At 46.4% G+C, this 144179-nt stretch overlaps 1 protein-coding gene across 7 annotated transcripts; it reads left to right on the top strand.

The window, feature by feature from the left end:
- The first annotated feature begins 66694 nt into the window (after positions 1 to 66694).
- Positions 66695 to 131786, top strand: ADGRL1 (adhesion G protein-coupled receptor L1). Of its 7 annotated transcripts, none has more exons than XM_078153945.1 (23): positions 66695 to 67715; positions 96280 to 96421; positions 98921 to 99134; positions 108167 to 108276; positions 116657 to 117457; positions 118205 to 118519; positions 118968 to 119071; positions 119339 to 119524; positions 119976 to 120014; positions 120195 to 120378; positions 120693 to 120815; positions 121945 to 122159; positions 122915 to 123085; positions 123546 to 123755; positions 123966 to 124186; positions 124532 to 124598; positions 125346 to 125437; positions 125805 to 125973; positions 126136 to 126264; positions 126443 to 126539; positions 126652 to 126780; positions 127216 to 127324; positions 127690 to 127778. In XM_078153945.1, the coding sequence occupies exons 1-22, from the start codon at positions 67335 to 67337 to the stop codon at positions 127290 to 127292; spliced, it is 4176 nt and encodes a 1391-aa protein (XP_078010071.1). In that variant the 5' UTR covers positions 66695 to 67334; the 3' UTR covers positions 127293 to 127324; positions 127690 to 127778. The 7 variants fall into 7 exon arrangements, with proteins under 7 accessions (XP_078010071.1, XP_078010073.1, XP_078010070.1 ...); XM_078153947.1 differs by having other exon boundaries at positions 66696 to 67715; positions 127216 to 127268; positions 127690 to 127799; XM_020994843.2 differs by having other exon boundaries at positions 66698 to 67715; positions 127216 to 127233; positions 127690 to 131786.
- Positions 131787 to 144179: the final 12393 nt, after the last annotated feature.

Genomic DNA, 144179 nt, shown 5'->3' with positions numbered 1-144179 from the left:
ATGAGAAAACTGAGTCTAGGCAACATAAAAGAATATAGCCACTTGGGGAGAGGATACAGACATCTGTACAGGGAAAATTCATGCCTTGTCCCAATAGTTTCCTGCCACAAGAAGCCCCAGCTCTTCTTGGGACTGAATATTGGGGTGGGGGGATGATAGAGAGTTAGCCTAAAAAAGGGTCAGATCTTCTCTTAAGACTCTGAGACTAAGGAGCACAAGGCCTCACAATACTATGCTAAGGTCCTAGATTTTGAGCTGGCATGGATATTAGAGATCATTGAGTCCAATCTACATTCTGCAGATTACAGAGTACATTCTACAGATGAGGAAACAGGCTCACAGCCGACTTGACAGAAGTCAATACAGGGAGTAAGAGGCAATCAGCCCAGCCCAGGAAGGTAAGGAACAAAGATTCCAAATGACCAGCTGGAGCCTCTGTGCCACTGTCAGAAACAGAATTCAGTAGGGCTAGGCCCCAGCTGCCTGAGCTCACCAAGGTACTCTAGCCTTTGGGCATCCCAGTGTTTTATTAACCTCCCGGAAGCCCCCGAGCCAATCCCTACCCATTCAAAGGTGAGTATCCCATGAGCTCTTCCTAATTGACAGTGAGGTCCTTGACAGGACTGGGGCAGCACCGCCCTCTACTGGCCCCTCTTGTCCAGTACTCGGGGGTCAAGGGTTTGAAAAGAGGTGCCCAGTCTGATCATGGGATTAAGAGTCAGAAAGGACTTTAGAGATCTTCTAACTTTGGTCCAACCACTTTATCACTACGAATAAGGAAATTAGGGCCTAGAGAGGTCAAGGGACTTATCTATCCGTGGTCACACAGTTGGTAACCAGCAGAATGAGGATTAGAACCTCCGTCTCCTGACTCCAAATCAGATGATCTTTAGGACGAGGGATGATGATTAGAACCGTGGCTTTCAGTTTTTCATTGGCGTTATCTTCACCATGTTACCTACTACCAGGGTAACCTTGGGTAAAGCACCTCTCTGGGCCTCAGTTTCCTCACCTTCCTCATCCTCTATAAAAAAGGGGTTTGCGATTGGTTATCTCTAAGGTCCCTTCCAGCTCTCAATACCATGATCCTACACTAGGGACACAGTCCGGGAATCCTGGACTCTGGGTGTCCTGTGTAAACTACTCAATGACCTTCCTAAGGATGCACCATTTATGTTCGCTATGGGAGTCAAGAGTGAGCCGCCTCCGACTACTGGACTCTATTCAGCTTCCGGACAGAGATGCCTCTGGATGAAGGGAAGAGGGGGGGCCGGGTATGTGCGTGGCGTAGGGTGTATGGAGGGGGCGCGAGGCCGGGGCCGTAGCAAACCCAACAGCCTGCTGCCCTTCCGTGCTCTACCCCCGGATCCCGGATCGTGCGCACCGCACCGTCTCCACCCCGTATGGCTATAACGAGGCGGCGCAGCCACTGCTGGTCCCCCGACGCGGGGAAGTCGGCGCAGGCGGTGTGATTGATGGTTTAATATCGCGAGCTGTGACCCAGCGCCCCCCTCCCCACCCACGCCGCGGCAGGCGGCCCCCAAGCGCTGGCGAAAGCGCCGTGATTGAATAATTCAGTTACCAAAAAGGGAAAGAGGAAACCGGGAAGAGAGACGCGCATGCCTCCAAGTGAACTGGGGGAGGGCTGTGCTGGGGAGACTGAGGTCGACTCTCAGCTGTAGTCATGAGTTCCTGGGGTTTTAACATTGGAGGCAGCATGAGAGGCCAATACCTTCATTTTGCAGATTGGGTAACTGAGGCTCAGAAAAACTCCACTAGTAAGTGGCTGAGTCTGGATCTGAACCCAGGTCTTGTGACTACAGATCCAAGGCCCTTTCCACCACAACACATTCTTAGGAAGGCCCATACATTTTGCTGGGGGCTGGGGGTGGCAGGGAGGGGAAGGAAAACCCGGAAGCTCAGTTTTCCAGCTCCTCTCCCCTCATCCCACTCCTTTCAAAAGCAGACATTCCTGAAGCTGGGACCTGGATCCAATCATTCTGCTTCCCAGTGGTTGCAAATAGAGGAGACCAGATGCCTGAGCTTACTAACAGCACTGGCAAGACCCGTGATTTAAAGGAGGGGAAGAGAATGGGCTTTGGCTGCCTGCATACAAGCCCAGCTTCGCCCTGGTTTCGTGGCGCCTGGCAAAGGGTTGGGGGTAAACGGGCAGATAAAGGGAAGGACTAGCAGAGCTAGAGCTGAGGGGACTGACTCTGGCCTAACTGGAATGACAAGGAAAGTGAGCACAGAGGCAGGTGTTGAAGGCTAGGAGCTTGGTAGCCCCCGAAGAAGACATAGTGATGGAGAATCTGGAAGAGGGAGAGTGAAGAGAGAAGGCTAAATGGAGAGGAGAGCATGAGAAAGGACATCATTACCTAGCCTAAAAGGAAAAAAACCCAGTAGATGAAGATTCAGCCTTTTCACTTTTTCCATGACTAATTAGGATCATAAGATTAAGAAAGGAAAGGGGTCTTAGAAAGACCTCATCTAGTTCAATCTCCTTATTTTATAGGCAGTTAGATGGCACAGTGGATCGAATGTCCAGGCCTGGAGTCAGGAAGACCATTGTTCAAATGTAGCCTCAGATACTTACTAGCTGTGTGACCCTGGGCAAATCACTTAACCCTGTTTGCCTCAGTTTCCTCATCTGTAAAATGAGCTGGAGAAGGAGAAGGAACTCCACCCCAGGATCTTTGCCAAGAAAACCCCAAATGGGGTTATGAAGAGTCAAACACGACTGAAAACGACTCAACAACCTTATTTTATAGAAGAGGCAACAGTCTAGGAGAGGACATGTGGCTTACCTGAGGTCACAAAGAAGGCAAGTAGCAGAATCAGAATCTGAACCCAGGTCCTCTGACTCCAATTCCAGTCTAGCAATGTCCCATGCTGCCACCTATTGTGTATCATAGTTACTTCTGGGTGCTTTCCCCCTACTAGATGGTAAGCTCCCTGAGGGTAGGACCCAAAACTTCCCTAAACCCTGAAAAAGAAAGTCCAGCACAGTAACAGTAACAACTCCCATGTATAGGCATGTATATGGACTTTGTGAGAATAGAGAAAGAGTGGAGCAGCCAGGAAGACCTGGATTCAGGTCCTGCCTCTGACACATACCGACTGTGTGACTTTGATAGTTACTTAACCTTTCAATGCCCGAGGTGATTCTCTAAGAGTATAAGTTTCCAAGAAAGGTGCCCATATGCCTTGATGGAGGGAGGTCCTTATGCTGATGAAATTATAGGTCCAGACCCTATCCTTATATTCTCTTTACATAGTTCCTCTCATTTGAGCTTACCTTATGAGAAAGATATTAGCTCCATTTCACAGATGAGGAAACTGCAGCTCAGAGGTATAAAGACCTGTCTGGTCTGAAGTTACTCAGAGGGATGGATTTTGAATCTAAGGATTTAGGTTACACTCTTACTGTGTGACCTTGAGTGAGTCACTGAATTTCCCCAGGTCTGATTCCTCATTTATATAATGAAGGGGCTGGATCAGATAGCTTCTAACTAAAAATCTGTGGTTTTAGGATTAAAAGCCATCTAAGGTCCCCTCTAAATCTAAATCTGGGAACTTCTGATTCTAGGACCATGATGCCAATTGCAGAGGTAGGCTTAGAGCCATGCCCTCTGTACAAAGCAGATGCTCATCAATATTTCTTGTAGCTTGTTGGATGAGGTCTGGTGCTGCAGAGAAAATCATTTCTTTTACAAAAACACCGGCTCCTTTGGAAAGTCTGCAGAGCATCAGAAGGGGTGGAAAAGGAGGACAAGGGCAAGTTATGAAAGTTTTCCTGTCCTAAAAGAGGCTCTGGCTCTGGAGCTCAGGGAAAATCTAGCTTTGGCTGAAGTACTTGGGGAACAGAGATTATCTCTGATTTCTGGTACCTCAGCAAGGAACAATGTGGCCTCTTCCCTAGACCCAGAAAGAACATCACACTGGAACAAGCAGTAAACTTGGATGTACACAGGATGTGCTGCTGATAGTACCAAAAAAAAAAAGTAAGGGTGCCCCATGGTCCCCAGGCTGGGATCTGCCCACGATCTGTGAGCTGGGACGTTGGGATGGAGGAAGGAATAGGGCAAGTGGAAAATGAGGGAGTGAGCCAAGACCCGGTAAGCTCAGGAGGTAGAGAGCTAGAGCAAACAGGTGAGAAGGGTCTCCGTGTTCCTGGGGAAGAGGAGAGGGAACAGGGATGTTTGGGGCTAGGGCTAGTGACAGCTTCCTTGGTGAGAACTTTGTATAAAACTATCTCGACAGCTAAGTGGTTAAAAATATACACTCCAGCTATGCAATTTTGCAAAGCTTGCATCAGGGGGAGAAATGGAGGTGCTGAAGAGCTCACAAATGAAGCAAATTGCTGAAAATCGGATTTTTTCTGTCTTATCTTGGAGCCACATGAGAAGAAAAGAGATTGCAATTTCTGCCTTTAGTTCCTGCGCATTTCTATGGTTAGGGCAGGAGGGATATAGAACAGGAGAGAGGAATGGGTGAAATAGAAAGGAAAAAAGGGGAGCCAGAAGAAAGAGAAAGGACCAAAAAGACAAAGACAGAGAGGGAGGGAAATGAAGACAAATCTGGGAAATGAGGGTCTAGAATTACAGAACTTTCAAGTTGAAAGGGGCCACTCAGGGCCCTTGGTTCATCCAACTCCCCCTACCTCAATGGGAAGCCCCTTGGAACCATCTCCAGCAAGTGGTCAGCCAACCTCTGCTTAAAGACTCGAATTGATGGGGAACTCATTACCTCAGCCCATTCTACTTCTGGATGACTCTAAATGCTAAGAGGTTTTTCTTTATTGAGTCAAAATCTAGATCCAGCCATCCTCCTGAATTCCAGTTCCATTTCTCCCTGCTGTACAGTTCCGCCTGGACGGCTCATTGACATCTCAACCTCTTCATGTCACATCATCTTTCCCCATGTACTCACACACCACCCAATGCAAACGTCTTTATTTCTGTTGAGGACACCACCATCCCTCCAGTCACTTCGATTTGTCATCTCCTCCAGCACGTCTTGTTCCTTCTACCTCTACCATATCTCCTCCATCTGTTCCTTCTTCTCCACTCAGACAGCCACCACCTAGTTCAACTCCTCATCACCTCTTGCTTGGAGTATTTTAGGAACTTCTTCACTGGTCTCTCTGCCTCAAGTTTCTCTCCTTTCTGATCCATCCTCTACACAGCTGCCAAAGTGATACGCATAGGTTTGACCATACAACTGTCACACTTGATAGCCTCTGGTGATTCCCTGTTGTTACTGTTTGTTGTTATTCAGTTGTGTCCCACTCTGTGACCCCATTTGGGGTTTTCTTGGCAAAGACACTGGAGTGGTTTGCCATTTCCTTCTCCAGCTCATTTTACAGAGGAGGAAACTGAGGTAAACAGTTTAAGTGACTTGCCCAGGGTCACACAGCCAGTAAGTGTCTGAGGCCAGATTTGAACTCAGGTCTTCCTGACTGCAGGCCCAGGGTTCTATAGCTGCCCTGGCTCTCTATTACCTCTAGACTACTAACCAAACTCCTTTTGGTTCGGTATTCAAAGTCCTTTACAACCTGGCTACAGCATGCCTTCACACACACACACACACACACACACACACACACACACACACACACACACACAGAGTCTGGCCATATATGTGGTCCAGCCAAACTGCCTTCTTGTAGTTCTTGATACCCAACACTTCATCTCCAGTCTCCCTGGCTCTCAGTGTACTTCCTCCCTCCCCCACTCCTTCTTCGAATGTCTACCTTCCTTCAAAGCTTAGTGGAAGCACCATCTACTACTTAAGACCTTTTTTGATTCTTCCCAGCTGCTAGTTCCCTTTGAAATTACCTTATATTTTATTTTTGTCATATCTTTTCATGTCTCCTAGATAAAATGTAAACTACTTAAAAGCAAGGATTGTTTCATTTTGTCTTGGTATCCCTAGTGCCTAGCATAGTGCCTGGTACATACTTGTACTTGAGAAATACCTACTGACTGATTAATTGATCTTTGATTGCTCTCCAGGCCCCCATAGACAATCAATTTCCCAGTCCAGTTGACTCTGTATCCTCAGCATCTCTTGAGATCATCCCCTTTTCTCCACTCAGAGAGCCACCATCTTAGTTCAGGACCTCCCCAGCCTGTGCTGTTTCCTCCCAACAGCTCGTGGCCTCCTTCCCAAACTACCTTGTATTTATTCTCATAATGCTTCTTCTGCACCTACTTCAACCTCACTTCTTGTTTCTCCCATTAAAATGTGCTTCTTCTTGAGAGTAGAGATTGGTTCGTTCTTTGCCCTTGTATCCCCAGCACAGTCCGTGACACATAGTAGGTGTTTAATAAATGCTTACTGATGGGTTGATTTCCTCAGGTGTTAGTACTTCCCCCATATTTTGCATATGATTAGCTTACTCATCTGTGAGCAGGCTTTTCTGTTACTTATTTATGTGTGTGTTGTTTCTCCCCAGTACAATTTAAGTTCCCTGAGAGATCATTGTTGTGCAGTCTTTAAGTCATGTCCAATTCTTCATGACTCAGTGGACCATACTGTCCATGGGGTTTTCTTGGCAAAGATACTGGAGTGGATTTGCCATTTCCTTCTCCAGAGGTGAAATGACCTGTCCAGGGTCATAGAGTTAGTAAGTTTCTGAGGCTGGATTTGAACTTAGGTCTTCCTGACTCCAGGGCCAGTGCTGTATCCATTGAGCCACCTAGCTGCCCCTCCCAGAGAGCAGGGACTGTGTTGTTTTTTTTAAACCAGCACCTAGTGCAGTGCCTGACACATAGTAAGAGCATCATTAATGTTTGTTGATTTGAACTAAAATGTTCTAGCCTGTTAAGGTCTTTTGGGGATCCTCCAACTGGCACTGTTGGTGCTGGCCATCTCTCCCAGCTCTAGGTCATCTGCAATTTTGGTAAAGGTGCCATTTATGTTATATGAGGCCAAGCAGAGATCGATCCCTGGGGCCCTCCCTTTGAGACCTTCTTCCAAGGTGACATAGAGTCACTAACAGCTACTCCAAGGTTCCAGGCTTTTAACTAGGTTTGCTTCACTCTTGTAGGTAGAACCTGCATCTCTCAATCTGAACCACAAGAACAATGGGAGAGACTTTATCAGATCTTCGGCTAAAATCTGGGTAAATCTACCACATTCCCCTCGATCCACCAGTCTAATAATCTTAGGGTGCCTATATTTTATCCTATAGTATGTCTGTGTGTATAGATAGATAGACAGACAGACAGACAGACAGACAGATAGATAGATACATAAGTAGATAGATAGATAGATAGATAGATAGATAGATAGATAGATAGATAGATAGATAGATAGATAGGCAGATGGGTAGATAGATAGATAGATAGATAGATAGATAGATAGATAGATAGATAGATAGATAGATAGATAGATAGGCAGATGGGTAGATAGATAGATAGATAGATAGATAGATAGATAGATAGATAGATAGATAGATAGATAGATAGACAGACAGATAGATAATATCCTGTAGTATAGGATAAAATACAAACTCCTCAGGCTGACATTTAATGCCCTTCACACTCTGGCTCCAACCTACCTTTCCAGTCTCATTTCATGTTATTCCCCTTTACTTTCAAGCTACACTGGATGATAAGTTATCCCAGGAATTCAGCATTCTATCTCCCACCTCAGTGCCTTTGTTCAAGCAGTATCCCATGCCTAGAATGAACTCCTTTCTCTTTTCTGATTTAAGAATATTTATCCCTTAAGTTCTGACTGAAGTGCCAGTTACTCTGTGAAGCCTTCTCCATCCATCCTCCATCCATTTGACAGTATCCTTTCCCTCCTCAAATCTCCTTAGATCATAATTCACATTTATTTAGTACTTTAAGTTTAGGGGGAAAAAAGCTTTGCATATATTTGATTATCATACCAACCTTTCAAGGAAGGTGCTAGTACTATTATTTCCATTTTATAGTGAAGAAACTGAGGTTCCAAGAGGTTAAGAGATTTGCCCAGGATCACAGGATCTTAGACAGGATGAGCCCAGGTCATCCTGACTACAAGCCCAACACTATGTCCAGTTTAGTAAGCTTAGTTCTCTCTTTGGTCCTATTCATTCCATCCCTTGAATTATACAGGGTCTTCCTAAACCTTTTTTTTAAGTTGTAGGCTATTAAAGCTTTTGGGGATCCTCTGTACTTAATGTTTAATATTGCATCCCCTGAGTAGAATATAAGCTCATGAAGGATATAGGGATGGTTTCATTTTTGTCTCTGTCCCCAACACCCAGCACAGTGCCTTGACACATAGTATGTACCTAATGAATATCTGCTGAATTTAATTGAAATATGTATCTACAAAACTCCCCCTCTCCAATGCCCCTCCCCACATGCTCCTAGTTCTTGCCCTCTAGGGACAAGCAGTATAAGTCTGACTTCTCTTTGATGCTATGGCCTTGTCGACATTTCTCCTGAACCCCCACCTCAAATCTTTTCTTTTCCATATTTCCAGGTTTTTCATCCAACTTTTATTTGTCCTGCACATAGTCCCCTCGCCATCCTGGCTGCCCTCCTCTGAACATGCTTCAGTTTGTCATTGCCTATCTTAAAATGCAGTTCCGAGGATCAGACCCAGTGCTTCAGATGTGGTCCGACCAGGAGAGAGGAGAGTGGGACAGTTCACTTCCTCCCTAACCCTAGATACTGTGTTTTCATTCCTGCAGCCAAAGATCATGTTACATTTTGGGACGGCTCCTATATCACACTAGAGGGAAGGCAAGAAGGAACCTAGAGAGGGAGGTAAAAAGGACTGAAAATGAGGGAGAGTAGAATACCTCCATCTTGGCCAGAGGGTAGTAGAGGTATAATAATGGGAGGTCATGGTCCCAGAGAGGCCACTTGCCATGAGTGAGGTTGCCCTAGATAGTAATAATCATCATCATCAACATTAGGGAAAGAATCAATAGAATTCATTATTTTTAAAAATGAAAACATCCGAACTACATGATTATCTCAATAGATGCAGAAAAAGCCTTTGACAAAATAGAGCACTCATTTGTGTTAAAAATCCTACAAAGCACAGGCATGGTGGATCTTTTTAATGTCAACAATGTGGCAATAATAATAACAGCTAGCATTTATATGGAGCTTCAAGGTTTGCAAAGTGCTTTACATTTATTGTCTCGTTTGGTCCTCACAACAAACCTGGGAGATAGGTATTACTAATATACTCATTTTATATATGAGGAAACTGAGGTCCAGAGAGGTAGGGAACATTCTCAGTTGTAAAGCTAATGAATATCTAAGATGGGCTTTGAATCTAAGTCTTCCTGACTCGAAGTCCAGAACTCTATCCAATGCATTGTGGTGCAGGGAACCCCTTAGCTTGATGCTTCCTGGCCTACAGGGCTGGCCAGAGGGACATTATACAGCAGTCTTGGGTCCTGCAGAACTAACTCAGAAGTGCTCAGTCCTTAAGGTGCTGAAAAACTCACATCATGCTACTATGGAAGTGTTTTGCATGACTACATAAGTATAACCTGTATTGAGTTGCTTGCCTTCTCAATGAGGGTGGGTGGGGAGAAAGGAAGGGAGAAAATTTGGAACCCAAAATTTTAAAAACAAATGTTAAAAAAATTGTTTTCACATGCAACTGGGAAATAAGATATATAGGCAGTGGGGTATAGAAATCTATCTTGCCCTATAGGAAAATAGAAGAGGAAGGGGATAAGAGAAGGGGGAGGGATAGAAGGGAGGGCAGATGGAAGGGAAGGGGTATTCAGAATGCACGCTGTCTTGGGGTTGGGAGAGGGATGAGATGGGGAGAAAATTTGGAACTCAAAATCTTGTGGAAGTGAATGTTGAAAACTAAAAATAAATAAATTAATGAATCTTTAAAAAAAAAAAAACCAAACCACATATTAACATTAAAAAACAAAACAAAACAAAAATCCATGTCGTGGCTTCCTAAGACCCCAGGAAGAGGAGCAAGGAGGGAGATGAGCAGAAGACTGAAAGAACAGAAAGATTCAGGACATTGTGACTGGAGGGGGTGCAGTGAGGAGGTACCCAATTCAATCTCTGAAGCCAGAGACAAGGCCCTTCTTCTTTGGATATTTCTGTGGGAGTTCCCCAGGTGTGAGGTGATGGGGATGCAAAAAAATAGCCCCTGCCCTCAAGGTACTTACACTCTGTTTCATGGTTAAAACACCACAAGTAAATGCAGTATACAAGTAAATGCAGTATAAATAACACAAGGTAGTTTGGGGAACAAGGACACTAGTAACCAGGGAACCAGGGAAGGCTGTGTTCAGAAGATAGCTTTAGTTGAGACTTGAAGGAAGTAAGGGATTATACAAGGGGAGACATGGGGATGATAGTAGAGCACTTTTGCCCAGCTCCATTGGCTAGATAGGTAAGCATCGCCCTAACCCTCCTCCCCCAGCCTGGGCAGCAGGATGAAGTAGATAGATATCAGAACCAGGAAAACAGGTTCAATCCTACCTCTGACACTCATTGTCTGATGGGCAAACCACTTCTCTGAGCTTTGCTCTCCTCTTCTGAAAAATGGGAATCAAGAAAGAAAAATGGGGAAAGCAATATCTGAATCAACCACACCAGGTAGATGGAAGGAGGATATTAAGTGATGTATTTAAAGTCATGTCAGCTGCAGTGATTATTCCTGTAGGCAAAGAAGAGCTCCCACTCTCTCCCTCCTCACTCACATCCAACCAGTTCTTCAAACCACCACCAGAAGGTGCTGTCTAAAATGTTCTGACAGTAAATTGCCCCAACTGCATAACATACCAACTGCTTTACCAGGCATTCTTAATTTGCTGCCAGCTTACCTCTGAAGCCTTATCTCCTTCACTCACTTTAAGTTCCAGTTAAGCTGTATTCTTTTCCTCAAACAGGATGTGAGTTCTCACCTCCATGTCTTTGTTCACTGTTCCCTAAGAGATTTTATCATTCTATGATTTGGTCCTTGGGGATCAAATATACCCTCCTCTGTTTGGTTTTCAAAACCCTTCCTGCCTGGTCCAGAGCTACCTTTCCAGCATTGTTACATTACTACCCCTTTGCCCTACCCTCACCAAATGTCACATATTCTGTGTTCTGGACAGAATGGCCTTTTTCCTGGTTTACCACATTCCATTTCCCATCTCTGTGCCTTCTTTTGTACTGGTGGTCCCCCACGCCTGGTATGCCCTCCCTCTTCACCTCCACTTCTTAGAATCCCTTGTTGCCTATAGATTTAGCTCAAACTCTACCTTCTTCATGAAACATTTCCTGATTCCTCCAGCTATTAGCGTCCCCCCCAACCAAATTACCTTGTATGTAATGTGTATTTATTTCCATATGTACTTATTGTCTTCTCTCATTAGGGCAGGGATTTTTTTTTTCCATTTTTGTCTTTGCATCCCCATAGCACTGTGTCTAGCATAGATGCATGCTTGTTGATTTGACTGATAACATCCTAAGTACTGGCTCCAAAATCTGAGAGCTATATGACTTTAGGTAAATCATTCAATCTCTTCAACTTCTATTTGCTCATCTGTAAAAGATGGCTAATAACACATGTTCTACCTACCTCTTGAGATTGCCAGGAAGAAGGTGCAAACCTTAAAACACTGTAAAGGTTGACTAATATGACAAAAAAGGAAAATGCTGGATGTTGGAGGGGATGAGGGAAAACTGGGATACTAATGCACTGCTGGTGGAGTTGTGAACTGATCCAACCATTTTGGAGAGCAATTTGGGACTATGTCCAAAGGGCTATAAAACTGTACATACCCTTTGATCCAGCAATACCACTGCTTGGTCTATATCCCAAAGACATCCCAAAAAAAGGGAAAAGGAACTATTTGTACAAAAATATTTATAACAGCTCTTTTTGTGGTGGGTAAGAATTGGAAACCAAAGGGATGAACATCAATTGGGGAATGACTAAACAAGCTGTGGTATATGATTGTAACGGAATATTATTGTGCTATAAGAAACGACAAGCAGGATGATTTCAGAAAAACCTGGAAAGACTTACATGAACTGATGCATAGTGAAGTGAACAGACCCAGGAGAATGTTGTACACAGTAACGGCAATATCGTAAGATGATCAGCTGTGAATGACTTAGCTATTCTCAGCAATACAATGATCTAAGACAATCCCAAAGGACTAATGATGAAGCATACTATCTGCCTCCAGAGAAAGAACTGATATTGACTGAATATAGACTGAAGCACGTTATTTTTCACTCTTTCATTTTTTCTTTTATTCGAGTCTTATACAAAATGTCTAATATGGAAATGTTTTACATAATTACACACGTGTAGCCCATATCTGATTGCTTACTGTCTTAGGGGAGGGGGAGGGGAACGATGGAGGGATAGAATTTGGAACTCAAAACTTTAAATAAAAATGTTTAAAATTTTGAAAAAAAACACTGCAAGCATTGTTATTATTGTATGTCAAGCACCTGTGATTTCATGGGATGAGTGGGGAGACCCTTTTCCCCTGATACATAGCCCAGCTCCTCTACAATTTGATAATTGCTTCTTTGGCCTAAAAAGTCTTCTCTTTACGAACAGCCTGGCAATGAAGTTCTTGGAATGGCACTAGGCTGGTCCTTGAGAGGCAGGTTCTACAGTGCATCATTGGGCCTGTTCTGGAAGCTGGTGCAGCCTTCTGTAGGACCGGCTAGAGTCTGCACTCTTGGAGAGAGCCTTCAGGAGTACAGGGTCAGTCACCTGCATGCCAAAATGAGGCATCAGAGAAGAACTTTGGTGGAAGTGTTATTATTAGGAGCTAGGGAAATTAGGTCTTGTTTTCTCCACTAAGCCAATCAGTAAATTTTCTTTCTTTTTTTTTTTAAAGCAACTGGGGCTAAGTGACTTGCCCAGGGTCACTCAGCTAGTAAGTGTCAAGTGTTTGGTTTGAGGCCAGATTTGAACCCAGGTCCTCCTGACTTTAGGGCCAGTGGCTCTATCCGCTGTGCCACCTAGCTGCCCCAGTAAATGTTCTTGGGTTGACAGAAGCAAGCAGCTCTCTGAGCACAATAAAGGCAAGACAACTTTTGTTCCTCTTCATCTACTATGACTCTGTCTCTGTCTCCCTCTCTTTTTCCTCTTTCCTCTTCCCTCTCTCCTCTCCTCTCCTCCCCTCCCTTCCCCTCCTGTTGCCTCCTTTCCTCCTTCCCCTCCTCTTCTCTCCTCCCCTCCTCTCCTGTCCCCTCCTTTCCCCTCCCTTCTCCTTTCCTCCCCTCCCCTCCTTCCCTCCCCTTCCCTTCTCTCTCCTCTCCTCCTCTCTCCCCCTTCCTTTCCTCCCTCCCTCCCCTCCCTCTCCCCTCCCTCCCCTCTCTTCTTATATTGCGCTCATTCTGGGCACCACCATTTTGGAAGGACACTGATAAGCCGGAGAGTGTCCAGAGGAGGGCAACCAGACAGTGAAGGGCTCTGAGTCCATGTCATATGAGAATTAAGTTGAAGAAACCGAAGCTGTTTAGCCTGAAGAAAAAACTCAGGGGGCACATGATAGCTGTCTTCAAGCATCTGAAGGGCCGTCATCTGGAAAAAGGATTAGACTCGTTCAGTCCAGTCCCAGAGAGAAGAACTGGGAACACGGGTGGAAAAGGCTTTATGTCAGAAAAAACTTAACAGTCAGAGCTTCCCCTGCCCCCAATAGGGAACGGGCTCACTCAGGAGATGGGGACGCCTCACTGTCCAGTGTGATATTACAGGGATTCCTCCTCAGGACTGACTGGGACTGGCTGGCTGCTGCCTAGAACCCTACCAACCCTGAAATTCTATGGACTTGATCAGCCTTGCTGAGCCTAGTCTGGTATCCCCGCGTCGGCCACCTCCTAGCTCTGTGACCCTGGGCAAATCACTCCTCCACCCGGTCTCCTCATTTGTAAAATAAGATTCATGTTGGCTACGGGATAAAATGAAAGAGTATGTAAAATACTTTGCCAATCTTGATGTTCTAAATGCTAGCTCGTATTTTTATTATTTTTTAATCACAGGGATTGCTTCTATAAATTGCCCCAAGCCAAAGCACCTGGGTACGTGCCATCTGCTCTGGAGGATCGGGACCACCCCTATCAGGGTCTCGATCTCTATCTCCGGCAGCCCTGACACAGGCTAGGAGCCAGGTTCCCTTCCTAGGAAACAATTCGGTCACACCTAGATTAGTAAGCAAGTCACTTGCCAGACGAGATGAGAGTGTTCCCGGATTTCAGGGGAGCAGACCCACCAGTGGTCTTGGAAATAGCGCCGCCTTCCAAAGCCACACTAATGCAATAGGCCAGGCCTGTAATTTACTGAAGCTTCATGGAGAGGTTGGTGAGGCTTTGTTGCTGTCGTCTTACTATAATCACGGAAGCAACACACCGATGTTTTCCAAAACACGGATTTGCCTGTTCTGCACCTCTCTGCAGACAAATACAACAGCATTGGCCACAAAAAGAGTCAGGGATAGGGGCAGTTTCCCCCTTCATTGGCTCCTCTGCACTCCCAGGTTTCACACATCCACAACCCCTGCAGGAAAAGGGACAGGAGGCAGAAGCTGCCTTTGACCTCTCTGCCCCTTCCACCATGGTTGCATTCTCTCTTAGCAGGCCTTCAGAAAGAAGAGTACCCACTTACCATTCTTTCCCTTCCCTTTGAACTGCTTGATGGTGTGGGTATTTATTTCCCATCCTTTCTTGTTCCTTTTTCCAAAGCAGAGGTCGTCTGTAGATACAGTGATCTCAGTGTTTTGATTCAGTGCCAAAATGGGGGGCGGGGTGGAGATCATGATTCTATCAGGATTCAGGATGGGGTTGGCCTGCATAGGCTGCTGAACAGGCCCCTTCGGTCCTTCCATGCAGATCCCAAATCCTCTACACAGATCCTGGTAGCTTTGCCCAGGCTGAAAAACTCATTCCCTTAAAGCCAACCAACATGTCTGATCATAATGTCCTCCAGCTCAAGAAGGTTCAGTGGTTCCCTATTGCCTCTAAGACAAAAAACAAAACCAAAAACCCCTCTGTTTGGCATTTAAAGTCCTCCTCAATCTGGCCCCAATTTCCCTTTCCATCCTGAATTCACTTTACTCTCTCTTAGGTACCCTACATTCCATCCAAACTGCTATACCTAACTCAACATTCTACCTCCCCCATATTTGTACCTTTGACTCAGGCAGTCCTTACCCTGGCCTGCCTCTCCCTCTTCCCCTTTGACCAATAGATTGAGAATTGTAAAGAATTTAGAGGTCAAATCCAACTCTCTCATTTTATAGATGAGGAAACTGAGGTCAAGTGTCTTCCCCAGGTGAGTAAGTGTTTGAGGCAGGATTTGAACTCACGTTTTCCTGACCTTTAAGTCAAGCACCAGCTGCTTCTTGGCATCCTAGCTCCTTTCAAAGCCTAGCAACAGTTTCACTTCTTACAAGATTCTGTTTCTTATTCCTCCAACTTCTATTTGCTTCCCCATAGTGCTGAAATTACTTTGTATTTATTTTCCACATATTTTCTATTTATGTGTCTTTGTATATATCGTTGGAGGCAGCTAGGTGGTACAGTGTATAGAGCGCTGAGCCTAGAGTCAGAAAGATCCGAGTTCAAATCCAGCCTCAGACAACTGTAATATAGGTGTACTAATAACACCTATCTCCCAGGGTTGTTTCTGAAGATCAAATGAGATAATATTTGTAAAGTGCTTAGTACGGTATCTAGAATATAGTGATATATAGATATATAGATATAGTGGGAAATATATATACTTCTTCCCTCATTCCCTTCCCTAAAAGCTCCCTAAAAAGATAAAGTGAGATGAAGAAATGGAGTTTTCCAGGATAGCGGAAAGACCATTGGCTCTGGAATCACCAGACCTAGGTTCAAATCCAGACTACTTATCACCTGTGTGACCTGGAGTAAGTCACTTACCCAAAGAGTCTTCATTTCTCCCTAGGCTGCCCTCCTCTAGATTTTCTCTACCACACCATAGAAACTTCTTCACCCTGGACTTCCTACACTGGAAGTGCCCTCTGACCCTGAAATCTCTTCCTCTGATTGGCTGGTACCTCCCAGAACCTCCATTTTATTTTTGTTTTGCCCTTTTTTTTGGTGAGGCAATTGGGATTAAGTGACTTGCCCAAGGTCACATAGCTAGTAAGTGTCAAGTGTCTGGTCTGAGGCTACATTTGAACTCAGGTCCTCCTGACTCCAGGGCTGGTGCTCCATCCACTGCGACACCTAGCTAACCCCAGAACCTCCATTTTAAAGAGGACATCCAGGCCAGCCATGTCTTCATTCCTCTCCAAGCTGCACTGGATTTTCTCTACCCTGACCCCACATGAAACCCTGCCTCCTTTCCTCCCTTTTCTCCCTTCTCCATCCCCACCTTTTCAGCTTCATTTTATATGTTGTCTTCCCTCATTAGAATGTAAGCTCCTTGAGGGCAGAGACTGTGTTTCTTTCTGCTTATACCTGTATTACCAGCACTTGGCACATAGTTGCTTAATCAATCGGTAAAATAAGGTGTTTAGATCAAATGACATTGAAGGTCCCTTTCAGCTACAAACCCAGGATCCCAAATGAAATGGCCTAATCAGGATGACTAGGACCTAGACACCCTGCCCTTAGACTTGTAAGTGTTCTGCCAGACATCTGGCTGAGGGGCCTGGCAAGGCCTCTGCTCTCTCAGCCCTAGAAGGGTCTTTTAAAACCAAAGGGGAAGGATCCATCCTGGCAATCCCAAGGCAAATCTCCTCCTTCCCCCTCACCTCCTCCTCTATTCCCATTGGGACTGAAGGTTAATAAACTCATCACCAATGAGCAGGAAACATGTCTGCAGAGGTTTTAATTACAGCGGAAAATTGGCCCAATTGGTATTTAATGTAGAATAAGTGTCTTGTTAACTGGACAGGGCAGAAGATACAGAGGTTTGCAGCGTTTCCTTCTGCCCTGGACTAGCCGGTGTCCACTGGGGGTCTCCAAGTCAAAAGGGATTTGTATGCCTGTCTTTCATGGGAAGTCAAGGGAGAAACTGAGTCACAGAGGAAAGGGGGCTTGTCCATGAACCATACTCTATGAAGCTGGAAAAAAAATCAAGTGGTCATTTAGTCCAACCTCTCATTTAACTGGTGAAGATATTCCCAAAGATGGGAAAGAACATGTCAAAGATCACAGAGTTAAATAGCAGAGCTAGGAGTTAAGCCCAAGTCTTCTGACCTTCACAGAACAGTAGGCAGAGCACAGCATTTGGAATAAAAATTCAGGGTTCAATTCCTGGTTCTATCCCTTACTATCCTGAACAAGTCACTTAATCTCTCTGGGCCTCAGTTTCCTTATCTGTAAAATGAGGAGTTGGACTGGATGACCTCTAAAGTCCATTTCTGCTACAATTCTAAGATCTCCTGACTTTAAATCCAGTTTTCTCTCCATTACACCACACAGACTGTAGCATTATATGAAGATGCCTGCCTCAGAGGACCTAGCTTCTTAATAAAGGGAATGAAAGAGTTCTCTGAAATCCACATCCAAAGTTCTATCCAACTCTGGACCAGAGACAATGCTTTGGGGGTTGGGGGTGGGGCTTAACCTTCTCAGCTTTGGAACAACAGCCCCCCACCCCCTCCCAAGCTGATGCTTCACGTTCCACCCCAGCCACCTTATCATTCACCCTACTGTTTCCTCCTCTTCCCCTCTCCAGTTCTAGAACCATAATTAAATTATGACTGCCCTTACTACTGGACAGGGCATGGCAAGCAGCCCCTTTGGGTCTCCGCTCACCACCCCTGAGACTTCCAAAAATAAAATACCCCTGGCTGATGCCTACTTCCCAACATATGTGGTCTCTCCATATACTCTGTTAGAATGTAAGCTTCTTGAGGGCAGGGACTGTCTTGGTCTTGAATTTGTATTTAAAACAGGACAGTGATGGACACATTCATTTAGTGACTTTCAGTGAGTTACCTTGCCTCTTAGGGTCTCAGTTTTTCCTCTTCTGGAAAATGAAGACATTGGACTCCATGAAATGCAAGTTCCCTTCTTTCTCTAAATCCATGGATCCTATAGCTGATTCCAGAACCCAGGAATTTAATCAGTCAATTAATCAATAAACATTTATTAAGCACCCACCATGTATCAGGCACTATGCTAACTACTGGGGATACAAAAAGAGGCAAAAGACAGTCCCTGCACTCAAGAATACAGTCTAATGGTTCAAAAAATTACACAGCTAGGTAACAAGGCAGACAGAGTGCTTGCCTTAGAATTGGGAAGACCTGAGTTCCAATTCTGCTTCACAGTAGGTTCTCTGTAACTCTCAGCAAGGCATTTGACCTTTCTTATTTTCAATTTCCCTATCCATAACAGAAGGATAACAGAATAACCTCCCAAGTTTGTTGTGGGTATCAAATAAGATAACATATGTTAAAGAGTTTTGCAAACCTTAAACTGCTGTATAAATTATTATTATTATTATTATTATTATTATTATTATTATTATCATCATCATCATCATCATCATCATCATCATCATCATCATCATTCCAATGCTCTGCCTTTCGTACTCCTTTCCCCTGAAGAGGCAAAAATCTAGGGTTGGAAAACCTAACGCCTTATTCTAGGAGGGAGCTTGAAGCTGTGGGAATCAGTGTTCTCCCTACCTTAAGAACTTGCTGAGACAAGTCTAGGAAGGTCTCCTGGGATCAAGAGAATGGGGAGTAAGAAGAAGAAGAGAATTAGATGAGCTGTGGGTTATAAGAAACTCATTCTTTCCTCCTACCCTCTCCCATAAGTCCAAACGTAATTTAGTCTAGCTGTTCCATCTTTTCTCCCCATCTGCTTAGAGTAAAGAGGTAGTCACTCTCTTAGGAGGGAAGGAAGGTAATAAAAATAATAATAACAATAACTTCCATTTCTATGGAGCCTTAAAGTTTACTCAGCTCTTTCCTCACAACAGCCCTGTTAAATAAGTACTATGGATCCCATTTGACAGTGAGGGAAATGAGGCTCAGAGAGGTGAATTGAGTTTCTCAAGGTCACACAGTAAGTGTGAAAAGTGAGGGTCAGATTCAAAGCTTGCTTACCATAGGCTGCCTCTCAGTACAAAGGGATCCCCTTTCTCTGACTGTAAAACTCAAAAAGAAAAGACAGCTCCACCACCACCCCTTCCCATGGCTCATGCATATTCAGGATTCTCCAAACTCCCCCAGGCAGCTGTGTCCTTAATCCGGAAGAGCAATGACCTAATTTAGGTGCAAGAGGACAGCTCAGCTCTTCTGCAGGTTATTGGAGCGGGATTGGAAGTAATATGACTATGATTCTCATTAGAGGGGAAGGGGGTCTAGGGAGGGCTGCTGGTAAAGGTCCAGAGAGAGGTGAGTTTCCCAATCCCCTGGATGGGAAGCTACTCCTGGAAGATCGGTTCTGAGCCACTACTCAGAACCCAAGACACATACAGGGGTGCACAGCTGCTCTCCAAGTACATCTATCTACGTGTCTATCTCCAGTAATGAATGCCAGTCTAGGGCTCACCTGCTCCTGAATACACATCACCAACACACACACACACACACACACACACACACACACACACACACACACACAGAGAACCAACCCACTCAACTTGCCACCCTCCATTCCTTTGTTCCTATAACGCCCTCCCAATCCCCCTTCAACTGTGCACCTATCCCTCCAATAAAGTCTGATTTACCAACTCCAGAAAGCGTCCTCTTATCTTTCCCCCTCCCTATCTCCTTTGGGCCTCACTGGACATTTGATAAAGCATCCTATATTATTTTTATAAAAAAGACAGGCTAATGCAATTTGATGGCGTCAAAAGAGGTTGAACAGCCAGACTCAAAAAGAAGTCGTTAATGGTTCAATGTCAACTTGGCCTGTCTCCAGTAGAGCGCCTCAGGAATCTGAGCTTGGTCTATGCTGTTTAACCTTTTTATCAATGACTTGAATAAAGGCATAGTGCTCAATACATTTGCAGTTTGCAAAAACAGCAAGGAGGGATAGTTAATATGCTTGATAATGGAGTCAAGATCCAGTGACAGGCTAAAAGCACTGGGCTGAGACTAATAAGATGGAAACCAATTGGGAGAATCATAAAGACTCACACTTAGGTTCCAAAATTTAACTTCATGGGAGAGGATGGAGGAGGCACAGTTAGAGAGCAGTTTGTCTGAAAAAGATCTTGGGGTTTTAGTGGACCGCAAGCTCAATATGAGTTATTAATGTGATGTGGCAGCCAAAAAAAAAAAAAAGCTAATGTGGTCTTGAACTGCATTAAGAGAAGCATGGCTTCCAGGAATGAGGATGTGATAAGCCCAACGGACTTTGCCTTCATCAGACTTTATCCTGAATATTATGTTCAGCTCCGGGCATCAGAGGTAAACTGGAGAGCATCCAAATGAGGGCAGCCAGGATGGTGACAGGCCTTAAGCTCAAGTCATATGAGAATCAGTTCTAGGAACAGGGGTTGTTCAGCCCGAAACAGAAAAGGCTCAGAGGGGACACGATGATAGCTATGTTCACATATTTGAAGGGCTTTCTTCTGGAAGAGAATTAGACTTGGTTTTTTAGCCCTTGAGGGAAGATTCAGGAGCAGCGGGTGGAAGTTGCAAGGAAGCAAATTTAGGCTTGATGTCAGGGAAAAAAAATACAAAAAAACAAACAAGCCCCCCAAACTTCTGCACAATTGGAGCTGCCTCAGAGAGCAAAGTGCTGCCGGGGGTGGGCATCTTCCTCGTCAGAGATCTCCAGGCAGAAGCTGGGGGACCGCTTGGTGGGTATGTCACAGTAGGTTGTCTTTCACGTCTGCCTCGGACTAGCTACCCTTGGAGGGTCCTTTCCAACTAGGCAGTTCTGTGCTGATGTTTTCTTCCTCCCGAATAAGGCCCTTATCTGGTGCTGTTGTGTATTATACTTATCTGTGTTTGTGTCTGAGTCTGCTACAAGGCCATGGACTGGATCTAATCTCAACTTTGTATTTGTCCCGGCAAAGATTTCTGCCTGTCGTAGGCACGGGTAGAATGATTGAATGAATGAATGAGCCCATGGATAAACCTCATGGGTACCAGCCTGGGCACAGCAGCCTCAGTCAATCCCTAGGGAAAGCATGGTTACAGAGATCTCTAATTCCAGCTTTTTTGGCAGAGAGACAGACACTGCTCTGGCCAGTGCAGAATATACAGCTGTCCCCATCAGTGACACTGGGTGAGATTCCATCCCATCTCCCCAGAGCCTTGCTATCCATCTGAGAAAGCTGGAGGAAGATAGCGGTAAACTGTAAAGAGCTGGGTTCTCATTCTAGGGGAAGAGATGGAGAGTCTCAGAGTTAGAAAGTACCTCAGAAGCCATCTGAGGACGTACTCAAACGACACTCATTCAGTGTCTGCTTGAAGACCTCTCTCACTGGGGAACTCGCTCCCTTAAATGGCAGCCATTCCACTATTGGAGAACTCTAAATATTGGTGAGTGTCTCCTTAGATCAAGCTAAAACCTGCCTCTCTGTAATTCCCATTCCCGGCTCCTGTTTCTGCATACTGGGACCAGGCAGAACAAATCTAATCTGTTCCCCCCCGGACAGCCCTTCACATGTCAACTGTGCCCTCTTCCCAAGTCTTCTCTTCTCCGGGCTAAACATTTCCAATTCCTTTACTCAGTCAGTCTAGCATCATGTATTCGTTTTTAATTAATTAATAATTAAAGTAATTGATTAAAAGTAATAAACTAAGCATTTATTAATCACCCATGATATATGCATCAGGCACTGTGCTAAGTGATGGGGATAGAAAGAAAGGCAAAAACAGTCCCTGACCTCAAGGAGCTTACATTCTAAAGGGAGAGACCCTGTGAATAATATGGTGTGATCTACAATCTTCTCAGCATTCTGGACACCCTCTGGATATCCTGCAATTTGTTCACGTGTATCCTGAAATGTAGCACTAAGAACCGAGCACAATATTCTAGGTGTGGTCTGATCTGGGAGGAGATCAGCAGGTCTCTTACTTCTGTCGCTCTGGATGCTATGCTCCCGTTAATTCTATGGAAAATGCCATGTTCTCTACCCTCCCTCTCAAGCACTGGCGACCTCTGCCAGTCTTTTTCATATACCACCTTGCCTCTCCAGCTCTGAGTGAGGGGCAGAGCTGTGAACGGATCCCAGGCAGCTCCTAGTCTGGGCTCCCTCCCAGAACCCCAGATCCTTTCTACCAGGGGTTAAGGGAGCAGCCTACTTACCCCTCAGCCTCTTATCCCAAAATGCCTTCCTTTCACCACCACCATCACCTGAACCCCATGCTCACTTCAAAGATGGGAAAGGAGCTCCGGCCTCCCCAGGCTCCCAGGAGCCCACCTGAACAGCCTGCAGCCCTCAGCCTTTCACTTTGCCGGAGGGCCCGAAAATTGCTCACAGCTCCAATTAATGCCCTGGCATCCTCCAAGGAGCCAGATTAATTACCTCATAATGAGTGTAAGCCAGGGACCCTGGATGCCAAGGAAACTCGGTCTGCAGAGTATTCACCTTGATCTCCTGGAGAAGAGGGGGATTCTTTACTCCCCACCTCACCCTCTTTCCTTAAGGAAAGAAGAAAAAGTAGTCCTTGCTGTCAGTAGCAAGCATGGATTTCCACTACTTCCCAAATCCTCCCGCACTTGCTAAAAGCCACTGGGACAGGGTCTGGCCCTGAAGCCTAGGTAGAATTTTAAAAGGGAGCATTTACTAATAGTATGGAGAGGAAAAAAAGAAACCCACCTATTCCAATAGTTATTTCAGAGTCCAGAGAGGGAGATAGGAGAATACAGCCCTCCTTACAGCTAGGGTATAGAGGAGGGCAACCCGCCCCCCACTAGTTCCCATCTCCTGGGCATCAGAGGATAATTGATTTAAAGTTAGAAAGGACCTCACTGGTCACCTTGTCTAACCTTACATTTTACAAAGAAAAAAAAAAAGAAACTGAGGCCCCAAGAAAGAAAGGAGACAAGCCCAAAGTCACATAGGTAATAAGAGCCAAGATTTGAACTTGGTTGAACCGACTCATCTAGTCCAGGCCCTTTATTTTTTCATAGAAAAGGAAACTGAGGCCCAGAGAGAAAGTGGAGGTCATATGCGCAGTAAGTGGCCTAGAGGAGATTCACATCCGGGTCTTCTGACTCCAAATCCCGGCACTTCACATCGCTGCCTCCCTCAGACAAAGCTGGTCCTCAGTGACCCTGCTATCCTTTCCCTCCCCCTCCCCCCACCCACTGTGGGTTTTTAGAGCTAATCAAAAAGATACTGTTTTACATGTTCCTCCTGCAAGGTGAGGGTTCATTTCCCAGCTCCTTCTCCAAAGGGCCCCCAGCTAAAAAGGCTGGGGATCTGAGATCCTGCTTGATTTAAGCCCTGCCCTCAGGGCCTCCCTGCCAGGGAATGGAAGGAAATTAGAGCTAAGTAGGATTTAGAGCCCCCTCCTGCTCCACGTAGAGATTAGATGAGATCAATGTACTGAGGCTTCCGGAAAGATCTCCCTGGGGGGCCTCATTAATATCTCCTGCCCTTACCGGTAATTAACAGGCTTACTGGGGGCCCAGCTGATCTTCCACCCCCCATCCCCCTGCTCTGTTGTGAGGAGTAAGGTCTCGGTCTCTGAAGCCCCTTCCCCTCTTCTCTGCCAGTGTGGACCTGCAGTCAGGAAGACCCACATTCAAATCCCATCTCTCTCACTAGGTATGTGACCCTGGAGAATTTACACAACCTCTTCTAGCCTCAGTTTCCTCATCTGTAAAGTGGGAAAGATAGCTGCAGCACCCACCTCTCAGGCTGGGGGGTGGGTGGGTGCATCAAATGAGATGATGGTGCAGTGCTTTGCAAACCTTAAAAGAAAAGATTTCCCAAAGGTTGGTTATTATGATTCTTCCTGTCTCAGACCTGCTGTTTCTACTTCATTTGATCTACCTGCTTGAGCCCAGCTATGCTTTCACATGGGGGAGTCCCAGGGAGGTCAGGCCAATGAAGAAAGAGATGAAGGGATACCATTTAGTCTTTTAACACCCAACTGACCTTGAAGCAATTCCCTCTGCTATGGAAAACGTGCTGTGTTTGCAGTCAGAGGACCTGGGTTCAAATCCTGATTCCTATGATTAAGCCTCAGTTTCCTCACCAATAAAATGAGAGGGTGGGACCAGGATGACCTCCAAGATCCTTTCCACCTGAAAATCTGTGATCCTTTGATTCTTCTAATCTGACATATCAGAGTGGTTATCAGTTGGACCTAGTTGGGGACTAGAGCCCATGCTTGGAAGGGAGTCCATCATCCTAGGAACTGGACAGGTAAAGCTGTACCCAGTGGGAACTGTCCTCCACTAACCATTGCTTTATGGTAGCGGCCCAGGCCTCTAGTAGAAATCTGCCCGGGGTGGGGGGAGCTTGAAGAGCCCAGGCTGGCTTCCTGGACATGCAGTTCCATACAGTAAGTACCCTCTTTTCCAGGTCTCACCCCTCTAGCAACCTATACTGGAACGGGGAAAATAACAGCCTCTACCTCTCAGGTTTGTTGTGAGGATAAAATGAAATAATACTTGTAAAGTAAATCTTAATGTGCTGTATAAATGCTATTTATTGCCATTATCATCATTATTATTGCCTCCTAGAATACAACCAGAATTTAGCTTTTAAAAAGAGCCTCTAGGACTGAAACTGGGATCCGTCCTATGATTTCATTGATAAAGAGACCTTCAAGATAAGGAAACCCCCTCTGAGATGCATGTCAGTACCCTCTTTGCAACTTAAAGTCTTAGAGATCTGCCTTCAGCAGTCAAAGGATACCCTAGAGCCAGGACTGCTTTGCAGGGCTTGGTGACTGTCCAGTCAGTATGTATCAAAGGTGAGACTTGAACCTGGCTCTTCCAGGCATAGAGGTGAGACAAAACAAAGGTCATGAAATCCATAGATTTTATTCCTAGGAAAGTCTCACAAATCATATCCATTATGAGGGCAGGGACAATACCACAAACCAGGCTGGGGATGGGCAAGCAGCAAGAACTATACCTTTCTTAGAGTCAGGATAGAGGCCAATGCCTTGGGGGACCAAGTCTGGGCCAAGTCTGAGTCTACTCCAGACTGGCCATCTAATAGCTTTCTATTTTAACTAATTATATTTGCTATCTAGGTGCTACTTATTGTTTCTATTTTTTTCTGGACAGCAAACACCCTCTAAATTCTTATCCCTGAGGCAAAGCTCCAGTTGCCCTATCTTTGTTACATCATCTTGATTCCTAATACAAACTTGGTTTATCTTGGTTGTCTGGTTTCCCAGCCACCTCAAATTAGAATCAGGGAATAAGGGGGAAGGGAGTAGGGAGGCACTGCTAGAGGAAGACCCAACAGTAACTGAAAACAAGGAAAAACTATAAAAAGAGACAGGACCTCAAAAAAGCCAAATGTCCCAAGGTCATTTAATATATACAGAATGTTAGAAATGACCTTAAGGTAATCCAGTCCAATCTTCTCATTTTCCACATGAGGAAACAGGTCTGAATTGGGAAATGACCTTGCCTCAGATCACAGAGTTAGTAATTAGAGTCAGGATTTGAATTGAGGTCCCCTACTTCCAAGTATAGAAGTCCTCCATTATGTGACACTATGCCCACTGTGGGTACTAAGAAGATTAAGTTACATTCACAGTTCTCTATTTGAGAAGGTAGGAAAGGAACACATGTTAGAAAGATTTCCACAGGAAGTGTATTGATGTTTTAAAAGTTTCAATGTTTTAAAGAATTTAATCTAGGTTATCTAGTGGATTCATGAATGGAGAACACCTCCCTCCCTGGGGCAGCTGGATAAATGAGGCATTACCAGACCTTTGGAACCATCTACCCACAAGAGACCTGATTCCAGGTGGGAAAAGATACAGCTAGGGAAGGGTAATCATAGGGGATTTGGGTCAGGATTTTTAAATAAAGTATATATGGGGAAGCCCACCCCTCTCCGAAAAGGAGAGGGAAGTTCAAGCAGGAACACATATTAGGAATTTCAAATTATAATCATTTGCTATGGTATTGAGAAGAGGTTCCTAACCTGAGGTCAAGGGGTCTGTGGATAGATGTCAGGGGCTCCATGAACTTGGGTGGGGAAAAATTACATCTTAATTTTCACTAACCTTGGTTTCCTTTGTAAGCCTATGTATTTTATTTTGTGAATTTAAAAACTATTCTGAGCAGAGGTCTGTAAGTTTTCTCAAAGAATTCCATAGCACAAAAACAGGTTGAGAATCTCCCACTTAGAGGAAGAGATGGAGGGAGGAAAAGGGGATGTTTTTTAAGATAGTGGCTCATGTACTACCTATAAGAGGGGCAATAGGCACAGTGGTCATCCAATATCACACAGCAAGCAGTGGGCAAAAAAGTGAGGTTTGGGGCAGGTGTTTGGACCATCCTGACCTGTTGAGGCACCATATTCTCCATTGTTATGGTTGCTCACACTTTCTATTATCATTGCTTTTTGACTTCCTCTCCTAACTCTACAATCTGACTTCCCATCTCATCATTCCATTGTAACTGCTCTCTCTAATGTTACTAATTACTCTTAATTGCTAAATCCAATCGTCTTTTCTCAAACCTTATCCTTCTTGACTTCTCTGCAGGCTTTGACACTATCAATCATCCTCTTGTCCTTCTCTCTTCCCTCTAGGTTTTCATGATTCTTGGTTCTCCATACTTCATCTTCTCAGTCTCCTTTGCTGGATCTTCATCCAGGTCACACCCCCTAATCATGGGTGTCTCACTCAACTCTATCTTCTCTTATCCTGGAACCTCTTCTCTTCTTCTCTCTATACTGTTTCACTTGATGATCTCAATCAGCTCCCATAGATTCAATTATATCTATGCTAATTATTTTTATGTCAATTTCTAACCCTAACCTCTCTCCAGACTCCCATTCTTGCATCTTCAACTGTCTATTTGGACTTCTCTTACCTAGTCTTAATGGCTGAATGGGCATTGCCTCAGTCAAACTGAGACTTGTAAAGACCTTAGCTCAAAAAGGCCAAAGCCTCCCACTGCATCCAGTGCCATCTCCAGTTGTCCTGATCTATATCCTGCCACTGGGCCTAGATGACTCTGAAGGAGAAAGTGAGGATGGTGACTTTGCACAGCCCTGCCTCACTTAAATCCAATTCACTTACAATCTATGCTATCACCTCCCTGATGTCATGGCCCTCTTTGAGAATGAAGGACAAATAACAACATCTCGAGCTGGACATCCTGTAGACATCTAAACTCAATTTGTCTAAAACTGGACTTGTTATGTTTCCACCCAAACCCTTTCTACTTCTAAACTTCCCTGTTACTGTCCAGAACACCACTATCCTGGAAGTCCCTCATGCTCGTCCTTGACTCCTCACTCTCCCTCCCACACCCATGCCCCACATCCAGGCTGTTGCTAAGGCTGGTCAATTTTGCCTTTGCAACATCTCCTCTCTGATAATGCCACCACCCTGGTACAAGTCCTCATCACCACCTGCCTGGACTATGACAATAGCCAACTGGTTAGTTTCCCAGCCACAAGTCTCTCTCCACTTTGGTCTATCCTGTCCTCAAAATGATCTTCCTAAAGAGCAGGTTTGACTATGTCACTGACCCATCTTCACCACCCCAGTAAATGCCAGTGGTTCCCTATCACTCCCTGGGTCAAATTCAAAATCACCTGTTTGGCTTTCAAAGCCCTTTATGACCTGCCCCACCCTTTCCGGTCTTCTTAACCCTTACACCCCACCACACGCTTTTTGATCCAATCCCTCTGCCCTCCTTGGAGTTCCTCAAACAAAACACTTATCTCTAGACTCAGACATTTTCACTGTTGGTCCTCAGGCCTGGAAAGCTATCTCTCCTCATCTCTGCCTCCCAACTTCCCTAGTTTCCTTCAGGTCCCACCTAAAATCCCACCTTCTAAAGGAATCCTTTCCCAACCTCTTCTAATTCTAACGCTTTCTCTCATGTATTATTTCTAATTTCATCCTGTACATAGCTTATTGGCACGTAGTTGTCTGTGCGTTGTCTCCCCCACTAGATTGTGAGCTCATTGGGCAGGGGGGGATAGGACTGGTCTTTTGCCTTTCTTTGTAACCCCAGCACTTAGCACAGTGCTTGGCAAATAGTAGCAGAAGCCACGTAATAAATGCTTACTGACTGACCTAAGACTGGGTCTCCCTATCTTCACTAGGCTGGAAGTAAAGCTGCCACTGGCAGCTGATCAGCATGAGAGCCTTGACCTGCTGCTGTGTTTCCAACCTAGACTGGTTTGTCCTCTGCAGGCAATCCAGTGCTCAGCTCCCTCCCTGGGGCTCACTATATTGCTTTTGGATGTCATGTAGACACCCAAGGTTGGCTTTGCCCACTATACCTCAGAACTCCTGAATTCAAGTGCTCCAGCAGCAGCAGGAATTACAGGCTATAACTCACATTTCTCTAGCACTTTTCCTTTCAGCTGCTCCTTTGAATGCAAGTTCTAGAGTTGGCAGCAATCTCAGAGGACCATCTGGTCAAACCTCCTTCTACAGAGAGGTAAAGTCATCCACCCAGGGTGGCACAGAATTTGAACCCAAGTCCTGACTCCAAATCCAGCATTCTCTCCACCTGTCTTTATAGTTCAGCTCCCAGGTTTCCCTTCATGCCTAGGGGAGTGAGTCATCAGAGAGGGGAAAGCTTCGGGAACTGGTAACACCCACAGGACCCAGGCACCGTGACTACAAGACCAAGGGCCCATAGCTTCAGAAGGACTACAGGAAGACCACAGCATGCCACCTAAACTCCCCCTCCTCCACCCCCTTCCCTTAGACCATGAACCTGTGTACAGGGGGCCTCAGGAACTGCTGAAGAATCCAGGTGTGGAGTACTTCAAAAAGGATGGAATTTGGAAAAAACTCAAGTGTGAAAGCCCCCCCCCCCCCCCCCCGGCAAAGACCGGGAATTGTAAATGCAAAGAAGACCCATTCCTTCCCCTCCCCCCATCCCCTCATCTGATCATGAACAGAAGACCTTGCCCCCCCCCATTTGACTAGGAGGGCAAAGAGTGTAAGGTTGTTTTAAACACAGCTTCTTGTTTCTAAAGGCACTGTCTCCATCCACCCATTTATCCCTCCTCTCCTCTCCCAAAATCCCCTATATCATCATCCCCAATATCAAATCCCCATATAACATCATCTATCTGAAGCATCTTTAAAATCAGGGCAACTGGCATGATTTCTACCCTCACCTTTTACCCCCATCCTTTTAAATAGAGGGGGGCATAGAAACTAGGTAAAGCAGCCAGGTTTCTGGGGGCCTTGGCAGCTCTGTTACTAAGGCAACCACGCTCGCTAACCTGTAATTGGCGTAGGAAGCCAACCCAGGGCCTACAGCTCGAGAAGGCAGGGAGGGTGATGGAGGGATGGATGGCGGCCGGATCAGCTTCTTCTCCTTCATCTTGAATCCATGCAGGCCTCCCAGTGAGAACTTTGGTCCTCTTATCCTCCTTTCAAAAGTTCCCCCGTATCAGCTTAAAGAGAAGTCTAGCCCTTATCCTTCTACTGGTCATGGAGTAATGGAGGGGTAAGCAGAGGCTCTGCCTCAGAACCCCCTTCTGCATTTCCTCCTAGCCTCTGCCCCCAGGCTGGGACAACTTTCCCTGTGACTAAAGCATCCCTTCCCATTCTGGGGAACATCTGTTTACAGACTATTCATTGGCCAGCCATCAGGGTAGAGGCCGAAGCAAATAGGGCCAGCCAGGTCATGGGAGCATAGATTTAGAACTAGACAGACCTAAATGGTCATCTAGCCCACCCCCCTCATTCCACAGACAAGGAAACAGTCACAAAGAGGTTAAATGACTTCCCATGTATCACATAGGTAGTAAATTGCAGGGGCGGGGGAGGTTGAACCGAGGTTCTCTGACTCCAAATTCAGCCTCCTTTCCCTCCTGTAGCATTCTGCCCAGGGAGTGGAGAGAGTGCTTCAGGTCTTTTTAAAGGAAATTTATACACTAAGCCATGCCAACTTCTCTGCACCTATAGTCTATCTAATACTTCCAAAAATTTACAACCTAGCATTCCCAGAAAGTCGAGTTGTCTGTCCCTGGGACTAGGTCCTTAAGGGAGAGAGAGAGAGAGAGAGAGAGAGAGAGAGAGAGAGAGAGAGAGAGAGAGAGAGAGAGAGAGAGAGAGAGAGAGAGAGAGAGAGAGAGAGATCTCAAGGTCGGAACAGCAGGCTTTGTGGGAAGAGAGGGAGAGAGGGCTTGGCTCTTGGGAAATGTGATAATGAAAGAGCCCAGCATTTGGGTCCAAGCCCTGGCTGTGACCTCCTTACTAACTACAGCATCTTGGCCAAGTCACTGCTTTTCCTTCTGCTAAAACAAGGGTCTAGACGGCCTCCAAGGGCTCTTCCCTGTCACAGTCTGAGCAAACAGTAGAGCCCAGGTAGAAGAAAGAGCAGCAGAATTTGGATTTGGAGGATCCGGATTCAGATCCTGAAACTGACTAGCTATGGGATGCTGGGTAAGTCACAGCAGGTTTCTGTTTCCTAATCTGTAAAACTGGAAGGTTGAATAAAATGATCTCTAAAGTCCCTTTCCAGTGCTAAGTCTGATGTTCTAACAATCTCCATCCAGACAGGAAGACAGGCTACTTACTTACTGGCCAGTCAGTACCCTAAGCCCACTGACAGATTCCCCCACTTGACAGATACCCCACAGCCAGGGCTGCCTTCAAGGACTTGGTGCAAATTGGCCCCCCGGGAGGGTGAACGCCAATCTACAGCTGCCGCTCCAGTGGGAGATATGCCAGACACTGCCCCCTACCAGCCTGGGCTATGTATGGGCAGCGGGGAGGCTGATCACATTCAGTCAGGAAGCAGTCCTGGGGTACTCCCCACTACCTGCAGGAACCCTCTGAGGCACCCTCAAGAAGACAAATAGGAGCTGCCCAGGGTACTGATACCTTGGCCCCTCCCCACCCAAGCTGGGCAGTTGGGCTTTCGGTCTCCCCACCCGGCAAGCCCCCTAGTCTGGGAGAGCTCGGAAGCAGGGAAAGCCAGGCCTCCAAAGTCTTTTCTCTGAACAGTCGGGCAGCCGCTACTCTCTGCTAGCAACATTGCCTGCCACCATTGCCAAAATTATCCCAGATTTATTGTGTATATAATTTTTCTCCCTCCTCCTTCATCCCCCAAATCGCTGGTGCGTTTTCACTTGTTGTAAACCCGCCTGCCCCTGGAAAACATCGGTAGAGCTGGCTGAGGCTGCTACCCGAGCATTAGCAAGCCAGGAAGGAAGGAGGAGCTGGAGGGAGCTGGAAGCAGAGATGGAAAAAGCAAAATGGAGAGCTGGGGAAACGGAAGTAGAGAGCAAGGCACCTTGAGGCAGGATAGCCTGAAGATAAACTTGGGGGATGGGAGGAGGAGAGCCAAAGAGTAGAACTCTAAGTGTCCTCAAGGAGCCCCTGACATTATCTAATCCAACCCCTTCATTTTATATTTTTCATATTACTATAATAATAGTAACAATAGCTTTTCATAGCACTTTTAAATCAGCAAATCTCCTCGCATGTTATCTCATAACAACCCTTCGAAAGTTGGTGTTAATATTATCCCCATTTTACAGATGAGAAGACTGAATTTGAGAGAGTTTATAGTGACTTGCCCATGGTTACACAGCTAAGTAGAGTAAGGATTCCAATCGAGGGCCTTTTCTACTTCCCCACATTTCAAAAAGGGGTGGGTGGGGCAACCCTTTGAGGAAGATGCAGGCTTCTCCTTCTGCTCCCCCAGCAGTTGCTGTGAGAAGATGCCCCCACCAGCCCAGCCACTGCATTTCATACATCCTGCTCCATTTTCATCATAAGCCAGGACTGGGGGTTGGTGGGAAGCATCAAAAGCAAGCTGGCCTAGACCCTGAAGCCTTGGCTCTTGCTCTCCTCCTCCCCCCCAACCCCAAACATGGGTAGAACCACATGGTTCCGTTTTAGAGCTGGTCTCAAGTGAGATGAGTTTTGCCTGGTCTCAGTCCAGCAATTTCTAGACAGCAGCATTCCCAGCCCTCTGATGGCACTCCCCCTGGCTGGCAGCTCGACTCAGAGCAGGAGGAAGCCCAATTCTTTTATTAATAACCGGGAGGCCCGTCGTCAGCTCCGGAAGCCTTGCTCCACATCCCTCCACCTATCTGAGGAGCTCAAAGCACATTGGAGACACATTAACTCTTTCAGTGCCTCGTCTGGGCTTTCTCACTAGCCTTCCCAAACAGCCTGAAGGACAGGACAGGAAAACAGACCTCCCAACTCTTCCCCTCCCCACTGCATTTAGGAGAGGAGCAGTCTGAGTGTAGAAGGGAAGTAGATTATAACTAGGCTGACTTTCAGTTCCTTGAGAAAGCACCCTTAGACTTCCCTCCGATGTCTCCTTGAGCTAAAAATCTAACCCTGAACTATATAGTGTGAACTCCCACAGAATTCTGAGATGGAACCAATCTAGGGAGCTAGGCCAGAGAGGAATTGATTCAACCCTCTTATCCTTATTGTGCAGACCAGTAAACTGAGGCTCAGGAAGGGAAAGGGATTATGATGATTATTCTTACTAATTTATGCATCAAATAATTATTCTATCTACTAATCCAGAATCACACCTAAGAAACAGCAAAACTCAGTATACATGCATATGTTAAATGTATTATATACACATATACAACAGTATACACACATGTATGTTAACTATTATATACATATAAAGTATATATGTGTGTATGCATGCACACACGTGAAATCTGTGTGTGTGTGTGTGTGTGTGTGTGTGTATGTATACAACAGCTAGATGGCACAGTGGATAGATCAACAGGCTTAGAGTCAGGAAGACTTTAGTCCAAAACCAGCCTCAGGCACTTGCTAGCTATGTGACCCTGGGCAAGTCACTTACCCCTGTTTGCCTCAGTTTCCTCATCTGTAAAATGAGATGGAGAAGGAAATGTCAAATCACTCCAGCATCTCTGCCAAGAAGATTCTAAATAGGTTCAGGAAGAGTCAGAAACAACTGAACGATAACTATATATATATATATATATATATATATATATATATATATGTGTGTGTGTATGTACACACATGTCTCTTTAACATTTGCAAAGTACTTTAAAATATTATTTTATTTAATCCTCAGAACGACCCTGTGAGTTAGGTGCTATTATTATACCCATTTTATGGATTTATGAAGTAGAAAGAATACTACATCAAAATCATTATATGCCAGTACCTAGCAAAAATCCTAGAAATAACAGGCCTTTATACATGTTTGTTGACTGTTGGATTTGGAGTCAGAGGAACTGAGATGAAATTGCACCTCTGGTATTTATTATTATCTGTGTGACCTTGAGCAAGTCACTTAGCCACAAACTATCTGGGCCTTAATTCCTTCATCTGTAAAATAAAGTGGTTTGATTCAACTATTCAAGCATTTTTTAAATAAATAAAAGCATACTGCTATATTTTGTTTTTATATCACCTAAATTTCCCACTGTATCTCTCCCCACTTGAACTCCCAGAAAGCCTTCCTTTATAACAGGAGTTCTTAACTTGGGGGTCAGGAGGGGACTATGATTTTTAAAATGTATATTTTGATAATTGTATTATTTCAACATAATTGATTTCCTTTGCAATTGTATGTATTTCATTTTACTGCCAATGGGGTCCATTAAAAAAAATGAGGCACCCCTGCTTTAATAACCAAGCTTTTTTATATAAAAAAAAGCAAAGAAAAATAGTAGTAGAAAAGAGCAGCAAAACCAATCGATACATTGAAAAAATATGACATTATATGCAATATTCTGCACCTGTGGCCCACTCCTCACATGCCCCCTCCCACCTCTGCAAAAGTCAGCGAAGATGGTTTCCCATATTTCTTCCTTGGAGCTGAGCTTTTGGCAAGTATTTATTAAGCGCCTTCAAGTTGAGGCAGTCCCAATGTGGTGGATAGAGAACAAGTCAGGGAGTCAAGAAGACCTGGGTTCAAGTCCCACCTGGTTATATGACCTTTGGCGAGTTACTTACTGCTCTGACAATAACTCTCTAAGACCCCGAGCTAAAAATTGGGATCTGATCTGCACTGGAAAATGGAACTCACTCACCAGGAGTTCCTTACATCAATGGTCCCATCCAAAAAATACTAATGATATAATGAGAAAAAAAATTAAATAGCCCTCAAGGAGTTCAAGTTCTACTGAGGAGATAGAGTATGGATAAATACAGGGCCCAGTGGATACAGCATGGGTCTGGGATCTGGAAGATCTGAGTTCAAATCTGGTCTCAGACATTTACAAACTATGTGACCTTGAGCAAGTCACTTAACCTTTGTTTGCCTCAGTTTCTTCATCTGTAAAATGGGGATAATAATAGCACCTACCCCCCCCAGGTTGTTGTGAAGATGTTAGCTATTGTTATTACTATACACATGAGTATCATAGGAGGTAAGTGAGGAAGACGAAGGCACACATGGCAGTGGCAGTTTGTGATGGGACCCTGGCTGAAAAAGAGAAGGGAACTGACAGGAAGAGATGAGGGTTGCTCTCCAAGGTCCTTTCTAACCTTTGATCCTCTGACCTGTGACTGACTTAGTGGCCACTAAGGGACAGGGAAGAATTTTGGAACTCAGCCTCTTGACTCCAAGTGCCCAGCCCTTTCCAACTAGGCCTTCCTCCTCATTGGACTTGGGTTATCTCCCCCTTCCTTACTCAGCCTCGGTCACTACCCTCAGGGTGGGGTTCAAGCCCCCTAGGGCAATGTGGTGAGGGTTGGCTATAGGAAGCTGACCCCTCTCTGTGGGGGAGAGTCAGCCAATGAAGAGGCTAGAAACACTTGAGGGCTGGAGGAGGGGGTCTTAGGTGGGTGGCTACTGAGGTTTTCTCTGCCAGGCCTCGAATCACCTACACACAGTCCCACACCCCAGCGCACAGTCATTGACTGAACGAATAAATATTCAGCGTGGAGATAGAGCCGAGCCGGCTGAGTCACTGCAGCAGAAACAGACGGGAGAGAGCAGTGAGCCATCAGCACCCTCTGCTCCAGAGTTAGGGTTCACCATCAATACCAAACAGCACCACCCATCCCCAAGAGGTGACAGTTCCTGTGTTTAAGGTGGGGAGGGGGCAGGGAGGAAGAAAATCTATCATCAGAAACTATGGCGTCGCCTTTGTATTCCCCTCCCCTTCTTTGGGGAGCAAGAGAGGCAAATCAATGCCATGTTAATGTAAGATTTCCAGCATCTCCGGGGGGAGCACTTCATAAAAGATGTATTGTTTCCATTGGCATTCATGCAGCTTCCCATCATTAGGCAAAATGGCGACAGCCCCAGAGGAGAGAAAAGATCCAGTGCCTGGGCCAGAAGTAAAGTAGTCCCCCCCACCTCCTGCTGGGGAAGGTGGGAAGAGAGGCAGGGATGAAGGAGAGAGAGAGGCAGAGAAACAGGAGAGAGGAGGAGAGAGAGGAAGAAAACTGGGGAAGAGGAAGAAAGGAAGGGAGGAAGGGAGGGAAGGAGGGAGGGAGGAAGAGAGAGAGGAGGAAGTGAGAAGGAGGGGGAGGGAGAAGGGAAGAAAGAAAAAAGGAAAAGAGGAATACAAATATATATATATATATACATACATATATATATATATATGTGAAAGGAGGAGAGGGAGGCATAGAGAAATGGGAGCTGGAAAGCAATGTAGGAAAACAGAAGACTTAACAGAGAGATAAGATAAAATTAGGGATGAGCAAGAGACAAGTAAGAGACAGGGGGATGATGGAGATGAGGAGGAAAGGGAGCAGCTCCCTTGACCCATGTCCATGTCCCTTATGCCTTTCCCTCTTCAATGCTTCTTTGGCATTTTCCCTGTTCTCTTCATCCCTCCCTTCTGTTCTGTGTGCCCCTAGACTTGCTCCTTCCTTTCCTCTTCTCTTCCTCATGAAAATGGGCAGGCAAGGCCCCCTCCTGTCTGCCTGAGGATGGAGCCTGGCTTCACCCCATTACCCTGCTTCCCACGCATGAGGGGTGCCAGGCTGGGAGGGAACAGAGCTTGGCTGGGTTCTGCCTTCCACCACATGCCATCCATCTTCTTCCTGGCATGGCAGGGGCAGTATGCTGTAATTACTGCCTGGCTACCTCCAGTCTGAAGGGTACCCCCAGGGGCTGCACCAGCAATCACCACCTGTGGCTGCAAAGGGCTGTTCTGTGTAACCTTCTTCCTGAATCCTTCTTTAGCCTGGGAGAATTGGTTCCACCTCCTCCAAAAAGCCTTCTTTGATGATGGGTCATCCCTGGATAAAAGTGTTGTCCCCCACCTCCAATGTCTCCCATCATTTAGCTGAGACTCTGTTCTTCTCTCATTAATTAGATGCCATAGTTATTTGTGTACATAATGGGATTTCCAGGTAGAAGGGATGTTAGAGGCAATATAGAGCCCAACCCCTTCATTTTGCAGAAGAAGAACCCAAAGCCAAACAGATTAAATTACTTGCCCACAGACACACGGGTAGTAAGTGTCAGAGTGAATCTAAACTCAGTACTGTTTCCTACTACGCAACATTGCTCCTTAGATGTCTTTTCTCCTAATAAATTATAAGGTCCTTAAGAGCAGGGCCAGTTGTCATCTCTCTCTCTCTGTATCCCTGTGCCTAGCACAGTGTTTTGTATATAGCATCTGGAGAAATTCACTGGAGAAAGTCCTCCTGCTGGGGAAAGCTGAGGGGGGAGAAATGAGGCTAGGAAAGAGTCAAAGAAATAGGAGGGGGACTTAATATGTTTGTTGAAGGAATGAATGAGGTAGCTCCCTATTTCCAGTGTCACAGTATTTAGGAATGAAATATCTGGACTTCTTTCTCCCCCCTTGCTGGATGAACTAGGTATCTTCCCCTCTCTCGGTAATTTCATTTTGCCTAGGTTTAGGAGATTGGGAGGGAAGACTTGAAGGTTTACATTATAAAATCATCAATCTAAGGCTGAAAAGATCCTTAGCAACTATTTTACAGATCAGGAAACAAAGGTCCAGAGGGGTTGTGACTTGCCCAAGGCCACACAGATAGTGACTGAGGCTGGATTTGAATTCAAGTCTTCGGACTCCAAAGCCAGTCTTTCAACTGTAAGATGTTACCTCTTCAGGTGACCCCATGCAGCCTCCATCTCCAGGCCTGCAGCCTTGTCCTGAAGGGCTCTCCCTTCTTAGGAAGGAAAGAGTGATTCAATTTGATCTTTTTAGACAGCCTGCAACCCACTCCCAGAGCAGATGGGGACCCTTGAATCCTGCTCTTAGAGTTGGAAAGGAAGCAGGAGAAGGTGGAGGCACTCAGCCTTATAAGGTAGCCCAAAGAGCCCTGGATTTGAAAGTCCTGACTGAAACATACTAGCTATGTGTCCTTGCGCAAGCCTATGTGGCCTTTCTGGGCCTGGGTTTCTTGACCTGTGAAATGAGAGAGCTGAGCTAAATGACGTTTGAAGGGTCCTTTCCAGGTCTAAATCCTGTGTTCCTTGCAAGTGAGAGACCCTTGACCCAGGGGCCTGAGCTCCAGTAACCTTAATCCTCTTCCTAAATCCAGAGACTCCCCTCTGCTTTTTTTTTCTTTCTTTCAACCCATCCCTGGACAATCCTGTGACAAGCCTCCTATGGAAAAAGGGAAGGGGAGATCCAGAAGAGAGTTTCAAGTCCCCCATCTCTCAACCCCCCTCGCCTGGCCTTCTTGCTCCACCACAGGGGAGTTTCCAAACGACTGAAAATAGCTTTAAATTAGGAAAAAGAGCTAAACTGCCAGGGTCCTTTGGTCTATTAAAAGCTGAGCAGAGGCCACTCAGCTCCCCTGGCTCCCCCTGGCTCCTGTCCGGCAGGGAGCGGTTTTGCATTTGAAGCCCTGAATGGCAGCTCCGCTAATTTTGAACAATAGTGCTGAGGATGAAAGGCATTCGGCTGCCATCAGGGGCTGGGCCGTGTGCCGCAGGAGCCAGGGCTGGCTAGCCAACCCCAACTGTTTTCCTTTCAGCCACAGTCGGGGGGGAGAAGCATAGCTCTCCCCCCTGCCCGCTGGGTTTGCCAAAATTAGGAAGGATCTACTTGCCCAGGGACCTTTCATCCCCCCAGGTGGGAGAGGTGGGGGTGGGGTAGGAGGAGGGAGCTGTGAACACCTGTAAAGAATTTCCACTGCCCTCCTCTCTGGTTACAGGGGGACTGCCCACCTCAGGCTGGGCAGGGGGGAACCAAGACACAGGCTGGAGCCAGGGGTCAGGGGGTCAGGCATTTCTAATGACTGGACAAAATGTGAATGTCGCCTTCATTCATTCATTCATTCATTCATTCATTCATTCATTCATTCATTGAGGAAGCCTAGTATAGAGGAAACAGCACTGGTCCTGTAGTCAGACACCCTGGCTAGTACAAGTCCTGCCAACTAATGATTACCAGCTCTGTTGGTCCCAGACTCAGCACTCCACCATTCTGACCCCAGAGTCAGAATGTCATCTTCTTCAACTTAAAAATGGGACCTATAATACTTGCATTGTCTTTCCTCCAAGGTAAACTTTAATCAGCTATCATATTATGTGGGAGCTATTATTTACCTCCACTAAAATACTTCTCTCCCATGGGGTGAAGATGATGCCGAGTTCTTGTGGGCCATGCCACCAGCCAAGGGCCACTGTAAGGGAAAGGCTTTGAGCACTCCCTCAGTGATGGACTCCCTATTTTATTCAAGTATTTTGTCACTGCCTTCTATATTCCAGGATCTATGTTAGGTGCTGGGCATATAAAAGCAAAAATGAAGAAAGTCTCAATTTCTGGTTGGGGAAAAACACCATATATGCAGATAAGAAAAGGACACACCAAGTAATTTGGGGCAATGGGTTAGGAGAATGGGGAATCAAGAAAGGTGGTGTATAGCAAGCAGCTGGTGCTTGAACTGAGTCTTATAGAGAGTGAGGGATCTCGAGAGGTAGAGGTAAGGAGGGAGAACATTCCAGGCATGGCGGGGGGGGGCACTTGTGAAAAGACATGGAGGCAGGAGATTAAACATCATGCATATGTAACAGCAAGTAGAATAGTTTGGAGGGTGTTGGTGAAAGAGAGAAATATAAAATAAGTCTACGAAATGTAGACTGGTGCCAGATCATGAAGTGCTTTAAATGTTTAACAGAAGACCAGCTCATTTCGGCAAGACCACACCTGGCCACAGAGTGATGCATTTTTATAGCCACAGCAATTCCGGAAAACCATCTACTGATACTATCAATCAACCAATAATTCAATGCATATTTATTAAGCACCTTCTACGTGCCAGGCACTGTGCTAAGCACCGGGAATACAAAAAGAGACAAAAGACAGTCCCTACCCATTATAATCTAATGGGGGAAACAAAGTGCAAACAAATAGATACAATATAAATAGGTAATTAACTGAGGGAAATCCTTAGAATTAAGATGGGTTGGGAAAGACTTAGGGGGGAAAGATGGAATTTTAGTTGAGACTTAAAGGAAGCCAGGGGTGTCAGTAGCCAGAGGTGAGGAGGGAAAGTGTTCAAGCACAGAGGACAGCTGGAGAAAATGCCCAGAGCTGAGAGATGGAGTATCTTGTTCATGGAATAGCCAGGAAGCTAACGTCACTAGGTCAAAGAGTAAGGTGTAAGAAAATCGGAAAGGTAGGAGGGGGCTAGGTTATGAAGGCTTTGAATGCCAAACAGAGCATTCTATATTTGATCCTGGAGACAATAAGGAGTTTACTGAGTAGAAGTGGCGTGACATGATCGCAAAGGAGCTGCTCCTCATTGGCAGAAGAATCACTGACAAAATCACAGAACTTTGAAGCATTGCAATATCATTACAAAACAGTACAAAATACTGAGCCTGGATCTGGGAATACAAAGAGAGATATAATGAAGATCCTGATCTCAAGGAGTTTATAATCTAACTTGGGATGGGGGGGCACGACACAAATGCAAATAACTACACAGCAAAAGGTAGGAAAATTAGGGGAGAAGTGGGACTCATGCAAAGTTCCACTTGATATCTGAGGAGGAAAGGAATCATTTTTACCAGGAAGGATTCTGGTAATGGGAGGTGAGGGAAGGCTTTCTGGACGACGCAATCTTGGAGGAAAGGAGGGATTTAATGATTGGCAGTGTGGGGAAGGAGGAAGTGTAAGAGGGAAGAGGGTTCATTCCAGACATAAGGGACAGAATGAGCAAAGGTACTGATGTGGGAGAGGGAAAGACAAGGTTGGGGACAGAGAATCATGCAGTGTGACTGGCACATCAAAGGAAAGGAGTATGAGAGGTAATGCCCACTTCCCCCATGCAAGATGGCGGAGGGAGAGCCCTGTATTGCATGCTGCACACAATGTGCTTCTTTAACTTCTGATTGGCTGGGACAATGTTGTAAGAGACGTGTTGTAAGGGACTTACTTGGGAGAGAAAAGGGGGAGAGACAGAGAGACAGAGACAAAGACTGAGACAGAGACAGAGAGACACAGAGAGAGAGACAGAGATAGAGAGAGTTTGAATAGGACTAGAGCCCTCTGAGCCAAAGACACATATGAGGGCTGGCCCTAAAGTAGTTTGGATTGCCAGGGCTTGTGATTCTAGAGAGTACTGGGAGAAGACCTCCCTTGGGTGAGATCATCTGTCTTCTAGTTTGAGCTGAGATCTTATCTCCCCCCAAATGAAGAGCTCATTTACACTTGTGTATTTTCTGATATATATTCTAGTCTATAGAACTTCTCCAATTCCTGCTTGCTGTTTTGTTTAGATAATGGGTTTCCTCGCTAGTCTCTATGTGTGATGGTCTTTTGTGTAACTGACCCTCTTGCAGTCTCTTGACTGACTGCTTCCAGTATTCCATCTCCCATCTTTATGCTTTGGCATTGGCTGTCCCTTATGTCCGGAATGTTGTAGTCTCTCACCTCAGCCTCTTATCCTCTCTGGCTTGCTTTTAAGACTAACACAATATGATCTTCTTTAGCAGGCTTTCCTGGTCCCCTCTGCTTCTAATACCTTCCACTTTCAGAATACCTTTATATACTCTGCATATATCTTGGATGTACCTGGTTATTTATTGTCTCCAGCATTACAATGTTTGCTATTTGGGAGCAAGGGCTATGTTTTGCCTTTCTTTGTATTCCCAGTGCTTAGCACAATACCTGGCACACAGTAGGTGCTTAATAAATGCTTGTTGATTAACTGAATGAAGGGTAAAGCTCATGAATGTAATCTAGAGGCTAACCTGTCCCTTAAGAGTGATAAGGGAATTGGCTTTTGTTATAAACCTATCATACACCTAGAGTTATTTGAGGAGTAGCAGATAGATTCAATTCTAGCCTGGTACCCCTCTTGGAGACTGAAGGAAAGACTGCTGTGTCTCAGTGGTCCAGGGCATTTTCTACCTCTCAACCTTCTCTTGTTCCTGCCCCCAAACTATTGTGCTGGTGATATAAGCACTGCCCTTTTCATTTCTTGTTTTAATAATATTTTATCTTTTCCCCAATTACATATTAAAACAATTTTAAACACTTTTTAAAGTTTTGAGTTGCAAATTCTATCCCTCCCTCCTTCTCCTCTCCGCTTCCTGTGACGATATAGTCAATACATGGAGCACAGCCCTTTTCTTACTCTCTGAAAAAGTGGGCCAAATCTCAGATCATATCCATCCATGCCACCCTCAAACCACATCTACATATTTAAACAATCCACACACAGATGTATCTAACAGAGATAAGAGTGTAAAGGAAAGTTGGACTGTGATGGAGCTACAATATTTGAACATTGTTCCTTAAAGCAATGAGGACCACTGAAGATCTTTGAGATGAGAAGCAACATGATCACATCTGTACCTTAAGAAGATTACTCAAGCAGTGGGTACTCAGGCACCCAAAAGGCAATGGAGAAGTGTATAATACATACACTTAGAAGGTAGATGTGTCAAACTCTATGCCCTCCAGAGGAGGGCAACCCAAACCAGATTAAAATGTAACTGGGAAACGTTTTAAAAAATAAATAAAAATAAAATACAACATAGAAAATAAAATTTGTGGTTTTCTAAGTCAATGTGCAGGAGCCAGGGATCTATTTCTATTTGATCCCACTGACATAAGGAATATATCACTGAGGAAATAAAAGTATGGGAATGGAGGTAAAGCGGCCATGTGCAGGGCAACAGATGGACAGCATGAGTTTCACTCTGGTACCTTCAAAATGTTAAAAGACCCAGAGGAAGGCCTCCATTACACTGGGCCAGTCCTCAGTAGGAAGAGGACCTATGAGAGAACATAAGTAGGAATCTAACAGGATGAGAAGGCATCAGTGGGCTTCAATCCTCATCATTGGTGGGAACGTTGAGATTACAGATCCTGTGATGTATCAAAAGAGCCCACATCCTAAATCCTCAACTCCAGCTGGTCTGGTCCTCTCCCTGTCCCCTGAATGTTCCTTCCCATATCTATCTCTACCCCCATTTACAGCTGATCAAGTATCCATCTTTCACCACCCAGAACAAGTTCCATCTTCTCCAGGAAGCTTTGCCTGACCACACCAGGCCCCAGTGAACTCTCCTTCCTCTGATCTGATATAATAATATTTGCTGTCTATACCACTAATTGGCCATCGAACTAATTATTTTTATTTACTAACTATACCACTAATTGGGCATTGAACTAATTATTTTTAATGTATTGTCTATACCACTAATTAGGCATTGAACTAATTATTTTTATTTATTGTCTATGCCACTAATTGGGTATTGAATTAATTATTTTAAAATTCTGCTCTTCATGCCACTATTTGAGCAGTTAACTAAAAAACAATTTTTTTGACACATGAGGGTCTTGTCTCTCCAACTAGACAAAAGCTTGTTGAGGGTAGGACCATCTTCAGCTTTGATGGGTCCCCTGAAGCACCCAGCGCAGAGTTGTCACAGAATGCATGTCCACTGAGTATCTGGTGGATGATTTGATGACACAGAATTAATGTGCCCTGGGTCCCAAGTTGGAGCTCACACCTCCAACATCAGCAATGGAAGATCTGGTGGCAAGGTCTGGGAGGGGGGCTGCCATCGATATCAATTCTACCTCCATTGCCCCCTGTGCCTGTGAGACTTGTACATCCTGCTGTGCCCACCCTGATTTCCAGCCTCAGGTGAGAAGAGAAGCTACCTTCTTCTGACCACATGCCTTCCATCTCCTGCTGCATGTGTCCCCTAAGGGAAAGCAGCAAAGTTTGACTTCCCATCTGCACCAGGGCAAGGTAATTTTCAACTTCTGCTTCCATTACCTGATCTCTATTCCAGATGAAGAGGAGCAGCCTTCACCTCTGATGGCTGGTCTTCCCTCTTCTGGTATGCCTGTACCCTGAGGGAAGAAGAAGCAAAAAGTTGGTTGGACTTCCATCTTCTACTGAGGCTGGCTCAATTTCCATCTCCTGCTGCACCATCTCTTGCCTAATCCCCAGACTTCAGAGAGAAGAGAAGTGAAATGGGGACTTCCATCTGACTGAACACCTTCCATCTTGAATTTCTCCTGCTTGATCTCCAGCCTCCTCTGGGAAAAGAGTGGTGCCTTCCATTCAATGATGAAAATATTCATCCTACACATCCCTGATTCTGATTCTAAACCCCTATAGGTCATCAAGGTCATCATCCAAACACTATTCCCCATCTCTTACCACCTGATTACTTATTTCCATCCCCTTCAACCATCTTACCCCAAAGGCCCAATCAAATGCTAGCCATCTCTTTCACTGTGCTCTCTGGAATGGCTGGAATAGGCAACAAACTTTTACTCCTTTTAAATCTTTTCCTCTCTCATTCTTTCCATTTTCTATCAATCACTGGGACCTGGCTCTCCACTGATGAAAAAGCCTCCATGGCCACCCTTCCAGTACTGATTGCACCTTCACTCATTCCCGAACTCACTGGGAGGAGTCGAAATACTCCTTTCTCCCCATGGCCACCTCCAGGTTCTCCCCCTACCTCCATCACTCAGTAACATCTCCTCCTTTGAGGTCCATGAAGTCCACATCTTCCACCCAATCAAAATTCTATAGCTATTGTCTGCAAACCTCCAGGTCATTCTTCTTCCTCCCTCATCAAGTTCAGTACCTAGTTCATAATTCTTCTCTCCTCCCCAACTCTTGACCTCATACTAGGAGACTTCAACATATATATTCTCTCTCAAACACTCTAACCACTTAGTTCCTCAACCTACTCAGCTCCCATAAGCTACTCTTCCACCCCACATCAGCTACACACAAAGATGTCATACCTTGGATGTTATCATTACCCACAAATGTGCCACCTTCATATTCAAGAATTCTGAAACCCCTTCATCTGCTATGGCTTTTCATTGCTTCCTCTGTCTTTCCTTACCAAATCCTACTCTTCATCCACACTGTGACCTCCAATCCTACTATCTAAGTAACTTTTCCATTCTCCAGAGTGACTCTTCCAAACTTTTACATTCTTCCTCAAACCTCCCATGGTTCCCCTCCCCCACCCTCTCAGCAGAGAATCTTGCATCATATTTCACAAAAAAAAATTGGGCCATTCACCATGAGATCCCTCTTTTCCTCTCCTCCTCATCTCATATGACTCAGATACCTTCTTCCATTATCTATTACTTCACCCTGTCTCACATGAAGAGGTGGCCCTGCTCCTTACCAAGGCAAACCCCTCTGCCTGCACAAGCAATCCCATTCCACCCCATCTCCTCCAACAGATTAACCTCTCTCTCATCCCCACTCTGTTACTTATCTTCTATCTCTCCCTGTTTATTGGCTCCTTCCCCACTGCTTTCAAACATACCCATGTATACCTCATCCTCAAAAAACTCTCACTTGAAATGATTCAACTATTTTGGAGAACAATTTGGAACTATGCCCAAAGGGCTATAAAAATGTTCATAACCTTTGACCCAGCAATAGCACTTCTAGGGCTATATCCCAAAGTGATCACACAAATGGGAAAAGGACCCACATGTACAAAAATATTCACAGCAGCTCTTTTTGTGGTGGCAAAGAATTGGAAATTAAGAGGATGCTCATCAATTGGGGAATGGCTGAGCAAGTTCTGGTATATGAATGTAATGGAATACTATTGTGCTATAAGAAATGAGGAACAGGCTGCCTTCAGAAAAACCTGGAAAGACTTGTATGGTCTGTTGCTGAGTGAAATGAGCAGAACCAAGAGAACGTTGCACACAATAAGAGCCACGTTGAGTGATAACTAATATTGATAAACTTAACCCTTCCCAGTAATACAAGGATCTAAGACATCTCCAGAGGCTTCATGATGGAAAATGCTATCCACATCCAAAGAAAGAACTTTGGAAGTTGAATTGCCATTTTTTTCTCTTCTGTTGAGTTTTGTTTCCTCTTTCTGATGGTTCCTCCTGTTGGTTTTAATTTTTACTTACAACATCACTAATGTGAAAATATGTTTAATAGGAATATAAATATATAGCCTATATCAGATCGTGCACCATCTTGGGGAGGGTGGTGGGGAGGAAAGGGGAGAAAAATTTTAAACTCAAAAGCATATAGAAGTGATTATTGACAAATCAAAATAAATTAATAAAATTTAAAAAAATAAAAAATAACATTACTTCATATAATTTTGTATATAAAAAAAGAAAAGGGAAAACAAATCCTCTATAACAAATACAGTCATGCAAAACACATTCCCACATCGTCCATATCCAAAAGTGCATGTCTCCCTCTGCATTGCTAGTCCATCACCTCTGTCAGCAGATGGACAGAATTCTAAATTACCAATCCTTTAGACTCATAGTTAATCATTATGAAGATCAGAGTTCTTAGGATTTAAAAAAAAAAAAAACCTCTCACTTGATCCTTCCCTGATAACTAGTATCTCAGCTCTTCCAGCCTTGGTCACTAAACTCTCTAAGAAAACCATCTACAATAGGTGACTCCACTTTCTCTCCTCTCATTCTCTTCTTACAATCTGGCTTCTGACTTAATCATTCCATTAAAACTGTTCTCTCCCAAGTTACCTACCTATGATTTCTTAATCACCAAACCCAATGGCTTTCTCTCAATCCTCATCCTCCTAGACCTCTCTCTAGTCTTTGACACTGTTAATTACCCTATTTCCCTTGGTGCTGTCTTCTCTCTGGGTTTTCAGGACACCTGTCTCTCCTGGTTCTACTCTACCTATCACACCACTCCTTTTCAGTCTCCTTTGCTGGCTCTTCATCCAGGGTTACACCCTCTAACTGTAGGTGTCCCACAAGTCTCCGACCTAGGCCCTCTTCTCTTCTCCCTCTATACTACTTCACTTGGTGAACTCATCAGCTCCCAAGGCTTTAAAGATCATCTGTATGCTGATGATTCTCAAATCTATCTATTCTGCCCTAAAATTTCTGCTGAACTCATTCTTTTTCTCCTAAACCTTCCTCCCTTCCAAACTTCCCTCTTACCGTAGAGGGCAACACCATCATCTCAGTTCCCCAGGTTCATGACCTAAGTGCCATCCTCAACTCCTCACTATCTCCCACCCTTCATGTCTAATCTGTTGCCAAGGCCTGATTTGACCTTCCCAATAGCTCTCAAATATAAGCCCTCTCTTCTCTGATACTGTTACCACCCTGGTGCAGGCCCTTATCACCTTACAATTAGATTACAATATCTTACTGGTGGATTTGCCTACTATAAGTCTCTCCCCACTCCAATCTATCCTACATTTAACTGCCAAAGTGATTTTCCTAAAGTACAGGTCTGACCATGTCAACCCCCTATTCGATAAACTCCATTGGCTCCATATCACCTCCAGGATAAAATACAAAATCTTTTGTTCGGTATTCAAAACCCTTCATAACCCAGCTCCCCCCATGCACCTGTATAGTTTTCTTATACCTTACTCCTCACCCCATACTCTTCAATCCATCACTTGGCTCCAGGCATTTTCTCTGACTGTATCCCATGCCTGGAATATTCTCCCCCCTCACTTCTGCCTCCTGGCTTCCCTGGTCTTCTTCAACTCCCAACTAAAATCCCACACTCTACAGGAAGCCTTTACCAACTCCTCTTAATTTAGGTATCTTCCCTTTGTTAAGTATTTCCTATTTATCCTGTATATTGCTTGTTTGTATGTATTTTGTTTGGATGCTAATTAGAATGTGAACTCCTTGAGGGCAGAGACTGCCTTCTGCATCTTTTTGTATCTTCAGTGTTTAGCATAGTGCCTGCCACATAGTAGGCATTTAAATGCTTATTGACTGACTGACCAACTGACTGACTGACTGATCTGGTACCCATTGTTGGATCTATCACAAAGAGGTTAATCAAGGAACATGAGACAGGAGGAGGAAGCACATACATGAGAGAGATGGGGTATTGTTGTATAGCATAGGGTATAGGAAACCTTAATTCTAGTCTCCCAACATCATTTCATAATTTCTCTTTCTCTCTCTCTCTCTCTCTCTCTCTCTCTCTCTCTCTCTCTCTCTCTCTGCCTCTGTCTGTCTGTCTCACACACAAACAACATATAACACATAATACACACAGCTCTGTGTGACTATCAATTCAATTCAACATTAAGTTATGTGACCTTGGAAAGTTACTTCAACTCTCTGAGTGAGGAACCCAAGAACTTTTGGGGAAGAATTCTTTCTTTGACAAGAACTGCTGGAAAAACTGGACAGCAGTATGTAAAAAAAAAGTTTCAATCAGTATCTTATGCAATATACCACAATAAGTTCCAAGTTGACACTCAATTTGAATATAAGTGGTCATATCATTTTTTAATTAGAGGAAAATAGATGTAGCTATTTTTCACAACTATGGCAAAAGAATTAATTATTTTTAAATATAGCTTATATTATTAGTGGGTTTTGTTTTTACATCAAATCATTTCTGAATATAATCCATTACTACTCCCCTGCCCATCAAGTCATTCCTGTAACAAAAACTCAAAAAGAAAGGGAAAAAAACCAAACAAAGCATCGAAGATATGTGATAGTATATGCAATATTCTCCATGCTTAGTTCTATACCTCTGAAATAAAGGGAGAGACAAATGTTTTCTTAACTGTTCTCCAGGGAAAACTTGGTCATTATAATTACGCAGTATTCACACTCATTTTTTTGTCCTTTCCATTTTCATTGTTGAAGTCACTGCATATATGGTTTTATGGTTCTTATTTCTCTCTGTATCAGTTCACATAATTCTTCCCATGCTTCTATGAATTCTTCATATTAATTCTTATGGCATAATAATATTCCATTAGAGGAGAGAAATGTTAACCTCAACAAAGGATGGAGTAGATCACAAAAGATAAAACAGATAATTCCAATTAGATGAAATTGAAAAGCTTTTGTAAGAACAAAAGCAACGTTGTCATGATAAATAGGGAAACTGTTAAATGGGAATGAAGTATCTCTGATAAAGGTCTGATATCCAAGATATATAGGGTAATAAACGAAAGCAAGCACCATTCCTCAGTGAAGTTGTCATAGGCTATGAACACATAGTTCTCAAAAGGAAATTTACAAAGTATTAAGAATCACATGAAAGACCTTTCCAAATCACTAATAACAAGGGGAATAAAAATCAAAACAATTCTGATTTTTCACCTCACACTCAGCAAATGGACAAATGACACAATTTAGAAATGGTCAAAATTGGAAGGAATATAGGAAGACATATACTAATACCCTGTTGGTGGCACTGCGAATTGGTGCAACTGTTCCAAAAAGCAATTTGAAATTATGCTTTAAAAAAAGGAAAATTAAAATGTCAATGGTTTTTAATCCACAGATCTCATTACTATATATATATATATATATATACATGGTGGGGCAGGTAGGTGGCGCAGTGGATAGAGTACTGGCCCCGGAGGGGCCTGAGTTCAAATATGACCTCAGACACTTGACACTTACTAGCTGCATGACACTGGGCAAGTCACTTAACCCCATTGCCTAGTCAAAAACAAAAAACCAAAAAAAGCTATATATGTACATTACACACATGTGCATGTATATATACAAACATACACATATATATATATGACTATGTATACACATACACACATGTGTGTACATGTACATATACTCTAAGGAGGTCAAAGACAGAAAGAAAGGTCTTAAATACACCAAAATATTCACAGCAATACTTTTTGTGATAGCAAAGAATTAGAAACAAAGCAGATGTCCACTGGGGAATGACTAAACAAATTGTGATACATGAATATAATGGAATATTTCTGTACTATAAGAAATTATGAATATATCAGATGTGGTAGTGCAAGCCTATAATCCCTCCTACTAGAAGAAGCTGGGAGTGGTAGGTCTCCTGAGTTTGGGAGTTCTGAGCTATATTAGACTAAAGCTCATCAGGTGTCTTCAGGAGGGGGACCAGCCCCCAGCCTGCCTAAGGAGGGGCTAACTGACCAGTTCAGGAAAACAGAGCATGTCAAAGCTTTTGTGCTGATCAGTATTGGAATTGGGTTCCTGAGTAGCTGCTAAACTTCCAGCCTGGTGAGATGAAGAGACTCAGTCTATAAAACACTGATGAATATGAAGAGCTCAGAAAATGAGAACATTGAGGAACTGGTTCAGAGTGAAAGAAACAGAAGCAGGAAAACAATATACACATTGATATACACAACTATATAAATGAAAAGAACCAAGAAAAGGGTAGGGAAGGAAAGGGAAAGGGAAAGATAAAGGAAAGGGAAGGAAATGTTGTATAAATATAATGGCTCAGCTTGGCCCTAGAGAAAAGATGAAAAAATACACATCCCTTCCTTCATTGCAGAGGTGTGGGGCACTGGATGTGGAATATCACATATCTGGTTGCTATGTTGGTCACTTTGCTGAATAACTTTCTTTCTCTCTCTCTCTCTCTCTCTCTCTCTCTCTCTCTCTCTCTCTCTCTCTCTCTCGTAAGGCAGTTATGGTTAAGTGATTTGCCCAGGGTCACACAGCTAGTAAGTGTCCAGTGTCTGGTCTGAGGACCGATTTGAACTCAGGTCCTCCTGACTCCAGGGCCAGTACTCTATCCACTGTGCCACCTAGCTGCCCCTCTCTTTCTTTTTAAGTCTTTGTTACAAAGATGGCTCAATGGGAAGAGGAAAGGGAGAGGGATAGATCTGGAAATGAAGGTGATATATAAACAAAAGGCATCTATTTAAAAAGAGAAGGATAGTATCCAAAATAAGGGAAGGTAACAGTGGGAACACAGTCTGTCCTAGTTAGAGTGCTGGGTAGGTAGGTGGTAAAGTGGACAGACTGCTAGGCCAGGAGTCAAGAAGACTCCTATTCCTGACTTCAAATCTGGCCTCAGACACTTACTAGCTGTGTGACCCTGGGCAAGTCACTTAAACCAATTTGCCTCAGTTTCCTCATCTATCAAATGAGCCAGAAGAGGAAACGGCAAGCCACTCCAGTATCTCTACTAAGAAAACTCTAAAAAGGGTCACAAAGAGTTGGACACAACTGAAACAAATGAATAACAGCAGTTAGATTACATCTGAAGTCTCCTGTTCAGTTCTTGGCACTACATTACAGAAAAGATAAGGATAACTAGAACATGTCCAGAAGAAGGTGTCCAGGATGTTGAAAGGATTGGAGAATATGTCATACAAGGATAAATTCATGGGACCACAGATTTAGAGTGGGCTAGAAGGGTCCTTAGTAGCCATCCTGTCCAATCCCCTCATTTTACAGATAAGGAAACTAGAGGGGTTCAGTGACTCAAGGTCATACAACTAGTAGGTATCTAAGGTAGGATTTAAATCCAGGTCCTTTTGGCTCTAGGACAGCAGATCATTTTTGTGGTTATGGTTTCCTTTCGCTATCTGTTCAAGCCTATGGCCCCACACCCAGAATGTTTTAAAATGTATACACTAAAATACAAGGGATTACAAAGGAAACCAAAGGTTAGTAAAAAATAAAGACACCCAAGTTCACAAACTCCAGAAAACCTGGACCGCAGGTTAATTTGCCCCTCTGTAGGAACAATATTCTATCCACTACACCAGGCTGCATCTCTCCCAGGTTAAAGGAACTAAGGTTGGTAGCCTAGAGAAGAGAAAGGGTGCCATGTTTGCTACATTCAATTATCTGGAGGGCTGTCATGGGGAAGAGAGGCTGACTTGTCCTGCTTGGCCCCAGAAGGCTAAACCAAAAACAGTGGGCAAATTTGGGATTGATATAAAGAAAAAACTCCCAACAATTAGATCTGGGTCAAAGCAGATTGTATTGACTTAGAAAACAGTGGGATTTCCCATCACTGGAGCTCTTCAAGCAGAGACTGGATGGCCACTTGCTGGGAACTCTTGTTCAGGTTTGCCCTGGACGAGATGACCTCTAAGGTCCTCCCTGACTCTAAGACTCTGTACATTCAGATGCTCTCATGAAACCCTTCACAGCACTAAGATCTATGATTTCTATGGTCAACAGTCCAGGGTTGAGGAGAACACTGGCAAGACTGCCTTCTGCCTTCCCAGTTGAGGGGCTGCCACCATGGAGGGCTCCACACATGGTCCACTTTCAGGCAGCATGGCTCCACCTGATGCCAGACCTCCCCCAGGAAGCAATAAATCCATTCCTGAGTATCCCTAATAATTCAAAATTTCTATGGTTTGTTGGGCCAAAACTCGCTACCCTCAGATTTCCACTCATAGGTTCTACGTGTGCTTTTTGGATTTTAGTTCATTTCAGTCGTGTCATTAGATCATCGATTTACACCTGAAATGAGGACCCAGAAGCCCTCCAGTCCAGCACCCTAATTTTGTAGCTAGCACACTTAGGTTTAGAAAGACGGTCCTTCTGAAAGGTTACACAGGCACTAAGTATCAGAGGCAGGGCCTCTGAGTCCAGAGCAGTGTTTTGTACCATGTTGCCACTGGGGTGGGCACTTGGGACACAAAGACAGAACTCAACTAGTCCCTGCCCTTAAATCACTTAGACCAGAATCTAATCCCTCTTTTGTATGGCAGATGCACCCTTCAGATATCCAGAAGCCAACTTTTTCTCCAAGTTTTCCCTACTCCAGGCTAAACATCCCACATATCTCCAACTGTTCCTAATATGGCAGACTTCCCTTACCATCTTAATCATTCTACTCAGGGACAGGCAGGGACAGTTCGATCTCCCTCTTAAAGTGAGAGGCCTCAAAACTGATATAATACTCTAGATGTTGTGCAGCTCCTAGGGAGGACAATGGCATAAATACCTCCCATAATATGGTGCCTTCTCCTTTGCTTGTGAAATTGATTTTTTTTGAAGAAAAAAATTCCATTTAAAATGCATCCTGTTAAATAAATTCAGTCCAATTTTCCAATCTGTCAAATTAATAGCAGCAATAATAATAGCAACTGGCATTTACAGAGTTCTTTAAGGTTTATAAAGAGCTTGAATGTATTACTTTATTTGATATATTATTATTATTATCCCCACTTAAAAGATAAGTATTATTATCCCCATTTAATAGATAAGGAAACTGAGTCTGGGTGATTTGGGCAAGGCCACACAGCTAGAAAGTATCTGAAGATAAATTCAAACTCACACCCCCAACTCCAACTCCAGTGCTCTATCCCCTCTGCCGAACTGTTCTCTAAGATCTTTTTGTATCCTTGTTAGCTCTCCCTCCCAGTTTATGTCATCTACAAATGTGATAAACAGGTCACCTAAGCCAAGTAATTTCATTTAATTTGTAAACATTTTGAACAGGACAGGGGCAAGGAGAGAGGCTGAGGCCATGGATTTGCAAACTGATCTTACCTATTTTCCTCATTTGACCCTTAAAACAACCCTGTGAAGTAAGAACTAACTTTATCCACTTTTACAAGTGAGAAAACTGAGGCTGAGAGGTAAGGTAATTTGCCCAGAGTCACACAGCTAATAAGTGGCCTGAGGTCCGATTTAAACTCAAATATCCCTGTCTCCAAGTTCTGCTGTGACACCTTGCTGCCCAGAGACCTCCATCCAATATGATATTAACCCACTCAATCACAGTATCATAGACTTAGAGCTGGGATGAAGCTACACAGGCCAACCAGGGATGGGCTGGAGGGCTCAAGAGAGCTGATTGTTAAATTCTCAGTGTGAGAATTTACAACTCGGAAATCTGCAAAACATTACAAATCCCGGCTTGACTTGTTGTTTTGCTGATTGCCTAGAGTCCACTTAAGAAAGTGATGGAGAAAATGTTAATAATTGCAGATTAAACTTAAAAGTATGTCCTGAGGTTGTAAACATCTTCTAGAACACTCTGGAATCTGACCCACTCATTTTACAGAGAAGAAAACTCAAATGATTTTCCCAAGGTCACACAGGTAGGAAGCCAAACAATCAGTGAATCAACAGTCTTTATTAAGTGTCTACTTTGTGCTAGGACCTGTGCTAAATACTGGAAATACAACCCAAAGAATAAAACAATCTCTGCTTGCAATGAGCTCACATCCTAAGGGGGAATAATCATTTAAGTATGTATAATTGATATCGTGTTCCTTTCTTCTCAATGGGTGGGGAGGGAGAGAATTTGGAATTCAACATTTTAATTAGTTAATTAATTTTTAAAAATAATAGTAAGTGACCAAGTTTCAAGATACAGTTGTTCACCCAGATGCAAATGTGTCCAACTATACCATCACTCAGGCTTCATTTCTTCATCTTGTCTACAAAGCTATCTCAAAAAGACTTTGTCGGACACCATACTGGAATCCAGGTGTATTGTGTCTATTTCACTCATCTACCAATCTAATGACCACATCAAACAAACAAACAAAAAGATCAGATTTGTGTGTGTGTGTGCGTGTGTCTGTGAAATCATTTTGAAAATCAGAAAGCTCTACACTCTGTCAGACAGCTCTATGCTGCCTCAGCGTCCCCCATAATAACCTAGGTCTAGGATGATAAACAACAACAGTGACAACATCGGTCTTCTAGAGCGCGTTAAGGTTTGGGGGAAAGAAGAAAAGATGTTGCCTCAGGTGGATGGGTGATGATAATTGACAACAGAGAGAAGGAAGAGGGGCTCAGTTCTTACCTCAATTCTGTTTTCTCTGTAGAGGAGAATGACCTTTGCATTAGAAAAAAAAAAACAACGAAAGAAATATGGACAAGGGGCAGCTAATACCCGAGACAAGTAAGGAAATAATAAGAGAGTGGATTTAGGCCCTTGATGTATTCAGATCACCTGGTCCAGATGACCTATATGTTTGGTATTGAAAAAGCTAGAGGATGTGAATGCTGATCTTTGAAAAATATCTGTGATATTTGAAAAAATATTTGTGATATATGTGATATTTGAAATCGTAGAAAAGGGAACAGGTTCTGAAGACTAGAGAAGGGTAAACATTGTCCCAATTTTCAAACAAAGGGAAAAAAGAGATCTGCATGCCATAAGCAGGCAAACTTGACTTCTATTCCTGAGAAAATTCTAGAAGGGGTCATTAAAGAGATGGTTAGTGAGCATTTAGAAAAGTATGCAGTGATTCCAGAGAGCCAGCCTGGCTTCAAGAATAGATTAGACCAGACTAACCTTCTTTTTTTTTTTTTAAAGAGTTGCTGAGCTAGTAGATGAGGGGAATTCTCTAGATGTGGTCTACTTAGATTTTAGCAAATCATTTGATAAAATACCTCATGCTATTCTCATGGAAAAGATGGAGAGATGTGGACTGAATGATGAACAGTTAAATAGATTTGAACCAGTGGAATTCAAGGACAGACTCAAGGAGCAGTTGTTAAGTAGTCAGAGTCAGCTTGGTAGGAGGTCTCCAGTGGAGTACACCAGGGCTATGTGCTTTGCCTTGAGGTGCTTGACACTTTTATCAGTGACTTAGATAGAGGCATGGATGGCATGGTCATCACATCTGAAGATGACACAAAGCCAAGAGGAGTGGCTAACACACTGGAGACAGAATTAGGATCCCAAAAGCCCAGAATATTGGGCTTAACGGAATAATATGAAATTCAGCAAGGTACAATCTAAAGTGTCACACTTGGTTCTGAAAATCAACTTCATAAATAAGTGATTAGACAGCCATTTGTCTAAGAAAGATCTTGGGATTTTAGTGGACTCCAAGCTCAATGTGAGTCAGGAGTGTGATGAGGAAACCCAAAAAGCTCATTAGAATTTGAGAGACAACGAGAGACATAGCATCCAGGAACAAGGGAAGGGCGGTGTGATCTGTCCTGACCAGCTACCATCTAAAGGACTGGGATCAGTTCTGAGGATCAAAGTTTCTCCAGGACATCAACAAGCTGGATGGTTTTCTGTAGAGAGCAATCTGGTAGAAAAGGGATTAGAGTTGTCCTTTTTAGCTCCAGAAGGCAGAAGAATGAGTAATGATGGTTAGAAGTGACATAAAGGGGGCAGCTAGGTGGCACTAGCCCTGGATTCAGGAGGACCTGAGTTCAAATCCAGCTTCAGATACATAACACTTACTAGCTGTGTGACCCTGGGCAAGTCACTTAACCCATTGCCTAACTCTTTATCATGAAAGCTGCCCAAAAGTAGGTGAGATGCAATTCCTTTAAAATATGTAGTAATAAAGGTCAGCTAGATGGTGCAGTGGATAGAACACCAGCCCTAGAGTTAGGAGGACCTGAGTTCAAATCTTGGCCTCAGACACTTACTAGCTATACAACTCTTGGCAAGTCACTGAATGCCCCTGATTGCCTCTGGGGGTAGGGGGTAGAAGAGATGTAGAAGTAGATGGTTGTTGAAGATACATCCATTGCTAAATTCTGGTTTTTTATTATATATTTATTACTTCATTTAATCTTCACAACAACCCTATGAGGTAGCTTCTATTATTAGTCCCATTTTACAGCTAAGGAAACTGAGGTTTGGAAGGATAGAACTTTTAGAGATGCAATAACTGTGTTCAAGTAACTGAAAGGTTACACAATCAGTCATTTCACAAGAATTTACTAAGCCCCTAACTACGTGCCAGGCATTATGCTAAGAGTTGGGGGATTCAAAGACAAAAATGTAACGATCTCTACTTTCAAGGAGCTTACAGGGAAACAACATTTATGCATTAAGCACAGTGTGCATAAACAATATACAAAGTAGATGAAAGAGATTGGGGGGAGGTAGTAGCAGCTGAAAAGAAGGGGAAAGCATTGATTCTAATTCTTCTTCACAACATGACTAATATGAAAATATGTTTAATATGAATGTATATGTAGAGCCTATATAAGATTGCACACCATCTTGGGGAGGGGAGAAAATTTACAACTCAGAATCTTATGGAAGTGAATGGTGAAAACTAAAAATAAATAAAAATAAAAAAAGAAAGAAAAGAAAAGATGCAGAAAGACAGAATTTGTAGCTTGGGCTGAACTCAGAAGGAGAGTAAGGATTCTACGGTGCAGAGGTAAGGAGGGTGTACATTCCAGGAATGGGGAGGAGGGAGGGAACAGCCTATTCAAAAGTATAGAGATGGAAGACAGAGATGTCACATGTGAGAAACAGCAAGAAAGCCAATTTGGCCAGTTCGCACCAAAAGTATATAAAGGGGAATGATATAGGAGAAGCCTGGAAAAATAGGTTGGAGGCAGGTTGTGGAGGGCTTTGAATGCAACGTGGAGGAGTTTGTATTTGTTTCTGAAGGTCAGTAGGGAGCCAGTGCAGGCACTGAGGAGGGGAATGCCCCCATCAGGCCTGTGCCTTAGGAACATAGATCACTTTGGCAGCTGTATGGAGGAGGGAGAGACCTGAAGCTGAGAGACTCATTAGTAGGTTACTGCAAGAGGTGATGAGGACTTGAGCTAAGGTGGTGGCCATGTGAATGGAGAGAAGAGGATGGATAGGAGAAATGTAGAAATATCTATTCATCTGGAGGTAGAAATAGACAAGATTTGGCAACTGGTCAGTTATTGAGAGTGAGGGAGAGCGAAGAGTGGAAGCTGCCTGGATGATGTGGACCTGGGCATCAGGAAGGATGTGGTACCCTAGACAGAAACAGAGAAGTTTGGAACAGAGGTGAATTTGGGGGAAAAGATAAGTTCTATTTTGGAGAAGCTGAAATTGAGATGACTGTGGAACATTCTGTTGGCAATGTCCAGTAGGCAGTTGGAAATCAGAGTTTAGAAAAGAGACTAAGGCTGGACCTACAGATCTGATACTCATCTGCAGAGAGGTGATCATTGAATACATGGCAGCTGATGAGTTCACCAAGTAAGGGGATGTAGAGAGAGAAAGGAAGAGAACCCAGGACAGACCTTTGGGGGGGGACACCCACAATTAGGGGATTCCAGCACAAGACATAGAGAAGAAGTAGCTTGAGAAGTGGGAGAACAAGTGTGCTATCATGCATAAAGACTGGCTAAATTCATTCTGCTTGGCCCCAGAGGGCAAAATTAGGAACAGTGGCTACAAGGTACAGAGAGGCAGATTTTAGCTGGCTATAAGGAAAAATTTCCTAAGAATAAGTACAATTCCATGAGTGGGATGGGCTGCCTCCAGGAGCTAATAATAATTTTTAGAGAGCTTTTCCAGTTTAGGACACTTTCCTAATTAGCCTTCAAGGCATTCCTATCTCCTAATTTGCAGATAGGAAAACTGAGGCTCAGAGAGGGAAAGACTCTGGCCTGCCTAGTGGATTCCTCATCACTGAGGAGCTGTTATGATCACTTGCCTGGGATGCTATTGAGAGTATTCCTATCCAGGTAGAGGCTTATTTACACGCCCTTCGGGATCCAAATACCTCCCCTTACGAAATCTTAGATCTCTGTGAAATACATGACTGCCTATCCCAGAGGCTGGGAAGTTCAAGGTTTTATTCATTCACCTCATTTTAAACTGCAAACAAGGAAGTATTGCTCTGGAACTCACCTAAAGGGTTCCCTTCATCAGGAAGGATTGACTCAGGATGGATCCAGACTCAACCCCATAGCCATATCTGTGCCCATAGCACTGGCATGCCCAACCACAAGCAGGAAAGCTGAGCTCACCTACAGGCTGCCCCTCAGAACCCATGCTTTGAGCCACCACAAACATAAATACACACACACACACATACACACACACACACACACACACACACATGCACACACTGGCTAGTCATGCAGGCACCCAGAGAACATAGCTTCTCTTGCACAATTTCTTGCTGGAATATTTTTCAGCGCAGAAAATGAACCATTATTAAAACATCACCGCGACCAGCCGGGAAAAGTCATTTGCAGCAATTTATATCGTGTCACTGAGGCTGCTGAGAGGAAACAGGAGAAGAGAGGGATTTAAGGACTTGGTGAAAAATCACATTCCATCAGATGGGTATTTTTTCCCCACCCCTTTCCCTGGCTCAGGCTCAGAGTCAGGAATCTTAAATCAGCTGCAGATTTGATCTTTGTTTCATTTCCTGTGGGGTGAATCTATGGCCAAGGAGAGCCCAGTCAAGCCAGGCCTCAGGTGAATGTGACCACTGTAATTTACTGATTTCCACATCTCCCTTTCCAAAACCCTTCCTTCCAGCTCGCCTCATTCCTGGGACTCCTACTGCTTTACTTCCCCTCTGTCTGGCTTCATCTTCTTCACATCTCAACCAGACATCCACCCAGGCCCATTTTACCATTGCTTACCATCCCTGCCCTGCTTCTCTCTCCCTGGACCTGGACCTCTGAGCTGCCTTCCCTCCTCCTCCTGAGAGAAGCTAATTCATTCATCTTTAGAGCTCCAGCTGAAAGGCCCACAACCCAGCTGATTGTTAACTGAGTACAAACTAGACCTTCTAGCCATCTCCGCCAGACCACGTTCTTTACATTCATTAAGGTTATGTTTTCATAGGCTTCACCTCCTTCCCTGTTATATCCCTCCTTTTCTAACCACCACTCCCTTCAAGATCTTGTCTTACCCTATTGGAGTTCTTAACATGGGGGCCACAGACCTGATAAATTTCATGGGGTCTGTGAACTTACATCATTATTTTCATTACTTTCTTACAAAAATGTAGTGTTTCCTTCCATTAGGAATTTTTTTAAAAATGTTATTCTGAAGAGTCCGATGGCTTCACCAGACCTCCAAAAGTGTTTGTGACACACAAACAACTCTGCCTTATTTTGATGTAAGCCCCTTGAGGGCAACTACTGTGTCTTTTTTTATATTTGTAACCCAGGTGCTTAGCAGAGTACCTGACATATAGTAAGTGCTCAACCAGTTTTATTCATTCATTTGTTCACTCATTCATTCACGCCATTAACCCAGATCCCTAGCATCACAGAGGTCCTGAGCAACTCTAATATATTCTAGAGTTGAGCTATAAAGCTCAGGCCTTAGACCTCTCTTAATTCAATTCAATAAGCATTTGTTAAGTGCCTAGAATGTGCTAATTACTGGCGACACAAATAAATATGAAAATACTGCCTGCTCTCAAGGAGCTTACATTTTGCTGTGCTTGTCAGTTTCAGTGAAGGCAGTTCCCCAGAACAGGATTCTACACCAAGAAACTAGACCTGGGTTCCTAACTTTCCCCCTTGTTCCTCTGACCTTGACTCTTGTCCTCCAGTCTGGAGGCATGTTTAATTGTCCTCAACATCCCTGAAAAAAACTGTGGGCACCAAAAGACTTTCATGGCTCCCTAGTAAGGGGCAGGGTCTAGACCCAGGGTCCCTCTCTTCTTCTGACTGCCTGGTCCCTGGGTTATGGGGCAGAGCAGCAAGGTGAAGGCGATGGTAAACTAATCCCTCAGCCCAAGAAAGACTGGGAGCCAATAAGAAATTAGGTTCTGGGGAAGAGAGATCTAGAGGGAAAGGCCCAATGTGTCCTGGAGGAAGGCAAGTTCCCTCTACAGAATGACCTCCGGGTTCCCTCAAGAAGGAAGAGGAAGTGGGGAATTCCTCCCTAGTCTCCTCATCTTCAGCAAGATCCTACCTCCACCATGGGAGAAGCTCCCCATACTTTCCCTAGGGGCCCAACAAGGATCTTCCCATCCCTATCTCAGTCACTACTTCCTATAAACAGGGTTCTTTAATCTCTCTCTTACACGTCAATCCCTTTCCTTCTCTATTTCATTTTGGCTGGCTAGTCACCGAGGTTTTGCTTCAAGGCAGGGGGGTGGGGGATGTTAGAGAGGACTGGGATGTGACATAGATTTTCCCTAGAGCAGCAGAGACATATTTTTTTTCTTCCACTTATTTCAGCAGCCCACCTCATCCCCCTTCGTTTCCACAACACATACAGTGACCTGAACCCTTTCAGATGGTAAGTTATTATGTTCCCTCAGGCTGCTCCTCGTATTTGTCATATTGAGCAGCCACAAGCACAAATGAAGCATATTCAGGCACTTGAGTGTAGTTGTGTTCAAATGTGTGTGCATGCATGTGTGCGCTCTCGAGTGCATGCACACACACACACACACACACACACACACTCACACAGGCATCCAAACATAGCCCTCATATTTCTGTCATACTCTCATATTCTGTAACATATTGTGTAACATCTACTAACCCTCCATCACTTTCCCCATTCTGCTTGAGCTTGCAATTTTCTAGTTTCTTGGTACTGGTTTCTAGATTCTCCAAGGACCTGCCCATCCTTGCCCCATCTCTTCTCCACCCTCTTCAATGTATAGGATCAGAAAACTCTGTTACTCTGCCCTGCCCCCATCCCTAACCAAGCTCCTACCTGTGTGCCAAGTATCCCGTCCTCCTCCAGAATTGATCAGGAAAAAGCATGCCGCAGGAGGAGGTCTGAGTGGCTCAGGGCTCATTAGCTCTTCAGTGGTGAATGCTCCAGCCATGCATGTCAGGAAAGTGTGGATCCCCCACATCTCCCCCAAAGAGTCCCTAAAGTCTCTTCCCAGCGACATACCCTTTCTTTATGGTCAGTCTTCTGAACACAGGCTCACCATAAATTATTTGCACTCATAGAATCCACTCCTATGCTTTAGCCCTTGCTCTCTCCCCTCCCTGAACCACAATTTTGCCCCTCCTGATCTTTCTCTCCTCCAGGTTCCACAACCCACCCTTCCAAGGTCACATTTTTCTTCTCAAGCCCTTTTTGTCACCTGATTCTTCCCAGTCCCTTTCTTTCCCCTCCAACTCTCCACTTCACTCTCTCCTGGACTTGCAAAGTCCAGAGCAAGAGCTTCCTTTTCTCCCCCATCTCCAGCCAGCTTCCTACCTAGGGAGACAATAGAATTAGGGGCAGGAAAATTCAAATAGGAATGGGGGAAGGATGAGGAGGAGTGGGATGAAGAAAGGAGAGGGAGGGAAAAGAAGGGAGAAAGGAAAGGAGATGGAGAGAATGAAGGGTTAGGGTTAGAGAGGATGGAGAGAAAAGGGGAAAGGGGGAGAGGAGGGAGAGGTTCTACCTTCACTTCTCCTTATCTCTATTTCCCTCCTTATCCTCTCTTCCCCCTTCCCCATTTCCTCTTCCATTTCTTCCCCTCTTACCTCACTATTCCCACTTACCTCTCGTCCCAAACTGTCTCCCATTCCCCATCCCAAATATTCACTAATTTCTTTGATTACCTCTACAGCACCCTCTGGCTAAGCTCCCTTAACTTTCCTCCTTCTGGCCCCTCCTGCCCCTCATAGTTAGCACACTCAGGTGAAGAAGCCCCTCCTAGCCTCTCTCACCCAGGGTCAGAACACTCACCTGGTGGCCTGGGAGTAGCAGCATATCAGCCCCTGACCACTGGGGAAGAAAGAACAGTATGGAGGAAGGGGACCCCTTCGTGTTGAGAAGAGGATAGGTTATAGATCTGGAGCTAGAAGAGAACCTTAACAGCCACAGAGTCCAACACCCTCACATTTTACATATGAAGGAACTGAGGCACAAAGAGACGCACAGGTTGTAAACAGCATTCAAACACGGGTCTTTCCTGACTCCAAGTCTAGTGGCCCATCTACAAACCAAGCTATATCTCAAGTAATACGCAGGTGACAGAAGGAAAGATGAGGGGTAGGGGTATCTAACGTGTCCAGGAGATCTTCAAGACCTAAGGAACTGCATTTCCCTGGACCCTGGGTAGCTCTAGCTAGCTGCTTTGGCCCCCAGCCTTCTGACAAAGGCCTGCACCATAACAGATTTCCTTACTGGTAAAAGGGAACACAAAACTTCTTCGGAAGACTGCAGAAAGGGTAGGGGCCAGCTGAGCTTCCCCCTCTATCATCTTCAGCTAGGGAGTTACACACAAAACCTTGCCCTGAGCAGGCAGGAGAAATGGTTCCATTTAACCCTCCTTCTTCCCCTTCCCTGAGTAGAAAAGGGTGGTGCAGAAGGTCTTTTGCATTATTCGGTCACTCCAGCACCTCCACTGTCCTCTGGCCATTCCATCTTCCCTCCTTCTCTTCTCCATCATCCCTCTCTTCTACCATCTCCTTTCTCCTCCCACCTCATGTCCTCTCCTCCTCCTCCTCCCTCATTTCCCTTTCCCTCTCTCCCCCTGCATCTGGATCCTCCATCCCCTCTCTCCCTTTTTCCTTCCTTCTCTTCATTTCCTCCTCCTCCTTCCTCCTTCCCTTCTCTCTTGCCTCCTCTGTCCTTTCTCTTCCACCCATCTTTCTTTCCTGTTTCCTTTGACCTCTCACTTCACTGCCTCATTCCCCTCAATCTTGCTCCAATCTCCCCCTCATCTTTTCTCCCCATTTTCTTCTTCACCTTATGCCCCCTTCCTCCTTCCTCTTATCTTTTTTCTCTTTCTCCTCTTCTCCTCCTCCTCCCTTTTTTCTCCCTTTCACTTTCTTTTCTCTTCCTCCTCCCAAATTTTCTTCCCCTCTCCCAATCCTTCTCTCTCATCTCCCTCAAATCCTTCCCTTCTCCCTCCCCCTCTTGTCTTCCTCCTCCCCTACATCGTCACTTACCTCTCTTCTTCCCCATTCTCCTCTTCAGTCTCTCTCCCCCTTCATCCTTTTGCTCTTCACCTCCCTCTTTATATTCCCTCCTCCCCTTCATCCTCCCCCATTCTTCCCCTCCCCTTTCTGTCCCCATCGTTCCTTTGCCTCCTCTTCTCTTTCTCTCTCCACTTCTCATCAACACCCCTCCTCCTTCCCAGTCTATTCCAGGCCTGTACATTTACCCACTCGCCAGCATGTACACGGGGGTTGGACAAGGAGCACGAGGTGCGCCCTCGTGGGGCGTTTAGCTGAACCTTGCACGCATGTGCAAGCTTGTGCACAGCCTGAGCTGGCCCACAGCCTGCTTGCTGACTACTTCTTGCAGCTGCTGCCCAGCGCCGTGGGTCTGCGTGGAGCGGGGCGGGAAAGTGCTCAAGGGTAAGGGGGTGTGGTGTGGATATTGGCCTGGTTGCGCTTCTGGAGCCCCTCCAGTCCAGGCTTTGGACCTCGGGAGGGAGGGGCCTACTCCAACCTTCACCCAAAGGAGCCTACGTTAATGCTTTCAACCCCTCCCGTGGGAGGCCGCTCCGTTCCTTCTCTTTCCCCCACCTCCCATTTTTCATAAAACATAGGAAGGGAAGGACCCCACAGGCACTGGAAAGGGATTGTCCTCTCATTCCCCTTGCATTATCTGCTCCTGTTGCCTTCTCTTTCCAATCCCTGCTGTTCTAGTCTTTGGATCTGCAGAGAAAGATGGGTGCCTTCCCTTCCCCTTCCTCCTGCAAAATAAACTTTTCCAGCCCCAGGGGAATCTTGCCTTACACCTGACTGGGGGAGGGGATGATTGACACCTTCGGGCTAAGGCCAGCCCAAGGACAGTAGTGAGTGTTCGAGAGGAGAGCAAGAAGGACAAGCTCTACACCGAGACCTTAGTGGGAGAAAAAGACCCTGCCGACTGTGAAACCCTGAAGAAAAACTACAACTCCCAGCATCCCCTGGGCTGCAGTTATTAGGTTATTATTATTTTTTCCTTTCTGTTCTAGACTCCGAGATCACTGGAAGCAGCTTCTGGGGTCAGGAGTTTGGGGGCACTGGGGACAGTGGGCCGACTGGGAAGCTCCTACAGACATATAGAATGGTTATTACCCGCCACAGGACCAGGGAGGATCTCAGAGCGCTCTGCCAACCTAACGTTGGTTGGTGTGCCTTTCAAAAGGGGAACTGAGGCCACAAAAGGGAAGAGGATCCCTCATGTGCGTGCGCACGCGCGCGCGCACACACACACACACACACACACACACACACACACACACACACACACACACACACACACTACATTGAGGTAGAGGTAGACCAGAAACCGAATCCAGGCCTCTCAGTCTATATTTCCATTTGCAAAATATAATCTTTGTACTACCTATCTCATATAGGATTACTGTGAGGAAAGTGCTTTGTTCATCTGAAAACTCTTCTGAAACTAGTGATTAGTAGTGGTAGGATTGCTATTTCTTTCCCCATCTCCCATCATATCAGGGCTGAGCCAGGTCATACCTGGCTCCTGTGATCAGAAGGGAGATGGAGAGGAGCTCCCTTCTGCCTTGAGATTATGAAAGCAGAGCTTGAGAAATTCCCTTTGGGACAAGTGAGATCTAACCAAGGCCTTCCCTCCCCCTAGTCAGTCATTCAATAAGCATTTATTAAGTACCCATTATGTGAAAGACCAAGGCATCCTGGCTCTCCAGGAACTCCCAGTCTAATGGGGGGGAAACAGGAAAACAACTATGTACAAACAGGATAAATTGAAGATAATCAACAGAGAGAAGGACGAACTGGGAGGAGGGTGTCTTGGAGGAAAGTGGCTCCCTATGCTGATGTTCAAACTGTTGCTCAAATCCCGCCTCCACCCACCCACCCCTACTCTTGCCTCCGAAATTCTATACCCTATGTTAAAAATACGAAACTGGAGCATGGAATCGCGATAATGTACAAAGTTAGGACCGGGAATCAAAATCAAAGCCAGGTGTCCTGACTTCCCTGTCCCCTCCTCTCCTTCACTTCATCCAGTTCCAGGTGCACTACGGCCCCAGGGCAGCATACTCCAAGTCGGGATTTGACTCAAACCCTTAGTTTTGCCTGGAGAGTTCTACTCAGGCACCTAGTCCCACACCGCCAATCCAGGTTTTAAGGGATGCTTAACGTGCTTATAGTCAGTGTTAGCCGCCCCCAAAATTATGTGCATCCCTACTCCCACTGTCTCCCACTGCAAGTTAAAGCCCTCAAGAAAAAGATTGGGCAGAATCTCAGTCCCTTCCCTGGAGATCCAGACCTGGCTTTCTACTGTTCCCCTCCCCCAAGCCTCACATTCTTTCTCTATTACCCCGACCTAGCTTTGTCCCTGTCCTAGGTCGTCTGTCTTATTTCCCACTGGTTGCCAGAACTGCCTGGTACAGGTGTAATGAAATCCATCCTGGATTTTACCTTCCGCTTCTGTTACCCAGGTCTGCGGGCGAGCTGGGCTCCCTTCCCCCTGGGATCCAGGACCAGGTTTTGCTCTTCCCCACCCCTCCGTGGTCCTTCTCCCTTCTCTCTTCTTTTTATCCCAAAACCTGACCCGGTTCGGTCTCCAGAGATCCTAACCGGACCTTACCTCTTATCATCATACCGCCTCCCCCTAGTGACAGCTCACTTTCCCTCCTTCTCCCGCCCTCATGACAGGTCTGTTCCTCTTGAGATGTCCATCTTAGGACATCTGGGCCAGGTTTTGCGGCTCCCATTGTTTTTGCAAACGGGGCTCCACTCCACAGTTCCGGGGTGGGTCCCGCTGCCTCCCTGCACCGCAGGGGGTAGCGGTTGTTGGCTTTGCCGTCCCAAGACCCAGAGCCTTTTCCTCCTCCTCCTCCTCCTCCTTCTCCTCCTCCTCCTCCTCTCCTCCTCCTCCTCCTCCTCCTCCTCCTCCTCCTTCTCCTCCTCCACCTCCTCCACCTCCACCACCACCTTCCTCCTTCTCATTCTCTTCCCATTCCCCCACCAGATTCCTGGGAATCCGGGGCCAGGCCTTGTCCTAATTATGCCCAGCAGTTCGCAGCAATGTATTTTGCCTGGATACCGGTCCTGTTGCTAAATCCAGAGCCGACTTTTTCTTTTCGCCTCTGTAGCTAAAACTCTCTGCCTCCCAGGAGCAGAGAGGATATTTATTGAGACCCTAGCCTCAACCCCCTCCCCACCTCACCTCAACTAAAATATACATCCTGGCTGAGTTAGCGCGTGCATCCTGGTCTTCTACACTAGATGACCGTCCTGGGTTTGTTTCAGTCCGTTTCATTATTGGTTTCGCCTCCCTGAGCAGTGGCCTCCTCCCTGCAGTCCCATTTCATCACCCTAGAAACCCAAGCCCTAGCTGTTAACATGCTGTGCAAGGAGCTTGCCTAGATCCGTTCACACCTGGATCCTGCCCACATTTTGTCTCTCTCCTTTGCATGTAGCCGCCTGGGCAACCGAGACCTGCCCACGCTGCATCAGCCACCTCACATCTTTCTTTACTTCCCTACCCCCACCCGCCCCAGTTCTTGGGAAAATCCAGACCTGGGTTTTTCTGGTTCTCACTGCATTGGGCATGACGCAGTCTTCCGTCTCCCAGGGTGGAATCCAGTCCGCGATTTACATGCCCCCGGTGCAATTGGCATGTCGCATCCCTTCTCCATTCTCAATTCAATCCAATCCTCGTTTTTCATATCCCTCTTTAAACTTGGCACGTCTCATTCCTTCTCCCTTTCCCGAGAAAGCCGTTCCGTATTTTTCTTGCCCACCCCCACCCCCACTAAGCACGTAACATTTTCTCTACCTAATTTTTCCTGGGGCGGGGAAAAGACCTGACGGAAGAGGGGAGGGGTTGGGGGGTGGGGGTAAAGAAGAAGAAATCCAAGCCGTGTTTTTGTTTTTTCCCTCCCTGACTGGTGCTGGTTGCAACGGCCCCGGTCCTGTAGACTGCTCCAGGCCGAGTTTTGCCTTTACCTACTGCCCCCCTTCCTTCTCCTCCCCTCCCGTAGCGGGTGCGCTGGAGAGCGGAGAGAGCAGGCAGGCGACTTGTCATTGCTGTGTCCGGGCGCCGGCTCCATCCGTTCATCCCGAGGTGCAAAAGGGGGCCAGGGCCCCAGCGCCCCCCTCCGCCCCAGCTCCGCCCCTTCCCTCCGCCATGCAACGCGCCGCCAGCCACTGTCTCCTCCTCTAGCCGCCCCCCCTTTCCCTAGCTCCTCCATTAGCTCCGCGCCGCCTCCCCCCAGGTCCCCCGCTCTCTTGGAGCCCCCCGCGGGCACTGCAGGGAGCTCGAGCCGTAGCAGCAGCAACAGCAGTAGCCCCGGCAGCTGTCCTGGGACCCGGGCCCCCCGCAGTTTCTCAGCCGCAGAGGAGGCCCCGGCGGATGGCTAGGCGGGAGTCCCGGAGCGGCCTCGCCCGGCTGGGGGCAGCGGGCGGGGGGCTGGAGCTGCCCCGTTAACCCCTTCGCCGCCGCTGCCGCTGCCGCTGCCGCCGCCGCCGCCACCGCCGTCGGAGGGGGGGCGGGGGGGAGTCGGCTGGACTCACACGTGCCGCCGCCGCCGCCGTCGGGGGAGCCGAGAGAAGGCGGGGGAGAGATGCTGCCCGCTTGTGTCGCTGCCGCCTCGCCCCAGCCCCGGGCCCGGAGCCCTGACGCTATCCACCCCCCTTCCCCCGCTCCCTCCCACACCAGGGGGGAGAAAGGCCCACTCGCCCAGACCTTCGCCTCCAGCCCCGGAGCCCGCGCCCCCTCCCCATTCTCAGCCGGGGAGTGGATTGTCAAATTCGATTTTTTTCCCCCGCTAAATTTTTGGTGGTGGTGGCGGTGGGCTGGGGGAGGGGAGCCCCGGAGCCCGCCCTCTCTCCGCCACCACCCCCCTTCCTCGGTTCCGGGAGATGTGCCGGGCGGGGGGCCCGGGGAGGAGAAGCCTCAGGAGAGAGGAGAGGACTGGCGAGAAGAGCGAGCCGCCCCTGGACAGGTGAGTGTCCACGCCGGGGGTAGAGGGACATGGGGGAGGGGACATCACACCTGGGCCAGGTGTCGGGGGCACTGATCAGGAGAGCCTAGTCTGCCCCCTGCCCACGTCAGGGTCTTGCCCCTATGCGGAGGATGGGAGTGAGCCGAGGAAGGGCGTGGGGGAGGGGGATGATGGGATGGAGTCTTGTCTGGAAAGGAGGTGGCTGGATAGGGGTTCAAATCGTTTTTGCATCTATTCGGGTGTGGGGAGGACCGGAGGCGTTGTAGCCGCAGAGCTGCTCCTGGGGAGGCTATGGGGTTGCTATTGCCGCGGAGCTGGGCACCAGCTGTGAGCTAGCCGAGGTGCTGGCGCGGGCTGGGGTGGGGGGGAGACAGTGGGGTTGGGGGGAGGTGCGGCAAAGAGAGGCAGCGTCGATCCGCTGTGTGACAACAGCGGGAAAGAGAGTCTGGGTCTGGGTGTTTATGCCTGAATGTATCTTTGTGTACCCGAATGATTGTGTGTGTGTGTGTGTGTGTGTGTGTGTGTGTGTGTGTGTGTGTGTCCATGTGTCTCTGGTTCTGCCATTCTATGTCTTTGTGTGTATGTATGTACCGGCTGGTGTCTGTGTGGCTGTGATGGTGTGTTCGCCCTGGCTGTGTGGGTGTCTGGTTGTGTGTCTCTCCGATCTGTGTCTTCCAACCCCCGGAGGGGCTGTGTCAAGGGCTGATACCGCAGGATGCTTTTGGATATACATATACGTACCTGTGTGTGTATATATATATGTACATATATACATATATATGTTCCTTTTTGGTTATTTTTCTCTGAGGGGGGGGGGAGTGATTGGGGGAGGGGTTGTCTGGTGTCGTGGCGGCGTCTCCTGCTAGAGGCTCCCCTCCCGCCTGCCGCTGCGGTCCCCCAAGGAACGTGCTTTAGACCTGAGCACAGGCCCGGGCTCCTGGGGTGGGATTGCTCTGTCAGGCTAGGAGGAGTGGAAGAGGTAGCCTGGTCGCCTGTTTCTGCCTTCGATTGCTGTTAGACTCCTGCATCCTCTTCCCCCTCGATCTGCAGCTGGGGGGGGAGGGTGTCAATCATGCTCCCCCCATGCTCTAGTCCCTGAAATGTCAGGCTTGGAAAAGAGGAAAGGAATGTCGTTTCCCTACCACCCCAACCCCAGCCGTACCCTGGGTTGTGTGTGGGGGAGAGGGGATTGCTTTTATTCCTCTCCAAGACCCCGCAACCAAAGGAGGGTCTTGAGAGCTAAGGGGGAGCTAATCATAACCACTGAAAAGGTGACTAGGGAGAGGGGGGAGATGACATTTGTCCTGAAGTAATAACCTCCCAGAGGGACATGTAACACCTCCCTTCATACACGATCATACCAACAAATATATATTCCCTAACCTTGTGCACACCTCTACTCCTTATTCCCCTCACAGGAACACAAACCCAACCCTTCCATATCCAGCACAGGTATACATACCTCAGCGCTCCCACACACACCTCAATCTTTATATACGTATGGAAAATTTAACAAACTATTATTAAGCATATACAAGAGTACAAGACCTTGTATTCCATGAGGGTTACAAAGATGAAAAAGTCTCTGCCCTCGAAGAGGTTACAGTTTAGTAGGAAGAAAGGACACACACAGATAGAATACAAGCATATACCACCTCTACTTCAAATCCCACCCCCCCACACCCAATACCAAGTAAATACCCCTGCCAATCACCTGCCTCACAATCTCCTGCCAAACAGGGCAGACTTCCTTTTCCCCATGTTTGGAGACCCCTGGTGTCTTATTTCCTCTCCCCAGACCAGAGGATCTGCCCCATGAGGAAATCACATCAGTGTGGAGTGAAATGGGTAGCAGGATTCAGACTATAATAGTTCCTCTCTGGCTCTTCTTCCTTTCAAGAATCTGCATCCTGACCCTAGCCTATTCCCCAAGCCCTTAGGGATCTCTTTCTGGGGTCTCAGTTTTCTATTCTGTCAGTTGAAGGGTTTGGATTCAAAGCTGTTCTAAATCTTATGACCCCATCCTTTCCTTTATTTCTCCCCCACCCCATTCCTGGTGGCTCTGTCTTTCCATCTCCAAACATGTGGGGTGTGGACACTGGGGCGTGGGGGATAAAATGGATGCCAATATGGCTGCTTCTTTCCTTCTCTCCCTGCCTATCCTATTTCCCATATAATAAGCCCCCTGTCACTCAATGAGAGGCTGGGGCCCTAGGGGGAAGGTCTCAGGACAGGTAGGCAGGAAGAGAAAGGTCAGTGTGCTTTCTAAACACTGAGAGTATGGTCCCCAGGGTCCTTGGGGGTGGCCTTGATACCTCCTGCCTTAGACTCCACCCCCCCATCCCATCACAAACCTACTCTTCATCCACCTCTAGCCTCAGCCCCTGGATAGTGGCCTAAAATCCTTCTCCCAGAAAATTCCCAGCACCCTCTGCTGCTCTATTCCACTCTGCCCCTGGCTTCCTCGTTTCCTCGGACCATCTCCCCTTTCCTGTGGGGTGGTAGGAGGAGACTTCTGCCCTCAGAAGCTTCTTGGCTCCCTCCTTACCCCGTCCTGGCCCTACCCAAATCCAGTTCCTTTGCTCTTCTCTCTCCAGCCTTTGGTTTTCCTGCTCAAAATCTGAGTAAAGGAGTACAGACACCTTTCTTGACATTGGGGTGGTGTGCTTTCCCCTTTCACTGTCAGCTAGCTCCAAGGTCCCTCTCCCTCATCCCCTTCATCTTATTCATACCTTGGGTCCAGTTGTCCTTTTGGGGTGGGGGGGTCCCCAGTACTAACTCAGGTCAGGCCCAGGTCTTAGAGGGTGGGTGACTTCTCCCCTTCTCCCACTCACTCCTCCCTCTAATGCCGAATTTATTACTTAAAAGTAGGATGAAAACAGGGAGAATAAAAGAAGGAATACAACCTTCATTATCATATCGAGAAAATTATCCGTGATTTCCCTAACTAGCAATTTGCCTGCCATGCCGTTCAGCGCTGACTTGCCCATTAATTACAGAGATGAAAAATCATCTGGAAAGAGGGAAAAGGAACTAATTCGATCCCTCACCAGCGACAATCAGTACCCATGCACACAGACACGCCACCACATACGTGTGCACGTACATGCGTGGGCCTCTCCCTCCCGCTCTCATTCTAGTGAGTCGGTGACCATCTCTCCTTCCTTTTCTGCTTCTTGTACCTCCTCCCTTCCTCTCCCACCCCTAACCTTATAGATGGTGACTACTGTGAGCATGTCAGTGTCTGATGGGAACTCCTGACCCCACACCCTTGGGTGCCATGATGAGCTTTCTTATGTGAATACCTTCCTCCGCTTATGCTACTGGGAACACCCCGTAGGTCCCATGCTTCTCTGGGCAGAGCAGGCATATTCCCTCATGCCTTTGAGCCCTTCTGTGAGTATGGGGATAGAGGACCAGGAGGAAAACTGTCTCAGTTCCCAAAGAAGAGTAGTGAGCTACTGGTAGGGAACCCTGGGGCATGGAGAAGAACCTCAGGAGGGGAAAGCTTAGGAAGGAGGCAAGCAGGCTGTCTAGCCTGGAGGGCTACCTGCTGAGCCAGTGAAAGCCAGATTCAGCACAGGAATTGTGTGAATGATCTGCTATGTATATTCTATATGTAGGGACAAGAGGTGGGTAGATAGCTATGTCTCTGTTGTCTTTACATAAGTATGTGTGCATCTATATGTATGTCTTTGTATGTGGTTGCATGTTTGCCTGGGTTTGAACATGCATGTGTGTACACGTGATCTATGTGTAAGCCAGGCACACCTAACATGAGATGCTAACCTGGTACTGAATTTGGGGTCAGAAGACCTGAGTTCCAATCCCAGCTCTGTTATTTAGGAGCTGTGTGGCCTAAGGCACACACCAGGGAGGGGTCATAAATTTGGGTCTCAGTTTCCTCATCTGGAAAATTAGGCTGAACTAGATGATTTCTAAAGCCCCTCCCAAATTCATGGCAATGAAAGTTAAGATTTAAATCAACAAGCATTTATTAATTTCCTCCTGTGTGTGCCAGGCACTATGCTAGGCACTTTAGAAGAAGAAGAAGAAGAAACAAAAACACACAATTCTGTCTACTCTGAGCCCTCCCTTCCCTTTACAAGTTGTCTGTGGGTTCCTGACCCCTCCCCCCACTCCAGCAGGATAGTACCGTGGTCAAGGACACGGGAGGATCTGGTTTCAGTATGGGCTCTGCTGCCCTGGGCTTCGATTTCCAGACAGCAGACAGCAGACAGCCTACCCTCCCCCGACCCCTGCCCCTGGGGAAGGGGGGACCTGAGTCTCCCTGAGAAGAAGGAGTGTCCTCTACTGGGGACCTCCCTCTACTGGGATTCCCTAGGTCTAGGAGCCAGAAGCTGGGACCCTACTCTGCTATCCTGTGGCGGGGGTTGGATGGAGGGGTGGACTAGTGGGTTGAAGGCAAGGGGCAGAAGGTGGGATAACAGGCTGGGGGGGGGGAGAGCAGTCTGCCCCAGTAGAGAGGCTCTTCCTTTCTCTCCTCAGCTTCCCCTGAAGCTGGGGTGGGGTAGGGAAAAGGAATGGCCAGTCCATGGGAATAAAGCAAAGTCTATTCCATTGGGAGAACTCAGTGGCTGTGGTAGTGGGCTGAGCTATCTCTGGCCAGTCCCCTGTGTCTCTCTGGAGAGAGAGGAGGAGGAAAAAATGCAGAATTCTCATTTTTCTAGCGTTCTAAGATTTACCAAGCATTTTCCTCACTTCAATCCTGTGAGGTAGGTCATGAAAGAATTACTCTTCCATCTGACAGATGGGGAAACTGAGGTGTAAAGAAATCATACAGTGAGTGCCACAGAGAGCCACGGAAAGAAAGGGAGATTCTTAAGGATGGTTTAAGGGGAGCCAGGGAACCATCCCAGCTTTCTTGTCTAGGAGATACAGGGATCAAAAGAGAAAGAGAAGGAACACTTCGCTTTGGCTTGGTCAATCCAAACTAAACTCCAACCTGGACCTGCCTGTCTGTCATCTGAGAGCAGGTTGATGCCTTTTTCGATGTCTGTTAGAGACTGTTAAAAATGAAAGAAGATGGGTAGCTCTGGAATGGAAGCTATGTAAATCTGGTGGGCCCCTACCCAGTAGCAGCCAGGGTGCATCAGGAGTGGATCAGAATAGGCACACAAAATTCGACAGCTTCTGCCCTGGTCCTCTCTCCTTCCTTAGTGGGGAGCATGGCTTGCCCTCGGGCATGTGGTATAATGGGAAAAGCATTGGGTTTAGAGTCAAAGGGCTTAGATTCAAATCCTGCCCTTGTTTCTTACTAGCTGTATGACCTTGGGTGGGTCACTTAACCCCTTCAGGTTTTCTTTCTAAGATGAGAGGATTGGATAAGACAATCTCTAATGTCTCTCTAACTCTAAATCTTAGACTTCCTTTTTTTTTTTTTTGAGGTAGTGGGGGGGTGGGGGAAGGGTAAGTGATTTGCCCAGGGTCACACAGCTAGTAAGTGTCTGAGATCAGATTTGAACTCAGGTCCTCCTGACTCTCAGGCTGGTACTCTATCTACTATGCCACCTAGCTGCCCCAGTCCTACATCGCCACCACCACCAGGATCAAGAAGGCCTCTGGGAGCCAAAAGGGATATTGGTTAGAGTAGAGGGGGTAAAGGAGACATCATTCCTGTGGATTGTGCCTGGATAGAACAGGGACTCCATTTGTAAATGTCTGACTCAAAATGAACCCCCCTCTCCTGTCCCTGAGGCAGAAGCATGAGGCATAGAAAAGGAAAGATGGTATAGGGCAGAGAGCTCTGGTTTGAGGGCAGAGGTCCTGGGTTCAGATCCTGGCTCTGCTATTCACCTCTGTGACCTTGGGCAAATTATTTTCCTTCTTGGGCCTTAGTTTCATCCAATTCTAAATGAAGGGGTGATAGTCCATGATCTCTAAGGTCCCTTCCAGCTCTGACCTGGCCCCAGAGAAGAAATTTCTCAAGGAGAAAGGAAGGAATAGAACAATACAGGGACCCATTTCCAGCTAACAAAATCCAGAAGGTCTGGGCCCCAGGCCTTTCTCTCAGGGATTAGGGGAGGCTCCCACTGCTCCTTCTCTACCTCCTTGCTCTCAGCATTATCCACCCTTCCTGGGATGAACTAAGGGACCTTATGACCAGCAGTAGATCCCCCCGGGGTAAAGACCTGCATCTATCAGAAACAGAGAGAGAAGCTACCTATCCCTTGCTCCCGAGCCCCACCAAGGCAGAACCCTAGCAGTCAATCAGACCAGGTGGAGGAGGAAGGCTGAACAAACGATGCCCAGGGACAGAGACACCTTGGCCCAGCCCAGAACAGGGGAGAGAACTCTGGAATGGCTGCCCCTCACTTCATCATCATCCCTCCTGCAGCCCATAGGGGTGATGGTCATCTAAAGGGTTTGGGGACCCTCCAGACCTCTCTCCCGTGCTACTCCTTCCTGTTATCTTTCCTCTTCCAGTTTCTAGAGAGAGTCCTGAACAGACACTCCAGCCACACTATTATTCTTACCAACCTTACTATACCCCAAAATCTTACCCCTCTCCCTGTGGGTCACGTTCCCTACCCTGAAGCCTGGAATGATGCCTACTGAAGGCAAAGTCTTCAAGGACCTAGTCAAGCCCCATCTTCTCTGGGAGGCCTTCCTTGATCCACCACCACCCCCAGTCAGAAATGACCTTACCTCCCATGTGGGAACACGCATGGCACTTAGCACAGTGGCTTCCACCTAGTAGATGCTTAATAAACTCTGCTGCTTACCCTCCTGTGAGATCCTGGGGAATTCCCATCCAAATCCTTCCTCTGGATTTCATTGCCCTTCTGATCTTGGGTAAGTTACTTTATTTCCCTGGGCCTCAGTTTCCTCATCTGTAAAATGGCCTCAGGGGTCCCTTTCGGCTCTAGATCTGTGATCCTCCTCTTTTGAATGATGGAGGGGTTGGAACCAATGATTTCTAAGGACTCTTCTAGCTCTGTATTCTATGATGCTGTGACTGGGATGAAGACAGGGATGGTGAGCTTCCCTACCATACACAGGGCAAGTGTGTAATGGGTGAGTGAATGGCTTGGGTGGGAGAGAGGGGAAATATAAGTGACAGCTACCCCCATTGCCTTCAGTTCCAGTCAACTGAGCTCCCTCATATGCTCAGAGCTGTGCCAGAGCACAAACAGACTGGGTCAAGGAGACCAGAGGGAAAATCGCATCCTTGCATCTTAAGGAGCTTATGTTAATTTGGAGGCAGGGGTCACTTAGACTCACATCTGGACCATCCAGAGAACAGTACAGGGGGATGTTCAGTATCTTAATGAGCTTCTTGGGAATGGGGAGGGTTCTGAGGGGAAATCAGGCTCCAGAGAGAGCCCTGGAGGCCTTATGAGTTAGTCGTGGAGCAGATGTGACTTGGGCTGGGCTTTGAAGGCTCCAAAGGATTGGGGGAGCAGTATGAGCAAAGACTAGAAGAAGCAGGGCCTCTGTGGAGTGCTGAGCCCAATGACTGAGTACATGAATCAGATAACAGAAAGAGTATTAGCTCTGTAGTCCAACAGGACCTAGCTTCAAATCTCAGCTCTGCTACTTGCCACTTGTATGACCTTAGACAAATCACTTAATGACTCTGGGTGCCCACAATCACATCTGTAAAATGAGGGGCTGGCTAGATCATCTCTAAGGTACCTCTTAGCTCTAAGATCTATGAACCTATGGGCCTCATCATTCTTTATCAATGACTTGGATGAAATCATGGATTAATTCATTTGTTGCTGTTTGGTCGTTTTCAGTTGTGTCTGACTCTTTGTGACCCTGTTTGGGGTTTTCTTGGTAAAGATAATAGAGTAATTTGCCATTTGCTTCTCTAGCTCATTTTACAGATGAGGAAACTGAGGCAAACAGGGTTGAGTGACTTGCTCAGGGTCACACAGCTAGTAAGTGTCTGAGGCCAGGTTTTAGCTCATGGAAATGAGTCTTCCTGACTCCAAGGTGGGCACTCTATTCACTGTACCACTTAGTTCCCCCCAGATTAATTCACACCTTATATATTTGGTCCCTACAGTGTACAGAAATGCCATGCTAGGGTACTAAGAATGAAATAAAATTGATTTCCCTGCCCTCATGGAACTCACAATCTAATAAGGGGATAATACACAAATACATGCCTATACTACCCAATATTAAATGAGAACTGAATGAGGTATGAAGCAGAGTGATATGTGAGGTCCAAATGGGAAGATAGTTACTGACCAGAGCCAATCATGTCCATGCCCTACAAGGAAATAAAGAAGGAAATGAGCATTTATTAAATGCCTACTAAGTGCCAGGCACTGTGCTAAGCACTTCACAATTATCTCATTTTTTTTTTAAGGCAGTTGGGGTTAAGTGACTTGCCCAGGGTTGCACAGCTAGTAAGTGTGTAGTGTTTGGTCTGAGACCGGATTTGAATTCAGGTCCTCCTGACTTCAGGGCCGGTGCTCTATCTGCTGTGCCACCTAGCTGCCCCCACAATTATCTCATTTGGTCCTCACAACAATCCTCTGAGGTAGGTCCTATCATTATTTTACAGATAAGAAAACTGAGGCAGTAAAAGGTTAAACAGCTTGCCCAGGGTCACTGAGCTGAGGCTGAATTTGAACTCAGGTCTTCCTGACTCCAGGCCCAGTTTTCTAAGCAATGCACCTGCCACCTCCCAGTAGAATCTATGCTCCTCAAGGGCAGGAGTTACTTTGTTTTTGTCTTTATGCCTAACATAATGCTTTCTACTTGCCAGGCACTTAATAAATGTTTGGTCAACTGTATTAATCAGGGAGAAAGTAGAATTTGAGTTAAATTTTAAAGGATGGGTAGAAATTTAATGGACAAAAAAAGGGAAGGAGGGCATTGCAGGCATAGTGAATGTCTTAAACAAAGGTATAGAGGCAGGTGGGCATCTGGTTATTGTGGAGAACAAAGACTAACTCAGCTGGGCTAGAGCAAGAGTTCATGTTTTTTTCGTGTCATGGATCCCCTTTGGCAACCAGTCAGGTGAAACCTATGGACTCCCTCTCAGAATCACATTTTTTAATGCATAAAATAATACATAGGATTTCCAAGGAAACCAAAGGTTAGAGAAAATGCTATGTTCCCCATCCAAGTTCATGGACCTCCAGAAATCTATCCATGGACCCAGACTCCATGAACTCCAGGTTAAGAAGCCCCAGGTTAGAGCATAGCTGCCATGCTTTTCAAAATTCCAGATGACATGAAGCTGAAAGAGAGAGTTAACACACTGGATAAGTGAATCATGAAAAAAAGGGAAAGGAGTAAGCATTTATATAATGCCTCCTATGTGCCACTCACTGTGCTAAGCACCTTCCAAATATTATCTTGTGTAACCTATAAGAATTTCCATAGGCTGAAATGATGGGTCATTGAACAGGGGCAAATGTAAAGTTCCACATGTAGATATAAGAAGTCAATTGCACAAACTCAAGATAATGGTGCTATGGCTAGGCAACACTCCTTATGCAAAAAGTTCTAGGGGGTTTAATGGACAATAAGATCAATCTACGTTCATTATATCATAGCAATTAAAATGAGAGAACCTTAGGTTGCATGAATAAAAGTATGGTATTCAGAAAAAGGGAGGTGATGTTCCCACTGTCCTCTGCTTTGATCAGAACACATTTGGAATACTATATTCCATTCTGGATACTGACAGAATGGAGTTGTATCCAGAGAAAGGCAACCAGGATGGTGAAGGGCTTGAAATCACATCAAATAAGAATCACAGGTATAGAGCTGGAAGGAATTGTCTACTGCAACCATTTTGTTTCACAGATGAGGGGAAACTCAGGCCCACAGAGGTAAAATGACTTGATTAGGTGGCAAATGACAGCACCAGGATGTGAACCCTGGTTTTCTGGCTTTGGATCCTGTATAATGTTTGCCTCTCTATCAATTGGAGGAGCTGAATATGTTTAAAGGGGAAGGATTGAGGGGGAATATAATAGCTGTCTTCCAGTATTGAGGGAGGATCTGACTTGTTTTGGTCCAAAGAGGTCAGAGCTAGGAAGCAGAGGAAGGGGTCAGGGAACAAGCGGAGAAGCAGATTTCTGCCTCTTCCTATTAATTAGAGCTGACCCAAATGGTCAAATAGAGTAGGTGGCTTTGGGAGATAGTGAATTATCAGGCACTGGGGATGTTCCATGGGAGGCTGGAGGAGTAGTTGTTGGGACAGTACAAGAAGGTTCCTCTTTAGGTATAGGATAGTGCTACACAGGCCTGAGTCTGTGATTCTGCCTGGACATGAAGACTCTAGAAAGAAAATATTGCAAGAGGTAGGTTCAGGATCAATGAGGGAGGGAGGGCCTGGAATGGCAACTCAAGGCGTCTAGGCTTGGTCTTAGGCATCTGTCCCACAATTTGCTTTTCCAATGTGAAGCCATTGAAACCCTACGTGAAGAAGATGGAAGTGGAGAAGGGGATGAAGTAACCAATGCAAAGCAGGTTTTCAAAAAACAAATATGATCAATTGAGGATGGGTTGAAGGTGGAGATGAATGAAAAGATACCTGAAAGCAAGGAGACCTCCCACCCCTTACTGTTTGGTCTCTTCTCCTGGCTACATACTTTCTCTCCAGTTCCAGGTATCCTGTTTTAGGCCCATCTCCCCCCAGCCCCCAATTGAGAGGGTTGGACTTGAGTGGACTGAAGTGGAATATAAGCTCTTTGAGGTCAGGGATTGATTTTTTGGGTGTGTGTATGTGTTTGTATTCCCAATGCCTAGCATGGTGCCTTACATATCATAGGCACTTAATACATGTTTCTTCAATTTAATTAAACTGGCTCCCTAGGAAGCCCAGGGAAGGGAGGTGAGGTGATGGAGCCTAGAGGTTTAGAGTTAGAAAGGATCATGGCCACCATCCCTTCTAATCCAATCAATCATTTTACAGATTTGGAAACTGAACCCAGAGAGAAAAAACTTAGGGTCTTAGAATAACAGATTTAGAGCTAGGAGGGGCCCCAGAGGCCATCTAGCCTAGGGGTTTGCATAAATGGACCCTAGTGTTTAGAATATGTTCCCTTTGCAAACTCCACCTTTTAGAATCCTTTGCTCCCTTCCCAGCACAGCTCAGTTCTCTCCTCTATTATATTCTGGACCTCTTAGGGAGCCTGGTGAGGCCTACGGACCCCTTCCCAGAGTAGTGTTTTTAAATGCATAAAATAAAATACATTGGATTACAAAGGAAAATAATTACTTTGAAATAGTCATAAATTTTTTTAAAACAAATTTCACAGACCCCAGATTAAGAACCCTCCTCAGTTTATATTTTACAGGTGAAGAAATAGGGATGGAGTAAAGTGAGTTCCCCAAGGTCACAGAGCCAGTAGGAGTGACAGTAGTCTAGGAGAAAAGGTGATAAACCCTGAGTCAGAGTGGGGTCAGTCTAAATGGAGAGGAAGATCCTTCCTGAGGAATGGTCCATCCTGGGGGCTTTTGGATAAAGGTCCTGGGCTAGTGAGGCTGCCTAGAATGTGTATTATGGTTTTAAATTCAAGCAAGTGTCCTTGACACCAAAAGCCAGGATATTGAAAACCAGAAAGGTGAATGGCCTAGACATTATGCTTTAAGAAGAGGAGCAATTAGGAATAATTAGGCATGTTTAGCCTGGAGAAGACTCAGAGGAGATGTCATAGCTACCTTCAAAAATCTAAAGAGTTGTCATTTGGAAAAAAGGATTAGACTTTACTTTTTGGCCACCAAATTTGGCAGAATTAAGAGTCATAGGTGATTGTTACATAGGTAAGTTTAGGCTAGATTGAAGGGAAAACCTCTTGAAAATCTGAATTATCCCACAGTGGAATGGGTGGGGTTGCCCTTGAGTGTGAGCTCTCTGAGGGCTGGGACCATCTTTTGTTTTACCTGGATCCCCAGAACAGTGACTGGCACGTGGGAGCCATTTAATAAATATTTATTGACTCACTGACTGGGTCCTCTTCTCCCTCTAGACTCTCTTCCTTGGTAATCTAAAAAGCAATGCCCACAGGCTCAATTATCTTCTCTATGTAGACACTTCCATGTTTATATATCCAGCCCTAATCTTCCTCCCAGTCTCTAGGTCCTGAATTTCTAACAGATTGTTGGACAGCTCCAACCGGATGTCCTACAGGCAGCTCACACTCAGCTTGTCCAAAATGGAATCCATTGTTTTCCCCAAATACCCATACTTTCTCTAAAATTTCCCCGGTTCTGTTGAGGGGACCCCACCATCCTTCCAGTCACTCTGGTTCACAACCTTGGAACCGTCCTCAATTCTTCCTTCTCTTTTCGCCCTCCTTCTATCCATTTGATTGCCAAGCCTTGTTGATCTTACCTCAGAGACATCTCTCCCGAGTGTCCCTTTCTCCCTATTCACACAGCCTCTCCACTCTTCTAGCCACTAATCACGCCATGACTGTTCTATTTCAAAATAGCCTTCTAATTGGTTCCCCTGTCTCTAGTCTCTCCCTTGTTCAATCTGGTCTCCATGCAGCTGCCAAATTGATATTCCTAAAACACAGATAATACCATGTCACCCCCACTCCAGAATTTTCAATGACTCCCTATTGCCTCCAGGATCAACAGCTTAGCATTTAAAACTCTTCACAATCTGACTCCCACTTACCTTTCCAAGCATTCCATGTCACTCCCTTAATATACTCTCCTTTCTAGTGGTTGCTACAGTTTGTCCTTTGTTCTCGAAAAGGACCATGACATCTTCATTCTAGTTAAACCAACATGCACTAGCAGCTTCTGAATACCCAACAGTTCACCCACCTCCTGCTATTTTTGCCTCCTCCATGTCTGAAATGTACCCCTCCTCACCTCCGTGTTTTAGAATGCCCAGCTTCCTTCCCTGGTGCTACCTCTTACAGGGGTCTTTCCTGATTCTCCCCTTCCCAGCTGCCCCATTCCCTCTTCCCCATAGTTTGCATGTACTTTGTACTTTCTTATCTCCCCCCCCCAGTAAGAATATAGGCTTCCTGAGGGCAGGAGCTATTTCATATGCATCCATAACCCACTACAGTAGCATAAATGCTTAATAAATGTTTGTTGAATTGGACTGAGAGACTGGATGACACTTGTTGGGTAGGCTATAAAGGGAAGCCTTCTTCAGGTACTGGAAGGACTAAGGCCTCCTGGGTCTTGTCCAGCTCCAAGAGTCTGTGATTCCATGAGAGGAAGCATGTGAGACAAAGAACAAGGCACCTGGAGATAGGCCTTGGTCCAAGTCCTGGCTCTGCCAACTTCCCAGCTATATGACTTTGGGCAAAGCTCTCTGGGCCTTGGCTTCTTCATCTATAAAATGGGGACACAGGTAGGAAATATCAGATGAGATAAAGCATATAATACTAATATATGCAGGGGTGGGAATACTAATGCTAACATAATAATATTAGCAATATTATTACAATACTAAATGTAATACTAAAGAGCTCTATAAATGTGAGTTGCCTGGAGGATATTAGCTGGGGGCTGGAATTCACTGGAGGCCACCGCAGAGGATGAGAAGTGAGACTAATAGAGACGAGGGAAAAATAGAAAGAAAAGAACAGATGAATTGGGGCAGGGGTGCAAGGGGGAAAGTGTTTAGGGTCTGAGGGCTCTTGGATTGAGTAAATCAGCTGAGGTGGATGGATCATGGAGCAGGATTAGAGTCAGAGAGGAGCCTCGAAAGGGAAGAGGTTGAGGGGGGGGAGCCTGCGTAGGCACCCAGCCCCATTCTCCCCCGCAGCACTTGAAGGCCTGTGAAGCCAAGAGGGTTGCTATGGTAACTGGCTTCTGAAGCTGGTTAAGTGGGGTGGGGGGATGCTGAAGCAGTCTGTTCACCTCCTGTCACCCTCCCTCCCCCTTCTCAGCTGGGCCGTTCCCACCCCTGCTGAGGACAGAGCCGGGGCCAGGGGTGTGTTCTGTGAGCCACACAGGGATGACCAGCTTTCCTGTGACAGAATCACAAACTGTCAGTAGTCTAACTCTCCCATTTTACAGATGAGGAGGCTGAAGCCCTGAGATGGTGATTTGGCCACAAACACACACAGTCAGTAAGTAGCAGAACCCTGAATCCACATGCAGGCTTTTCTGACTCTTTTTACCTCACCATATGGGCTTGGTTAAGCCTCCCTGTCTCCCACCCACTCCCCACCCCAGTCACTCGCTGGTCCTCTGTCCTCTTAAGCTGCAGCTTCTGCCTCTTGATGCCCCCAGCCTGGTGGGCTATTTCCTGTGACATAGAAGCGGAGATACGAAGACATGCAGGGATCCAAGCTGGGGAAAACCCTTCAGCTAAAACTTCTATTTTTTCTTTCAGCTCCCACGCATGGAGATTAGGAAAGGCCAGGGCAGTTAAGTGGTGCAATGGATAGAACACCAGCCCTGGAGTCCAGAGGACCTGAGTTCAAAATCTACCTTTAGACAGTTACTAGCTGTGTGACCTTGGGCAAGTCATTTGACCCTGATTACCTCAAAGAGAGAGAGAGAGAGAGAGAGAGAGAGAGAGAGAGAGAGAGAGAGAGATTAGGAAAGGCCAACACATGGTGACTTGGATTCAAAATGTGCCCTGCACCCACTTGCATTCTGATTGTCAGCTCCATGAAGGCTGGAACTTAAACCAAACTGTATCTTCCCCAGGAAGAAACTTAAGTGAATCAGGAGACACTCAAGTGAACGTTGAGCTATATTGTAGCATTGACCTTTGGGATCCAAAAGAAAGATTGGGACAGAAACTAGGCAAATAAGGTTGGATAGCAGTAAATGTCAAGTCCTATACACCTAGGTCCAAAAACCCAGCTGAGACAGTACAAATTGGGAAGGTATGGCTGGAAACAAGCCGAGGATGCGCTGTCAGCGGCTGTACAAGCTTCGTGTGGTAGCCAAAAGAGCTAAGGTGATTCTAGGATGCTTTAAGATGGGCATAAAGTCCAGAGCCAAGGAGGTGTCACTCCTGCTGCTGGACTGAAGTGAGGGAGCATCCCTTCAGGCACTAGCAGCATCCCTGCTCAGCTGATGGGCCAGAGAAAACTGCACTGACTTCTTTTGGCCTCCTAGGGGCCTCTGGAAGCTTATCTTTTCATTCTACCTCTCTTCTACAGCAGGATAAGAATCTCTAGGACTTAGAATTAGAAGAGACCTTTGAGACCAGCAAGCCTACTCCTCCCTGCTCCCATTTTACAGACAAAGAAACTGAGACCTAAAGCAATTGATAGTCTAGCCCCAGGCCCTGCAGGTACCAAACAGCAAAGCCAGGATACCAAATCTTGCCTTCTTTTTTTATTTCTTAATAGTATTTTTTCCAATTACATGTAAAGATAGTTTTCAACATTCATTTTTTGGGTAAGATTTTGAGTTCCGAATTTTTCTACCTCCCTCCCCAAGACAGCAAGCAATCTGGTATAAATTATATATGTACAAACATGTACGTATGTACAAACATATTTCCACATCAGTCATGTTGTGAAAGAAGAGTCAGAACAAAAGGGAAAAATCACAAGAAAAGAAAAAAAAAGTGAGAATAGTATGCTTTGATTTGCATTCAGATTCCATAGTTCTTCCTCTGGGTGTGGACAGCATTTTCCATCATGAGTCTTTTGGGAATTGTCTTGGGTCGTTGTATTGCTGAGAAGAGCTGTCTGTGGTAGGTAATTATCACACAAGGTGGCCGTTACTGTGTACAGCATTCTCCTGGTTCTCCTCACTTCACTCAGCATCAGTTCATGTAAGTCTTTCCAGGTTTTTCTGAAATCCGCCTGCTCATCATTTCTTATAACACAATAGTATTCCATTACATTCAATATTACAGCTTGTCCGGCCATTCCCAAGTTGATGGGCATCCTCTCAATGTCCAACTCTTTGCCTCCACAAAAAGAGCTGCTATGAATATTTTTGCACATGTGGGTCCTTTTCCCTTTTTTATGATCTTTTTGGGATACAGACCTGGAAATGGTAAAATTGCTGGATCAAAAGGTATACACAGTTTGGTTGCCTTTTAGGCATAGTTCCAAATGCTCTCCAGAATCAACCCCAGCCTTCTGACTTCAACCCTATCACTCAGCCTAGTGTAGTTCCATCCAGGAAGCTTTCCCTGAGGCACCCCTTTGTCATAAATTTACTGCTGACACTACTCCCAGTACTTTGTTTTGCACGTATCTAAATGTATTTATCATATCAAGTGGTGAATTGTAGTTGTCTTTGTGTCTTGTGCCTCTACTCATCTGTCAGTTCTAGGAAGGCAAAGATTAGGTGTTTTCTAAACTGTGTGTCTCTCCCAACACACACTGACCCCAGACCCCCAACTGTTCTCTCTATATAATGAGGAGATGCTTAAGTGATGGGACTCTATTTTAGCATTGTCTGTTCCCCCTTCCTTTGGGATCCCAAAAAGATCTGGAAAGTTGATAGACATCCATGTGGAACATCCTATATGCTTGGGCTCAAAAAATCAACTGTAACAATACTGGTTGGGGGAGATATGGTGAGGGGAAAAATTCCAGGGGAGAAAAAAGAGCACATTAAGAGAGACATCTAGTCAGAGCTAAGGAAGGAAATGTACATTTGTTAGGCAACTGCTATTCTTGAGAGACTAAGCTAAGTTCTTTATAAATATTAGCCTAGGGGCAGGTAAGTAGCACAGTGGATAGAGCACCAGTCCTGAAATCAGGAGGACCTGAGTTCAAATCTGGCCTCAGACCAAACACTTGACACTAGCTGTGTGACCCTGGGCAAGTCACTTAACCCCAATTGCATAAAAAAAAGAAAAAATAATGATTTTCAGTTAAAAAAAAAAGAAATAAAAAATAAATGTTAGTCTAGGGGCCAGCTAGGTGGCACAGTGGATAGAGCACTGGCCACAGAGTCAGGAGGACCTGAGTTCACATCTGGCCTCAAACATTTGACGCTTACTAGCTGTATGACCCTGGGCAAGTCACTTAACCCCAACTGCCTTGCAAAAAATTTTTTTAGAAAACATTAAATAAAATAAATGTTAGTTTGTTTTATCCTTACAACAACCGTGGAGGGTAGGTGCTATTCTTATCCCTATTTTACGGATGGGGAAACCAATGCAGTCAAGTGACTTGCCCAGGTCACATAAATTATGTTTAAGTAAGTAAGTGTCTAAGGCTACATTTCAACTCGGGCCTTTCTGACCCCGGGTCCAGAGCTCTATCCACTGCACCCACCACTTACCTAGCGAAAGACACAATAGACCCATTACTCTTTACCTTGGTCAGGTCCCATCTGGACTACCATGTTTGGTTCTGGGTACCACATTTTAAGAGCTACATTGACAAACCAAAATTGCTTCCAGAGGAAGGCAACCAGGCCAGTGAGGAGACTGGATACCAGATCATTAGAGGATCACTTGAAGGAATTGGAAATGTTTAGCCTGGAGAAAAGAAGACATAGAATAGAAGACACAGGAAGGTGTTTCTAAAGTACTTGAAGGGCTCCTAGGGGGTAGAAGGGAGATTAAAGGTATTTTATTTCAATGCAACTCCAGAAGCATTAAAGTGCCTACTAAGTGCTAGGCCCTGGAGAAAGCCGCAAAGACAAAATCAAAACAAAACAAAACAAAACAAAAGATCCTTGCCTGCAGGAACTAACATTCTACATCCTATTGGAGGTAGGCATGATGGGGTCAGGGGTGTGGCGGGCACATTACAACAGGTATGCAAATACACATGGTCCAAGGAAAACTGAGGGATGTTAGCCCAAAGGCAGATCTAGCAAAGATAAGAGAAAATTATAGGGAATCAGATTTCATCCTGAGGTTAAACAAACACATTCTTTATGCTCAGACCTGGCCCAGCTGCCTCCAGAGGTAGTAACTACCCCACGATGTTAAGTAAAGACCGTAGGATCGCTGGCTAGGAGACCGCTACATACAGATCAGTCTAGTTTCTCCCCGAGCTCTCTCTGAGCCCTAGAATTCTATGGTTCCTTTGTCTCTAACGCCAATCTCACTGCCAGAACCCAGGCATCCCCCCCGCACCCTGCCCTTCTCAGGACCATGCCTACCAAAGCCCCGTAGCTCTGCCCCCCCCCCATCATCCAGCCTCTCGCCCTGGGCACCAGGTGCACTGCCTGAGGCTCCCTGGGGTGGGGGCAGGGGAGCAGCCAGTACCAAGGAAAGAGAAAAACACAGAGCTTCCTCGTCCCTCGTGGGCACCATGCCAGGTGCTGCCAACAGCCTCTATTCTACAGAGTAGCGGGGTCCTGGCCCAATGCCCAGTATTGTGCCCTGCACTGTTTCTGCCCAATCAAGGCCACTAGTTTTCTGGCCCTGTAGACTGGAAGGGGCCAAGTTTATTTGACCCCAGAGGCCACCTAGCATAACATACCTAGGCAAGACTTAGCCCTACAGTATCCCCCAACAAGTGATCACCTGGCCTTCTCTGCTTGCAGATCTTCGGGGCAGGGAGCTCACCATCTGAAGAGACACAACCCAATCTGCCCTAGGATCGCTGCCCTAGGCTGACTTGTCCAGGGCATCTTAACAATAACAATTCCCTATTCAATAACCCTTCAGAATTTACAAAGTGATTTCCTCACAACAACTTGTAGGGAAGATAAGACAACTTCGTTTTATTTTTCTTCAATTCATTGAAAAGCTACCTTCTCTCCCTTTCTTCTCCCTCTTCCACTAAAAAGAAGAAAAATCCTTATAATAAATATGTGCAATCAAGCAAAATAAATTCCAGTGTTGTCTAAAAACATTTGTCTCAATCTACAGCCTGAGTCTGTCACCTGTCAAGAGTTGAGTGGCAGGCTTCATCGCTGGCCCTCCAAAATCATGGTTGGTCAATGCCTTGATAAGAGTTCTTAAATCTTTCAAAGTTGTTTGTCTTTACAATACTGTTGTATTATATTTATATAATACAACATATTTATGCATTCTGTAAATTGTCCTCCTGGTTTTGCTTACCTCATTCTACATCAGTTCATACAAGTCCTCCCAGGTTTCTCTGAAACCACCCACTTCATCCTTCCTTACAGCACAATAGCATCGTGTTGTATTTACATGTTATCATTTGTTCAGCCATTCCCAGGTCAATGGGCAACCCCTTAATTTCCCTTTCTTTATCACCACAGAGAAAACTGCTATAAATTATTGTTGTACATGTAGGTCCTTTTTCTCTTTCTTCAATCCCTTTGGTGTATAGACCGAGTCATGGTATTGCTGGGTCAAAAGGGAATGCACAGTTTAATATAGGGCATATGTTATTATCACTACTCTCCAGATAAAGAAACTGAGTCCTAGAGAGGCTGTGACTTGCTCAGGGTCACACAACTAGGAGAGGTCAGAGCTGGGACCTGAAGTCCACCACCAATGCACTTTCTCCGAGTCCAGGACTATTTGTTATTGTATCACCTGCCTCCTTTGTCCTCTGAGGTGTAGAGACTGCTTCCGGGGTAGGGATACTTGAGTGACTGACTGACTACTCCACCCTTCCCTATCACCCATCTCCCAAAGCTGAGCTCTCTCCTTCTTCCCCAGCTGCTCCCTGCATGTCCTGCATTCAACAGAACGTTTTTATAGAGGAAAATTCCCTTAAGAGAAGGTCCTATCCTCTCATGGAGCGCACAGGCACTTAGATCACTATAACACATAATTGGACATAGTGAGTTCTTACAAAGGAGGTAAACCAAAAGGCCAGATGAGATCTGAGGACAAAGATCAAGTACAGCTTGGCTCTAAGCCTCCTTTTCCAGGCTTATTATACATTATTCCCCTTTATGACCTCTTAGAATAAACCAATCTGACCTTGCTGTCGCTCACACATGACACTCTATCTCCTACCTCTCTGCCTTTGTCCAGGCCATACCCCATGCCAGGAACACCCTCCTTCCTAACCTCAGACTCTTAGTATCCCTAGTTATCTCCTTTTTTTGAAACTTGATTAAATTAATTTTTTTTTAGTTTCCAGCATTCACTTTTATAAGATTTTTGAGTTCTAAATGTTCTCCCTTCCCTCCCCTTCCCCCAAGACGGCATGCAATCTGATACAGGCTATATACATATGCAGTCATATTAAACATATTTCCCCATTAGTCATATTGTGAAAGAAGAATCAGAGCAAAAGGGAAAAATCACGAAAAAGAAAAAACAAAAAAAGAAAAAGAAAAAAAGAGAAGTAGCATGCTGCATCCGCATTCAGACTCCATGGTTTTTTCTCTGGGTATGGATAGCATTTTCCATTATGAGTCTTTTGGAATTGTCCCGATCATTGCTCAGAGCAATTGCTAGAGCTAAGTCTAACAAAGTTGGCCATCGCACAGTGTTGCTGTTACTGTGTACAGCGTTCTCCTGGTTCTGCTCACTTCACTCAGCAGCAGTTCATGCAAGTCTTCCCAGGTTATTCTGAAGTCTGCCTGCTCATCATTTCTTATAGCACAATAGTATTCCATTACATTCATATACCACAACTTGTTCAGCCATTCCCCAATGGATGGGCAGCCCCTCAGTTTCCAATTCTTTGCCACCACAAAAAGAGCTGCTATAAATATTTTTGTGTAAGTGGGTCCTTTTCCCTTTTTTATGATCTCTTTGGGATATATTTCTCTTTTTATGATCTTTTTGGGATTTACCTGGTTAACTTCAAAGCTCAGTTCATACCATGCACGAGACCTATCATAATTTCTCCTTAGCTGGCCTTTCCCAAATACTTTGTACATTTCTTTGTGTGAATGCTGTTCTCAATAGAGGCAGCTAAATCACACAGAGGATAGAGCATTGAGCCTAGAGTCAGGAAGACCAGGGTTCAAATCCAGCTTCAGACACAGCCAAAGTGTGTGAGCTTGGGCAAGTCACTTAACCTCTGTTTGCCTCAGTTTGCTTATGTATAAAATGGGGATAGCAATAGTACTGACTTCCCAGGATCATTGTGAAGATAAAATTAAATATGTATAAAGTGCTTTGCAAACATTAAGGCACTGTATAAATGCTATTATCGTTATTATCATCCTTATTGTAATTATCAACATCATCAAGAACTTAGCCTCAGGTATCATTTTTGTCTCTGAATCCCCAGCACCTAGAAGAGTGCTTGGCACATAGCAGGACCTTAATAAATGCTTGTTGCTTCATTGCTAAAGAGACTCTTCTGGAGGTAGTATTTGGATTGAGTTTTAAAGGATAAGTAGGAATCCAACCATAGGGCTATTCAGTGGTGCAGTGGATAGAGCACCAGGCATAGAGTCAGGAAGACCTGAGTTCAAATCCAACCTCAGATGCTTCCTAGCTGTATGACCCTGGGCAAATCACTTAACCTGTTTGCCTCCATTTTCTCATCTGTCAAATGAGCTGGAGAAGGACATGGCAAACCACTCCAGTATCTTTGCCAAGAAAACCCCAGTGGGGGTCATGAAGAGTCAGACTGGACTGAAATGAGTGAACAACAACAGGAATTCAACCAGGGAAAAGGCTAAGGAGAGACATTCACAAAGGCCTGGAGACAGGTGAATGAAAGGTGTGGTCTAGGACAGAGAATAGTTTAGTTTGGCATAGAATAAAGGATGGGAGACCAGGTGGCAACGGAAAGAGCCCTGGCCAGATGTGGAGTCAGGAAGGCCTGAATTCAAATCCAGCCTCAGCTCCATTCACTGGCTGTATGATCCTAGGCTAGTCATTTAACTGCCACCTACCTCAGTTTCCTCCTCTGTAAAATGGGGATAATAATAGCACCTACCTCCCAATGATGTTGTGAGGGTCAAATGAGATCATATTTGTAAACTGCTTTGCAAACTTTAAATGCTGACTACGGGGAGGGAGGTTTTAAACGAGAAACTGACAAGGTGCCAGACTGTGGAGGACCTTGACTGCCACCAGGGGAGTTTGAACTTTACTTAACAGGCAAGGGGAGGCTACTGAACTGAATCTAATAAGATGAAGTGCAATAGGGAGAACTATAAAGCCTGGCTAAGAAAAAAAAAAACTTCTCATATAGTAGAATAGTCATAGCAGCTAGTATTTAAATATTTTTACAATTTGCAAAGCACTTTACAAATATTATCTCACTAAATTGCCTCAACAACAATAGGGGCTATTATCCCCATTTTACAGATCGGAAAACTGAAACAGACGGAGGTTGAATGACTTGCCTGGGGTCACATAGCTAGTGTCTGAGGCTGAATTTGAATTTAGGTATTCTTGACTCCACACCCAGCACTCTGTGCACTGTGGCTCCACCTAGCGGCCTTGAGAAGAAGGAACCACGGCTTAAATAGGAGAATGTCTGAAAAAAGATCTGAGGCTCTTAATGATTAGCAAAATCACTATGAACCAACCGTGCTATATGGTGCCAAAAAATGAATTCACTCTTGGACGGCATCCAGAGAGGTATAGTTTCAAGGTAGGAAGAGGAAGGGGGAGGGACGGAGAAGGAGCAAAAATGTATTTTCAATCGTTGAAAAAAATTGAAACAAAATACATTTAAAAAAATAAGGAGGTGATGGTCCCCCTGCACTCTGCCCTGGTCAAACCACATCTAGAGGGTCTGAGCAAATACATTTTAGGAAAGCACATTGAGAATCTGGAGAGTGTCCAGAGGAGAACAGCTAGGATGGGGAAGCTCTTCAAAATCATGCCATCTAAGACTACATTGAGGGAACTGGGAATATTTAGCTTGGGAAAGAGGAGACTTAGTGGGGATATCACGACTGTCTCCAAGTACCTGAAGGGTTGACTTGGGGAAGAAGGCTTAGACTCATTGTGCCTAGCCTAGAGAGCAGACACAGAAGCAAAAGGAAGGAAGCTGAAAATTTCTGCTCATGAAAGAAGGCTCCCTTTACCCCCCATAATGTTGCTGTTGTTGTTAAATTGTTTTCCAGTCATGTCTGACTCGGGGGATAGGTTTTCTTGGCAGAGATGCTGGAGTTTCCTTCTCCATCTCATTTTACAGATGAGGAAACTGAGGCAAACAGGGTAAGTGACTTGCCCAGGGTCACACAGCTAGGAAGTGTCTGAGGCCAGATATGAACTAAGGAAAATGAGTCTTCCTGACTCCAGGCTGGGCACACCATACACTGCGCCACCTAGTGGCCCAAATGAGAGCTACTTAAAAATAGAACAGGCAGCCTCTTACTAGAAATCTCAGATCCAAGGCTGGTTGACCTTTTATCAGAGAATCTGGTAGCGGACATTACCATACAGGTACAGGTTGGACTAGAACAGGTCTGGCAATTCCCTTCTAGCTTTGGCCCTGTCATTCTATTAGCACAGAAACAGTGTCATAGAGTAGAAAGAGTGATGACATCAGGTGAGACTTGGGTTTAAATTCTGTTTTTTTAAAAATTTATTTATTTTTTGTTTTCAACATTCACTTACACAAGATTTTGAGTTCCAAATTTTCTCCCCATCTCATCCCTCCCCCCACTCCAAGATGCCGGGCATTCTGAATACCCTTCCCCTAATCTGCCCTCCCTTCTATATCTCCCCACTTCTCTTATCCTCTTTCCCTTCTATTTTCTGTAGAGCAGGATAGACTTCTATATTGGGTTTAAATTCTTCCACTGATCCTGACTGACTGCATGGCCATGGACAAGTCACTTAATGTCTTTGAGCCTCTTTATAGGTGAAATGAAGGTAATAATGCCAACAGTCCTTGTCTCACAGAGTTTGGGGGAAGATGAGATGAAATAATATAGGCAAAATGCTTTGTAAACATTAAGAAACTGAGTAAATGACAGGTGCTACTGTAGACAGGAGGATGGAATGCCAGAGCCAGATGCCCTTAGAGATTTCCTCCACCTCTCTGTGTAGACATGGACCCCTTTGGCAGTCAATCTGGTGAGGCCTAGGGATCCCTTCTCAGATGAATGTTTTTAAATGCATAAAATAAAATCCGCAGGATTACAAAGGAACTCAATTATATTGAAATAATAGTTATCAAAATAATTTAAGTTTACAGACACCAAGTTAAGAATCCTTGATCTATCCAGTCCAACCATTTCGTTCTTTATTGATAGAGCTACTCAGGTCTAGAGAGGGAAAGATATTTTTTGTTTGTTTGTTTGTTTTTAGGCAATTGGGGTTAAATGACTTGCCCAGGGTCACATAGCTAGTAAGTGTCAAGTATTTGGTCCCCCTGGATTTGAACTCTTGACTTCAGGGCCGGTGCTCTATCCACTGCGCCAGCTAGCTGCCCCTGGGAAAGACAGGCTGTACGAGGTTTCACATCCAACTTATTTGTGCCAGAACCAGGACTAGAACCCAGGGAGGGTCACATTCCATTGCCCCAAGAGAAGATCAGTCTGTGCCCTGGAGAAGTTTTGCACGCATTTCATTAGACAAGATACACAGACATATGATAACAAAGGCAATACAAGAAGGTGTGATCATAAGTTGGGTTGTATGGATTCAGACCGTTTGGTGCCCAGGGGAGGCCCAAGGTCACTGCAGACTGAGCTGGTCAGGGAAGGCTTCCTGAAGCCTGTGGTCCTGGAAGTGGGGTAGGGGTGGTGGAAAGAAGGGAGGAAACGGGATAAACATCTATGGAGCACCTACAATGTGCCAGGCACTGTGCTAAATGCTTTTTACAAATATTGTCTCACTTGGTGCTCACAACAACCCTGTGGGCTAAGTGTAATTATTATCCCCATTTTACAGTTGAGAAAACTGAGGCTTAACTTGAGGTTAAGTGACTTCCCCAGGGACACACAGCTAGTTAGTGTCTGAGGCCAGATTTGAACTCAGGTCTCCCTGACTCCAGGCCCAGTGATCTCTCCACTGCTCTACCAGCTACCTACCTGACCCTTGGACATTCTGGACTTGTGGTACAATGTGGATTAAAGTATAGGTGGGAATGCCCATGATTTAGGGTGGGATCGGGGCAGGGGAAGAGAGCAGTGAAGAGCTCCTGCCTAGCTAAGAATTCTTCTCTGGCACTGTGTTGTGACCTCTGAGGTCCATCCTGGCTCTGAAATTCTAGGGTTCTGGAATTGTAGGATGCAGGAGCTCAGCAGGGCCTAGAATGCCAAACTTCAGTGTTTGAGCTGCATGTTGGAGGGGAGAGCATACAAAATTTGGGAGATCAGGGTTGAAAATGTTCTGTTGCTCCTTGTTAAATAATAATAGTAATAATTAATGATGATGATGATAGCTAACATTTATTCACATACTTCCTGGGACTCAGTTTCCTTATCTGTAAAATGAGAAGGTTAGATTAGATAACCTCTGAGGTCCTTCCCACGCCAGATCTATGATCCTCTCAATGTCTAAGACTTCTTCTGCCCTTGTGGGGAAATGGGGAAGGGGCACTGAAAGACTATTATGCATTGGATTGTGGGGTGGATAAAACAAGCAGAAGGACTTTCTAGATAGATTAGGCCAACTGTAGTGTGAAGGATGTATCTGCAGCCTTCCCAGCCTCTGATTATGCTCCTTTCGGGAGGAGCAAGGACCCCAGGAGTCCAGGTTTCACCTGGCCCACACAGGTGGCAGTTCCACTTTCCTCCCCCCCCCCATCCTGCCTTTATCTCCCTTCTGTATTTTCATAGAGGGGTTTTATGGATGGCCCCAACTGCAGCCTGGGCCTGGAAGTGCCTCCCGCCCCAGAGAACAAAAGAATTGGGGGAGCCCAAAGATAAATACTCTTTACTCTCTATTCCCACATCTCCGGCTTCCTCCTAGAGCCCCAGAGAGAAAGTGCCCTGTCCCCGACAGCTAGGCTCCTGGCTGCCCCGGGGGGTCCACACAAAGGGAAAGAGGGGACTCAGGCTCCCTGGTCCCACATCCGTGGCGCCACTGCTCTGCCAGCCAGCCGTGTTCTAATTAGCCACGGGAGCTCGGGAACAGGAAGCAAGGGGGCTAGGAGCTTGTGCCTGGGGCTTGGAGGGGTGGAGAATCAGTGCTTAGAGCCTTATGCCCTTCATTCTGGAATTCGGTCCTCAGTCTTAACTGGGGCTAAGATACTTGGGCCCCCTGCCACAGGCGATCCTTTCCTTGCTGGGGGAAGAGTCTAAATGAGGAGATAGGCAGAGGAGCGGGGAGGGGGTCTAAAGGGGAAGAGAAGGTTCATTCCAATGCAGCGAGCAGGGGCATGTTCTAGGAGCTGAGTGTACAAAGACAAAGCTGGACCAAACCCTGCCCTCAAAGTGTTGGCCTTTTATAGGGGGATACAACATGTACACACGTAAGTGAATACAACATATATGCCAAAGACCAGAAAATAATTTCAAGAGGGAGAAAAACGAATACCGTGGTGGAGGAGGGAAGGTCAGGAAAGGGCTGGTGTGGGTGGCAGCCCCTAAGATGATGGCCTGTAAAGAGCTCAGGATTCTGGGAGGCAGAGGTGAGAAGGGACGGCATTCCAGGCAACAAGATGGAAGCATGACGGATGTCATGGACAAGGACAAACTAGCAGGCTGGTTTGACCACAATGGAGACAGCAGAAAGGGGAAGGAGGTTCAAGTGAGGGTGGCAGAAGATGTGGGGAGGACCAGCTACAAAGAGAGCTGGTGAGGAGGAAGATGGGTGGGAGAGAGGAAGAGTGGGCTTACTCCCAGGGATTGGGGGGCCTGTCCCTCCAATGAAGTCTATCAACAAACATCTAATAATAGCTAGCATTTATATAGCACTTTAAGGTTCATGAAGCACTTTATATATTATTTCATTTGATCCTCACAACAACCCAGGAAGGTGGGTGCTATTATCATCTCCATTTTACAGATGTGAAATTAAGGCTGAGAAAGTCACACAGCTTAGAAATGTCTGAATCTGGATTTGAACTCAGGTCTTCCTGACTTCGGGTCCAGCACTCTATCCACACGGCACCACACGGCTGCCTCTTACTGTATGCTTCCCAACAATTATAGCCTTGTGATGTAAGTCAGAGTAGCGCGTTTTCCATCGATTGGATCTTTTCAGATCCGACAGTAGACATTAGATACCCACTTGTCAGTTACATGGTAGAGGTCATTCTTGTTGAGATATGGATTAAGCCAAACATGCTTTTGATGTCCTCTCCAATTCCATACTTCTATGATTCTGCCCATCGCCATGCTAACTGGAGGAAGAGTACCAGGCTTCACAGGGATATTGGGGGGGGGTGAGATGATGGGTCACCCAGACCATAAAACCTGAAGTCAGGCCATGAGCTGAAAGCTCTGATGTCACTATGGGCAGCCAGCCCGCTGGCCAGTGTGTCGCTGCTGCACTAGGGGAGAAAGCCCCAGAGGGTTCCAGTTCAGGAGTAGGGCTGGAAGGTAGAATTCTGGGCTTTTCTTATTTGGGGACACTGAGATGAAGGTTTGCCTGGTGTGTGCCACCACTGTGGATATATGTTAGGGGAAGTCATATCCTGCACTCTGTTGACAGAAGGCATGTCTGCCTCCTCCCTTGGTGCAGCTAGTTCTAAGAAGGTGCTGAGCCTGGCTGGCATGACCCAGCTCACGGGTGGGGATGAGAAGGAAAGATTCCAAGGGGTGGGACCGGAAGCATTGCCAAGAATTCTGTGCAGTTAAGAGATCATGGATGTGGGCAAAGCTGCAAGGCCAGAAACAAGTTCATCAGCCTGAAAAAGGGGAAGGGTAGACTAGATGGGGCTGTGGAAAGAGGGTGTCAGGAAGGGTAGGAACCCTTGGAAGGAGGAGTTAAGAGTGTGTTATGTGTATGTGTGTGTGTGTGTGTGTGTGTGTGTGTGTGTGTGAGAGAGAGAGAGAGAGAGAGAGAGAGAGAGAGAGAGAGAGAGAGAAAGCGACAGAGAGAGCGACAGAGAGAGAGAGAGAGAGAGAGAGAGAGAGAGAGAGAGAGAGAGAGAGAGAGAGAGAGAATGAGGAGTTGATTATGCCAGTGTTCCTTTCTGTGTGTCTTTGTCTCTATGTGATTCTGCCTCTGTGTGTCTTATGTCTGTGCTCTTTGTATAACTCACTGTATCTCCATGCGAGGATGTCTGTGTGTGACCGTTCCTGTGTCTATGTGTTTGCATATGTGACTGTGCCCTGGCATGTATGTCTCTGTCTGTGTGTGCCTGTTTCTCTGTGCATATCTATATGCACATGTGAGCGTACCGTTGTGATTGTGACTGGGCCTCTTTCTGTGTGTCTGTTTCTGCATACATGTCTGTGTATGCACCTGTGCCTGTTTCTCTCTGTATGTGCCTGGGCCTGTGGGTGTGTGCTTGGGTGGCTGTGTGTGTGTGCACCCATGTTGGTTTCTGGGTATGTCTCTGCCTAAGTGCCTGGGTGTATGTATGTGACTGCCTATGCCCAGGTGATAATCTTGTGTGTGTGTGCATCTGTGTGTGTGTATGTGTGTGACTTTCTCAGTCAGACAGGGACTGTACCTGTATTGAGTACATCAGTGCATCATCTCTCACTGCGCCTGTGTGTCCCTGCCTATATCTCTATGTGTCTGTGCCTGGGTGTCTGTGTATGACTGTATCCAGGCTTGTAGGTGTGTGCTTGGGTGCCTGAGTGTCTGTGTGTGCCTGTGCCTCTCTGTGGTGATGCGTGTGTGTGTGTGTGTGTGTCCCTGTCTGACTGTGCCATCTCTCACTCTTCCCCACCCAGGCACCCTGGCTGGGTGGCTAGAGGGAATCTTTCCTCCTCACTTTGTCCGTTCCCCTTCTTCTAGGCTGTCTGTCTGTGCCATCCTGTTCAGCTGGTGATGCGGGGCGAGGCCCCCTGTGCCCACCTGTTCTCAGCCATGGCCCGCCTGGCCCCTGCCCTCTGGAGTCTCTGTGTCACTGCTGTCCTGGTCACCTCAGCTACGCAAGGTAGGGAATGGGGCTGGGGAAGGCTGCTGTAAGGGGAGTGGCCCGAGGATCCCACTTCCCTGATACCCAGACCATGGAGGAGAGGGTGCAGTAGAGGGCGAGCCCTGTGTCCATCAGCTGGGCCTTTCTGCCTGTCTAAGGGTTGGCTGCTGGCCCTGACCTTGGTCCTTCCACCAAGACAGGAATCTCTCTGGTGTCCATCACGCCACACCCTGGCTGTTGGGTCTCCCCAGTTCTGTCTTGATCTTCCTCTTTCTGTGATTACATATTAGCAGCTCTCACTGGGAAGAAGGCTTAATTAAAGCGTGCCCGCTGACGTTTATTTAAAAACAACTAATTACCCAGCTCGGCCGGCACCGGCCCCAGGATCCCACGTACATAGCAATTAGTACCCCATGCCTGCCCACCCACCCCGATTATCCAATTCCTCTCCCAAAGGCAGTGCTCAGCAGGGGTCAGGGGCCAGGCCATGAGATGGGGAGCAGGAACCCTACCATTTCCACCTCTGGCCCATTTCCCACATTCTACCCCCCAAAAAATCTTCTACCCTCCCTGACTCCGTTTGTCTTTCTCCCAAGACCTCTCCTCATACAATCTAGCCTTCCATCAACTTCTCTTCAGGGTGACTTCCCCAGTGGCCCCTAGCTCCATCTCTCATCCTAGGACATTCCTCACACTGTCCCCTTGTCCTCCTGACTATTCTTAATGCCACCTCATGGCCCAGTGCCATGAGGACTCCATTCTGTCAAGATCCCGAACCACCCCAGGCCATCAAGGTCCACTGCCTAGCAGTCCCAGCCTGGCCCCCACTCCCAGCCCAGCTGAGCCCTCCCCAACTCCTCCCCAGGCCAAGCTGGTGCTAAAATTAGATGAGGAAGCAGATGGCACCAAGTGAAGCAGATTAAAAAAGCCTCTCCCAGCCTAGCCCCAGAGCATACTTCCCTTTTTGCCCCCCATGTCTGGAGCTGAGCACACAGCCCCTTGGAGCCCTGCCCTTTTCTCTGCCCATTGCAACTCACTATGGAACTCTGAGGTATTTCAGATAGAGCCACCCAGTCTACAGGAGAGAGGGGAGGCATAGGGATGGGAGATAAAATATGGTATGACTGCCACCAGGCATAAGGCTCTCAGTGATTGACTAGTTTGGAGCCTATCCCCCTGCCTTTGGCTTGTTTCCACACATACACACACACACACACACACACACACACACACACCCCATCCATCCCTAGCCTGACCCCCTCCTCTCTCCTTCCTTTCTATCCCTTCTCCCTTAGAAGACTCCTACCAGTTTCCCACCATTCATCTTTCTGTCTGTATTCAATAAGTAAGCTCCCTAAAGAGGGTCCTCCAGCTCCTAGTGGAGTGCAAAGCACTGAACCTTGAGTCAAAAGTCTTGGGTGCGAATACCAGCTTTGCCATGTGCCAATGTGACTACATGCAAATCACTTCTCTTCGGGCCTTAGCTTCCTCCTCTGTAAAAACGAGGGGGTTGGACCAGATGGAAATCTAAGGTCCTTGCCAACGCTAACATTCTGTGATTTTGTGATACCCCCACCTCCTTTTGATCTCCTCTCTTTTTCTGTCTCACCTGAATTCCACATGCTGCTGTTTCAGCATAGGCCTTCCCATTGAGCTGGTCATCCTAGATGCTGGGCCTGCACTCAAGTCCCTTCCTCCCGGCCTTAATTTCCTTATCTGTAAAATCAAGGGCTTATAAGGTTCCTTCCTTAACATTCCAGTTATTCCAAACACTAGGAGTAACATTTTGTATCAGCTTGGTGCTATATGCTTTTCAAAGCAATTTCCCATCCATTACCTCATCTGTCTCCCAACACCCTGGTGATGTCCTAAGAGTGGGACTATTGAGTACTAAGTCACGCACACACATACACACACATATATACACATATATATACATATATACACATGCAATGTGTATTTATACATTCATGTATATGTGTACATATATATATTCATATACATGGACAAATAAAGCTGATATGCCCAGAGTCACACAGCTAAGGAAGTACTGAAGCTGGGAATTCCTCACTCTTGGGCTTTGACTGTCTCCTTCCTGCCTCAACAGAAAGGAAATGAGATTTGAGGTCAGAGGACCTGGATTTCAGTCCATTTATGACCTGTGTGATCTTGGGAAAGTCACCTAATTTTGATGGGGCTCGGATTCCTAATCTGTAAAATGAAGGGTTGACCTAGATGACGTTTCTGGTCCCTTTCAGCTCTAAATCCAGTGATGAGCCTATGATTATCTTCTCACTCCACTGCCACCACCATTTCCAGCCATTGCAAGCCAGTCTGATCTAGGTGGAAAGAGGCCCAGGCTGTTTATCTCTGTGAAGTGTCAAGGAAGCTCTGGGAGGGGGAGCAGATTGTCCACCCGGCAGAGCCAAAGGAGCTGCTGTCCTGTAGGTGGGTAATAGGGGAGGCAGGGGGCCTCCGGATCTAAGTGTTTCTCTTTCTTTGCCTCAACTCTGGCAGGCCTGAGCCGAGCTGGGCTCCCCTTTGGCCTGATGCGCCGCGAGCTGGCCTGTGAGGGCTACCCCATTGAACTCCGATGCCCAGGAAGCGATGTCATCATGGTGGAGAATGCCAACTATGGACGCACAGATGACAAGATTTGTGATGCTGACCCCTTCCAGATGGAGAATGTGCAATGCTACCTGCCCGATGCCTTCAAGATCATGTCCCAGAGGTGAGGACCCTGCTAGGATTTGGGGGGTGAGGTGGGGTGGGGGAAAGTCGTTCATTCAAAACTCATTCATTTATTCATTTAACAAGAAAACTATAAAAGTGTCTACAGCGTCCAGAGTACTGTGCTTGCCACTGGGGGACATACTGTGTTTAGATGATATGTGGTCCCTGCCACCATGGATCCTGTAGTCTAATGTGGGATAAGACATAAACACGGCTAATTATGAATACATTAAGGAGATGAAAAAACAGCTTGCTGTGGGGATGCATTAGCCACTAGGGGGCTCAGTGGAAGGAGCACCCGGCATGGAGTCAGGAATAACTAAGTTCAAATGCGGCCCTAGATACTTCCTAGCTGTGTGACCCTGGGCAAGTCACTTAACTCGTTTGCATCAGTTTCCTCATCTGTAAAATGAGCTGGAGAAGGAAATGGCAAACCCACTCCAGCATCTCTGTGAAGAAAACCCCAAAGAGGAGGTCACAGAGTGGGACACAACTGAAAAACAACTGAACAATAACACGAGGATATATGAGAGGGAGATGTTGTTGCTTTTTTTTTTTTTACTGGGGAAGGCTTGCTAAAGGATGTGACATATGAGCTGGACTTTACAGAATGGACAGAAACTTAATAGGATGAATGAGGAAGGAGGAGGAAGCACACTTCATGAGTAGGGAACAACAGAATGAAAAGCATTTTAATGGAGCATTCAGAAGATAGAGAACACTCCAGAATATATGGAGGGGAGATAAGGCTGGAGAGGGTAAAGTGGTCCAAACTGTGGAGAGGACTGATTGCTGGGCAAAAGAGTTCTAGCTTTATTGGGGAGGCAATAGAAAGCCATTGAAGATTTTTGAGCTGAGGAGTGATATTTCCAGATCTATTCATAAAGAAAATTATTCCAGAAATGAGCAGAGCACATGCTACAGAGGTCAGAGAGTAAAGCTGAAAAGACTTTTTAGGACGCTAGTACTGCAGAGGTCCAGTGAGGGAGAGAAGGTACCAGAATGTCCCTCAGATGCTGGGACCTCCCCAGTAAAATCCAGCCTTCAAAATCCTGCTGGGCTAATCTTCTTTCTTTCCTTTATTCATTCATAAACCCTGGTGCAAGGCATATGATGTATTAGGTGCTAATGTTCCAAAAACACCATTTTGACCACACCTCCTCCCAGTTCAGAAGTGGCCAAATGCATTGTGAGAGTGTCACAGGGTACATCTGTACCTCTAGGCCTCGCTCTTTGTACTCTCCATGATCTCGTCGGTCCCCAAGGGTTTAATTAGCATCTCTGTGCAGATGACTCACAAATCTATATATCCACCCCTGATCTTCATCCGAAAAGCCAGTCTCGCACCACCAACTGTTGACTGGACAAACCCACATGAGTGTGCATATCTCACACTCATGCTCAAAACAGAACTCATTCTATTTCCACACCACACCTCCCTGTTTTTGCTAAGGATGCCACCATCCTTCTGGTCACCCAGATTTTCAACCTGGGACTCATCCTTGCCTCTGCCCTCCCTAACCCCCTCCCTTCCCTATCTAATCCGATGCCAACGATGAGCAATTCTGCCATCACAGCAGCTTTCCCATCCATCTTCTTTTTCTCCACTAACATAGCATCTTGCCTTCTGCAGGCCCTCCTCACGTCTCACCTAGACTATTGCAATGCCCTCCTAATTGGTCTCCTTACTTCCAGTGACTGGATCAATATTCCAAAAACACAAGTCTGATGGTCGCATTCCTATGCTCAAGAACCTTCCACGGCTCCCCATTGCCTCAAGGATCACATTAAAAATCATCAAGCTGGCATCTAAAGCTCTCCAAAATCGGCATCCATCTTTCCAGTTTTATTTTATATTATTTCCCTTAATTCACTTATCATTCTAGGCAGACTGACTTGCTAATAGTTCCCCATATAAGACATTCCATCTCTCTTTTTATACTGGCTCTCCCTCATACTTGGAAGGCCAACCTTCCTCATTTCCACTTTTTAAAATAGCCCTGGGTTCCTTGAAAGCAGAAGTTTGGTGTTACCTGAGGCTTTTGTGATTCAGTCCCAATCCTGCCCCTCCTCCACCATCACTTTTCTCTCTGTCCCTGACACTGTCTCTGTTTCTGTGTGTGTGTGTGTGTGTGTGTGTGTGTCTCCCTCTCTTTCTCTCCCTCTCTTTCCTCTCCTCTTTCTCTCTTCCCTCCCCTACTCTTCCCCTTTCCTCCCTTTCCCCTCTATTCCTCTCCTCTGACTCTCTTTTTCTTCTCTCTCTCTCTCTCTCTCCTCTCTCTCTCTCTCTCTCTCTCTCTCTCTCTCTCTCTCTCTCTCTCTCCCTCCTTCTTCCCTCTCCCTCCCTTGAAATTACATTGTACAACTTTATAAGTACTCTGTATACTTCACATTTACATTTCTGGGTATGCCTTATATTGCCTTTTGGACATAAGTTCCTTGGGGGTGAAGAAAGTAGAGAAAACTTCGTATCTTTGTATCCACAGAGCCTAACACAGTGCCTTGCATGGAGGAGGCCCTTAACAAGTGTTGAATTAAACTGATCTGAATTGAATTGACTCTAATCCAAACTGCCCAGCATTCAAGACCGTCCACAATTTCAATCTCACTTGCTCCATACCTCACTTCTCTTTTTCTTTTTTTGCTTTTTGGTGAGGCAGTCGGGGTTAAGTGACTTGCCCAGGGTCACATGGCTTGTACATGTCTAGTGTCTGAGGCCATGGACTCTTCTCACAAGCACATGCCAGTGCCATCTCCCACCTCAGCACCTTTGCTTACTGGATTCCCTTGCCAGGCATGCCTTACCCTCTTTTTAGCTCCCCCAATCATACTCAGCTAGCTTAGTTCCCACTTCTCCCAAGAAACTTTCTAGCGAAGGAGCCTTGACTGTTCCTTCTGTCTTTTGAATGCCCTCCCTCCTTATCTCCACCTCCTGGCTTTCCTGGCTTCCTCAAGTCCCAACTAAAATCCCACCATCTACAGGAAGCCTTTCCCAATCCCTCTTAATCCTATCACCTTCCTTCTGTTAAACATTTCCTGTTTATCCTGTGTATAGCTTGTTTGTATAGATTTGTTTGGGCACTGACTCTGTACTGCTTTGTAGTTCTAGTAGCTGTTCAGTTGTTTCAGTCCTGTCCAACTCTATGTGACCCTAAGAAAACCCCAAATGGGGTCACAAATAGTTGGACACAACTGAAAAATGACTGACTGAGGCAAAGAGATTGGAGCGGTTTGCCACTTCCTTCTCCAGCTTATTTTACAGATGAGGAAACTGAGGCAATCAGGGTTAAATTACTTGCCCAAGGTCACACAACTGGTAAGTGTCCAGATTTGAACTCAGGAAGATGAGTCTTCCTGACTCCAGGCCCAGGCACTCTATCCACCTTGCCACCAAGTTGCCTGACCTTGAGGGTAGGCACTGTCTTTTGCCTCCTTTTGTGTTCTTAGTGCTCAGCACAGTGGCTGGCACACAGTAGGGCTTAGTGCTTTCTGAATGAGGGATTGACTGGCTGAAAGAGGGCACTGAAGCCAAGGATTAAAGAATCTCAAATCTGTAAGGACCCTCAAAGACCTTCTGGCTCAACCAACCAATCGATTGATTGGCAGATATTTATAAACCACCTACTATGTACCTGGCACTGTACTAAGCATTGAGGATACAAAACCAAACACAAAATAGATACAAGGTAACTGGGAGGCGAAGCGGTTGATGGGATGGGAGAAGACTTGATGCAGAAAGTGGTGCTTGGGGGCAGCGAGGTGGCGCAGTGGAGAGAGCACCGGCCCTGGAGTCAGGAGGACCTGAGTACAAATCTGGCCTCAGACCAAACACTTGACACATACTAGCTGTGTGACCCTGGGCAAGTCACTTAACCCCAATCACCTCACCAATAAAAAAATAAATAAATAAATAAATAAATAAATAAATAAATAAATAAATAAATAAATGAATAAATAAATAAATAAATAAATAAATAAATAAATAAATAAATAAATAAATAAATAAAGCGAACAGAAAGTGGTGCTTGAACTGGTCTTGATGGAGACGAGGGACTCTAAGAAGTGGAGGTGAGGAGAGCAGTGCATGTCAGACATGGGTCCAGCCACTGCATTGGCACAGAGAGTAGAGGGTTTGTCATTGGCCAGGAACAGTGAGAAGTCCGTTTGGGCTGGAGTGTAAAATGTATAAAGGAGAATAAGGCTGGAGCATGGTTGTGAAGGGTTTAAAAGCCAGCGCCAAGCAGAAGATTGTTAATATAGTTGATCCTGGAGGTAATAGGGAGCCACCAAAGCTTCGTGAGCACAGGAGTGACATGGTCAGACTTACTGTGCATTAGAAAAACCACTGTGGCAGCTATATGGAGGATGGATTTGAGCAAGGAGGCTACATGGAAAGCTACTGCAGTAGTCCAGGAGATGTCAGTCAATAAGCATTTACTAAGCACCTAGCATGTGCCAGAAACTGGGCTAAGTGCCTCAGATACAATGAAAGGCAAAAGACAGTCCTCCTCTCAAGGAGCTCACAATCTAATGGGAGAAATAGCATGCAAAAAAATGTACAGGAAGAGGCTACCAGGATAAATTGTATTGTTCGTTCACATCCCACTCACTCTTCGTGACCCCGTCTGGGGTTTTCTTGACAAAGATGCTGGACTGGCTTGCCAAGCTTTGCCAGCTCATTTTACAGATGGAGACACTGAGGCAAACAGGATTAAGTGACTTGCTCAGGATCACACAGCTAACAAGTGTCTAGAGGCAGGGGTGGGTAACCTGTGGCCTCAAGGCCACATGTGGCCCTCTAGGTCCTCAAGCACGGCCCTTTGATTTGAAATTTGTCCTATGAAGTTTGGATTCAGTTACAGGGCCACACTTGAGGACCTAGAGGGCCACATGTGGCTTTGAAGAATGGTTGTACCCTTGAGAGAAATAGGGAAGTTCAGCATGAGAATGAAGTGGGGGAAGAGAACAAGCACCTATTAAGCACCTACTGTGTGCCAGGCACTGGGCTAAACACTTGACAAATATTATCTCATTTGATCAAATATCTTCTTTCAAGTAGGGGTTTTTGGGGAAAGGATAATGAGTTCTACTCTGAACCTCTTGAGTTCGGCATGCCCATGGGGCATTTCAAAGTGTCTAATAAGCAGTGGGTGATTTGGGATTGGAGCTCAAGAGAGAGACTAGGGCTAGATATCTAAATCTGGGAATCATTCTCATAGAGGTGATAATTAACCCTATGGGAGCTGATGAGATTCCTCAATGAGAGGGCAAACAGAGAGAAAAGAGCTCAGGATAGAATCTTGGGAGACACCCACAATTAGGAGATATGTTATGGATGAAGACCCGGCAACATTGTCTGAGAAGCACTTGGGCAATCAGGCGAGTACCTACCAGATCAGGCCGGAAGCCCCCACTATGACATGTCAGAAAAATAGTCACATTTCTGTTAAAAGACCCCTCAGCAACGGGGAGCTCATTTCCTTCTGAAGCAGCCCCGTTGCACTGTGGGATTGAGCTCCATGCTCTGATTGACATATTCTCTGATAACTTGATGCACAAGTCACTGCTCCATGTCTAATCCATAACCAGGGGGTGCCAGAGCCAGCTAAAACGGGAGAATACCATTGTTCAGTTTTCAACGTGAGCATTGGTGCCTCAAAAATCAGCAAATGCAGCAAATCGGGCCTTGATTTATTGTTTCTGTGATTGTCTAGACTTAAGAAAGTGTGAATAATGCAGATTAAACTTAAAAAATGTGTCCTACATACATTTTTTTCCAGAGAGATGGTTGTTAAATATTTACCAGCACACCCTGTCCATAAGCAACTCGAGGACCCTTGCCTAGCTCCAACCTTTCTTGCCAGCCTTATTTCTCATTACCTGCCACTCTCTTTATCTCTTCTTTGTTCTAGCAGGAACAGACATCCAGCTATTACTTAATCTTGTCCCAACCTCCTACCTCTGTGAATTTGCACAGACTGCAGTGGACTTTCCATATCTCCCTTCTGCTGAAACCTTTCCCTTTCAAGGCCCAACTCGGGTACTAATTTACATATTACACCTTCTTTTCTTTTCTTTTCCTTTTTTTTTCCTTAAGAGGCAGGGTTAAGCAACTTGTCCAAGGTCACACAGTAAGTGTCTGAGGCGAGATTTGAACTCAGGTCCTCCTGATTCCAGGGCCGGTGCTCTACTTACTGTGCCCCCTATGTAAGACCTTCCTAATGCATCCTTGTGCCAGTTAGAATCTTTCAGGTTAGAATCTGCTCTTGTTCCGTCATGCATTAAAACAAATAAAACAAAAATTTTAAATAAAAGTCTTATCAGCACCTTTTGTCTTTTTTCTCCTATATCACAACTATCTCTTCCCCATGGAAGCCTTGTAGAAAAGAACATCAAAGCAAAACCAACTGACACAGTGGCCACATCTGACAGTAGAAGCAACATCCCATCTCCGTAGTCCCCCACCTCTCTATGAAAGGAAGGTGATGCCACCTTTCATCTTTTCATGGTACCAGCATGGGTCATGACAATTCCTCAGGGTTCTGTTTTGCTTGACCATTCTTCTCCTTTACAGTACCTCAGTCTTGTAGTATCCTCCTGAATCTGCTTCCTTCACTGTGCATCAGTTCGTGCAAATCTTCCCATGTTTCTCTGAATTCCCTCAATCGTAGTTATTATTTCTTATAATGCTGTCCACATACAGTGGCTTTTTTTTTAGTCAAGTCCCAATTATGCAACCACTTCATTTCCTGATTTCTGCTGTGACAGTGCGTGGCACACAGTAGATGCTTAATTAATGCTTTTATTCAATCATTCATGCCAGCTAGGGCTGCTATGTCTATTGGAAAGGGAGGGAATTGGTGACACAGTAGTTAGAGCACTGGGCCTAAATCAGGAAGATCTGGGTTCAAAAATCTGGCGGTGGACACTTACTAGTTGTGTGACCCTGGGAAAGTCACTTCACCTCTGTTCATTCAGTTTCCTCAACTATAAAATGGAGATAATAATAATAGCACCTTCCTCAAAGGGTTGTTGTAAGTATCAAGTGAGATAATATTCGTAAAAAGTGCTTAGTAGAGTGACTGGCACATAGTAGGTGCTTAATAAATGCTTATTTTTTCCCTTCTAGAGGGTCCTTGACCTCATTGGGTTATTTGCCTAGTATGAGACACTAGGTAAAAGAGTAAAAACAGTTTAGTCTCTTTTCACATAATTCCTGAATTGGACTGGTTTCTAGCTTCCCCATCAGTATCGTAGTGCTTGTGTTCCCTCCCCTTAGTAAACAGCAGGCTCCTTGAGGTCAGGGTGTATGTCCACGGGGTAAGTATTCAAAAACAGCTTGTCAAATGAATGAATAAATAAATATCATTCTCTGGATCTGAAAACAAATGAATAAATGAATGCCGAATGTAATCAAGCAAACAAACCTTTACTGACACCTATTCTGTGCTCAGTCCCCTGCTTGTCTATGCTGGGGCAAGAGGGGGAGGGAGGGAGATGGACCCAACATGATTAGTATTAGTGATAATCATAATAATAACTACCTTTCTATAATAGCATATAACTTTCTATAATATAAAAATACATAATACAATATATTGTATAATATGATACAACTATATAATATATTGATACATAATATATAATAAAAATATGTAAAGATAATAGATAACTTTCTATAATAATAAATAACTTTCTATAGCACTTGCCAGGTGCCAGGCACTGTGCTAAACACTTTATAATTATTATATCATTTGAGCCTCATGAAAACCCTGGGAGGCAGGTACTGATATTACCACCATTCTACTGATGAAGAAACTGAGGCAAACGCAGGTGACATGACTTGAGCAGGGTCACACAGCTAGCGTGTATCTGATGCCAGATTTGAACCAGGTTTTTCTGACTCCAGGCCCAGACCTCTATCCACTGTGCTGTCTAAGTATTAATAACCCCTCACATTTCTATAGCCCTTTAAAGTTTGCAGATCACTTTTCTCACAACAACTCTTAGAGACTAGCACTTCAAGTTATTTTCCCCATTTCATAGATGAGGACGAACCTCAAAGAGGTTAATTGACTGTCCCATGGTCACACAGCTCAGCAGTGTCAGAGACAGGATTCAAACTCAGGTCTGTCTTTATTCCAAGTTCAGTTTTTTTTTTCCTACCGTATCATGCTCCAAATTACAGGAAGCTTGCAGGTGTCTTTGTTTGCTTGTTTTTGTAGATGTTCTGAAACTTTTTATTTTATTTTTAACAGACAGCAATAATTTACATCAATAAACAAACCAGAAAGTTTAACAAACTTCTTCTGAAACCCCAATGCTGAGCATAGGTATTAGCCAGGAAAGGTGGTCCAAGGCTACACACTGCACCCTTCACCTGGCTCTGTGGGATACTACAGACCCCGTCATTCAGTGAGTTTGCCCCCAAGCCTCTGCCTGAGGAGTAAATTCCAGTCAGCTCTTTGGAAAGGTGATAAAAGGGACCAGGAAGCCACCTCCCACTTCTCCTCCATCCTCCCTCTGGCCTAGCCTTCTCCCAAGCCTGGGAGCAGCTCTGCTATTTTCACTATGTAAAGATCCACCTGGGCCTTGGGCACCCTGAAGCCCTAGGTGGCTAGCTTTGCAAGGTCAGCCCTTTGCACAAAGGGCTGAGAATCTCTTGTTATTAGCAAAAGGTGAACAGATACATTGAAAACCTTGAAAATATAGAAATAATCTAATGAATGTGGCCACCTCAAAATCACACATACTGATAGGAGAAATGAGATTTACACATTCAATGATCCATTTGAAGCAGAGGTAGGGAGTGTGTCTGACTCAAGGTTCAAGAGTCAGGGGTCTTACCCTGCCTCAGCCCTCTACCCCTCCCACCTCTGCCAAGGCTTCACCCACCACTTGGGTCCTAGCCCTCTCCCTGGAATGTTCTCCCATTTCCTTCCTTTATAAGGGGTCACCCAAGGCCAAAAGACTAGGGGAGATTCCCCTTCTCTATCCTGCCTCCCATCATGGCCTTATGTTTCTCCACAGGTGTAACAACAGAACGCAGTGCGTGGTGGTGGCCGGTTCTGATGCCTTCCCAGACCCCTGTCCTGGGACCTACAAGTACCTGGAGGTGCAGTACGACTGTGTCCCCTACAGTGAGTCACCTTGTTCCTCGCACGGACACGGGCCCCATCCTCTCCCCCTGCACCGAGTGAGGAGTAGACACCTGTGTCCCCGTGGAGCCTGGGTGGGAGCAAGGAAGGAGGCACAGGGCACTCTGGGACAGGCTTTGTCTCTTCCTACTTTCTCACCCTGGGACCCTCACACTCTCCCACCCTCAAAGATTGTCACGCTCCCTCTGTCACCCATGGCCTCTTCCTCACATCTTCATACTTTTCCCTCCCCTCTGTCTCCTCTCCCTCACTCCATCTCTTACACTTGTTCTCTCTCCCTAGAATGCTCCCACCCCATCTCCACCTCCTGGTCTTCCCCTCATACCTTTTCCTCTTCTTTCTCCCATAATCCTATCTTCCAATACACCTTCATCTGCTCTTCCTGGCACCCTCACATTCATCTTTCTCACACAGTCACACTTGTGGCCCCAGAAGTTGATCTTTGTGCCCTTATCCCTCTGGTTCTCCCACATTATAGGATCTGCCTGCCAAGGCCTCTAGGCTCTTGGGCCAGAGGGGATGGCTGATACCAACCCCAAGGGGGTGAGTGAGGCCAAGACATCTTCAAGGAGATTCACTGCTCCTTTCAGTCTGCCTTTCCATCTGCACAACACTACTTCCTGTTTACTTAGGAAGTTCCACCATTTTCAATTGGGAGTGGCTATTGGAGAACCCCTGGAGGCCACAAGGAGGGATTTTAAGGAGCCCGGAGCTCAGCTGTAACCCACCTTGTCAAGGGGAGCAGCCAGGGAGCTGGGGAAAGGGTTTCTTCTCCTCCTCGGTTACTCTCCCCACTCCTACCACCACCATTTCCCTTCTTTCCTGCTCCCCTTCTTTCCTTCCCTTCTCACCCTTATCCCCACCCCCAGCTTCTTATAGCCAATTTGGAAGCAAGGACTTGGGGGGAGGTGGAAAGGGAGAAGTGAGGGCCCCCAGTATGTATGTTTTGGGGGTTGGGGAAGGGCAGGGGGAGCAGGAGGCCCTGGTAATTCCCTCCCCACCCCCCATCCCCACCCACTTTAATTTCTTCTCACAGGTGGCCGTCCATGCTGGGGGAAACTGCTAATGTGCTTCCTTAACTTTCTCCTTTGACTCCTCATCCTTTCCTTTCAGCACACAAGGCCTCCATCCAGCTACCACTTAAGGGAAAGTCCCTCTCTCCTCGTTGAAGCCTTCCCCCCACACAGCACTGGGGGCAATCTCTCCCCATCCCTGCCCCCATCTCCAACTCACCCACTGATGTTGGGATAGCTGGGAATATAGATAGAAATCAGTGTATAAATCACTGAAAAGACGGTGCATATGTCCTTATACCCCAGGTACCTAGGCAAGAAAACAGGCTGACAAAGATCCCAGGGTCAAAGTGGACTCTATGAGGCAACATGAAGAGGCGAGAGTAAAGTTAAAGGGTCTTGAAGTCATATTAGCCCACCTTAAATTCTGGGTAGTTGAGATATTGGACCTCTAGGTCTGGCCCAGAGCTCCACAAGTTGAGAGGAATGAGGGCAGAGCTTGGAGACAGGCCAAGTAAGAGATGGAATAAGAAATGGATTGAGAGTGTATCGTGCAGAGTCCTGACCTAGGGCGTGGGGAACACATAGAAGATGGGCAGGGCATAATCCCCACTCACACGGAGTCCCTGGTCTGATCTATCCTTGAATGTTCCAAGGTCTAATGAGAAAACAGTACACATACAGAGCGATCAGAAGGGCCCACCAAAAACTTAGAATAGATGCAAGTGAAGTCCAAAGGTGCTGACCGCGAACAACCTCTGCCCAAAGCAAGGTCAGGAAGGAGTAAGCTCTTCCTGCACTCAGAGCTGGAACAAGACACAGGTTGGAGTTAGACAGTGGTAGGAAGGACAAAGTTAGACCTGAGGAAAGACAGAAGGGCTGGGAGGCTGCAGGCCAAGTGACCAGAGAGGCCTGTTCAAATCCCACTTGTAGTTTCCTTAGGGAGACAGAACAAGGAGACCACCCTAGGGGATGTTCCAAGAATTGTCCAAAGGAGAGAGAACAGCAGCTAGGGAGGAGGCCAGAGAGGTGAGGCAGGCCTTCTCCTGGTAGCAGAGATGGGGGACCCCAGTGCTGCTGTGGAGGCCTCTCAAGGAGGTCTGGGGTGGGCTGCGGGTGGAGGCTGGGGGAAGGGGGAGGGACCCCATGGAACACGCCCAACTAACAGCCACTTTGCTTTGCAGCTGAGTGCAGTCTAACCCCCTCACCCCCCTTCCTCCCCCAGGTGCCTGCTGGGCCACGGGCAGGTGTGTGCGCGTGGAGCGCCCAGCTCCTTGGTTAGGCCAGCCTGGCTAGGGAAATCGGAGTTTCAGTTACCCTGGCAGGGAGAGTGTCTGTTACCACCCCTGGCCCCTCCCTCCTCTTCCCCCAGACCCCACTGTGTTTCTCCATCAGTCTGTCACCTTATCTCTGGCATTTTGTTTCTCTCCATCTGTCTCTCCTTCCATCTCTGTCCCTTTCTGCATATAACTGACCCACTCTGGATCTCCGTATGTATTTTCCTCTCCATCTTTTCTCATCTGTCTTTGTGTGTGTGTGACCACTTTACAAACTTTCAAACACTATATAAATGTGAGTTATTATTATTATTATTATTATTGTGCTATTTTTGCTATCTGTGTCTCTGTGTTTGATTTTCTCTTCCTGTGTTTATTCTGCCTGGCTTAGAATGGGTTACTTAAATTCTGTAGGGCATTGAGTGAGGGGGCATAGGAAGTAAGAGCTTGATCACCTTGAGTAGGGGACCTGAGTCGTCAGGAACCACGGGCCCTGTTCCTCCCTGGGCCCCAGAAAAAGGGGAGGGTGCCAATATCGGGCCAAGAAGCCTTGGCCAACAGCTCTTCCTCACAGCCCTCTCGCTTGCCCCACCCAGGCTCGGTTTTCCAGCTTCTCTTTCAGGAAGGCAGCCCAGACACTTCAGCTGAGGGTTCAGAGTGAAGCAGCAGCCTTGCAGCTGGTGCTCACAGCTCCCAGTCTCCCTCTGTCCATCTCTCCGTGTCTCTCTTCCTTGCTTCCTTCTGTCTCTTTGTCTCTACTCCCTTTGCTCTGAATTGCCTCGGTGTTTCTCCTTCTCCCTGTCTCCCTCCTTCTCTGTGCCTGTCCCTGTCATCGGGCCCTCTGTCTCCCTCTCACCAAGTCTCTCTGTGTCTGTCTCTCTAGACACTCCCCCAGCCCCCTCCACTTGCCCCAATGGAAGGGATTTGGGGGGAGGAGGGGGCGGCCGAGCGGTGCTGAGGGGTTGGGGAAGCAGGTGTGAGGAAGGAAAAGGAGAAGGGGATGCATTGCCAGAAAAGAAACAAAAAGCAATTTAATCTCTTTTTTTTCTCTTTTTTTCTTGCACCCTTTTTCAATTGTTTTTCTCTCTCTCTTCCGATGCTTAAAGTAGAAGTGGAGCAGAAAGGTAAACGCACTGTTACCAATGCTAACCCCTAACTCACATTTTGTTCTCCCCGTGCCTATACTTAATGTGACCCCCTCCTCCTCCCCGCCCCTCTCTCCCTGCTCCCTCCTCTGACCCGCCCTGTCCCGCCCAGCCCCCACCTTCTCCTTCCTCTCCTCTTCCCCTTCAATCGACCCTGGAGCCCCCTGCCAGGTTGGGGGCAGCCCCCCCTGTGCCAGCCACGGGCTCTTCTGCCCTCCCGACAACCCCGCGGAGGGGCTTCTCTCTGAGGTCCGGACTCTTCTCTCTGTCTGTCTCTCTTTTTCTGTCTCTCTGTGTGTCTTTCTCTTTCTCTCTCTCTTTCTCTTTTTCTTTCTCTTTCTCTCACCTAGTCCTTGACCCCTGTCAGGGACCTGACAGCCTCTCATGCCTCTTTTTGCCTCCTTCAGGGGAAATATGTAAGCAACCAGGGCTAGTTTGTTTGGGGAGTAGGGGGCATGCACCGCACTCTCTCTCCCCAAACTGCCCACCCCAACTTTTCCCCCCAAGACTTCCTTCCCTCTCTCCCCCCACTGGGGGTCGTTTATCTCCTTCTTTCCTCTGCCTTCTCTGGAATCGGGTTTGGGTTTGGAGCGGGGGAAGGGAGGGGAGGGAAGGAAAAAGGGGCACAGTTCATTTTCCTTTGGGGGAGCTGATTATTCCACTGGCTTCTGACAGCTACCGAAGCTCTCTTCTCACTTTGGAGTTTCCAAGGCAAAGAGGTGTTTTTGGAGAATGGAGTACCAGTCCTCCCCACCCCCCACCCCTTGCCTTGCTCTGCCCTTCCAAGTCAGGAATCGAGAGACCTGGAAGAGTGTCCTGCCGTAGAGGGGAAGGGGGGAAGGGGGAGGGGCTTGGAGGTGTGTGTCTACGGTCTGGGAGTGGGGTGGGTCTTTCTCTACTTTTTCCATATTTGCGAAGCTGCAGTCAGGGTTTCTTCTGGGCTGTTGTGGTTAGTGGGCCAGAGGAGAGTAGGGGTTTGGGGGGAGGGGCGCTTCCAGGAGTACCGTAATTTCAAGCCTATATAGACTATCTTCCACTAGGGAAAAGAGATTGGTGGAGTGCTCGTTGTGGGCAGGCCAGAGTCCTGACCTCAGGTTTTTTAAAGACATTGGGTTGGGGCGGAGGAGGGGGAGGGCAGACAGTGACTCTCTTCCTCAAAGTTTTACAAATGGCAGATCCGGAATGCACTAAGGTGCCACCTGCAAGAGCTGGGTATTAGTATCCCTTCTGGCCCTGAAATTACGGTACATGGAGTATCCCTGTTATGAGGAAGGGGGATATTGCTGAGCTGTTCTCCCTCCCTACCCCTCCCCTTCCTGTAGGAGACCTAGGCAGTCAGCCCTCTTGGGTCCCTGCCCCCCCACCCCCATCCCTGTTCTCTCACCCCTATCTCTTTCCTTGAGTCTCTCTTCCTCCTGGCATCCCCGACGCTCTCCTTGCAGGCACAGCTTGGACACATCGGCTCTGGATTATTCTCTCTCCTGGTTTTGGGGAAGGGTGACATATTGCTGGGTGGACACACTCATAGGGACAACCACTTGTTGGTTGTGATTAAGGGCCAAACCCACAAGCACAGACCCTGCTCTTCCCTCCCCTTTATCCCCCACCCCCAGTATTATTGCTAACAATTTATTCTTCCTTCCCCCTCTGCCAGGTCAGGCTCCAAGACCCTGTGTTGTCCCCACCACCACCACCACCACCACCACCACCATACCACATACACACCAACCCCCACTCACCTGGCAGAGAAAACCCAGCATGGAAAAAGGGGGAAACTGAGGCACAAGGGGTTAGGGGAAGGAGTCATCACTCTCAACTTGAGACGGCCTGAGTCAAGTGAGCTAATACCAGGATAGGATGGGCAAAGAACCTAAAGTATGTATGCCAGAATTGTCTGGCAGAAGTCCTGGGTGGCAGGGTCAGAAGGATAGAGATACAAATGGACAGATGGATGGATGAAGGGCCCCGGGAACTTTGGTGTGTATCTACGTCCCTTCCCAGAGCCAATCTCTTAAACTGAGCCACAATCCCCTTGAGGGAATGCCTGTGGAGTCACTCAGAACCCTCCACAAGTTCCAGGGAATTCCCACTCAGTCAGGAAGCAGGGCCTATTGGATGGTAAGTTTTCTAGGTTCTTTCAATACCTTTGTGCCTCAGTTGTCCCTTACCCTTTACATGAGAGAAGCTTCTGCCTGCTTCATGCTTTGGGGGCCCTCTGAGGATCTCCAAGAAGCTGGGGAAGTCGGGGAAGCCTCCCCAACATGGACCCTAGGTGAATTCTGTGTGTCTCACTCATGAACTTCTCGAGTTAACCAGGACACCTGAGGGGCATTGGCTACCTTCAGGTCAATGTCCAAGAGGAGTTCTGAGACACTCCTTTCCTTCCCCCATGCCCACTAGGCCAGCAGCTTCAGAAAGGAGCTGAGTGAAAGCAGAGAATTCACTTCAGACCCCAGAACCCTACCTCCCGTGCCTCTTCCTCTCCCTCATGGCCTTGGTTTCAGGCGGGGCAGAGACTCTGGAGGGATGAGTCTTCCAGAACCACACAACTATGTTGTGTTCAATGCCTGGAGTCCCTGAAATGAGGGAGATAATATAAATCAGCTTCAGTTGCGTGGTGGGGAATACTAGAAATATATTGTGGTTCAGGGGCAAATTAAAACCTATTCTATGGGGGGGAGAATGGGAACTATCCTACATAAGAGAAAATCTAGACATTATTGGGGAGAAGCATTGTGGGGGTAGTGGAAAGCATACAGAAACTGGGGTCAGAACACTTGAATTTGAATTTTTGATCTACTACTTCTTACTGGCCTGACCTTGGGCAAGTGCTTTAACTTTGCTGGTTCTCATTCTCCTCCTCTGTCAAATATCTGGACTAGAGCAGGAGCTCACAGGTGTTGGACCCCTTTAGCAGTATGGCAAACCTACAAAGCCCTTCTCAGAATGTCCATTTTTTTCTTCTAGAATCATAACTGAAGATTTCCTTCAGTTAGGCATTAATGAAAATAAAGATGTCGTTTTTCCCCCTTATCCAAGTTCACAGACTTCCTGAAATCTGTCCCTAGGCCCTGCCCCTTAAGGGTCTGCAGACCCCAGGTTAAGAACCCCCGGACCAGAAGCTCTCTTCCAACTCTAAATTCTACAATCCAAAAATTATAATAATTATGACCTTGTGACTGAGCTTTTTTTAAATGGGGGTGAGACTGGAAATTGCGGGAAAGATGAGAAGCCGAAGCCGCCCATGTCGGGTTGGGGGTGAAGGTGGGGGGAACTGGTCCCCACCATTAACAGGAGTCTGTACCACCATTGTGTGTTGGGGAGAGGCTAAATTAGTTTCAGTCCAGCCCTCGGGTGGTGAGAAGGGAGGGGCAGGGCAGAGCTGGACACAGAGATGCAGTCGAGGTTTTCCTCCTTTTCAGGGAATGGGGGGGGTGGGGCGGGGCCCCCACCTTTCTGACACCAACGCTGCCTTGATCCCTCTTCCCGAGCCCGGGACGGCCGCAGGTAAATCGGGGGGCGGGGGAGGAAGAGGGAGGCCGGTGGTTGGGGGGGGCCCTATCTTCATCCTAGATTCTCGTTCCCTCCCTCGTCCCCTCCTGGCCGGACCTGGGATTGCACCCGAGTAATCCTGGGCGGGCCTGGATTCTGGAGTGAATTCTCTGCTCGCCCCTATCCAGCCTCTCTCTCTCTTTCTCTCTCTTTCTCCTTCCGCCAGCATTCTTAACCTTTTCTCCCCAGGCTCGCTCGGTCTCGCCTCGGACCCAGGATTGGCGCCGCCGCCCCCTCCCCTTCCTTGTCTCTCTTCTCCGCCGCATAGCTGTCCTTTGCCCTTCCCCCCTCCTCTCCCTGCCTCCTCTCTCCGTCTCCACGCCAGTCCTTCCCCCATGTGCACGAGTGCCAGTGTCTGTTGCTGAAATGATCGTGTAGTGACCCCCTAGAGAAACCCTACCAGCAAGAGGGTGAGGGGAGCCGCCCCTCCACCCCCAGTCCTAGGCTGGAACTTGCCCCTGGGAAACCTCTTCCTTGCTCTTTATTGTGTGGGGGAAGACTGGGCTTCATCATCATCATCACCACCATCATCAACACCATTATAACCATCACTGGAAGAGCTGATACCCCTTCCCCTCCCCCCTGGTGGGGCGAGGCCTTGACAGTACTACTGGTGAGAAGGAACCCTCAACACCACCAATGGTGTGGGGGGACCCCTTAATACCCACCTCTGGTTGGGGAGGACCCTAGACAGTGACAGTGGTATGGAGTGTCTCTCAGCAACACCACTGGTGTGGAAGCCCAAAACCCCTTCCAAGTTTTCCAGGCAGAGAAAGTGGGGTACAGTCTGTCTCCCTGCGGAGGAGAGTGTGTGGGTCTTCCAAACACACCCATGGAAACAAAGGAATATTGATTGACTTCCTGAAGGAGAAAAATAGAGGCACAAAGTGGGGAGTGGGTAAAAAAAAAATCAAGGGGATATCGCTATGCCCCCAATTAAGTTATTCTATGAACACTTAGGGGAGGTGTCAAAGCAAACCCTTTATCCCTGACCAGTGCAGTCTCTTATCTGCCACATATGAAAAAAGAAGGGTTATGTTCCTACATACTAACCAGGTCTTGACTTACCACTCTCAGCTTCCAGAGATAACCTCTCCAGGGCAGGGAACAGCAAGGGAGGTGCCCCATCCCCACCCCAGATACTCCTTTCCCATCACCAGTCCCACCAAGCAACCGTGACTGCAGCTGCAGGAGGGGAGACCTGCTTTTTAACCTGGCCTCCTGTGATCGATTCCTCCTTTCTCCTTTCTCTCTCTCTCTCTCTCTCTCTCTCTCTCTCTCTTCTCTCTCTCTCTCTCTCTCTCTCTCTCTTTCTCTCTCCCTGTGCCTTCTCTCTACCCCCTTACCTCCCCTATCCTGCCTGCCCCTGGCCCAGTCTTCGTGTGCCCTGGGACTCTTCAGAAGGTACTGGAGGCCACATCTACACATGAGTCAGAGCACCAATCAGGGGCATGGTGCAAGGACCCACTACAAGCTGGGGACCGCATCTATGTGATGCCCTGGATCCCCTACCGAACAGACACACTGACCGAATATGCATCATGGGAGGATTATGTGGCCGCCCGCCACACCACCACCTACCGCCTACCCAACCGTGTGGACGGCACAGGCTTTGTGGTCTATGATGGTGCTGTCTTCTACAATAAGGAACGAACTCGAAACATTGTCAAGTATGACCTACGGACGCGTATCAAGAGTGGGGAGACGGTGATCAACACTGCTAACTACCATGATACCTCACCCTATCGTTGGGGGGGCAAGACAGATATTGACCTTGCAGTGGACGAGAATGGGCTGTGGGTGATTTATGCCACAGAAAGCAACAATGGGCGGTTGGTGGTCAGCCAGCTCAATCCCTACACCCTGCGCTTTGAGGGTACTTGGGAAACAGGCTATGACAAGAGATCAGCCTCCAATGCCTTCATGGTTTGTGGCGTCCTCTACGTGCTGCGTTCGGTGTATGTGGATGATGACAGTGAGGCTGCTGGCAACCGAGTCGACTATGCTTTCAACACCAATGCCAACCGAGAGGAGCCCGTCAGCTTGGCATTTCCCAACCCTTACCAGTTTGTCTCCTCAGTTGATTACAATCCCCGTGACAACCAACTTTATGTGTGGAACAACTACTTTGTGGTGCGCTACGGTCTTGAGTTTGGACCACCAGACCCCAGTGCTGGTAAGGACAACCTCTGACCCAGGGATGGCCATTGACCCTCCTTTGGTCTTAGACTCAGGAATGATCATCTTTGACTTCATTCTCAATACCACCCCCCTCTTAAAAGTAGGATAGATTTCTAGAAAAGGGACTTTAGAGATCATCTGGTTCAACTCCCTCATTTCATTAATAAGGAAGCTGAGGCTTAGACTGAATGACTTGCCCAAAGTCATATTAAATAGAAGAGCCAGGATTTGAACTTGTCTCCTGACTCTAAAAAAAGTGCTTTTTCCACATGGCTTGACAGCGACCTTGGGGTCCATCTCCAGGGTGGGGTTCCAGAAGTCATTCATTAGATTCCAGGAATACTGAGGTGATTGTGCCACCCTACTCCATCCTGGTTGGTCAGACCACATCTGGAGTATTGTGGTCCTGGGCACTACATTCAGGGAGGATGTGGATAAACTGGAGCGTCCCGAGGAGGGTAACCAGAATAGCAAAGGGCCTCGAATCTATGCTGTATGTATGGGTAAGACCTGTCCTAACTGTTGTGCTAAGGTTGTGGAAAGGCTGGCTACACTAGACCTGGAGGGGAGTAGGGATCCTCAGCGGGCCAGAACATTTCCTGCCCTTATCAGGAGACATGGTAACAAGATGCTCAAGAGTGGGGTGATTCAGAATACCAGGGTGTGATGCGTCTGAGGATGGGGAAGAGGACTCAGAAAGGGCCACCTCTAATACTCTCTCTATCACCCCACTACAACATAGGCCCAGCCACTTCACCTCCCCTCAGCACAACAACCACAGCCCGACCCACCCCGTTGACAAGCACAGCCTCACCTGCTGCTACCACACCTCTCCGGCGAGCACCCCTCACTACTCACCCTGTGGGTGCCATCAATCAGCTGGGGCCTGATGTGCCACCTGCCACAGCCCCGGCTCCTAGCACTCGAAGACCCCCAGCCCCCAATCTGCATGTGTCACCTGAGCTATTCTGTGAGCCCCGGGAGGTTCGAAGGGTCCAATGGCCAGCCACCCAGCAAGGCATGTTGGTAGAAAGGCCTTGCCCCAAGGGCACACGAGGTGAGTGAGTTCTGGATGCTAGAGTAACTTCTTCCCCTTCCAAGGTGGATGGGTGGTGATTGCTAATTCTTGCCATGGAAGAATAGAAAGTGCTCTCCCTAGGCTTAAAAAGAACAGGCCATGGGTCTCGTGGGGTAGAGGGCAAGGAACACTGTAATTAAGGGAAGTGGAAGGGGGAGACAAAAACTGACAGTCCCCCTGACTGTCCATCTGCTTCCCACAACTTTGTCCCTCTGGCCCTCTTTCTCATCTCTGTCTTTCCATTTTCCCCCCTCCTGTCTCTTCTCATCCATTTGTTCCTAACCCATATCTTGGTCTATCCTGCTCTCTCATCTTTTGACCCTCTCCCATTTTCTTTCTTATCACTACCTCCTCACTTATCTGTCTTTCATTTATTTTTTCTCTCCTACTCATTCTCCTCTCCCATTTGTCTCCTGTCTTTTTGTAGGAATTGCTTCCTTCCAGTGTCTCCCAGCCCTGGGGCTCTGGAACCCCCGAGGCCCGGACCTCAGCAACTGTACTTCCCCCTGGGTCAACCAGGTGGCCCAGAAGGTACCACTACTTGCCCCTACTCCATCACACCTTAAGGTGTTGGGTCATGGGGATGGAAGGGTCTGATGGGAGATGAAAGTGAGAGGGAGCTCCTAGGTTACTGGGGAGAAATAAAAAGAGGGGCTGGGCAGAGGAGTGAGTGAAGAACTAGAGTAGAAAAGCTGACCGTTGTAGGGGCTGCAAGGATAGGAACTGGGCAGGGAGAAGTTCAACAAGAGCGGGAAAGTATAGAAGAAAATAGTCATGGTACAAGATTCCTGCCTCCAGATCAAGAGTGGTGAGAATGCAGCCAACATTGCGAGTGAGCTGGCCCGCCATACCCGGGGTTCCATCTACGCGGGTGATGTCTCATCGTCAGTGAAGCTAATGGAGCAGCTGCTGGACATCCTGGATGCCCAGCTGCAGGCTCTCCGGCCCATCGAGCGTGAGTCAGCTGGCAAGAACTACAACAAGGTGGGCCTGCTCGTGGGCATCCTGGGAGAATTTGGGAAACTAAAAGCATCCTCTATGCCTGTGTCTGGAGGGGGAAAAAAAGATACTGTAGTGGGACCTGGGTGTCACCCATTCTGGAGCCTCTGAGCTGTCTGTGCCTCCCAATTCTGCATCCTCCTTCTGAGGCACACCTTCACAACTCCCCTGGTTGAAAAAGGAAACAAGAACCATAAAGGCTGAGGTTTAGCAGCTGTAACACTTGAACCATCTTGTGAGGTCAGGAAGAACTGAAATTAGATGCTGGGCTCACCCTGGAAGCCACTTGTGCTAGATATTTGGCTGGCAGTTAGGATGAGCTGGTGACGTGAGTGGCAATGGGACCCTGAGGATTCTAGCTGGGACAGAATGGGGTTGGGAGGCCAGACATGGGTATTAGGGTTTTGAGTCTGACATCTTCTCTCTGCTGGTCTAGATGCACAAGCGAGAGAGGACCTGCAAGGACTATATCAAGGTGAGATGGAAACAGTGCCCCAACTAGAGCTGAGGGATGTGGGCACCAGGGGACATTAGGGACCAGGATGGGCAAGACTAAGAATGAACAGAGGGCTGGAAAGGGGCCTTGGGGACTTTAGAGGGCAAGTGGAGCTGGGGTAGTCAGGCTAGAGCACTCAGTCTTACCTCACCCCCACAGGCAGTAGTGGAGACGGTGGATAACCTGCTTCGCCCAGAGGCCCTGGAGTCATGGAAAGACATGAATGCCACAGAACAAGTGCACACGGCCACCATGCTGCTGGATATCCTGGAGGAGGGGGCCTTCCTGCTAGCTGACAATGTCAAAGAACCAGCTCGATTCCTCACTGCTAAGCAGAATGTAGGTGAGTAATCACCCCAGGCCGCACCAGGAAACAAAGGTTTGCCTTGCCCCAGGACGGGAAGATCTAACTAGGTTAAGCAGACATACCCCCAAAACATGCCTAGAACCCAGCATCCCACCTGGGCATATGCCTTGGCTCCAGTGACAAACCTGGGAACCTGTCTAGAATAGAAGGGACTTGTGCATGGATAAGAAGACTTTAGACCATGAGGGAAGGACACCTCCCAGCCTCCCACCATAAGTTTCCTTCTTCAGACCCTTGAATGGTAGAGACCAGAGCCAAACACACTCAGGCACTTCTATATCCGTCCACAGTGCTGGAAGTTACCGTGCTGAATACCGAGGGTCAGGTACAAGAACTGGTGTTCCCCCAGGAGTACCCCAGTGAAAACTCTATCCAACTTTCTGCCAACACCATCAAGCAGAACAGCCGTAATGGTCAGTACCATGGAAGGGAAGGGGAAGGAAGGGAACCCATTCGGGAACGTATTGCTCTAGTAACACCCCAGCACTCAACTTTCATTGTGGGAGCTGAGGGGTATCTCAGAAACCAAAGGGGACAAAGTGAATGGGGTCCTCCCCAGGGTGGGGCTCCAGAAGTCATTCTTTAAGATTCCAGAAATAATGAGGGGCTTGTGCCACCCTACTCTTATCTGTTGGTCAGACCACATCTGGAGTATCGTGGTCCTGTGGTCCATGTAGAGAGGATGTGGATAAGCTGGAAAGCGTCCAGAGGAGGATAACCAGAATGGCGAAGGGCCTCAAATTTACGTCATATAAGTATTGGGGACATTTAGCCTGGAGAATAAAATGGGGGCATAGTCATTATTTTCAGGTTAGTTGCTCTCTCTTTAAGTGGAAGAGGGATTAGACGTGCCCTGTTTGGCCCTAGAGAGCAGAGACAGGAGCTAAGGATGGAAAAAGCTGCAAAAAAGCAAATTCAGGTTTGATGTCAAGAAAAACTTATTGAAAAATGGAGCTGTCCCAGAGCTGTGCTGGGGTGTAATGGGTTTTCCTTCATTCTGGATCTTCAAGCAAAGGCTTCTCAAGCACTTCTTGGACAGGTTATAGTGGGGGTCCTTTTCGTGTATGAGTTGAACTGAAGGGCTCCCAAGATCTCTTCCAGTTCTCCAATGCTGTGAGTCAGTGAGTTAGATCTGAAAAAGATCTTAGAAGTCTTCTAGGCCAGGGGTTCTTAACCTGGGGGGTGGGGGTGTCTGTGAACTTTTTTTTCTAATTCTGAAAACTGTATTTCCATATAATTGGTTTCTTTTGTAATCTGAAGTATTTTCTTTTAAGCATTTAAATGCATTATTCTGATAAGGGGTCTGTAGGCTTCACCAGAGGGTTTCAATGACAAAGGAACCCATGGTACAACAAAAGTTTTTTAAAAAAAACCAAACACACCAAAAAATCCCTGATCTGGTCTAACCCTCTCAATTTACAATTGAGGACATGGAGGACTAAAGTGGAGAGATTTGCCCAAGGTCACACAGGTAGGAAATAGTAAACACTGAGCCAATATTTGAACCTGTGCTGACCGTCCTCACCACACTCTCTATTCCAGGGGTGGTGAAAGTTGTCTTCATCCTTTATAACAACCTGGGCCTCTTCCTGTCCACGGAGAATGCCACAGTAAAGCTGGCAGGTGAGGCAGGCTCCGGGGGGCCCGGGGGAGCTGCGTTAGTGGTGAACTCTCAAGTCATTGCAGCCTCCATCAACAAAGAATCTAGCCGAGTGTTCCTCATGGACCCGGTCATCTTCACCGTGGCCCACCTAGAGGTAAGCCCTGGAAAACGACCTGGTTCTGCTCTCACAACATCCATTTCCTTGGGATGATTCTGAGGAGCCTTGCCTGTGGAGAACACATCCTCCCAGGGGCCCCACTTTGTCCTCTGTCTGGGGGCAGGGAGGATGAGCAGGGCAGAACTTAGTGGACCACATCCCCAGTTATGAGTTTGTCATATTCCCCAGCACTGAGAGCACTTCAAAGAAACTGTCAGGGTTCCTTATCCCCCGTCTGTAGCTCCTGATTGCTGGTACATGGTGCTCCCCCCTCCAGATGGGGTCATTTTAAACCTTTTGATCATTGAATCAATCATTGATCATTGAATTTTTGAACTTGAAGAGAATCTTTCTGCTTCCTTGTGGCAATTCCCTCATTTTTGCATATGGGGACACTGAAGCTCAGTGACATTGTGACTTGCTCATCAAGGTCATATAGCTTTTTCGAGTTGGATTTGAGGTTTGAACCCAAGACTCCAGACTCCTTCTTAGCTCGGTGTTGTTGGGTTTTTTTTTTCACTATAGTGCCTCCCACTTTTCATGGGGTGCTAAGTCCTTGTCTTTATTCTTATTTGAAAAGCCCCTGACCTGTAGGTTTCACCCCCACCCCATGGCACTTATCCAATGGCTGTGTCTGGGTCTGAGGCCATGCTACAGCCCGGTGGGGGTGAGGGGTTGGAGAGGACTCCACAGATCTGATGCCTCTCACTGTAATATTCTGACACCCCCCCCCAACTACCACCACACAACAGGCCAAGAACCACTTCAATGCCAACTGCTCCTTCTGGAACTACTCAGAGCGTTCCATGCTGGGCTACTGGTCGACCCAGGGCTGTCGTCTGGTGGATTCCAACAAGACCCATACCACCTGTGCCTGCAGCCACCTCACTAACTTTGCCGTGCTCATGGCTCACCGTGAGATCGTAAGCCAGTGGCTCCACCAGCTCCGCTGGGCCAGGGCCTGCTTGTTAGCCCGGCTTTGCATGGCATTATAACATGAGGCATGCCAAGGGAATTCCAACTTCCTGGGCATAGGGAGCCATCAATACCTCCCTTGCTCAGGGCATGGGGCCAGAGCAAGTAGAAATGCCAAGGGGAAAGGGCTGCTTTTCCTGGCTCTGTCTCAATTGCCTCCTTCTCCCTGGACATTGAGGGGGAAGGACTCGTTTCATCACCTCTCCGTGGGCACTCAAGAGCATGGGGGAAGGGGGCATGCCATCCACAAGAGGGTGGGAACCAGTCAGCTGATGAAGGGGCAAAAGGTCTGGATGGGTGGTCCAGCGAGGCCCATGATGTCCTTAGCAATTGCCTACAAATGGTGCCCTGGTTGAATTGAGGTTAGGGCTGCAGATCCTAAAACTGCCCTTCCTGGTTCCTCCCCAGTACCAAGGCCGGATCAATGAGCTGCTGCTGTCTGTCATCACTTGGGTGGGCATCGTGGTCTCCCTTGTCTGCCTGGCTATCTGTATCTCCACCTTCTGCTTCCTTCGGGGGCTGCAGACTGACCGAAACACTATCCATAAGAATCTTTGCATCAGCCTCTTCCTGGCCGAGCTGCTCTTCCTTGTTGGCATTGACAAGACCCAATATGAGGTGAGTCAGGGTGCGGGGACAGGGCGGGCCTACTTCCCTCCCTGAGGAGAGGGCCAGAGCTTGCCACGTCCACTGCGCGCCAACATCGGACCGCTTCAGCTTCAAGGGGGCTGGGCAGTGGGGCTCAAGGACCAGCCGGGTTGGGAGCGTGGCAGGAGGGCTGGCCCGGGTAGGGCCATTCCCCCTCATGCCTGGTGCCTGTGCCCCTAGATCGCCTGCCCCATCTTTGCGGGGCTGCTGCATTACTTCTTCCTGGCAGCCTTCTCTTGGCTGTGCCTGGAGGGCGTGCATCTCTACTTGCTGTTGGTGGAGGTGTTTGAGAGCGAGTACTCACGCACCAAATACTACTACCTGGGAGGCTACTGCTTCCCGGCCCTGGTCGTGGGCATCGCTGCCGCCATCGACTATCGCAGCTACGGCACTGAGAAGGCGTGAGTATTTGTTCTTCTCTTTGTCTCTCTGGCGTCCGCTCTCCTGAACCCCTGAATAGCACTAGCCCTTGGGATGGGACCATTCAGTGACTAGGACGTACCCTCTCGACTCCACAGAAACCCCACTAAGCAGAATCAGCCCCCCAGGGACAAAATGGGGAGTCCTGTTGGTGGTGGAGGTGGAGCTATTTGGTCCCCTGGGTCCTTCTCTCAAATGAGATAATATTTGTAAAATGCTTAGCACAGAACCTGGAACGTGTGCTCTATGTGCTTATCGCTACATAAATGCCTATTGTCCTTCCTTCCCCTTTCCTATCTCTACCTTACCCTCTGTCTGTCTGACAGCTGCTGGCTCCGAGTGGACAATTATTTCATCTGGAGTTTCATTGGGCCTGTCTCATTTGTCATTGTGGTGAGTCAGAGGAGAGGGCCCCAAATTCATCAGGCCTCCTTGAAACACAGTGCTCTTCACCCCCTAACTCTTCTCATCATTCCTGAGGGGCTTATCCCAAAATTTGAAAAGGAGGAAAATTTCTGTACCCTCTTCTGCCTGCCTTTTTCAAGACCTAAGAAATGGAACTAATCCTTTCTTCACCACATAATGGTGGTGTTCAATCTTCTCCTGCCTAATTATGATGTCTGGTGTCCCCAAAGGAGGGATGGTTTCTAATCTTCCCCATACAGTGGGTAGTTTCTAGCCTCACACTCCTACAGAGCTAGACAAGAATTTAGAGATTCTTTAGACCAGCCCCCTTATCTTACAGATTGAGAAACTGAGGCTCAGAAAGATTAAATATTTGCCCAAGGTCATACAGGCAGTAAGTAGCAGAGCCAGAATTCAAACATGGGTTGTCTGACTCCCAAATCCGGGTGTGTGTGTGTGTGTGTGTGTGTGTGTGTGGACACAAGTGAAGCTGCTTTGGTTGATCCTTCCAATTGGAATAGAAAAACAAAACAGCCTCAGGCTATCATGTGGGTACCCATAATGGAGTGAGAGCACACTTCCGGTGTCAGGTAACAAGGTATCCCTTCAGCATTCAGCAGTCTCAGACCAGACCTAACCAAAGTCCTAAGAGCATCATGGTGAGCAAAAGTCAGGCTAAGCCAAGTAGCCTCCCCCACCATCCACCATGTCCTTGTCCCTTTCCTCATTTCTCAGGTGAACCTGGTGTTCCTCATGGTGACACTTCACAAGATGATCCGCAGCTCCTCCGTGCTCAAGCCTGACTCTAGCCGCCTGGACAACATCAAGTAGGTGACCATTTGAGGACCCTGGCCCCCCTCCCAGGAGCCTCCAGCTCCAGCTTCAGCCCCAGGGACTGACTGCCCATCCCAGACCCTGGACTCAGCCTGGCTGAGGACCCTGTTGACCTATTGCCAGCTGAAATGATAACTTGGAGGATGCAGAAGCTAGGGTGACTGTGCTGGGGTTGGATAGGTTGAGGGATGGTCCTCCCCTACTTGTAGGTTCCCCCCCCCCCCGAACCTTTCATCTACATACTCCAGCTTAACCTAAGCTGCTCCTCTGCTCTGGAACCTTGATTTCCTCTAAGAAGCTGCGGCCTAGGGGATGACTCAGATGCTTTTTCTCTGCTCTTGCCCCACCCTCACCTTACAGGTCTTGGGCCCTGGGGGCCATTGCCCTCCTCTTCCTACTGGGTCTCACCTGGGCCTTTGGCCTCCTCTTCATCAACAAGGAGTCGGTGGTCATGGCCTATCTCTTCACCACCTTCAATGCCTTCCAGGGGGTCTTCATCTTTGTCTTTCACTGCGCTCTGCAGAAGAAGGTGAGAGGGGTGTTGCCCCAGCTCTCTGCCCTCTGGGTTCCACTCTCCCAAGGGCCTTTCCCTTCTCTCTCCTGTAACCTGGCTTTGAGGGCAGAGTAAGTCAGCCCTACTCCTTCCTCTCTGCCTGACCCACCTGCTGCTTCCTCTTTCACCTACCTTCAGGTGCACAAGGAGTATAGTAAATGCCTGCGCCACTCCTACTGCTGCATCCGACCACCCCCTGGAGGTGCGCACGGCTCCCTCAAGACCTCTGCGATGCGCAGCAACAACCGCTACTATACGGGGACCCAGGTACCTGGGGCTCCGTCAGGGCTGGGGGGGGGGCTGCCCAGTGGCAGGGCCGGTGATGCTGAGGACATCCATCGAGGAAAGGAAGGTCAGGGGTTAACCTTGTCACGGAAGGGTCAGCCAGCCTAGGCACTGAGGGCACTTGAGCCCTCTGCCATGCCCTGCGTTGTTGTGTTCCTAGAGCCGAATTCGAAGGATGTGGAATGACACTGTGAGGAAGCAGACAGAGTCATCCTTCATGGCTGGAGACATCAACAGCACCCCAACACTGAACCGAGGTGAGACGCTGACATCTCTGCCCCTTCTGACTCAGTTTCCTTTCCTCATCCTGAAATTCCATCAGACTCTGGACTCTTTGCTGATCTCTGATACCTGGCTCTCCTCTGCTAGGCACCATGGGGAACCACTTGCTAACCAACCCTGTGCTGCAGCCTCGAGGTGGGACCAGCCCCTACAATACCCTCATTGCTGAGTCTGTGGGCTTCAACCCCTCTTCACCCCCTGTCTTCAACTCCCCAGGTAAAAGGACTACCTGTGGGGACAGAGCTGAGAAAGGTAGAATGGCTGGTTGTAGCAGAAAGAGTGTGGGACTTGGGAATTGGGAGGCCTAGGTTCAAAAGGCTGCTCTTTTACTTACTGTGTGACCATGGACAAGTGCCTTCATGTCTCTGGGCCTCAGTTTCCTCATCTATAAAATGGGTATAATAATACTTACCTCAGAGTTGTTGTGAGGAAAATATTTGTGAACCTTAAGCCACTAAAGAAAATTGAATTGTTATAAAAGAGAATAGGACCCCTTTTTTGAGGACTGGGCATGAGAACTACTAGTCTTTGTTTGAGGGATGACTTCATAAGCCCTGGATTGGGGGCTGGGTGTTTGAAGTTGGGAGATGATATCTCTGGACCAATCTCATTCTAAACCTCTCTCTTTTCTCTCCTCATGCAAACCTACAGGGAGCTACCGGGAGCCCAGTACGTCCTACCCTTTTCCAGTAATATTTCAGGAGGTGGGAGACAGTCTAAGGCAGTAGCTGCTGCCAGGCGGGGATGGCCTCAAGTGTGGGTCAGAACATATAGGATTACCCTCCTCTCTAGGCAGGGTCAACCTCAGCCCCTCATATCCCTAAGCGTCCAAACCCCCTAGCTATGATTCCTCAGGATCCGCTGGAGAATTCCTGATGAGTGATAGAATGGCCCTGGAAAAGCTAGTTCTTTCTGGTGGAGGTGGCTGGAGCGGGAATAGTATCCCCAGCTTCAGGTGAGGAGGTAAAAAGTGGAAGGGCTCAACTCCCCAGGGTGATGGGAAGAGTCCTAGGGAGCTTTTGAGAGAACAGCTTAGCCCCTCTCCCTCACATGCTTCCTTCCTCATCACCACATTCCCATCCAGGCTGCCCCCTTCCTCCTGACCAGTGCCTCTCTGTCTTACAGAACACCCTCTAGGAGGCCGGGATGCATGCGGTATGGACACCCTTCCACTTAATGGCAATTTTAACAACAGCTACTCCTTACGAAGTGGCGACTTCCCTCCCGGGGATGGGGGTCCAGAACCACCGCGAGGACGAAACCTGGCTGATGCTGCTGCCTTTGAGAAGATGATCATCTCGGAGCTGGTGCACAATAACCTCAGGGGTAGCAGTGGGGCAGCTAAAGGCCCCCCACCCCCTGAGCCCCCGGTGCCACCTGTCCCAGGTAGTGGTGGGGATGAAGAGGCAGGGGCGCCCGGAGGGGCTGACCGGGCTGAGATCGAACTGCTCTACAAGGCCCTGGAGGAGCCCCTACTGCTGCCCCGGGCCCAGTCGGTGCTGTATCAGAGTGACCTGGACGAATCAGAGAGCTGTGCGGCTGAGGATGGGGCAGTCAGCCGACCCCTCTCCTCCCCTCCTGGCCGGGACTCCCTCTATGCCAGTGGGGCCAACCTTCGGGACTCGCCCTCCTACCCGGACAGTAGCCCAGAGGGGCCTAGTGAGGCCCTTCCTCCACCCCCTCCAGCCCCACCTGGTCCTCCTGAAATCTACTACACCTCCCGCCCGGCCCTGGTGGCCCGGAACCCCCTGCAGGGCTACTACCAGGTGCGGCGGCCTAGCCATGAAGGCTACTTGGCTGCCCCGGGCCTGGAGGGGCCAGGGCCTGATGGTGATGGCCAGATGCAGCTGGTCACCAGCCTCTGAGGGGCCCCGTGGACTCAGAGGGCTGGGTGGCCCAGTGCCAGGGGAGGGGGACCCTGGGTAGGGGAGGACTTTGGGGGATAAAGGGTGAACTAAATGGAGTGTGAGACAGGCTGTCCTCTCCATATGTACCCCCTCACCTATGGGCCCTACCATTCCCCTTTTAGGGGACTCTGAGGGGGCAGGGTCCCTGATGTACAGGGTACACAGGAGTTCCTGACAGCCACATGCACCAGCTGTTTTGGGGGAGTGTTGTGGGGATGAGCTGAGGGCCCCCTGGGGGTAGATGGGCAAGAAGGTGGAGGCACACAGTCCCTCCTAGATTCCCTGCCCAGGGGTAAAGCGGTTGCCAAAACCCCACTTTGCCAAACCTTTCATTGGCTCCTCTCTGCAGCCAGAAACCTTGCAGGCCCCACCCCAAGGAAGAATTTCAGGGCAAAGGACAGATGGACAGCCTTCTGTGTATCCTCCTACTCCCCTGAAACTGGGGGTTCTAGCCCAAGGGAAAGCCCCAGGAGGGAGATTGAGGGGTGCGGCTGGAGGTTTAAATGTTGAACTTTCTTCTGAGCCAACTACCCCTCATTCCCTCCCTGGAAGCAAGCCTGCTCTGAGCTCCCCTCCAAGACTGTACCCACTGACCCCCCCCCAGGGTGACTCCTGACTAAGCACAACCCCCCATGGGGCCCCTTGCCCATGGGGGTGGCCCCTGGGGGGGGCAGTTCCCAGCTCTGTGGGCTCAGATCTCTGGGGAGTAGATTCTGGGTCTGGAACTCTCCCTGGGGCGGGGGGCCTCTTTACCCTTCCCCTCCTCCCCCATTGCTGTAAATATTTCAACGAAATGGAAAAGAAAAAAAAATTACAAAAAAAAAATCTCATCACTTGAAGCCACTGGGAGCCCACAGCCCAGGCCAGCTCTGGCTCTCCACCAACCAGAGCACCTCCCCCCCTACCTCCCCCCCCCCCACCTCCCCACCCAGCAGCCAAGACTTCTCTCTGCTTGTGCGTGCATCCTGGCCAGGTTGGAGTGGGGGCCTCCATGGCAGCTTTTTACAATCAAAAGACAGAAACAAACAAACAAACAAAACAAAAGCAAGAAGCAAAAGAAACACAACCTTTTTTTCCTTCCTGGCACCATGTTCCTGTCGTTTCCCTCTGAATCCAGTCCCTGGCACCGTCTCTCCTGGGGCATGCGTTCCACCGCCTGCTCCAGGAATAGGGACCCATTTTCCTTTCCTCGCCCCTCCCTCCCTGCCAAGGGGAGACCCCTCCGACCCAAAGATGCTTCCCTGAGGCGGCTACACCATCTCTTTTAAGTTCTGTTCACTGCAAATTGCTTCTGGGCCTCAGGACCAGCAAAGGGATAAAGGCGTCATTTTTCTGTCTAAAGGGGCTAATGGAAGAGTTTAGAAAAAGAAAAAAGGCAAAGGCCCCCAGTCTCCAGGTGCTGGAGTAGGGAAGGGTAAGAGGGGAGTTGGGTGTCCATGGGTTTGGGGTCAGGGTTTGGAATGGTGGAGTTTGCCCGGTCTGGAAAGCATGGGAGATCCCCAGCAGGGAAGGCATCAGAGGGACACTTCAGCTGGGCTGTTTCTCCAAACCTCCTACACTTCTTAGAAGCTGGTTTTTTGGGGGGAATCTGCTCACGAGTGCCTCTCCCTGCTATATTCTCTTTTCCTCTCTAACCTTTTTTCACTATCCTCACCTAAGGGCTCCTCTCCATGCCTCTTGGGGTGGGAATGGGACAGCCCAGCTGTGCAATGTTGCTACAATGCCCTGGTCCCTGGAGTCCCTTGTGGCCATTTCCCCAAAGGGTGGCCCCTCCCCATTCCTGCTCCCTCCACCTCACACCCTCCCCCTACCACTTTTCTCACAAGTGCCATGAGTTTTCTAACATCTTTGGGTCTCAGCCTGCTGCTGCCATTAACTTCTTGGTTTGGGGGGGCAGGAGCTCCAGGGAGTAATTGGGGAATAAGTATGTGTGGTAGGAGGAGAGATGGGGGTATTGGGGGAATCCTTTTTGCTGCTAGAAACCCCCTCTCTCCTCCTGGGGAGCTGGGGCTGGCTTGTCCCCATCATGTGGGGGAGAAGGGGTCAAACCAAAGAATGGTGGCTTTGTCCCACATTGGGGGCAGGGGTGGGGAGGACAGCTAGAAGGAGAACATGGTTGGTCTCCATCTCTTGCTCTCCTAGATAAGACTGAGAGTGACCTTGCGTTGGAAGTGCTAAATTCACTTCGCCAGGAGTCCCTGGGTTGGATGGCAGTGAGGTCAGGTTGGGGAAGGCAAGGACCACCCAAAGGCCCTGTATCACCATTTCCCCCATACAACATTCCCCTCTTTCTGTGCTTGGGAGAGACTTAGGGCAGGAGCTATCCCCAGTGACCTCTGTCTCGATTCACCATCTGGGTAGGGGAGGTCTGTGAAAAGCCCCTGTTTGGGAGGGGGGAAGGAGAGGGAAGGGACGTGGCTGCTGAGGGAGCTGGCAGGTGGAAGATCTAGAGGGCCCCCTACCCTTCCTGCCTCAGACTTTGGGGTGGCCATATGACACCAGCTGGGGATTGGGAACTCCTGGGTTTCTGTGGAACCTGAAGGAATGTAAGGAGTCCTTCTCTCCCCTCCACACACACCCTCCCCTTATCTCCCCAGACATGGACAATCATGGGGGTAGGGTGAAGTCAGTCAGTAGGTTCCCATCTATCAAGGACAGGGATAGCAACGGGAAGGGTTCCTAGGCCTCACGGCTGCATGGCAGGGCCCCCTGGTGGGGATACAGAGACCATGGCAGCCCAGCTCCAAGCCACCCTAGAGAACCCAACTGTTCCCCCACCCCAACGAGCCCTGGTGCCTTGACACCCCCACCTCAGCTGGGACAGGACCCACTGTATAGAGAAAGTTCTTGGTTTCCTCCCCCTGCTCTCCTTTCCCTGGGCTCATGAGTTCCTTCCCTCTTGAAATTTTGTGGGAGGCAGTTTCTGGATTTTCATTTTTCTTGGTCCCCTTGCCTTCTCTCCCTTTTTTCTGTCTCTGCCTCTCTTTCCTTCTGTCTGTCTTTCTCCTCTGTGTCTCTCCCATCTGTCTTGTCTTCCTCTCACCCTTCTTTTCGCCCTTGCTTTCTCTCTGTCCGCTTGGGCTTCCCTCCTCCGGTCCTCCCGCCACCCGCCTGCCCTGCCTTGGTCTCCTCCTTTTCGATATGCCAAACCAATTTTGGGTCGAGTGCATTTAACGAGAACAAAACAAGAGACTCATAAAGACAACGAGTACGTTTCAAAAAAAAAAAAAAGAAAAAACTTCCAAAAAAAAAAAAGAAACCATTGTCGAGTCAAAAAAAAAAATCAAACAATAAAGAAAATAAGATTTCTTGGAATGTTTGGAGCAGAGTGATTTATTTCGGGGTGCAAAATGGGGAAACAAGTGGGACGAGGACCAAAGGTTAAGGAGGACCTCAATGACAGTCTCAGCTTTGGGCAGTGACAAATTCTTTGGAGTGATTATAAGATAAAGCAGTCCAATGGGAGAAATGGTATTTTCTGCCCAAGGACCTTCTTTGTCTCCAGGATGTATTAATAATACTATTTATATAGAACTTTAAGGTATGAAGCATTTTTTTTCCAACAACCTCAAGAGGTCAGTCATACAGGATATTATCATCCCCCCGGTATGGATGAGGAAACTGAGGCCCAATGAGATTTAAATGAAATGTAGCCAGACTTAATAGTCCAAGTGGCAGAGCCAGGATTCAAACGTATATCTTTCCTTGTTACAAAAACCAGGGCTGTTGAGATTTGAAACCATGAGTATAAGCATGATGTATAAAACTTCCAACTCCCTCTTAGGGACACACACACACATACACATACACACACAGGTTAGGAAGGCATTTTTTTTAACTTCTCTTGACAATTTCGCTGTGCAATTCCTTTATCTTTCATTCTTTCTTTACCGCTGTAATCTTTCCTCCTCTATGGCACATATGTCAAAAATAATAATATGACAGACCTTGTCTTTGTGTACTTTCCAAGGAGTGTTGTATTGTTTTTTTGAGACGATTAGACAAACCTTAATCATATGAGAGTTATTTTTAGCCATGGCATAGAGGGATCCTGGGTTCTTGAGGGCTCTGTCAGCACAGCCTAAGCTCTGTCAGGTTCTAACATGCTGCAAAGGTTCCAAGTATGGTTCTGACAACAGACTGAATCTGCTTTCCAAAACTCAGCCTGGCCACATAAGGAGAAACTGACCACCAGTATGTTGGCCACTTGTCAATGAATTCCTTGGTCATGGCAACCCATGAAACAAAGAAAAATATAAAACGTCCCTCAGTTCTACCCACTTCTGCTTCTGCAGTGATGGTAGCAGAACGGGAGGAAAGGTATCAATGGGTACTAAGAAGCAGAGTTTTTAGACTGTTTATAAAACTCACCTTGGTCTATTCACCTTGGCTGTTAATGCGATAAATGTGAGATCCTTGTCCAATGACCAACAACCAGGCATATTACAGGAGGAACTGAATCATACCAATCTTGACATTCTTAATAGAAATGAAATTAGAAGAAATAAGAAGGTTTTGCATCTAAACAGCAAGATCACTCCCAGGTAACCAATCCCTTGAAGAAGTTAAGAAGTAAGTTGGTGGGGTTGTTTGTATCGTGTGCCCAAAGGCATCAATTTTGTGAGACCTTTGGTTATCTAAAACTCCAGCGATCATAGTATTTGCAAAAAGGCCACCATGAAATCAAATACAGCTCGTGAACTAATAACATGGTTGTGTGGAAACTGAAGAGGAGAAATTCTACAAAGAATTTGATAAGACAATCCAAATTATACCGACATACAGTTTTGTACTCTGTGACTACAATGCAAAGGTAGGAAAGGTGAGTATGATGAAACACAGAAAACACAGCTCAGGAAGCGGCAGTGAGAGACGACAGATACATGTTTACTACACAGAAACTTCATGCCTTTCCATCATGAATACTTTCTCCAAGAAAGGAGTCAACTGATGCTAGATGTGAAAATGAAATTGGTATATTTCAATAAACAGTAGAAGACTCCTCATTAACATGGAAGTCTGTTTGTCTGTATACAATCAGACCTTAGCTTGTTACAGCAAAGAGAACTAGTATAAAGCTGGGCATAGGGACTAGACCTGTGATTTCATTGGAATAAAGAACTGGGACAGAATGAAGACATTCCTCCTACTGATGGAAATTAGCAACTTCATTGCAGCTTACTGAGAGGCTAAGTGACTTGTCCAGAGTCACATAACCAGGACCGGAACTCAAGTGTTTTTGGCTCTCAGGCCAGTTTTCTCCAAGGCCATGCTGCATCTCCATGACTTTCAGGATGACTGAAAGACAGCAGAGATATTATAGTATAAATAGCTAGAAGAAATAAAAAGGAGAAAACAAACATGGCATATAACTGAAATAATTCAACCCCAACCTATTTAAATAAATTACTGATAACAGAAAATAGGGTAACAGACAATAGAAAGCAATTGTATAACAATTTTATACAGAAGTTTAATTGATAAAAATCAATTGCCATAATGAGAAAAGAGCAAAAGAGTTTATAAAGAACCTTAGCAAACACCTAAGTGCCTTGTAGAGAGAGATAGCAACCAAAGTCAACACTAGTTTAGAATATAAACTCATTTGTAAAATCTTACAAATAAGAGTGATAGGTGATTCCAAGGTGTATCACATCATAAAGCAGAGAGAAACAGGAATTGGCAAAACCAGTCTAAGAAAACCTTGTCAAGAGAACTAACTTAAGGGGCAGCTAGGTGGCATAGTGGATACAGCACTGGCCCTGGAGTCAGGAGGATCTGAGTTCAAATGTGACCTCAGATACTTGACACTTACTAGCTGTGTGACCTTGGGCAAGTCACTTAACCCCATTGCCTAGTCAAGAGAGAGAGAGAAAGAGAGAGAGAGAGAGAGAGAGAGAAAACTAACTTAAGCAAGTCATCCTGATAGCTGTTGTCTACATATTCCCAGGTCATTCTCCTTCCTTCCTCAATGAATTTGGTACCTGGTTCACAGTCTTTCTCTCTTCCCCAACTCCTGCCCTCATAATAGGTGGCCCCATACATACTGACCCTCCCTCAAACACCCTAATCACTCAGTTCCTTAACCTCCTTACTTCCCATGACCTACTCTCCCAACCCACCACCCACAAATGCACCACCTCCAAATTCAAGAATTCCAAAACCCCTTATTGAACCATAACCTATTGGCTTTTCACCTTTCCCTCTACTTTCCCTTACAAAACCCTGCTTTTTCTCTTTGCTGTGACCTCTAATCCCTTGACCCCTCAATTCTCTCTCAGGCTATCTCACTACACTAGCCACTCTCTCCTCTTTTCCCCATCTCGACCCCTTGGTGAACCAATTCAACTCTCCACTGTCCTCCTCTCTTAAATCCCTAGCTCTCTTTTATCTCCAATTACACCCTGCCACACCTCAGCCCTGGACCACTTTCACTATTCACCACTTTCACCCCTACACACATACTGCAGAACAAGAGTAAGGAAAATCACACAACTGTTTTGACTGAATCTACTACAAGTTTATACTAAACAACCTCAATTGCTGCAAGGCAATCCCACCATACCTCCTTTATCAATATCCCATACCATCGTGGCTCTGCCAAGCTTTTCATGACTCCTCAAACCTCTTATGGCTCCCTTTCCCCCCATCCTCTAAATTGAGATCCTTGCCTCATATTTTATAGAAAAAAACTGAGGCCATGTGCTGAGAGCTGCCTCTTCTCTTCTCTTAAATCACCTCTTTCTTTCCCTTCTCTTCCCTTTTCTTCTCTTTTTCATCTCCTATCATCAGATGTCTTCTGACACTTTCTCCTCCTTTATCTTTCTTACATAACGAAGTGGCCTTATTCCTTACCAAGACCAACCCCTGTACCTGTTCAAGTGATCCCATTCCTTCCCATTTCCTCCCCCATCATTTCCATTTTATCATTTATTTTCAGTTTCTCCCTGTCTACTGGCTCCTTCCCTACTGCCTACAAATATGTCCATGTCTCCTCCTTTCTCATAAAACCCTCACCTGATCCTTCCATACTCACTATTGTCTTATATCTCTTCTGCCATTTGTAGCTAAACTCTTCAAAAAGGCAGTCTACAATAGATGCTTCTATTTTCTCTCCTTTCACTCTCTTCTTAACCCCTTATAATCTGGCTTCTGATCTTATCATTCCACTGAAACAGCTCTCTCCAAAATTAATAATGATCTCTTAGTTGCCAAATAAAATGGCATTCTCCTTGACCTCTCTGCAGCCTTGGACACTGACAATCACTCTCTCCTCCTTGATACTCTCCTCTCTCTAGGTTTCTCTCCTGTTTTTCCTCCTACCTCTCTGACCACTCCTTCTCAGTCTCCTTTGCTGGATCTTCATCCAGATCAGACCCTCTAACTGCAGGTGTCCCTCAGGGCTCTGTCCTGGGCCCTCATCTCTTCTCCCTCTATACTACTTCACTTGCTTATTTCATCAGCTCCCATAGATTTAATTATCATATTATGATTCTCAAATCTACCTATCCTAGACCAACCTCTCTGCTGATCTCCAGTCTCACATCTCCAACTGCCTTTCAGATACCTCGAATTAGATGTCCAATGCACATCTTAAACACAACATATCAAAATATGAACTCATTATCTTTCTCACTGAGCCCCCTCACCTCCTAACTTCCCTATTATGATAGAGGGCAACACCATCCTCCTAGTCCCTCAGGCTCATAACCTAGAAGTCATCCTAACTTCCTCACCATCTCTCATTCCCCATATCCATTCTGTTGCCAAGGCCTATCAATTTCACCTTTGCAGTATCTCTCAGATATGCCCCTTTCTCTCCTCTGACACTGCCCCCATCCTGGTGCAGGCCCTCATCACCACACACCTGGACTACTGCAATAGCCTGATGGTGGATCTACCTGACTCAAGTCTCTTCCCACTCCAATCTATCCTCCATTCAGTCACCAAAGTGATTTTCCTGAAGCCTAGGTCCAATCATGTCACCCCCATACTCCACAAACACCAGTGGTTCCCTATTGCATCCAGGATCAAATACAAAATGTTCCATTTAGCATTCAATGTCCTTCATAATATAACCCCATACTGCCTTTCCAGTCTTCTTACATATTCTTCCCCAGCATGTACTCTTCAGTCTAGTGACACTGATCTCCTGACTGTTCCACAAACTAGACCCTCCATCTCTCCATTCCAGGCACTTTCTCTGGCTGTTTCCCATGCCTACAATGCCTTCCCTCCTCAAGTCTGCCTCTTGTCTTCCTTATCTTCCTTTGAGTCCCAATTAAAATCCCAACCCTTACAGTAAGCCTTTCCCCACCCTATTAATTCTAGTGCCTTCCATCTGTGAATTATTTCCTATTTATTCTATATATAGCCTGCTTTGTATATCTATGTTTTCATGTTGTCTCCCCCATTAGATTACAAGCTCCTTGAGGGGAGGGACTGTCATTTGCCTCTTTTTGTATCCCAGTACTTAGCACAATGCCTAGTATATTATGAACCTAATAGTTGCTTAATAAATATTATTAATCAATTGATTTATCCAAAGAGCATTTAAGGATGAAAGCGGAATAAGACAAATTGAAAATATCTACAAAGCTATTTATGACAAACTCTTTTTCCTGTCAAGACAGTATAACCACCACACTTGGACTCGTAACAGTACAGTCCCAGATGTACTTACAGAGAAGGCAGAAATGGCACTAAAGAGAATTTTTAAAAACAGTTGGATTGGATCAAGCACACAGGAGATCCTCACTGAAGGTGGCACAATTACAAGGGTGTTAAGAGATTGGTTCACAAGGCAAATGAAGGAGGGAGAGATACCAAAGTGTGGGATAAAACAATCTGACCCTATTAATACCCCAAAAGGCAACCAAGAGAACATCAGCTACTAACCTACATTTCTGCCTTCCCATTTATATACACCTGGAGGGCATCCTGAGTGAGCATATTAGGAAAGAACTGTGTATTAGTCTTTCGCAAGCCATATTCCTCACTAGTCTACATCTTTACCATCACACAAATACCTAGAACTCAAACTGTGCTCATTGTTCACTGATTATTAATAAAAGCATTTGACTCATTAGAACAAAGTCTCTCTTCCTATAAGGAGAGTCTCTCATTCATGTATAAAAGTCCTTCAAAATTCCTTGAAGGATTTAAAAACAGAGATAACCTTGTTCAATAACTCTCTGATCACAATCAGATGAAAATAAAATAGAGTGATGAACGCTTGCCAAAGATGTTTGCTATTGTAATGTAGGGAACACAGTGAAGAATCGAAGTACAAGGAGGTTTCTGCACTAAAAGTAAGGTCCTCTACATATGTTACATCATGATAGTTCCATCACACCCTGGAAGACTGCAGAGTCTTCTGGAAGAGATCTGTAACCAGCCAAAAGAATTTGGCCTATTCACACAGGAAGGATTAAGTGGATGAAGAATGACTGTTGTCCAATTGGAGAAATAACCTATGGAACATGCCCATCAGTATGTTTATCTGGAAGAGACAGGACAAATGGAACAAGTTGGAGCCAGAATTGAGTAAGAAAAGAAGAACAGGCAAGATCACCTTCAGGAAATGGTATGACCTCCAAACTTCTCACAGAAATAAAGGCTCATCTTTTTGCATCAATATTCTACTGACCATTATATGGCTTCCAGGAATGAAATACAACAGTTGCCAAACATTTACAAATGATCAAATTTGCAGCCAGAGGACAATGAAGAGGCACATGGTAGGTATGAGGAGTCTGCAACATTTAACAAATGAAGAACAGGAGTAAAATATATCATTGGTGAAATGTATGATGGGGAGAAGGTAAATGAGCTGATCACATGGTCAGGACAAGGCAGATAACCTGAATCAACCAGTCAACAAATATTTATTAAGCACTTACTACATGCCTGGCACTATGCTAAGTGTTGGGGATACAAAGAAAGGTAAAAGTCAATTCCTGCCCTTAAGGAGCATCAATCATATTCCAGTGGGAGGGACAACATGAAAATGTGCATATACAAGATATACAAGGTAAATTGGATGTAATCTCAGAGGGAAGGCACTAGCATTAAAGGAAACCAGAAAAGGCCTTTTGAAGATGGTAGGATTTGGAGTGAGGCTTGAAGGAAGCCAATCTGTAGAGATAAGGAGGAAGAGCACTGCAGGCATAGAGGACAGCTACTGGAATTTATCTGGCAGGAGAGTGACATGGTCAGACCTATGCTATTTACAAAGTTAACTTTGGCAGCTGAGTGGAAAATGGATTAGAATGGGAAGAAATCTGAGATGCAGAGACCAATCAGAAGGCTATTGCAATGGTCCAGGTGTGAGGTGATGATGGCCTGCACCAGGATGGTGGCTATGAGAAAGGAGAGACCAGGACAGATAGATAGATAGATAGATAGATAGATAGATAGATAGATAGATAGATAGATAGATAGATAGATAAAGGTAGAGATATGTAGATATACACATATACATATACATACACACACACACATATGAAAGTTGTTGTGAAGGTAGAATCGACAGGGACTTGTCAACACATTGTATATGGTATGGAGAGAGAAGAGGGTGAATGAGTAATCAAGGATGATAACCAGAATGTAAGCCTGGGTACAGAGGACAGTAATGCCCTCAATAGTAACAGGAAAGTTCTGAAGAGAGGATGATTGGGTGGGGGTAGGGGCTGGGGGGGTGGAGAATGAGTTCATTTTTGGACATGTTGAGTTTAAGTATCTCTCTGACATCCAGTTCTAGATATCCAATAGACAGTTGGAAATGTGAGACTGGAGGTCAGGAGAGAGGTTAAAGCTGTATAAATAGATCTGAGAATCCTATGCATAGAGGCTGATCCACTGGGATCCTTATGATGTCAAGAGAAATCAAGAACTCCAGTGCATCAGGTGGAAACGCCTTCGGTAAATTTATAGGACACGGACAAGGACGACACAGAATTGGCAGACATGGATCAATTGTCATATGCATGGATAAAAGAAATGTCCAAATAGATGAAGCCATCAATCCATTTCAGTATTTGAGTATCTGGGTTCTTAGTCTGATTTCCCACTTTAGGTACAACATAGGTTACACAACAGAAACCTGCCACAAAATCAAGAGGATTCCCAATTAGGTAAGAGTGAGTTTGGGATTATAAAAGAGACCAGTGACCTTGCACCAGAGTAGCCAGGTGGGTTAATACTAATTCCACATGGGTATTTTAAGTTCAGAGACACCATTCTTTTCTAGGGCTTGAGAGAAGGGTGACAAAGGTCACCACGGAGGTCCCAACATGGAGAGGATCACTAGTCAAACCGGGTCTAAAGGACTCTGGATAGATGGAAGAGTTTATAAATTTATAAATTTAAAGGACAAATGACTGCTTCTTTGAGAATGCTGTCTAAGGATTTTTGAGAAAAGGAGATTAGGGATTGGGTGTGACAGATCTCTGAATCCAGAAAGACAAGCAAGGTCAAGGACTAAGGGATGAGGTACATTCATTTGAGTTGAGGGGTAGAGAGAAGGGGGAAGGGTATTCTGATATCATGGAAAGTTTAACAAACATTGAAAAAAGTGAAAGCCCTAAGCCAAAGACAAAGTCTTCCCTTGGATCAGCTCCAAAAAATAACCGGAATCCCCAGGAAGCTGACTGAAATCCACAATGCCTAAGGCCCAGAACCATATCATTTAGAGTCACATTTGCCAATTTTCAATGTTTCAGAGACTGATAGTTACTGAAGTATTTCCTTCCCTATTGTGTGTGACAACTGCTGCCCAATACCACCCACTGTCACTTGTGAGAGTTTATAAGGAGTCACCATCCCCACCCATTTCACAGAGAAAACAAGGTTGATATCTGAGCATCTCCCTTTTGGAGGGCTGCTGACCCCTTCACATCTCTTAGGCAAAGAGTAAGCTACCCTGAAATGGAAGAATGTGGTCCAGCCTAAAGAAAAAGTCTCAAGTATAGAACCGTTTCAAAATAGAGTAAGTATAAGGTATTGGGGTACCTCCATTTATCTCCCCAATGGGTAGAAAATTCCAAGATCTTGCACCCTTGGGAGAATCTTCTGCCCTAAACACCTGGAGCTATAATGAGGCACCTCAGTCAACTTCTGTTCTTCCTTTTCCCTTACTCTCCAGATGTGATCAATTACCAAGTTCTAGCATTTTTACCTCTTTAATCTCTCATTCATTCTCTCCTTTCTGCTCCCACTGCAAAGGGCTATGGATAACGTTTACGTTACCTCATAACTGTTAATAGCCTACAGGGTTGAAAAATGACTAATGTTGGAGAGGATGTGGAAAAATTGGGACACAAATGCCCTGCTGGTGGAACTGTGAACTGATCCAACTGTTTTGGAGAACCATCTGGAATTAAGCCCAAAGAGTTACAAAATTGTGTATACCCTTTGACCCAGCAACACCACCATTAAATCTGTTTCCCAAGGTAATTAGGGAAAAAGAAAAAGAACTTCTATGTTCTAAAATATTTATAGCAACTCTCTTTGTGGTGGCAAGGAACTGAAAATTGAGGGGATGCCCATCAATTGAGGAATGGCTAAACAAGCAATACTTGCACGAAGTAGAGTGAAATGAGCAAAACCAAGAGAATGCTGTATATAGCAACAGCAATATTGTTCAAAGAACAACTGCGAATGACTAAGCTACTATGAGTATTACAAACACTCAAATCAACTACAAAGGACCTATGAAGGAAGATGCTGTCTACCTCTAAAGAAAGAACTGATAAAGAGAAGTATGTATAGTATGGTTTTACACACATACACACACACACACACACACACACACACACACACACATATATATATACATATGTTTTTATACATGTATATATATACACACATATACATATACATATCTGTGTCTAACGATGGGCTTCTCTAGTTTGGGGTGGGGAAGGAGGGAGAAAAAAAGTAAAACGTGTACAGCAGAGAACAAAAGAAAACTCAGGAGGAAGCACAGAAAAGCAGTGTAGCTTATTACATAGTTTAAAAAGAAAGTAAACAATGCGGAATGGAGATTCATGGTTTCTTATTGAACCCTCTTTTTGTGTTGTGCTATATACATGGATTTTTTTTTGTCTTTTTGTATTTAAGTTCAAAATGAATTTTAAAAAATTTTAAATAGCCTACAGGGTTTAGACCTTCTTGCCTCCAGGCTCTCTCTTCTCCCTTCACACCACAATTAAAACACCCTTTACAATGAACAGATTTGGCCACTCTCCTGCCCAAAAATCTTGTGAACTCTGGTAGAGGACATGTAGTCAAGAGTGAATTCTTTTGATTTTTGAGGTGATGCGAACATTAGGACACGGCCAAGCATCACATAGGATGTGAAAGAGTGAATGGGTAACAATGTACACTGGTGGACAAAGTATTCCTCACTCTTATTAATGAGACCATGACACTTTCAAAGAATCAAAGCAAGGGAAAACTGTACCTGTTTTATATTTTCTTGTTTTTCTCCCGGCAAGAGGAAGGAGAGCTAGATAGCAAGTGATTGGTAACAGGGGAGGAGAGCCAAATCAGCATGGAGTGGGATAAGAAGAGATATACAATTATTGTCTTGGCCCAAGTAGGCCAAGTTAGACCTGGGGACCTCTAGTTAAATAGAAGAGTTTAGGAAGTTTAAATATCACCTAGTCTGGATTTAGGTAGATTCTTTTATATAAATTTCTAATCATCTTATCCTGGTATATCAATCTTGAATCTCTAGATTCCTTTTTCCTTTGCAAATATGGCCTGGTAAACACTGTTGCGATCTGCATTATTTAGCAGTCAGGTTAAGAAAAGAAAAAGGAGAGTATGCTGGAAACAGGTATCAAGGTTGGAAGCAGAGAATGTCATCTATATGGATGCCCCAGAACTGTGCCTAAGTAGGGAGAGGCTCCATTTACAACTGCCAAATTCTTTTCTACCCTGTTCTCATGCAAATGCCCTCTCCTGGGGAGCCTGATCCCCTCTCCCATCTCTATATAAGTAAGGGAGATGAGGAGAAGGGAATATACCTAAAAAACACTGGATTTAGAATCAGAGGTTTGAATGGGATCTAACATTAGCTATGTAGCTTATGGCAAGTCATTTCCTCTCTCTAGGCCTCAATTTAATCATCTGTAAAATGGAGTTGGATCTTCTGGCTCTAAATTCCATGAGCCAATGAAGGAAACAACATAATTAGGGCAAAGGTATGGCAGTGCTCTGAGCATGGGTAAGGAAGCAGAAAGGTCAGAAGACATGGTAATTCAATTGAAGGGTTCAGTGATCAGGATAGCTTTAGAAAATGATGAAATGTGAAAGCTCTGGTCCAAAGGGGAAGTGTCCTTGACTGATTCCAAGAGGAACTAGCAACCCAGGAAATAGACTAGTAGCCACAATACATAAGGGGGCCTACGGCTAAATTCTTTCACAGAGTCACAGGATTGGATTTGGGCTACAGGCTGAAAGGGTCTTCTCTAAGAGGGTCAGGACAATTCTCAGCTGTATATAAAGAAAGTTAATTTTCTCCTCTTCTTTCCCTCCAGATTATCAGAAACTCGACCCGACCAGATCTGGCTAGTTTCTTCCTCCTAATTTCTATGATTTCTGGCTCTACTGAGACCTTGAGGAATAAATTTCCATTTGATTGCTGCAATTTCCTGTCTGAGTCTTAAACAACTCATCCCCTACCCCTACTAAGATTTCTGACCTCTTTCAAATGGAACCTGTTACTAAGGCTTTATGTCTTCTTACACTCCATCAGGAAAGTTGACTACGTTCTGGATCTCAGTTTGACTGCACCACAGTGATGAAGCAAGAGTTTTTAAAAAGAGTAAAAAAAGTTTTATTAATGAAATGAGATCATTAGAAGGAAAAAAAATGGAAAAGAAATGAGAACAATGAAGAAAGAATTGGAAAGGTAATTAACAGCTTGGTACAAGAAGTATAAAACCATACCTAAGCAACAAATTTTCTGAAAATTAGAATGGGTCAAAACAGAAACAAATGACTCCATCAGATAGCAAAATTAAACGACTGAAAACATAGAAGAAAACATAAGGTATTTCACAGCAGAAACCACTGAACTGGAAAATAGATTAAAGAGCAAAAAATTAAGAGTCACTGGATTACCTGAATGCCATGACCAAAAAAAAAAAAAGCAAAAAAAAAAAAGCCTACACATAAAATTTCAAGAAATCTTAAAAGAAAATGGCCAAACTCTCTTAGAATTAGAAACAAAATGAAAACAGAAAGAATTTATTGGTCACCTCCTAAAGAAACCTCCAATTGAAAACTACCAGTAACATTATAACCAAAATCCAGAGCTTCCAGGTCAAAGAAAAAATACTTCAAGCAGCCAGAAAGAGCTCAAAAATCACATGTGATTTGCAATTGTGATTATAAAGGAGCAGAGAGATTGGAATATAGACATTCCAGAAAACAAAGAATATAGGCTTATGGTTAATGATGAATAACTTGTCCAGCAAAACTGAGTATAATCCTACAGGAGAAAAAATTAAATCCCTAATGGAATAGAGAGGACTTTCAAGCATTTCTGATGAAAAGACCAAAGATGTGCAGAAAATCTGAAGTTCAAACACAGGAGTAAAGAGAGATATTGAAAGGTAAACACAAAAATAGACAACCAGGAGAGTCTATACAAGGATAAACTGCCTAACTCAAATGTGGGAAATGATATATATGTGT

Source organism: Phascolarctos cinereus, unplaced genomic scaffold (genome assembly GCF_003287225.1).
Source record: "Phascolarctos cinereus isolate Bilbo 61053 unplaced genomic scaffold, phaCin_HiC Scaffold_4;HRSCAF=312, whole genome shotgun sequence".
Lineage (NCBI taxonomy): Eukaryota > Metazoa > Chordata > Mammalia > Diprotodontia > Phascolarctidae > Phascolarctos > Phascolarctos cinereus.
Note: the sequence above shows the minus strand (reverse complement) of the source record. Positions and strands in the feature narration are given on the sequence as shown.

Excerpts from the sequence above, each read along its gene's own strand:
- ADGRL1 (XM_020994843.2), top strand. The coding sequence starts at position 67,335 with ATGCTGCCCGCTTGTGTCGCTGCCGCCTCGCCCCAGCCCCGGGCCCGG. Across the intron at positions 67,716-96,279 it reads AGCGAGCCGCCCCTGGACAG|GCTGTCTGTCTGTGCCATCC; the intron begins GTGAGTGTCCAC and ends CCCTTCTTCTAG. Across the intron at positions 119,072-119,338 it reads TCAACCAGGTGGCCCAGAAG|ATCAAGAGTGGTGAGAATGC; the intron begins GTACCACTACTT and ends TCCTGCCTCCAG.